Genomic DNA, 144,179 nt, shown 5'->3' with positions numbered 1-144,179 from the left:
CACACTTGGAGTTTGACATATCCACTACAATCAAATTGGGTCCACACACATAGCCCTTAAGACATGTACATTGTATGCACAAAATAAGTTCGACTAGCAACTAAACACGAGTTCAAGGTCTAGTTTTGATAATGTTTAACCATGCATGTGATGCACTATGACTGCACCTCACCCCCTAGCACATAAAGCTAGTTTTTGGCCTTGAGGGTGGAAAGAAATATACACATGCACATGAGTCATCCACATCCATTATTGAGGTTCCTTACATCACATGAAATCATTCCATAAACATAAATATGATGCAAAACAGCTCCGTCACTTTGATAAACCATAAACCATAAAATCAGTTATATGCAAAAAACAACATTTTGCCATTTTTGGGTGCATGCATAGCACGCAAATGAAATTATTTGACCTCAAACCAATGCATCAAGCTCAACTCGTAATATAGAAAAAAAAATTATCACATCAATTGGCCCAGATGAGACTCATACAAGCCACATTATTCATATCTAACCGTACGGTTTGGGTTGGAAAACCATATACCCCCATATAAGTTTATGGACATCAAACACTTGAAATCAAATCACCAAAACAAACCATAAATCATATATGAACAACTCGTCTAACTCACGACGTCATATGGTACTCCCCCTTGGTAGCACCCCTACATGCGTAGGCAAATCCGTACATGGAAATATTAATAACTCACATTCACAAAGTGAGATATAAATACATTTATCAATGAGTTTAATCAAGGTTTTGGTTTGGCTAAATGGGTTTTTTGACCCGATGAGTCTATATGGTGGTTCTCGAAGGAGTGTGGGGTCCAAAATTTTGACTGTGTAGTGGACAAGAAGCTGTTTTTTGACCATAACTCTTAGCTCATCTGGAATTTTCACATGACACCCAAGAGAAAAAAATATATTAAATGATGTGTTTAATCTTTGGTTGAAAGGGTTTGGGATGATTCATAGCTATTTGTGAGATACGACCAAAATAGTGTTCCTACAGTCTACATGATGACGTAAAATGAAAAGCGCTTTTTATGTACACACGTGACCATAAACACATCATGTACATAAATTAGTGTACTAAGCACAATGAAACAAACACAGAGTATCCTCATACACACCCAAAAAATCCATACATGCCCTCGTATATGAAAAAGCAACCATCGAAAGGATAGTAGAGTAGACAGAGAAAGAGATAATGGCTCTGGAGTCTAGATCTTCTTACTGTGCTTTAAGATTGTTTAGAGGATGTCAAAGGATTCTTTATTTTCTGCAAGAGAGCAATGATAGCTACATAGATATTTTCACCATGATGCCGTTGGAGAGTGCGCACATCATGAAAAGAGAAGAGAAGATAGTAAGCAAGTACAGAGAGAATATTCTTCTTCTTCTCTTTCCGAAAAATGAGAGAGGAGATCTTATGGGGGTAATGATGGAGAGCTTGCAGCACTTCGTATAATAGATACGTATTGTTGTGAAATAGTAGACACAATTTTTGGCATTGAAAATTGAGGCATGCAAGTCAAATTATAGTTACTCTACCAAGCTGGAGTGAGGCCCAAACCAGCAAGTAGTGCTACCTCTCCACCTGGAGTAGCCTCCAACTTTTTGGCACTTTGCTAAAAACATAGACTTTGATTTTGGCCGTCAACTCTCCAATTTTCCTTAACTCTCCAAATTTTAGTCAATCTTTATAGTAAAAATTGACTAATTGGATAGTATCTTGGTAACTAATGTGATCGTGGTAAACTATGTTGCACTGTGATGCTTGACATAATTATGACTGTTCTGTACTACCTCGACCTATTTACGATGTCATTTTTCATAAAAATAACTCTCATAAAAATCTTATTTCTTCATCGATCGGATAGTCGTTTTTAAATTTGACAGTGACTAAAAATAATATTTTTATATTAAGGTCAAAAGCATCAAAAAGCACAAAAATCTAAAAATAGAGTAAAAAGAAAAAAGCAATTTTTAAAAAAATTGAACCACGGATTTTCATTGTCCAACGGAATAAGAAAGCGGGCTTGCTTTTCATTAAAAAAAACTAAAAATCATGAAAAGCTAAAAATAGTGTAAAAAGTGTCCACAAAGCAAATTTTTACAAAATTGAACCATACCTTCCCCGATACTTGTAGATTAAGGGTCCAAACTTGTTTTTTTCTAAAAAGCACCAAAAAGCACAAAGAGCATGAAAAAGATTTAGATTTTTTTTTTCCAAAATTGAATCAAACGCATGTTTGCTAACCTACCGTAACATGAAAACGACCTTTCTTTTCACTTTAAAACCTTACACTAGCAAACAAGTATTCTAAACCAAAATTTCACGAAGCATATATTAAAATCTATTTCTCTTATTAAAAGTGACCCAAAAATCGAGGATCTTACACTTGAAGTAACCCCTTAACCTAAGTTAAAGCATAACCCTTAACTACCCAAAGCTAGCTCTTAGGACTTGTTGGGTGTAGAAGGGAGTGAGGGAAGCTATAGACGCGCACACACGCACCCGTAGATGCGCGCACACACACACAAACAACAAGAAGCTTGATAGCTTGAAGCTCCCTCAATTATTTATGAAGAGTTCAAGTGTGAGTATGAGAGAAAGATACGAGTCTCCCTAAGTACAACGTACCACCACACATGCGTATAGTGTGTATATGTGGTTACACGGGGAAAAAACCTCTAGCCAGCACTAGAGTAAAAAGTGCTCGTGTATAGGGAAACGGTTCACATCAAAACTATCCAAGGGACACATGAGTGTAACAAACCCCCTTGGAGTGAATGATGTGAACATGTACAGGGAGGTGACATATCAGCCCCCACATGGTAACAAGCCTAAAGGTTTGCGAAAAGCTTTAAAATTTTCCCTTGGAAGAGCTATGGTAAACAAGTCTGCCACATTGTCTTGTGTAGGTACATACGCCAAATCAATATCTCTTGCATGTAGTCGCTCTCTGACATTGTGATAATGCACCTCAATGTGTTTTGTGCGACCATGAAACACTGGATTCCTCGTAACTGCCAATGCACTCTGACTGTCAGGGAAAATGGTTGTAGACTCATGTGGCTTCATGCATAGATCCATCAAGAGACGTTTGAGCCATATACACTCCACCGTAGCCGTGATTGCTGCCCTGTACTCAGCCTCACAACTGGATGTGGCCACATTTGGCTGCTTCTTACGCAACCATGATATGCATGATTTTCCAAGAAGAAAGTAATTGCCACTAGTGGACGCTCCTGTATCATAACTACCAGCCCAATCACTATCTATAAATTCATGCAAGCATGGCTGATTATCTCTACCATAGAAGAGACCAAAGTTCATAGTGCCTTTGAGGTATCTAAAGACACGCTTCACAACTTGCCAATGCTTAGTGTCGGGGCTATGCATAAACCTGCTCAACTGGGAAACAATATATTGTATGTCTGACCGAGTGTTGCATACATAAATTAAGCATCCCACAGCTTGTTGGTAGAGAGAAGTGTCAAATGCATCATCACATTTCTCAATTGAGAACCTGAATCCTGTCTCAACAGGAGTTGAAATGGACTTGCAATCCTCAAAACCAAAAAGATGAAGCAGCTTCTCAATGTATTTTTCTTGATGCATGATAATACCCCCCTCAACGGAAACAAACTGGATACCAATATAATAGCTCAAATGACCAAGATTTTTGATCTCAAAAGCTTGTTGCAAATTAGCCTTTAGTTCCTCAATTTTCAACTCACATGACCTAGTCAAAAGAATATCATCAACATAAAGAACAAACACAATCAAGTCATTGCCATCTTTGCGTACATAAAGTGTGTTCTTAATTGGACTACATTGGAAACCAAGAGCAATCAAGTGCCGATGCATCTTCTCATACCATGCACATGATGCTTGCTTAAGTCCATACAAAGCCTTTCACAAGAGACATACTTTATGCTCCTGACCTTTAATGGCAAAACCAGGAGGTTGTTTGACAGAAAACTCTTCATGTAAGTCACCATTCAAAAATGCAGTTATCACATCCAATTGATGCACTTTGCAACCACGTTGAGTAGCCAATTCAACCACAATACGAATGGTAGTCATGCGTGAAGTAGGTGCAAAATTCTCCTCATAGTCAATACCATATTGTTGCTCATAACCTTTCGCAACAAGTCTCGCTTTGTAGCATTCAATACTACCATTAGACTTTCGCTTAACTTTGTAAACCCACTTAGTACTCATTGCATGCTTACCTTTAGGTAAGTCACATAACTCCCAAGTACTATTCTTGGAAATCGAATCCAATTCGGATTGCATAGCAGCCGTCCACTTCTCATTTTCTGATGCATCTTCAAAAGACAGTGGTTCTTCATTACGTGTTGTTGCAATGAGAGCTACATCCACAAAATCACTTGATACATGGCGAGTAGATGATCTTGTTCTACCACGCAAAGGAGCACTCAACTTACTATCTTGTAAAGTTTGCTTCAACAATCTTGGCATTGCTTGTGCATCATGATCAACTTGTACATCATCAATGGGCTGAACTTCATGTTGATTTTCAGCCATGTTTGGATGCAAAATTTCAGCTCTTTGAACCTCCATTGGATGCTCTACATGGTCATTATCCAATGTACCACTTTGAAACAAAGGCATAAGTGTATCAAACATATCTTGTGACCCAATAGTTGGCTGCGTTTTAAATTCAAGCAAGGGATGGACTGAATTTTCAGCAAATACCACATCACGACTTACAACAATCTTGTCCGCTAATGGATGATACAAACGATAACCTTTACTTTCATCACTATAGCCCACAAAGATACATTTTATAGCATTGTCTTGTAGTTTGTGACGTTGTTGTGAAGGCACAAGAGCATATGCCAAACAACCAAACACACGCATATGGCTCACCATTGGCTTTCAACCATTCCAAGCCTCATAAGGTGTAACAACTCTCAAAGCTTTAGTGGGATATATATTCAAAACATAGTTTGCACACATGAGTGCTTCCATCCAAAACTTATTAGGAAGATGCTTTCCTTTAACCATACAACGTGCCATTTCCAAGAGAGTACGATTCTTACGCTCGGCAACACCATTTTGCTGAGGTGTATATGGCATAGTACATTGATGCATAATACCTTTGTCACAAAGAAAAACATTAAACTCATGCGACATATATTCCCCACCACAATCTGTGCGAAGAGTAATAAGTGTGTTGCCACTGAAATTTTCAGCCATAATCACAAAGCTTTTAAAGCATGCAAAAACTTCATTCTTTACTTTCAATGGATACACCCAAGTATGGTGAGTAGAATCATCTACTATGAAGGTAACAAAATATACATACTTTCCAAAAGATGGAGTCTTCACAGGACCACATACATCACTGTGTACAAGCTGTAAATTTTTTGTAGCATGAACAGAACCATCCTTTGGAAAAGAGGCATGATGCATTTTGCCAGTATACAACCTTCACAAGTATGCTTCTTAATGGAGCCAAGTGTGGGAAAACCAACAACCATATCATGCTTTTGTAAATAGAGCAAGCTATTGAAGTTTAAATGACCAAAACGTGCATGCCATAACTCCGTTTTAGCCATAAAAGGAGTACGAACAAGCAAGGCATTTGATGCACGTCTCTCATAACTATCTATGCGATACAAGACATTGCATAACATCCCAGACATAACAATAACATCACCATTTCTGAAGTCATGAACCATACATTTGGCATCCAAAAAATGTACATGAAGACCCGAAGAGGCAATGGTAGGAACCAAAAGCAAGTTCTTCTTTATGGTTGGCACATATAAGGCATTCTTGAGAGTCACAACACCCCCATTTGTAGCCGTAAGCTTTATGTTTCCAACTCCAATGATAGGGTAAGAGGCATTATTTGCACAAACAACATGCCCCCCCTTTGGTGCATCTTGCAAGGACACAAAAAACTTCTTACATGATGTTATGTGCTTGGAAGCACCACTATCAAAGTACCAATCAAGATCAGCCTCACGCACTATCATACATGTAGAATGTAAAGAAGAATCATATGTGCATGTAACAACACAATCCCAAACATCTTGAGCAAGATTAGCTTCATCATCCTTTGCATTACTCGTGCTCTCAATGATAGACATGCCCGATTGCTTCTTCTTATCATTACGCTTTGCAAGCTTTCTACATTCCTCAATGGTATGTCCCGACTTCCGACAATACTTGCATCTCTTCTTTTTTTGTGAAGCACAATCACTAGAAGAATTAGTGGAAGAGGGAGTTTGGGACTTTGGTTTTGATGTGCCCAAAGCTGGTCTGGACTTGCTTTTACCTCTTTGAGAGATATCAAGTGCTTGAGTTTCCTCAATCAAACCACTTCTATTAATTCTAGGTTGCTCTTCTTGTAAGAGAACACAACCTCATCAAAAGTATACATTTTGGGATTTCCTTTTGCAACCAAATGAAGAGTAGTAGCAAAGCTTTGAAAAGAATATGGCAACCCTTTAAGCAAAGTTTCTCTCTTGCATGAATAATGGCTTGATCATAGGAAGTTGGGATCTTCCCTTTTACTTTTTCTTGCAGAATCAGATAAAGTCCTACTAAAAAGCAGTCCTTCTTAAGACAATCAGGTGCCCTTTCTACCTCGCCTAAGGAGGATGATCACTTCTCCCAAAGCTTGAGAAATTGATCTTTGTATGCCTTATAGCTATTTGGCAAAGACTGACGGAGCTCTTGAAGTTGTCTCCAAATTTCATGTGGGGACTCTTGATGTTGATAGTTGCTGAGAAAAGTCATTTTTAATCTCTCCCAATCCTCTCTCACGTCTGGAGGGAGCGTCTGGTACCAATCCTTGGCCCCCTACCGCAAAACCAGTGGGAAGGCCCTAACCTTAGTAGCTTCCTCATCTCACATGGATACCAAGAAGGCCATTTCTAGATTGTCTAGAAAATCAGAGGAGACTTCACCCAACTTTCCATAGAATTTTGGGAAAGCCATCTGCTTAAGATCTCAAAATTGCAACACCTTTTTTTTGAAATCTTTATATATATATATATATATATATTGATTTAAAAATCACAATGGTTTGTACAACGGGCTATAACTGAGTTTAATGATCAAGGAGCTAGAACAAAATGAAAATAGATACATCAAATGAGTGATAATAATCCAATAGAGGAAGGATGATAAGATGTGGGGATCTAAGGATTTCATCTAATACTTGGGGTCCAAACAAGAAGACTATTTTTTTGCTGGTAGAAAATTTTCCTATCGACATATAGGTTCACATGCATATGACGTAGGAAGCTAAAAGGAAAAAATTGTGGCCCATTATCCATGATCACAGGGTAAAAACTTACTTACTGTAGTTGCACCTTCTTGGCCTTGATAAGGTTGTATATCCACAATAGATCACAACCCTTCATGACTTCCACCTTACCAAACTCCTCAGCTACCATCACATAGGGAGTGATGACGACGTGCTTGACAAATCCGCGGTTTTTTGCTAATAACAATTGCAGGTAGATTCCATAATCAAACCGTTGCATGAAGAGCACTCCATTTAGGTGTAAATCTCCCCCAATCCACTCTATTGCATATGTGGCAGATAGCTTCTTTAAGATGCGTTGCAAGGGAAGAGTAGGGAGGCTCTCAACCCACTCTCCAAAACACCGATGATGACAGTAGCCAAACCACTCTTCCTTTGGACATGGAAGTGCCCTTGATGTCCTTTCTTCGGGGTTGACAAAGTGTACTAGTTGCACTCGCATACAGGCCGCAAAACGGTATGCGACCTTATGTTGCTTTGCCTCAGAGGACGGCCTCCATGGTAGCCTGGGTGGAATCTTCACTACTGTGTTTGAAACGGGCTTTGAACTTGAAGCACTAGCATTGCCAAGTGCCTCCTTTCCTCTGCATACCATGTACTTTCAATCTTGTCTAGACCCTTCCCTTCCTTTCACTCGTGCAACAACCTTGGGCCACTTAGGAGTGGTTATGGATCTCTTCTTCTTTGAGGATTCTTCACTCATTGGCAAGGAAACTAAAGGCTTAGAAAACCCTCCTCAGTGGGGGCACCATTTAATGAGGCCTGCAAAAAAACTTGGTGGCCTCTACACCAAGACGATGCACACGGACCTCATCAAGGGAGGGCAAAAAAAACTTTGGGGCACCACCTAGCTAAAAGTGCGGCTAGGATGCAAAGTGAGAATCAGCACATAGTACACATGCACAAAGGCATTGGGATACGCACTCATGTTGCAGCCTCATCAAGTTAGCTTCTAACACCCAAGTGAGAATGCGCACGCGAAAGAAATCCAAATGGAAGGATGATGGTATGAGGAAACCACTCTTGTGTTGTGGGAGGCTTGAAGGGGTGCGCACCTATTCAAGACCTCTCTTGACCAAATCTGTCAAATGGTTGCAATGGCAAGTGCAATTGTGTGCGTATGTGATTGAGGAAGAGGAGAGAGAGAGAGAGAGAGAGAGAGAGAGAGAGAGAGAGAGAGGAGAATAAGAAGATAAGGTAATCAAAATGTGTTGGAGAGTGGAGAGAATGAAGGGAAGAAGGATCAATGAAAATACAATGCAATGCTTCACTATAGTCTCAAGCCTCCACAATTTGCGACATACTCACTCATAGTCTACACACATACTCACAAGCAAAGAGACTAAACATTATGAAAACTTCAATGTGGACTGGAATAAGGGTAAGCATCAGAAATCCATCAAAGGGAAGGTTGCGAGTAGCAAAGCTCACAAAAAAATATAACCTGCTAATGACAAGATATACATAAAACCTCGCCTCCCAATACACTAGTGGTGTCCTAGTGTTTCACTCAAGTACTTAGTGAAGGAAATATAAAATTTGGAGAGCCCCCTTTGGCTGAGATTGGGGTTATTTATATATATTTTCTTGCATGATTATATTTAGGGATAATTAAAATTTACAAGGCTAAACCGGGGGGGGGGGGGGGGGGGCAAACTGAGATGCCTTGGGAGCCACCACCTTGTCCTTGTAGATTCTTCTCCTTGCGACTTGTAATGGTGCTTCTTCATCACCCACTTGCGGTTATTTTATTTACCCTTGAGCCTTTGAATATATTGAGTTATCATCTCACCATTGTTGGTAGAGGGAAGTGATTAATGAGGCATAGTAAAGAGGTAGATGTATATATATGAGAATGAGTGAGAGTGGGAGGTGAAGAGATGGATTTTCTGAGTTTTATGGTTGATTTGAGTGGGATGAAGTAGGATTTGTGGTGAAAGATAGGAATTCGTATTGAATCCATACTTGTATGGTTGTGTGTGTAGTTAACTAGTGCATGTGTGTAGTTAACTAGTGCACATCCTTACAAGAAAGGGGAAGGTGATGAAGTGAAGATGGAAGCTTGGGAGGGCTGATTAGAAATGAAGAGTGAAGGCAGTTTTGTGCAAAACTAAGTGTGTGTGAGCAAGAACATGAATAGGGCAAGATAAGTGAAGACTAGGTGATAGGAAAAAAGGCCCAAAATAGGTGTTTTTTCACCAAAATGGCTCCAATATGGGTCGCAAAGGGTTAAGGTAAAAACCATGACTACTCACACTAGACCTGAGAATGTACCTGTGAGCCCCTTGAGAACCAGGGTGGAGGATTCTTATGGACATGAATGAGTCCCAAAAACAGAACCTTTAGGATTGACGACGTCTAGGGCTTCCATGAACACACATAGAGGTAGTACTGTTCCTAACATCACTTACACCACTAGAATCCCTCCGACTATTACACGAGATCGACTTGATGAACGTATAGCGGATAGGATACCACTGTTAGTACCAAGAGGAGATTATCAACCTAGAGAAGTCACACCAGGTGGACCAAGAGTTGTTAGAATGGTTGCAAAGGCTAAACATTTGCAACCATATCAAGTGGCAAAATGCGTACCCAAAAAGTATAATGGATATGGAGATCCGTATGCCCATGTGTCAATCTTCAAACAAGTGTTGCGAGCAGAATAGGTAACTGATTTCCACACTCAATATGAAGGTTCTGGGTTGACATTAGAAGGTACTGCCTTGACTTGGTTCCAACCATTAAACAACTTGGAATTCCCAAGTATTGAGAAAATTTTCCGAGAATTCGCTGAGGAATTCTCAAAAAGGGGGATCAAGCATAACACTGTCTCCCAGATCTATGCATTTAGGAAAAAGGAAAAAGAGAAAGTGAAGGAAGCATCACTTTGTTTCAAGCATTAGATAGAAAGATGCCCTACTCAAGAATTACCTCAGGATGAAAGACTTATCAGTCCTTTTCATAGAAGGATTGCAAAATGACACGCTCAAAAAGGACTTTCACTTGAAGGCATGTGTAACTTTTGAACAAGTCACAAAAGAGGTGTTGTATCTTGTAGATAACTGCAAGGCATATGGGGAGGTGGCTGAAGACACATATCAGGGGATGCGTAGCACCTCTCCAACCACTAGTGAGTCCACAACAAAATTGGGAGGGAAAAACCCAACTGTGTTGGACGTTGATCAAATGATCGAGGAAGTGATCAGGAGGATAAACCAAGGAAACATGACGAATCCAAACACACGACAACCGCCCACCTGAAAATGCGATACTTGTAGAGGAGATCATCCAACCTAGTGGTGAAACCTTCAACAAAGGCCAAGAGTAAATGCACAGTGAATACTGAAGTGGTGTGCTACCGAACAAAAATGGACAAACCATGAAACTCACGAATGTTTCTATAATCGAAACTATGTTAGAGAGAGACAATACGGACCACATGGAGGACAACAACTTCCGTCCCCTCCAAGGTACCGAGTAGGGCCAAATAACGCAATCTTGGGGCAAGAAAAAGTTCAACTTGTGTTGGGACATCAACCTCCCTTAACTTGTGTTGGGACATCAACCTCCCTTACCCCAGGAAAATAGGGCTATGGTAAGGATTCCTCAACCAATAGAACCCCCTTCTGATCAGAGTATGGTCCAAGTACTCTCATATCGGGAAGATATGAGAGTATGGTCCAAGTATCTCCCCTTCTGATCAGAGTATGGTCCAAGTACTCTCATATCGGGAAGATTCAGACAATACTTATGAGAGGGGATTTGATGGGAATGTATATTCTCCAGAGGGACATAATCCATGGATAATTCCTGAAGAGATGTCCAAACCCTCATACATAGCACAACAACCTAAAAACCATTACTTGGTCGATGAGAATATGCTCATGTTCATGGCAAATGAGGGCTACAAACCTAGGGGCTACCCTCCTAGAACAGGACAACCGATGGGGGACTCCACAAGCTTCTCCACCACGTGTAGGACCATGCTATGAATGTCGCAGTGATCATTGGATGAGAGTTTGTCCAAACAAAGGAAAGCGGGTGAAACATTTTGGATTCTGTGAGACGGACGCACGACTGACCATCTCATTCCACACTATCCAAAAAAACCCTAAAAACAAAGGAAAAGCAACCATGAACAAAACGGGGATTGTGACAAGGTCAAATGGATCAGAAACAAAACTGAACATTCCGATAAACGCGATCACTAGAGTTCAAGCACATGAGGTAGCAAGGAACGTCCCAGCCAGCCAAACAGAGATACAAAACTTGTCTGTCCGAACCTCTACGAAATCTTGGAAGGCAAAATGAGACAAGATGAAAGCCAAAAGAGAAAAAGAAAAAACAACATTGAAAACCAAATTACTGAAAACAGAGGAGAAACTTCAAAGGGAAAGAGACCTTAAGGGAAACAACGCGATAAAAAAACCATCAGGAGGGTCGGTCTTGCTAGACAAGGTGTTTGAACCTTTAGACACAATTCTAAAAGCTTACAAGGCAAGGCTAAATCCTAAAAAAACTCAAGAGGATAGGTGGTTAACATACCCCCATCCAGGCTATGAGAAAGAGAGGCTAAAGATGTGCAAGGAGCTCATCCAAGCCGCTCAAGTGCTTATGGAACCATCAGTTCCTATGGCTCCAAAAACTCAAGTACTAATCCAAGAAAAGATTCAAGAGTTAGAGGGGTGGGGAATTGAAAAGAATAACCTACCAGATCCTGTAGACGAAACACCATTGGATACGAGGGTGGTAGCCAATATAACAGATGGGGTATTCTCAAGTACCACTGCCAATTCCGGAGGTAGAAGAACAATGGCCTCAAGAGCTATGGGAATAGATCAGGAATAGAAAATATGGAAGTGCCACACTTGTAGCATCTCCCATCCCAGGTATCCACCTGGAACATGAGCTCTATCCAAAACGACATTAGATCACTATATGGCGATGGAGGTACAACTATATCGGAAGACAATAAACCGCAGTCGTTGAAGACTTTACCTTCATTATTGGTAACCGTGGAACTCGATTGGAGGTAAGGAAAGTAACATCTCAATGGAAATTCAATCCTAAGATGATGGATACTAAAGCTCTTCACGAGCTGATGTCATCCCCTATCCGTTGTACACTGACTCTGTCAAAGCTACTGCATATCAGACCACATCTTTGGGATGAGGTCGGAAAAAATCTGGAAAAAATGGGGCTGATAATTCCTTCACCCGAGGATTCTCCAAACACACTAAAGAAACAACCCTCAAAACAAACTAAACATGAGCCAGTACCAGTAAATAAAGTAGGGGATTATTGTGAAGGTGAAGAAGGAAATACTAACATGTGGGTGGAGTACAAAGAGGTCAAGTCGATAACAATATTGGATAGTGGTGCTGGAATAGATATAGCTACCAAAGAAATGTAAAAAAAATGGGGAAAACCTGCTCTCCAAAAGACGAGAATGAAACTTCAATTGGTAGATGGGTATCTAGAAAGACCCATGGGCATCTTGGAGCAGATTGTGGTAACCTCTTGTGGCATTGCATATGAACATACTTTTGCTACTATGAATTTCAATGAGAGCAGCAAGTTCGACATCATATTGGGCGGACCATTCATGCGCCAGCTCAAAATGGTGCAAGATTGGGGTTACGACTATATCTATCTAAGGAACAAGGATGTCACTACGAAAATTAGTGTCACGGATCATAGCTATAGAGACGTAGAAATAACCCCAAGAGAAGAATTGCACTCCACAACTGACCAAGAAGGAGGAATACCGGCTTGGCTCAAAATAGAGCTCACCAATTGGCAGAAGAAGTTTCAGAATGTGGAAGTCTAAAAAAGAAAAATTGCACTCTTGATAGGACTGCTCAAGACGAGGCATATATATCATAGCCTTTCCCAGAAGAGATGTTTGAACCTTTTGAATGCCAACAAATACAGCTAGCCACTCTTGATGTTTGTGTAAACGAGGTGACCCTCACCAAATTTTGTGATAAGGAAGGGTATGATATCATTCCATTCCACACGATGGGTGTTAGCCTAGCTTCGAAGTTAGAGGGGGAAGTCCACGACAAGGATGGGGTTGCCGAGTGCCGATGCATAGTGGATGAAATCTCTGTAAGATATCTTGACCAAACAGATGAAGAATATTTCCAAGACTCAACTGATAAGACACTAGAGGATAACGCAGACGACGAGTTGTCTAGTAGCTCAAGTCAGAGCATCAAACGAAAGGATCTATGGGTGATCTACTATGATTTCCCTAACCAAAATCCTCGAAGACAACACAAATATCGAGATAAACGCAAAAACAACTGAGACAAGCACAACGAGGACTCAATACCTCTATTAAATGAAAAAACGTAGTACTTAAGATTAGTAGAAGTGATCGACTGCCTCAAGGATATGATATCAATGAGATACATGAAACCTGACACAACCAAAACAAAATCAAAGGAGGCAAACACACAAAAACCAAAAAAAGAGAGCAAAACCGAAAAATCGATTAAGCTGTCCAAAATGTAGTGTAAAATCAAATACAATGAATTGAAGCGAGCCTTGAAGGAATTTTGGACAACAGAAATGGAAATTGATGAGGAAACAAATGATGATAAATTTGATGCACCTTCCCACTATAAGAAGTATACCATTCAGGATAGGAAAATCGTGGTGCAAATACCCAAACGAGATCCCAAGGGACCAAAAATGCATCAACTTAGAATAACTAGGCGAGGAGCCTAAACCGACATACATTGCCATGCACCTTACTGATGAGGAAGAGCAACTTCTAGTCGATACACTCAGACGATACAAAGATGTCTTTGCATGGTCATAAAAAGATCTAAAGGGGATAGATCTTGAGATCTGTCAGCACACGATTCCCCTTAAGAGTGATGCTAGACCACGCAGACAACGTCCTTACACGTACAATGAAACTTTTTCCAAGAAAATTAAGGAGGAGATAGAAAAACATCAGGATGTTGAGTTTATCTACGAGATTGAACACACCAATTGGGTGTCCCCGATTGTGGTGGTACCCAAGAAGAATGGCAAACTGCGTGCCTGTGTAAAACTCAAAGAGGTAAATGCAGCCACCATCAATGATAACTATCCATTGCCAGTAATAGATCATGTTATTGAGAGGGTAGCATGGAAAGAGGCCTATAGTTTCTTGGATGGATTCTTAGGCTATAGCCAGTTGACGATTAAAGCAGAAGATCAACATAAGACAGCTTTTGTGACAGGGTGGGGTATATTTGCCTACAGGGTAATGCCTTTTGACCTGACCAATGCCCCACCTATATTTCAAAGACTAATGATCCACGCATTCAAAGAATATCTCAGACAATTTAAGGATATCTACATGGACGATATTTGTGTTCATTCTCATCGACGGAGCACATCACTCATCTGGGAAAAGTCTTTGAAAAATGAAGAACGTACCTTATTTTCTTAAACCCGGAAAAATGCATCTTCATGGTAAGACAAGGTAAAATTTTGGGCCACATTGTGTCCAAAAACAGAATTTCAACTGATCAAGAAAAGGTACAAATAATTGTTGCACTTCCGAGACCAACGAAGATGAAAGAAGTGCAAGCATTTATGAGGCATTGTGGGTACTACAGGCGTTTCATATATATGTCTGGAGTAATAGCTAAGCCGTTGTACGCCCTCATTGCTAAGTTTGAATGGACAGAGGAATGTGAGCGAGCTTTCCAAAAATTGAAGCAGCAATTAATTTCGGCTCCAATTTTGCAAGCCTCTGATTGGAGCAAAATATTTCATGTCCATGTGGATGCATCAACCTATGCCATCATCGGGTGCATATTAGCCCAGCTAGGAGAGAAGAAAATGGATTTTCCCATTTGCTAATCTAGTTCGCAACTAAACAATGTAGAGAAAAATTATAACACTATGGAAAGAGAAGGTCTGGAAATGATCTATGCTGTCAAGAAATTTAGACACTACCTTTTAGCAAACAATCTTGTCTTCTTCGTGGATCACCAAGCGCTGCTATATCTAGTAAACAAACCTTGCAATGCTGGAAGAATTGTTCGCTGGTTTATACTACTACTTGAGTTTGACTTCACGGTAGTTGTAAAAACACAAAAGAGCAGATCATCTTTCACGACTATTTTATGGGGAAGCACCTGAGGGTGTCGATGATGACCTTCTTGATTCATATCTGATTCATATTTGTTTAACATCGAAATGGTGCTGAGATGGAGCGGAGAGGTTATTCCTCTACTCAAAATTGGCTCATTGCAGATAGAAAGACAACCATCAATTAACCATCATCGACACCTGAGGGTGTCGATGATGACCTTCTTGATTCATATCTGTTTAACATCGAAATGGTGATGAGATGGAGTGGAGAGGTCATTCCTCTACTCAAAATTGGCTCATTGCAGATAGAAAGACAACCATCAATTATCCACCAAACATGAAATCTCTAGCTTTTAGCAGGACGACTGTACAAACACGGTAAGAATGAGATATTGAGACTATGTGTACAGCCCGAAGATACCACATACTACCTCAAACAAGATCATACACAAAATATGGGATTTCACAACGGTGAGACACAGAGATGCGAATGGCTATGGACACTGGGCATCTACCGGCCAAACATGGAGCACAGTGTCCATACGTATGTAAAATCCTGCAATAGTTGTACAAAACAACCACCAGTGGAACATGCCACCCTGTTTCGAGTAGTATAAGAACCTAAATGGAGTGCTCACATAGTTGATTACTTAAAAAACTAGACCTTTCTAGAGGAATGGGGCAAAGAAAGAATGAAAACTGTAGAATAAGAGGCCAAACAATATCTGCTCATTGCCAACCAACTATATAGGCGGGGAAAGGAAAAACAACTACGGCTGTGTGCTACATAAAGAAAATATTATGTTATCTTAGAACAAGCACACTTAGGACAACCGCGGGGAGATTTCTATGCTAATAAAATGGCAAGGTTCGTGCTACACTCAGGTATATGGTGGCCAACCCTGTTTATGGATGCAGAGACATATGTCAAACATTGTGATGAATGTCAACGCACAAAACCACCCCAAAGGAGATATGAAATTCCACTGAGGCCAATGATGGGTGTATGTGATTTTGCCAAATGGGGCATTGACTTCATTGGTCCCATCATACCTCCAGGATACAGGACACACGCACAATACATTATCGTAGCAACAGACTACATGATGAAATGGGCAAAAGCAAAATCAACCCCAAAAAATGATGCAAGAACAACAGCTCAGCTCCTTTTTGAAAATCGTCTTTACGAGATATGGACTACCAATAAAAATAGTGAGTGATAGGGGAACACACATTTTAAACAAAGTTATTGAAAGCCTCCTCAACAAATTCATGGTGGTCCATCACAAATTGGCACCCTATCATCCGCAAGCTAATGGGCGTGTAGAGAGTACCAACAAAATCTTATGCACCGTACTCACCAAAATAGTCAGTGACTTAAGAAATGATTGGGATCGAAAGCTACACACAACCTTATGGGCTTACAGAGTAGCTTTTAAAACTTTCATTGGAACGACTCTCTTTAACCTGGTATTCGAGATTAATGCAATCCTACCACCGTAATTCCTAATCAAAACCCTAAGAGTGGCAACGCAATTAGGATGGATGGGCCATGAGCTATCGGAGAGATTAGACACCCTAGAAAAATTAGATGAAACCAGACTTAGAGCGATAGCTGGGATATATGCTAAAAAAAACAAATGAAAGCTTTCCATGATCAACACGTGATTGACAAGGAGTTTCAAGAAGGGGACTACTTTCTTATATATACCCTCAAACAACACTCCAAAAAACTCAAAAAGCGAGGAATGGGGCCTTTTGTAATACATGATATATCGCAAAGTGGTGCCATCAAGCTTGCAGCATTAGCAGGAGAGGAGATGCCTATTTGGACGAGTGGCTACAAATTAAAGAAATATCTTTTTTCGCTAACACCAGAAGAACTCACAACACTATATACAACAGCTCAGCACCGACGTCAAGCACACGACATTCAGGAACAAGCACAATAGAAAGCCAAACTCAGAATTTTAAAGCGCAAAGAGCAAGCAAACTTTGAGAGGAAAGCACAATAGAACGTTTCTATTGAGACTTCTCCGATAGCATCCATACAAACGGCAGCTACATGGTTAAGAGGAATGGATCTATGCATTCATTTACAACTTGCCCATGGCACCACTGAGAGAGCATTAGTGGACATAGGGGTCAAAGCTAATGTGGTTAACTACTCCACTTTCAAAAAAATCACGTGGGAACCTCTCATGCCAAACACTATGGGGTTCAAAGTAGCAAACAAAGTCACTATGGACAGTCTGGGCCACATACATTTACCAATCACCATTGCTGGAACAATTTATCCTCATCAATTTCATGTGGTCGAAGATCAACATCTTAACAAAGCAGTTATTCTTGGAGTGTCGTGGATGCGCACTTATCAAGCCACGCCAAACTAGCAAGACAAACACCTCGAACACGAGGGCCAATCTTTCGCCATGCCATCCATACAAACGGACCATGTATGGGAACCTCTACCATCTCCACATGCACCAACTCAGCGATATTCCACAACCGTGGTCAAGAAAATATGGGTTAAAAAATCCATCATGAAAACCAATCCTAGGCAATTGTGGATAGCAAAACGACAAACCAATACACGTCAATCTACATTGCCTACACAGAAATCAAACCTCCACAAATTACCCACAGCTGTTGTCACACAACCTAAGCAAATGGACTACTATCTTTGATAACCAAACATTGTCAAGTGGGGTATGGCAACCAAAAAAAACTCGCTCGCATGATGCCTCTTCTAGAAAATCCAAACCCAAGCAATTTCAGTGGCGACCAAAACAAAGCCAAAAAGCAACACAACCATCAACATCACAACTTTTGGAGGTCACAGTCAAACGCAAAGTGTTTCTTCTCCAATTACTATTGTTCGAACCACGCAGCTTCAAGGAAACCTCGCCACCAATAGCCACTGAACATATTGTTCAGCACCTCTCTCTTGCACAACATTTTGTTTCCCCATGCATATCCTCCATCAACATCATAGAGCCACACTATACGGCTATGCATAGACACACACTTTGTTCCCAAGAACTCCGACACATGTTTGTCGGGGACGAATCACTCTAGGAAGGGCAAGAAAATGCGGCAGGATTATCATTTGTATATATTATTATTATCATTTTTATATATTATTATTATCATCTTACTTCGTTTGTTTTTCTTTCCTTTCTTTTTATTTAAAAAACAAGTTTTTTATAGCCTTAGAAACTCTTAGTTGGCATAATCATGAGCCATACCGTCACCATCTAATACCAGAATAAGAGTATGTATATAAGGGAGGCGAAACTAATTTTGGCTAATTTTTGCCCGACTAATAGTCATTGTAAATAATTTTCTTTTACAAAAAAGTAAAAAAGAACAGATAATCAACAAAAATTTGATAAATTGAACCAAGAAAGTCAAAATTGACTTTTGAAAGCAAACGCCAAAACTTCAAAACAAGGACTTTGAACATGGCAAATATGGAAAGATTCGACACAAGATGAATTTTGAGCCAACTCTTGAAGGATCAAAATTGCAGATCAAATGCCATTTGTAAATCGAATGTCAGAATGACGAACTGTTCGAACTGCAGGTGATATGAACAACAAGATATGATCAATGGAGGTAAGTACAAATGGGTCATTTCAGGTAGACTAGGAACATATAGTCAAATGGGGCAACATAAGCTCATTTGCATTCAGAGAGAGAGACAGAGAGAGAGAGAGGCACAACAGCATATAATTTTTGGAGTTGTTTCTGCCCGCCGCTGCGACCACCTCGGTGGATCTTACTACACCAGATTTGACAGGTATGATCATTAACCTTGCAAGAGCATGCGTGTATGTCCCATACTGCATCAACAATGACAAAACAACAGATGAAAGTAGTACAAAGTCACAAAATCGGCAAGCTAACAGGGCCATTGAGGAAGTCCAAAACCAATCAAAAACCAAAAATATTTGACAGTAGATCCCAATTAGCTGACAGAATTAGGTAGGGTAGAAACAACAGAGAAAAGTGGTGAAACATGGATCATGATCCATGTTCCCCAAACCCTAAAATCAAAGAAAATTGTTCAGGAGAACCCACACTTGGCAAGGAACAAAAATCTATGATTGGTTTTTCAAAATTCATCCCAACATGGATCACGATCCATGTTCCTTTTTGCCAAAATCAGGGTAAAAGTGGCTCACTAGCTAGACAATGTACAAAAAGTACTTGTGTTGCAAAATGATCACAAGAAGTACTCTTAAGATCATCAAATCCTCTAGGATTGCTACTTTCAGTCTACAAATGGTCTTTTGGTCATTTTCACAGGAAAAAAAGGTGGGATCTCAAAGAAAAACTCATGAGAGGTCAAATGCTGGGATGCCAGCAAGACCCATAAAGAAAAGCTATTGAGAGTCCTGACAAGTTTTCAAATTATTGCTAAAGTCAATTGGGAGACTTCACACTCTCCTCGGAGTCTATAAACAAGAAAATGTAACCTAAGGATGGTGGTAGAATCAAAACTACGCAAAGGTTTACTTGCAAAATGGTGAAAATTGCAGGATTCAATTTGTCTTCTCAAAAGAATTCAATGTCTTGTAGAATTTGCCAAGGAGCCAAGCAAAGCTATGAACTACAAACCTAAATCATCAAAAATCAAAACAATGATAGATCTCAGGCAAAACATGAGTCCAAAAATGATTGCCAGAAACAAATATGGTCAAAACGGAAAAAAATGGCCATAAACTGGAAAAGGGGGCAAACTAAGGAAAAACATGTCCAAAGCTGAAAATATTCACCAGTGTACTAGGAAAACCTATAGGAACAAATGTGCACAAGAACTGTATCAAAATTGTGTCCAACATGGATCGCGATCCATGTACCTTTTTGCCCAATATAAGTAAAACCATGCCATTTGATTTAGTATAGTATGTTAAATAAATCCAAGCCATGGAGTTTCAAGCCATTTGAATCCCAAAATCCACTTCAAAATGCCAAAAACCTCTAAGTCTGCAAAAGGTTTCCAACAATTAGCCCGAGTGTCAAAGCATTGATCCAAATCCCAAAACTTTTGGACCAAGGCATAATCTAGATGAACCCTACCAAATAGTATCATCAGATCTCCAAAATGTTGCCCAACATGGATCATGATCCATGTACCTTCAACCCTAAATCCAAAGAAAATTGCTCAGTAGCATCCCCATATGCCCAGGAATAACTTCCCAGAGTTAGAATTTCAAAATTCTTCCCAACATGGATCGCGATCTATGTTCCTTTTTGCCAAAATTCATCTGTTACATTACATTCTTGCTCCTATAGTAATCCTAGATGCACTAGTGAAATTTGGTCAAATTTGGAGTAGTTTTGACAAAGTTATGCTCATTTTTCATTCTATGGTTGAGTTTACACTTTCCGACAGTTCTGATCATTGGCTAAAACCTATTTTCAATCCTAGAATTGACAACAAAATGCCTCAAAGGAAAGCACAAAGGAAGTGGAGTGCGGCACTCTATGAGATAACCAATATCTCATCCAATGAGAAAGCTCACATCACCGAACAGGTACTTGAAGCAATTCCAGTGAACATCTTCATTGGAAGGTTTCAAGCAACAGACAGAGAAATAGTAAAGGCCACAATCTTTCCACAAGAAATGTGGACTTTGAACCAAAAGCCAGAAGTGCAAGCAGGGGGAAAGTACCTACAGCTAGACAACTTCTTACGACTGCCTCCTTGGGGTACGGACTTCAGACGAGCTCACGAGCTCATAAGTTCAATTCAGTACAATGGGGAAGAAACTCTGATGGACAAGGATGGGACAGTCGTCAAGGTAAAGATCACAACTGAAATTATCAATGAAGCCCTCCACCTACTGCAAGGGACGCACAATCTCCTACAGAAGACGAAGGCAATAGACAATGATAAAGCCTTTTTGAAGCAACAAGGCAATATCAATATCTGATATACTTAGAAACTAAACTGCCATTGCGCCTTATATTGCAACATTTCAAGGTGCAGAAGCCGCTCAGATATACTGAACCTTTGTTGCACATGGCCATGGTAATGGCAATGGGCTTGGCTGAAGGCAGGGTGGCCAGTTTTGATTTTGGCAACTAGCTTCTTGACACTATTGTGGAAGCAAATCTAAAAGGGAGTCAAAAAAGTAAAGCTTACATGAATGGGGGACCAATGCTAACATGTATTGCCGATCAGGAACTGGGAATGATCAAGGATCTACCACCTGCTGAAGCATAGATAGATCTGATCCACAGATCATAAAGATCTTTAAGATCAGTGGTAGGACCTTCTACAAGGCCAAAACCAAAAGTCAAATAGACGAGGCAAAGTGCACCGTTAAAGGATTCTGACAGCAAGAAGACCGAGTCAGATGCTCAGAGTAGGTAGGAAGAAGGGTCCCACCCAAGAGACACTCCTTCGGAGTATCAGTCTCAGAGGAGGAGCAAGACAGCCCATACACACTTGGATATACCCGGTTGAGAAAAAAAGTTTCACACGTGGTAGAGGCTATCCCCATTACTCATGCCAGGAGGACAATGGAAGAAGCTCAGGCATTGAGGGAAAATCTTCACCAGCAAAAGCAAGATAAAAAACAAACCCAAGGAACAGAAGCGGATGATGAGAAAAAAGAGGATGAAGCCAAGAATATTCTACTACTACGCAGGCAAACATCTATTTTAGAAAGGATCAAGCAATAGAAGAGGCAGGAAGCTGAAGAAAAATGGGAGATTGCCAGCACCATGCGGCAACGCATTCACAATGAACTCAAGCGAAAGATGGATCAAAGGCAAAAAGAAGAATCAAAGAAGCCACGTGTCAATGATCTCGAATCATCTGACGAATGTAATCGAATCAAAAAAGAGGAAAGTCACTCGCAAGGAGAGGAACAACACAACACAACACACAGGACCAGCAAGGTCAAGACCTTGGTTCTCGCAAGGATGATGAGGCAACTCTAGAGACTTTGGAAAAAGGGAAGGAAAGAATTGAAGGCTTGACAGAACAAGGAGCGGAGGAAAAGCAGACTGAACACAAAACAAATCAAGAAACGGAGTCCGCACAAACAAAGCCCGCCACAACCTCTGCTTCTCTAGAAGATTAGAAACAAAGAGAAAAGAAATCTGAGGTAGTTGAACAATCGAATCAGGGTCAAAAAGGCCAGCATAGGCCAAGATAGAAGCGGCCATGGAGGAAGGAGCAGAGATAGTTAAATCCTTTGACATTGACGCTCACTTATAGCAGATCAAGCTACAGTTTCAATGTCAAAGGGCTCTTTATAATCTACGAGAGCTGGAGTTAGAAGATACCAAGAAAGAAGCATCTAAAATGGCAGCAGAGTCCTTGCAGCTAAAGCAATAGATAGAGGCACTAGAGAAGGCACAACTCCAAGAACAATCGAAATTGCAAGGAGAACATGAGAATGCAGCCTACTATTACAAGGAAGTGCAACAACTTAACGAGGCAAACTTCGCATTGCAGGTCGAGCAGCAACGTCTCGAGGAAGAGATAACCAGAGAAAGTTAACAAAATGAGAAGCTACAAGGCTCGTATGTGGTGGTTAGCAGATCTCTGACTCAGCTCCTGGCCATACAAGAGACCCCCTCCTTCTCAAAGACGACTGCAAGATCTACCTCCTTGAGTCAAGAAATCAAAGAGTTGAAAGAAGCCATGAATCAAGAGAAATATGACAGATAGATCATGACGGCAAGTCATAGGGCCCTACAACAGGCCAAGGATGAGGAAATCGAAGAGTTTAAGAGGCAATTGGCTGAGGCAAGAGGGGATTTAGCAACTTTGAGATAAGATCAGACAAAATATCAGCAGGCCCGAGGGGAATTTGAGCAAGGAGGATGATTCAAACAATCCACGTTTGAAGCTCATTAAACAGAGGTGGCCACTACCATCACGAGAAAAGGAACGTAGGAATCTAGAGATCCAGCCACGACATCCACTTCGGAGTCGACAAAGGATGAGATTCAACGTTGGATCTCAGAAGTAAAGGACCCTTCGCACAAAGCTTATATGCAATATCAACTGAAGGTGCTGGAATCGGCTGCCCTCCTCATGATCACACCAGATGAGGTAGTAAAGAATCACGGTCATGAGATGATCACACTGCCATTGATGTGGCAAGAAGTTAAATTATGGCAGCAAAAGATGCTTCCTGAACTTGTACCAAACATCAGAGAGGACTACAAGGAGGTTCCTATTACGATCGTTCAGATTCAGACAATCAACCCCTCTGGTGGAAAAAATGGTTTGATCAACGACCAACCAATGAAACCTATTACAGGAATGCTCCCCAGCATCTCAGGATTGACCCCACTTACTGTCCCATCAACATACGGTGATCCTAGGATAATTTTTATATTTGGCAAAGCAAAAGACCTGCAGTGCTAAACTACCCGATAATCACAAAACCTCTCAATAACAACCCACCATCCGAGCACTACATGGTTCAAAATCTAAAAGGGGTAATCAACATGATGAAGGAGATCCCAGATCTCACCTGTCAGATGCTTGTAAAGATTGCCAAAATGATCATCACATGCATTACAGCTTTCAATGATATCAAAGCAACAGAGCATTCCTGGCAAGTTTTTGTCGAAGGTACACGGAGCATTTGCTGGAATATGGAGACGGAAATCTCAAGCAGGAATGTCATCATGGGATTATATGCAAGAATCGTGTTTTTGCCCTCTCATTACATGTAGACCTTTGAAGAAGCTTTCATGACAGGCTTCTTTGAAGTGGACTCTTCCATATTCAATCCAATGAAAAAATATCTACCGGGGGTCTGACACATCGCCTACCAAAGTACCCTTAGTAATAATCCCTTTAGAGAGATGGCCACCAAAGTCGAGATTTAAGCAAGAGCTCAGAACTTCAGAAATCTCACTATAACGCTCGAAATAAGGTAGTAGACTCGCTCAGAGACAGCGTGCACAAGGACGTGCAATAAATAGGAAGGAGGGAATGTTTGGTGGATACAGGCATATGCACACCAAACCTTGTAAACACTCTATTTTTTGAAGAAATCCATGTAATTCAGCCTAGGATGAGTTGTAACCGTGATGTAACTAGACAATACCCTCTCTACTTCTCCGCGTCTACACCCTTGTAAGAGGCCGGATGGCCGTGGGAAAGCCCACTGAACTTTTAAAGTCAAAACCCTTAGTTTTGAGAGGAGAATTATCATTAGCAAAAAGGATTTTGAAACGTGCATTGTGGAGGCCTCTTACTGCTACAAATTGTAATCTTCTTTTCTCCTGAACTGGTAATCAGAATTCATTTTTGAATAACACATTGCATTCCTTGTCTCTTGCTCTACAATCTAAGTGTAATCATTTTCAATTCTGTTGTGGTTTGCGACACATTGTTTGTGAGCTAAATGCATTGATCTGGAGGTTAAAATGGTTGTTTATTGATGTTTTGACCATGGACAAGTGTTTATGCCTAAGGAGGACCTTTTCAAGTACTTATGTTTCAATTTTTTGCACACTTTTTGTGATGGATCGTCATTTTTGTACCTTCTCGGATGGTGACATAACTTGGTAGGATTGAGCCCTTAAGTGTTGTGATACCTCTTTTTAAGTTTCGTTGCATTCCGGATTTGTTTGGATGCCAGAAAGGCGTGATGACCTAGAGTGGTGAGATTGGACACATACTGATTGTCTGACTAGGAAGTGGTTGATTTGCTTTTGCTGTAGAACGAGTAGCCCTCTGAGTTCACTTTGGTGGAGATTGACACTCTCATTAAGTCTCTGTGCCCCATCCCGAGTCGCTTTCTTTCATATTGACATTATGTTATTACAAAAGAACTATGCTGCAGACGTCCGTCGCGGCGACCTGCTAACAATTGTGTGATGCATGTAGTATTTAATCTAAATTTGTTAAAAATGGACACTCAAAGTCTCCTGTTTTATGACCAAACTAGTGTTAAACATAAATATTCCTTTTTTGTACTACCCTCTCAAAAAGAGAGTGGTGAAAATTGAAAAAAAAAGCATGTTACAAATGGAGGACAAAGGTGGCCAAAATGAATCCCTAGTTGTGCATCAACTCTTAAACATAAATCTTAAACTAACTGATAAGTAACACTAAAAGAATACATAAAAACAATCATAGCACTCATCATAAATTAGTCATAAATTAACTTTCAACAAGCTCTAAAGTAATCCTATAGAGACTCAAAACTAGTTTTAACTAATCTGTAAACCAACCCTAAACTAACACTAAAACTAGCCTTGAAATATTGCTAAAAATCATCAACCCTAAAACTAAAATAATCCTTTTTTTTTTCAAACTCACAATAGTGAATGGATGCATTGAATTCTCCATAAATGAAATGTACAAGGAAGCATCGTCAAAGACCACTTGATACACCAATAAGATACAAAGCCCCAGACAGAGGTGAGATATTACCCATGAAACCTTACTCATCATAAGTGATCATGGCGATGATAGTTTCTTGACTCCACTCGTACGTATTCTTATTTTTTCCATGACAATTATCACTTCCCTACTTGCTTGAATAATCTTATTGAAGCTGTAGTAGATGGACCCAACATGCACCCTCCTAGTTGGTCACCTCTTCACAAAGCCACTATTTTTTGTAATCTCATTTTCTTTTTTGAGAAAGCCTTGTTAAAACAGGAACTATGATTATTAAGTCGGATGATTACCAAGACATATCTTTGTAAAAATAATCTATGATTTTGAGTTAGAAATGTGCAGAAAGCTCATAGAGATAGCCCAAGCTCTTATGCAACCAAAATTTTTGAACATTCCTGAACAAGTAGTGCTTCTTCTTGAACAAGTAGTGTTTATACCTAAAAAGGAGAACAAAAGTGCACAGAAAGAAAACCAAACGGGTGAACGAACTAAGCCAGAGAACAAAACACCATTGGATACAAGAGTGGTAGCAAACACAACGGATGAGGCCAAGTCTCAAGAGATGTAGCCAATTCTTTAATTGGAAGATCCATGGCCACAATCCTTGTGAGAGACAATCGAAAACCAAAAAAATGGTAGTGCCACGTCGTTGTCATTAGGAAGAGAATGGGGTCTAGGAGGGCCTCTTTATTTGGCAGTTTAAGGAAGGCAAACTTTTAATATTAAGAAAGTAATCAAAGGGCAGCTTTTGAATTCAAACAGGCAAAATGGCTAGTTTGTTTGAATTCAAATTTCCCCCTCAAAATGGAATTTAATTTTGTAGTGGGTAAAACCATATCACGTAGCATATCTTTGGAAAGAGCTCAATGTGTAGATTGCAGATCTATGATCTCCACTCAAATCAGAGATAATATGTGGGAGTTATGGAAGGTAAAAAATCATAAAATTGTCCACCTTCTTTTGGGGGGAAAAAGTGCATCCTTTGACCACTCTTATCCATCTCTTACACACCCACCATTCTTGCACACATGGCGTACACCTATTTGTCAGAATGTTAATCATCTCCATAAGCTCATGGAAAATAAAGAGGCCCTCCTACACCCCATCCTCTTCCTAATGTCGGCATCAATCCCAAAAATCAACATGGAGCATGAGATTTATCGAGGAGATATGTAGTCATTGTACAGAGGTGCAGGGATGCAATTATCCACGTTCTGTAGATGGACACAAAACGTCTCCACAAAATAATGTCATCCCCTATTATATGCACCATTACTCTCACAAAACTTTTGAAGCTTAGTCCATATTTATGGGATCGAATGGGTAAAAATTTGAAAAAGATGGGGTTGAAAACCCCTCCTCAAGACTTTCTTGTAGGTGAAAATGTGGATAAAACTCAACCTGAGAAACCAAAAGGAAAACCTGTGCCAGTGACAAAAGTGGGTGATTATTGTGAGAAAATACCACGTTACCACTAGAGGACAAGGCAGTGAAGATGATATCTATACTTGACAGTGGGACTGAGGTAGCCATTGCTACAAGGAAATCTTGAAAAAGTGGGGAGGACTAGCTCTCAAGAAGACACGTATGAAATTGCAACTAGCAGACAAAGTTGTAGAGAGACCTTTGGGTATGCTTGAATAGATAATTGTGTCCTCTTGTGGAATTAAGTATGCTCATAATTTTTCCATAGTAGTAGATTTTGGGAAAAGCAATAACTTTGAGGTTATTTTGGGGTGACCATTCATGTGTCAACTCAAAATGGTTCAAGATTGAGGCTATGACCACCTTTACTTGAGACATAAAGGCGTACTAAATGTGAGTCAACACAAAGGACCATAGTTATAGAGACATTGGAAGACTTTGATGTAACTACTGAATCAAATCAACAACTACATGTCTGGTCGACAAAAAAAACACATATTTGGATGTGCAAAGCATCTGAATGTGGAAGCTTGAGAAAGGAAGAGTGTATCCTAAAGCAATTGATAGAGGATAAAAGATACATGTGACAACCCTTTCCAAAGGATTTATTCAAACCCTTTGGTTGAGAGAAAATATACTAGCGACTCTAGGTGTGTGTGTAAATGAGCTAACATCCACAAACTTTTGCAATGAGGAAGATTTCGACATAATACCTTTCCAGATGGTGAATGCTATCCTCGAATCAAAAGTGGAAACTGAGACAATGGGCACTCATAAAATGGTCAATTGCAAACGAATAGTGGAAAAATATTCCATTTGATACGTTAGTGCGTGACGATGAGGAGTTTCATGATTTATGGAGTGACGAGTTAGGAAATAATACTGAGGACGAGCTATTGATTATATCGGAGAACGAAGACAAAGTGAACAAAACAAGGCAATTTTCTATAACTTTCCAAATCAAAAATTGAGGAGAAAAAAAAGATATTAAATGAAATGAGCGAGAAAACAATGAAACAGAGAAGAGAAACCAATGCCTTGAACATTGATCAAAGGCAGTACCTTATGCTTGTGGGAGCAGATTACTGTGTTTTTGCGACAAAACAAGAAAACCATTGAAGTCAGATTCTCTAAAGAAAAAACCAAGGAAGAAAAGCAAAAAGAAATCCAAGGACACAATGAAAACAACAACAAAAATGTCGTAAACTGAGCAAAAATGAAAATATCAAAAGTTGAAACAAACTTGGAAAGAAGTGTGAACAATGGAGATGGAAAGTAAAGAGGATTCTAGTATGGAAAAGTTTGATGCACCCTCTCACTTTAAAAAATACACCATCCAAGACAGACAAATATCAAAAGCTAACAAAGACTCTGATGGACAATGAGGATGACAAGTGAAGAGGATTTTAGTATGGAAAAGTTTGATGCACCCTCTCATTATTATAAATACACCATCCAAGACAAACAATTTATAAAACAATAGCTAATGAGGGAACTCAAGGAACCACGTACATCTTATGATGGACCTAAAAATGCAAAGAGGATTGACATAGCTGAACCAATGGAAGAACCAAGAACAACTTACATAGCCACGGACCTCACTGAGGAGGAAGAGCATCTTATAATAGATACTCTCAAATAGTATAGAGGTGTGTTTTGTTGGTTATATAAGGACCTTAAGGAGTGGATCCAAATATATGTTAGCATACAATCCTCCTTAAGAGTGATGCTAAGCCGTGCAGACAACATCCCTACACTTACAATGAGACATTTGCAAAGAAAATCAAAGAGGAGATAGATAAGCTTAAAGAGGGGGTTTTATCTATGATTGAGATCGGACTAGGACCAGACTAGGACCATAAGCTACATTTATCTCTTTGTGCGTATAGGGTAGCATGCAAAACCAAACTGGAAACAACCCCTCTCACTTTTGTGTTTGGGATCAATGCCATATTTCCCTTAGAATTCTTGCTTCGCACACTACAAGTATCTTAGGATGGAATGGACATGAGTTGCCAGATAGAGTTTCTCAACTCATCAGGTTAGATGAATTGTGACTCAAGGTTATTGTGTCCATGTGTTTGCAAAAATGACAAATGAAAGAGTTTCATGACCAATACGTAATAAATGAGCTAAAAAAAGGGGACTATGTATTAGTCTATACCTTGAAGCAAAACTCCAAGAAATTGAAAAAGCGAGGTAATGGCCCATTTGTGATCAGTTATATATCACCAAGTGGAATTGTAAAACTTGAAAAAATAGAGGGATAATAGATGCTTGATTGAGTCAATGGATGCAGATTCAATAAGTATTATTTACCTCTCACTGTTGACATCTTGGATAAGATTCACCAAGTAAAGGAAGAGAAGCAAAAAGCTCAAGCCATCCAAGACGATGCAAAGGAAGAAGCAAAACTATGGATTCTAAGCAAAAGTAACAATAGAATATAGCTCCAATTTGAAAAATCAAAACCCCATCTCCTCCTATCAAAGCAATTCACATGGAGTTGAATTGGTTTGGAGATATGGATGTGTGAATCAATGTCTAGCTTGCCGATGGATTGACAAAACAAGCACTTGTGGATACTGGTGCACGAGTTATTGCCAAGGGAGTGACATACGGGGTGTACAACCAAACCAACGGAGTGACATATGGGGTGTAATTCAAATGTGACATATGGAGTGTACAACCAAACCAACAAGAGGCACAACTTACAATCAAGCCCAAACCATCTACAAAAGTCCATGGAAGACAAATCAAACAAGTTTGGGTCAAGAAATCCATAATGGAAACCAAACCAACACAGATATGGTTACCCAAAGCAGCCTCTTCATATCAATCTTTCAACTCAATCCAGCTACAAGGAGCAACAACGACTTAGTCCAATTATACGGGTAGAAGAAATCCCTTGGGGGGGTCATTATGTATAAATTGTGTGTATCACGTACATTCAAAACTACTTATTATACTCCTTATCTGTGAATTTATGACAAATAGAATACACCCTTTTCCTATTTAATCTGTAAAAAAACATTCAAACACCATTTTATGTTACCCTTTTGTATGTAAAAATGTGCATAAAAAAGAAATTTAATAACCCCTTCTGCTGCACTCACATGATAATCACATAATTACTAAGTGACCTCCCAAAGAGAAATGTACACAATGGCTCAAGCAAACCAACCCAAGTATAAAGGATTTCCAAATAAAAATTAGAGAAGACCACAACTGCCCACACAACAACCTAGCAATGGAGACCCAAACAAAAAAATCCACAACCAGCCTACATGTGGGTATCCAAAGCTAAACCATGCCAAATCAACAACCCACCAATAGTACTCACTAAACCAACCACCAAGGAACGAGGGTACCATCTTCAAAATCTTTTGTTCAAAAAATGCAATTTATATGGAACCTTGCCAACCCTGGTATAAAAAGATTCCCAAATCCAAATTAGAGAAGACCACAACTGCCCACACAACAACCTGGCAATGGAGACCCAAACAAAAAAATCCACAACCAACCTACAAGTGGGTATCCAATTTTAAGCCATGCCAAATCAACAACCCACCAAAAGTACTCACTACATCAACCATCAAGGAACGAGGGTACCATCTTCAAAAAAAATTGTTCCTAAAATGCAGTTTAGATGGAACCTCGCCAACCAAAACCAGTGGACAATAAGTTCAGTACCCACATTTTTCACAATATAGTGTTACCCATTGAATCTCTTCCATAACCATAATAGTGTTACATTCCATGACCTTGCATAGACACACTGTGCGTGCCCATGTACGTTGCACAAACCTTCATCCAAGATGACTCAGAATAATGGAAAGGGCCAAGTAAGAGTAGCTGGAGCAGCTTATTGCAAGATCTAGGACTGCAAAATTATGAAAGATGGTGTATAGTGTATAAAGTGTGTTTTTCCACTTAATTTTTTTATTTTTAGTAAAATTTAACACTTATCGAGAATATGAGGCATATAGCCAAATTTTGACGGACAAGATTCCTAGAGTGAGAGTATGTACATATGTGTATAAGGAATAATTTGGGCTAAACTTTTGGCCAAGTAATAATAATTTCTATTAATTTTATTTACTTTTTAACCTAATAAGGATAAAAAATGAATAGATAGGGCCAAAAAAGTCAGATTCAAGTTCTGAAAGCAAATGCCAAATCTACAAAAATTCAAGATCTTTGAGGATGTCAAGTTTGGAAGAATTTGGCATATGTCAAAATTCATGCCAACTTACGATGATCCAAAATTGCAAAATCAAGAGAAATTAAAGATTGGGCATCCAAATGATGAGTCGTCTGAGCCGCAGGTTGTATATCATAGGAAATGTGAGCAAATAAGGTATGTCTACACTTGGCATTTGGGTAAGTGAGGCACATATAGGATAAAATGGAAAAAGTAGACCTCATTTGCATTCAATCACAGGCACACACACACACACACACACACAGAGAGAGAGAGAGAGAGAGAGAGAGAGAGAGAGAGAGAGAGAGAGAGAGAGAGAGAAAGAGCTTGTTGACCTAGATCTTCCTATCAAATTTTTTCCTGCTACAACCCTTAGGACATCCACACCCCACCATATTTCATAGATATGCTCCTATCAATGTAAGACTAGTTGTATATGATCAAATGTGCACAAACACAATCACAAAACAACTTGTATCACTCAAATAAAAAATGGGAAATCCCTAAGCTATCAAAAAGTCATTTGGGACATCAATTCTAGTCAGATCCAATTATTTTTTCACTAAAGACTCCTCTCACTAGCTAGAATCAAGTCATGTGATCAAAGTTGTGAAAGGTTGTAAAACATGGATCGCAATCCATGTCCCCCAACATCCTAACCCTGATGCAAAATACTGCTCATGAATGTGCCTACACATTACTGCAATCATAGTAGAGAAACATGGTTGAACATGGATTGCAATCCATTGCAACAGTTGAAGGCGCGGAGTTTTTTGCAAAATACCCAAAACAGCATACTACCAACCATAGAACAGACTAATCAACATACCTGGCAACCACATAGATGCATAATCGTCGATATACACGAACAGAGAGAGACAACGAGCGAGAGAGAGGAAGAGAACATGCGCAGATGCACCTCCTAGAGCGGAGTGCTACGCCTGGCACAACGAGAGAGGAGAGAAGAGAGGAAGAAGAATGAGAAGGACACTGGGTGCAATCTCCCCCCGTGCAAGAGTGATCATTTTCCTCTTGCACGTATTTAAAAAATAGATTCTTGAATGGTCAAAGTGAGTACAAACTGGCCGGCCGGTCATAAATGGCCAAAAATCATAAAGAGCACTTGAATAATGAAATGTACATAAAATATGATATCCTTTTGCAATAGCTTAGCTCGGTCAAGCCTTTTCCACCTGTCACAACTGCAATAAATAATAAGATATTAATTCCATAACATACCTCTTCGTTGGAAAGCAACTGTCCTCAGTTGCGAAGATAAAATCTGCAAACAATGCTTGTCAAAAACAATGATTATAAATTTGTAGAAAATAGTTAAAAAATCCATAAAACTAGACAACATTGCTTATGCCTGCCGTCATCCACATACGACCTATTCTAGTGTCCCATACCACTAGAATAAGCAGTATATGTCACACCCTGATGAATCAGGATATCAGTGGTCACACTCATCATTAATCTCATATTGTGAAGTCTCATCACATGAATACTGCCGTGATAAAATAATCATCAAATACCAAATCCCAATCCAATTCCAGTTCCACAATATAAGTCCAAATCCACATTACTTTCATTATGTCCCGGGTAACAAAATCATACCAGATGCAGTGGTGGCCAGCCATTGCATCATGATTTTGTGATCGGTGTTGCCTAAATTGGCGAATCTGCACCAATATGACGTGCTGCCTAAATTGGCGGATCTGCACCAATGCTGCCTAAATTGGCGAATCTGCATTTGGTATTGTTTAAAAATCATGAATCTGTAATTTTCAATGTGCTGCCTAAATCGGCGGATCTGCACAGATAATTGGTGTTGCCTAAATCGGCAAATCTACACCAAGATGAGCGTTTACACACTGCCTAAATTGGCGGATCTGTGTGTATGTGACCAATGGACTAGACAGGACATAAAAACATAAAAATTGTACTACCTGTTTTAAACCACATTGGGGTAAGGTTGAGTAACAAAGTACTGACAAATTGGTATTGACGGAAGGCACCTCGACTCACGTGAGTAGCTGCATATCTCAATGTGAAATGATCGCAATAGCAATTTTGTTTAATACAAGTATTGGCAAAATGTTAGAGAATGCAAGTAATTAAAAGAGCAATGCCTTCTTCCAAACAATAAATGATGGTAATCAAGTTGATAAGTAAGCCAGATGTGTTGAATTGATGTAACGTTATTGTTCTCTGTTTGCTCTTTGTAAATCATTTTACTCTCGATGATATACTGCATCTGAAATATGTACCAGTCTATGCGTGGGGAAAGAGAGACAAATAGGAGAGGGCTGTAATTAGTAAAAGTCATTTACAATGATGAGGCTCGGATTAAGTGGAAAGTGAGATGGAATCAATGTATTGTAGATTGTTTTGGTTTGAATAAATGGAGCAATCTTTTGAGATTGCAAACTGTTACCTCTAAAGTTCTTAATACTGTTAAAAAAAAAACAAAAACGTTTAAAGAGCATTGACTAGTGTTTAGTCATGATATCACGAGCTTACATCATGCAAAGGTCCTACTATAAACAGTAGATTGATCCAACAAATAAAGAAAACAACACGAAATTAATTTTACCTTAGCTGCTCTATCAAACATTTCCAGTTAGGTGTGTTTGTGTTGTCCCAAGTAATGGCCATGGATAGTGTGCCAGAAATGCAATCAAGATAGATGGGTCGCATTGTCAGCTTGCTCAAAATAGCATAGCGGGAATTAATAAGTATATTTTACTAGATATATGAGAAACAATTACATAATTACTAATAACCTATATAAACATAATACTTATCTAAGTTCGAACCAATAACATCAAATATATAAAATTGTACACAATCATTCTCTTTTTCTATATATTGTATTTTAATGGGTTTTTTAATTATTATTTAAAAAATAATAATAATAAATTCAATTGTTTGATTATGATACTAATATAGTTTATAACTGTAAAATATAAACCACTATTGATTGCAATTACCAAAACGCAATGGGGGGTCAGATGCAGTAGATAAGGGGGAGAGCGAGAAATGAAATAAAATAAAATGTTACATTAAACGCCTTCAAAGGCCAAAATTACATATGATACAATCTCAATGGAGCTAATTACAATATCTAGGTATAAAAATAAAATGAAGTGAAGTGTGAAACTAAAGCAAAAGCCTAAAATCTGCATGCGAAAATCATCATTAGCATTGTTGTGAATGCTTGATGGTGCTCCACCGGGGGTGGTGTCTCTCATAGTTGACGTGCACACACACACACACACCTACAAGAAGTCGTAAGGCCATCATCCTCTGCAGTCCGACTCTTTCTCTTTCTCTCCACCATAAACGTTGGCGTCTGCACTACATTATTACCCTCTTGAGTTTTGTTATTAGCTTGAAATGGTATCTTCAAAGAGTTTCGGCCTTCCTCGACGATTCGAAAGGCTTCTTGACAACCAGCCGCTTCAGGCTGTGTTTCCTCTTGGAGTGCACCTTTCTCGGAGAACGATCAGACGAAGAGGAGCCCAATAGCCCCTCTGCATGGTATAGTGACGACAATGCCCAGAATATACTGATAAGCCATCCTCTTCACCCTGCCCTTCAATATTGACACCATGCATGGAAGTCGACTACGCCTTTGTTTGCAGCATTAACCCCTTGCCCCAGTGGGTGTAGTCCACACCATGTATGCGTGCTTCCACCAACTCGGGTGCAACACCTTGCTTCCCCCATCGGGTGTGTCCACCTGCCTGCAAGCGATCTGGGAAACCCCTTTGCTTGCCAGAGGGGATCTTCCCCTATTGATCTAACTATGAAACATTAAAATAGATTCCTACTGGCGAGTATTAAAACTAAAATTTGAGGAGAAAAATATAGGTGCATGTCTGGTTAGTGAGCGGATGGCCCATGCTGGTTGCGAGCAACTAAGTGAGAGAAAAAAAATCCACAAAACTTGAGGTTACAGTTGCTGCAGGCTGAGTTGAAAGGGGCTGCTTGACTTAGTTCTCGTGGAGGTGGGCAGTGGGAGTTCTGTGGTGGGTGGTCGATAGTTGATCCGAGAGAGACAGAGAGAGAGAGAGAGAGCGTCCTTTGCAGGTGGGAAAGTGGCCGGTGGTTGGGAGATGAGTGGCAGACATCTATAAGTGGTCGAGGACTACTGCATGGTTAAGCAAAAAGAGGGGGGGGGTATCGACAATGATTGGAGGAATGTAGTTGGTGGACTGCATGTTGCTGGGAGAGCGAGAGAAGAGAGAAGTAAGTTGGTTGGCAGCTCGAGTTGATGGCGATGCCGGTGGTTGGCAGGGGGAGAGTGGAAGGTGTGGGTGCCACGAGGCGCGAGAGAGATATGGTGGGCACCCGTTATGAGCCTTGGGATGGCAGTGGCGGTTACCTCTGAGAGAGAGATACACAGAGAGTTTGCATGGAGGCTGGGTGGTGCACAGCCTAGTGCCTGGCAGCCACCACTGAATAGAGAGAGAGAGAGAGAGAGAGAGAGAGAGAGAGAGAGAGAGAGAGAGAGAGAGAGAGAGAGAGAGAGAGAGAGAGAGAGAGAGAGAGAGAGAGAGAGAGAGAGAGAGAGAGAGAGAGAGAGAGACTTGATGTCGCTCACAGCCGCAACACTGCATGGGAATTAATGGAGGGGATAGTTTGAGAGTGAGTGTCCAATTGGTGCCGCAAACGAGTGAGAGAGATAGGGAGTGTGGCGATCGAAGAGAGAGGGATAGTGGTCGTCGAATGAAGAGAGAGATTGGGTGGGATGTGCATGCCACAAGCGAACGAGGAGAGACAGATAGAGAAGCTGCTAGGAAGCCGCCCTCAGCGTTGTTGTTATTTATTGCAGTTATGACAGGTGGAAAAGGCTTGAACAAGCTAATCTACTACAAAAGGATATCATATTTTATGTACATTTCATTATTCAAGTGCTCTGATACCACTGCTACAGCCGAAGGCGCGGAGTTTTCTGCAAAATACCCAAAATAGCATACTACCAACCATAGAACAGACTAATCAACATACCTGGCAACCACATAGATGCATAATCGTCGATATACACGAACAGAGAGAGACAACGAGCGAGCGAGAGGAAGAGAACATGCGCAGATGCACCTCCTAGAGCGGAGTGCTACGCCTGGCACAGCGAGAGAGGAGAGAAGAGAGGAAGAAGAATGAGAAGGACACTGGGTGCAATCTCCCCCCGTGCAAGAGTGACCATTTCCCTCTTGCACGTATTTAAAAAATAGATTCTTGAATGGTCAAAGTGAGTACAAACTGGCCGGCCGGTCATAAATGGCCAAACATCATAAAGAGCACTTGAATAATGAAATGTACATAAAATATGATATCCTTTTGCAATAGCTTAGCTCGGTCAAGCCTTTTCCACCTGTCACAACTGCAATAAATAATAAGATATTAATTCCATAACATCCATGTCCCCCAACATGCAAGATCAAGGAAAAAGTGCACACACAGCTTAGCCTTGGGGAACGTGCCATGCCAATTTTAGGCAAAATGATCCTTAGGTCAGCCAAAAACCAAGGGAAATTAGAAATTCAGTCTCCAAATGGTCAATTTGACCCATGATGTAAAAAAGTGATCCAAAATAAAAAAGAAGTGGACTACTAGCATAGGAAACATGCCCAAAGCCATCGCATGAAGTTTGGTCAAAATTGGTCACCAAACATGGATAGCGGTCCATGGACCCTAAAAGAAGATCTGACAAAATTTGAGTACAAAATATTGATACTAAGTCAATTGTGGGATTGTATGTCAAAATTTCAATGTTTGAATGCATGGAGTGGGAATTGTGTCAAAGCTCAACAATTTCAGAGTGTTCGTGCCAAAGTTTGTGAATTTGGCAAAGTTATTCTATTGAAAGAGATGTTAAGCTTAGTGTACCAAACTTGGTGCAAAAGATGCTTGCGCTAAGTTTCCAGCATGCCCGAGAGGGCCAAAATTTCTAGCAGACCCGGGAGGTCCAAACAAACCCCAACATCTATGAAACTGGACAGTCATATGGGATTGGGACTACAATTCAACTCTTGATCATCACAACTGCAAAATTTCAACCAATACAAGCAGAAAGAGAGATCAAAGATGGGATAAAAAATCAAACATGGAAAAGTCAGACCAAATTGGGCTATAAATTGGAAAATTGGGTAACTTGAGAAAAAATTGTTTACATCTAAAAAGAACTCACCAGTGTATTAGGATAGGCTATAGGAACATGTGTGCCAAGTTTCACCCCATAAGGCTGCCAAGCATCAATGCAATGCATGTACATTTTCAATTTTCCAGACCAAAACCTTGCCATCAGGTCCCGAAAGCAAAACAAGTCAACATGTACAATACCCACCACGTAGGGTTGTACAAATATGATAAAATGCACTATTACAAATGTGATGAAACCTACATAGGAGAGTTGTTAGAACACAAACACTTGTATGTTTTACATACACTGAGGGGAGAGATACCCATATAACCATGTTTGATAAGTAATTGACAATAGATCAAAAGGAACTTGAGAGATATACATATTTTAGAGACCCACTCCATCAATATGATTCACTCCTAGTACAATCAGACCTATTGTATTGGATACAAGACTAGAGATGAGAAGACTGAGTCCAAAGAGATTGAAATTGATGAATCAATGACACTTTTTAGTGTATAGACTGAGGGAATCCTTGGGCTTGAGAATTCCAATGACTACGCACAGGGGTAGTTAAGGTCTTAGCATGATATATATGATGAGAGATCCGATTAGCTCAACAGAGGTGAAAGATGTGGGTCCTAAGGAGAGATCTTTGAAAGAACTCCAACTAGAGCTCATAGTGGGGTTATGAGGCTAGAGATGTCCTAGAAAGAGAGCCAAGACTTGTGAGAGTGGCTGAAAAACACGATGTATGGGACCATCTTAGGTAGTTAAATGCGTTTCTATAACAGATTGGGAGATCCATATGCTCATGTATCACTCTTCAAGCAATTTTTGAGAGCTAAACAAGTTGTGAATTTCCACACACAGTATGAGGCAATTTTTGCATGAATTTGCAGAGGAATTATGTAGAAGGGGAATCAATCATAATATTGTTCCCAAATCTATTCTTCTAAGAAAAAAGAGAATAAGAAAGTAAAGGAAGCTTTGCTTCTCTTCAAGCAGTACTAGAGAGGTGTCTTGTGAGAGAGTTACCACAAGATGAGAGGCTATCAGTTCTCTTTATAGAGTTCTTAAGGAATAAAACTCTCAATAAGGACCTGCATTAAAAGACGTGCATAATGTTTGAGTAAGTCACTAGAGAAGCTTTATATCTAGTTGACAACCATAAGGCGTACCGAGAGGTGATTGAAGATGTAGAAAATGTGACTAGTAGTGCCTATTCTACTACAAGTGAATCCACAATGATGTGTAATGTTCAAACTCCTACCATGCCAAACATTGATCAATTGGCTGAATAAGTGGTAAGAAGAATGAACCAAAGCTATAGATAGAACCCAAATGTTTGAAAACAACTAGGGAGGGAGATGTGACACTTGTGGACGGGATCATCCTACCTCATGGTGTAACACTCATCCAAGACCAACAACAATAAATGTGCAATGTATTTTCAAGTGGTGTGCTATTGAGTAGAAATGGACCAATCACAGAACAAGTGAGTGTTTTTTATAACAATAATTACATGAAGAAAAGGCCACATGGACCTCCAAGGGTGCAACCATTACCACCACCCCCAAGATAACAAACAAGCCCAAATATGTAACCCAAGGGGAAGACAAACCTCAACCAATGTTGGGCCAGCAACCAGGATTTACCTCAAGAAAAGTGAGCAATCATAAGATACACAGAGGATATAAAAACACTTGAGAGTCAAAGAATGCTACCACCAACTCCATACTACAAAGAGCCGATTGAATCTTATGAGAGAGAACCATAGAGTAGCATGTATGTTGACAAACAATAACCTTCTTGGATTGGTATAGATAATGTTGCACATCCATCATATGTTACACAAATTACAAAAACTCATTATATGATGGACGATAACATGGTCATATTCATAATTAATCAAAACTATAATCCTAAAGGTTATCTCCTAGGTCAAGATAGTTGTGGGGGCTCCACAATCACTGATAACAAGGAAAAGCGAAGATGAATATTATTGGGATTTTGTCACGAGCTTGAATGGATTTGAAATTGAGCATACAATTCTAGTAAATGTAGTTACTAGAGCTCAAATTCAAGAAGTTTCCAAAAGTAAATGTGTCAAAAGGAGGAACATACATTGCTTGTTCAAACAAAAATTGAGAGCATATCAATGAGGACTCAAAGAAAATTATGGAAAGCTAAACAAGAAAAATTTAAAACAAAAAAACTAAAAGAGTGAACCTCCTTAGAAACTAAGCTACAACAAACCAAAGAGCATCTTAAACAAAAGAACAAGAAAAGCGGACAAAGGGAAGGAGCGATGTCATCCAAAACATATATGGAGGTTCACTCTTGGTGGACAAAGCTATAGAACCTTTAGGGTCTCTATTCCAAGTTTATGAGGCTAAACTAAAAACCAATCAAACACTACAATATAGGTGGTTGACGTATTTTCATTTAAAAATTGAGAAACAAAGTCTTGAAATGTGTAAAAGGTTCATAGAGATATCCTAAGCTCTAATGGAGCCAGATAAACAAAACATTCCTAAGCAATAAATATTAATCCACAAAAAGAACAAGAAAATTGAGTACAAGGAAAAAAATTCACATGATCAAATGAGACCAACAATGGAAACACCATTGGAAAACAGGATAGTGGTGGCAAATACCACATTTGACTCAAAGTCATGAGTGTTGATTTTAGTTCTTAAAGTGAAGGAGCCATGGCCACCATACTTATGGGAAACAATAAGGAATAAGAAGGATGGTAGTGTGACTTTTAGGTATGCACATATCACTGAGATCAACATGGATCATGAGTTTTACCCAAGAGATATACAATCTCTATATGGTGATGCATATACGAAAGAAAAGAGTAAACCTAGAACATTGAAAATTTTGTCGTCCTTCATAGGTGAACATGAAATGAAATTGGAGGTTAGGATATTGTCCTCGCAATGGAGTCCAATTCCAAAGATGATGGACACTAAGATCTTGCATGAACTAATGTAGACTCCGAGAGCTAGAACAACATTTATCATTAAATGGGGAGAATTTATGTATTGGTAATTCCATTTGGACTTTGTAATGCTCGAACAACCTTTCAATGGTGTATGATGGAAATCTTTAGTGAATTTTTGCAAAAAAATTTGGCCATCTTTGTGGACAACTTTACTGTCTTTTTCACTGAAGAAATGCATATACTGTTTCTTGAAATGGTCTTTGAAAGGTGCAGGGAGAAGAGGATCTGTTTAAATCCATTCAAGTTAGTTTTTATGGTCTAGAAGGTTCAGTTACTAGGACATATTATCTCAAGAAATGGTATTGAGATGGATGGAGATAAGATTGAGAGTATTCAGAAGGCCAAAGCACCAACCACAGTTTTAGAATTGAGTTCATTCTTGGGGTACATTAATTTTTATCAAATATTTTTTCATATGTTTTCAACTAAATCATTACCCATATATGAGCTCAGAAAGAAAGGGAATAAATACATTTGGACTGAAAAATGTGAATGAAGTTTCCAAATGCTTGAAAAATGTGATCAACAAGAAGCTAGTTCTTTGCAAACTTAACTGGGATATTATCTTTCATGTATATGTTGATGCTTTAGTAATGGATATGGGGCTATACTAGCTTACACCAATGGGAAGACATACTACCCAGTCTACTTTGACAATCAATTCAAGAGAACAAGGATATTCAACAACATAGAGGTAGGCACTGGGAATGTTTTTCAGTGCAGCCAGATTCAGGGAAAGTTATTCCACTTTTATTTTGATCATTAGGCCTTACTGTTTTGAATAAAGTGATCATACAAAGAAGGTTAATCAAGTGGATGATTTTCCTAATGGAATTTTAATTCAAGATCTTCCACAAGCTAGGAAAATGCCATTGGGAGTTTCTATGTAATGGGGACTTGACTTCATGGGACCATTCAAGAAGGTAATTCCCAAAAAGAAGAAGTATATCATTATGGCTACGTGCTATGTGAGCAAATGGGTGGAGGCTAAAGCACTTCTAGATAACACTACTAGGTCTACTAGATTATTTATTTATGAGAATTTTATCTGACAATATTACTGTCCTATCGAGATAGTGTCATACTAGGGCACTCATTTCATTAATGATATAATGGAAATCCTCATGGAGATGTTTTTAGTCAACCACAAGAAATCACACCATATTATCCCAGATGCAATGGCCAAGCTAAAAGCAATAACAAAAGCATCCTCACTAAGATTGGTCAGAAGGAACCACATCAATGGGATGCCAAACTTCAGACAACATTATGGGCATATTGTACTTCTTACAAAATAACTACAGGAATGACTCCATTTAAACTGGTTTATGGAATAGAAGAAATAGTGCCCATGGAATTTGTCATTCCAGGTCTAAGACTTGCAATTGAGTATGGGATGGATTTTAACAAAGCAATGACTGGATGATCTGCTATAGTTGAATGAGATTAGACAGAGGGCCTTATTGGAACAAGAAGTGGTGCAACAAAGAAGGAAGAATTGGCATGATAGTAGGATCAAACTCAGAGAGTTCCAGCAAAGTGACTTAGTACTGATATATCATTCCAAACTGGGACCAAAGAAGCCAAATCTGAGAATAGCTTGGTGAGGGCCCTATGAGGTAGATTGGGTATTCTCAAACGGGACATTGAGACTCAAGGATTTTTTGGGTCTACTACTTCCTAGAGTATACAATGGGACCAAGACTAAGTTATATTATTTTAGAATAGAGGAGGTTCCAATTGAATTAGAATCAAAAGAAGAACCTGAAGGAAAACTACTGGATTTTTTCTATGTCACTTTAGTTATGCAACCAGTCAAGCAGCCAACACCAGCACCAATTTTTTCCTTTCATTCAGAGTCAACAATTCCAGCATCATTGTGAACTCCAATCAGCCGATCAGTTTAGTTAAAGACAACCGACCCATTTGTAGCACCGGCTAGTTGCAAGTGGGAAATGCAACAAATCCTGGAATGAATCTCACTAGTAATGATTAATCGGCGGACAAGCCAATGCATGTTTGACACATCACAAGTAGAGCGTAGAGATCAAGGGTGGGCTGCTAGTGGATCATTCATGGCAAGGATTTCCCATCTAGAGTTTACTTGCAACCTCTCACACTACTTGCCTCTCAGCTTGAAGAACACGCTTCAAGTACACTGAGTCACCATCCCGGACACACCTCAATGCTCTTTCAATGACTCGTTTATGACAGTGACAACAAGTAAGTCATCTTCAACCGACACTTCTTTGTCTGAGTCGTGCATGGGCAAAAAAGAAAAGTCACAATGCATGCAAGAAACATTGGATAAGATGATCGTAAAAATAGAAATCATTAAGGAGTCATTAGGTATGGTCCCACAAAGTAAGATAGCAAAGTATGCATTTCAAGAAAGTGAGCAGACTCTGCTCAAACCATGGGGCTTAGAAGTCATACTGGAACCTGCGGTACTTTCCTCTGATGGGAACATCACACAATAAATACTCGCCTCCTACATACCAAAGAAGAGTATTCTTGTTATTAATGGCTGCACGCTCAAGATGACTTCAAGTGAGTTGGAGCATGTTTTCAAACTCCCAATGTTTAGAAAGTCACACCAGCAACGGCTGAGAAATTCAGCCAGTATTTGAAAAAGGATGACCAAGACTGAAAGAAGGAAAAAGAAGAGAAGAGTACTGTTGTTATAATGGTTGCATGCTTGAGCTGACTTCAAGTGAGTTGGAACATGTTTTGAGACTCCCCAATGTGTAGAAATCGACACCAGCAATGGCTGAGAAAGTCACCCAGTATTTGAAATAGGATGACCAAGCCTAGACGAATAAGAAAGATGGTGCTCAGGGTATTCCAATAGCAGCATGGAACACGATACTGTGAACAAATTCATCTCTCATACCATCATCTTGAAAAACAACCCCACGTATCTATCAAAAAATCTATTTGCAATGCTACTAGCCAAGATTCTGAACCCAAAAGCTAGTATACATATCATGCAATGTTTGTATAGTAGTGGCATCTAGAAGAATACCAAGGATGAATCCAAGAGTCTATTCAAGGCTTGGTATGTTTGGTAGTTTGTCTACTTGGAAAGTGTAGTTGCTGTACTTCTGGTGATTAAGAAAATTTGGGATAGAGTAGCTGCTTCTAGAGCAAAAAAACTCAATGTGGATTCATCTGATGAGGAAATGGAGGATCAAATTGGTTTAGATAGGGTTCACTCATAGAGGGCTGGTTCACAAATAAAGGAAAGTTGAGCAAAGCCCTTTAATGAAACATGCAAAGGAAAAGAGCTAGTTGGGGACAAATGCCCTATTACTAACACAACCACACTAGCTCTACTGCTAAGAATCTCAGAACACTAGAACTAATCCTATATGTAAAATCTATATACCACGTGCTTTCAAGGACTATTTATCAAACCCCTTGATTGTGAATTTTTTACCAATAAAAGAGACCCTTTTCCTATTCAATGTGTAAATTTTTTTTCAAGATCAATTCTTCAGCACCCTTTTGTATATAAAAATGTGATGGGAAAAATAATCCCCACTGTTGAACCCACGTGATAGACATTTTTTATTGTCGTGACCCCCCCCCCCCCCTCCCCCCCCTCGGAGAACACATCCAGGGGTTCAAAGCCAGAACTCAAAAACCAGCCGGCATTGATACCCCTATTGAATAGAGTACCAAGGAAAAGGAAAAACCTGCAGATCAACCAATCCATACAATGGAGCAACAAAGAGCCAACCAAATTGAAGAGAACAACTAGGCATCTAGCAGTGGCTCAATCCAAGAGACCAACAACCTATCAATGGTGAAGATGGACCAGATGCAAAGCTTGCAATCATCACCCTTGAAGGGAAGGCTAGTCATAAAAAATTTGGATAAAGCTACTTTGAAATATCACTTTTCGATGACACCCTATAAGAAAAACCTGATTGATCTCGATATCATCACTCAAGGGTGTACAACCACTATTCGATCTAGTTGGACCAAAATAGTGAATGCCATTGATCAAATGATAGATGCTCAGACATCTACCTCTAGTGCTAACACAACACAACTTTGAGAGGAACTTCAGCGGGCCCAGGATGAGCTGAAGAAGCTACAAGAGGGAAAGACTACCTGGTCAACTAGAAATATGGCCATGTAGATACATGAACAATAGCACAAGCAAGAGAAGGAAGTCTTGGAAAAGAAGATTCAAAAACTTATCCACGAAATTTGAGTAATGCAGGAGTCAAGAGAGATTCTATGAGAGATGTTAATCATTTCCAGACATTCTAGAGACTAAGAAATTGAGTAATGCAGGAGTCAAGAGAGGATTCTATGAGAGAAGTTGATCGTTTCCAGACACTTCTAGAGACTAAGAAATCAGACTATTGTTCTAGGTATTGCTAATTCTATTATTCAACTTGTTCCTTGTCCATTAGCAGTGCACGTAGGTTGTAATGAAATTGGCCTATTTAATTTGAGAGTAGCGGAAATTAATGAGAATACTTTTGAGAAATGACTTTGTGACCATAGAGGGTGAACATAATTGAAGATAGCAACATAATCATAGTAATTAGTTAACTTGGCATGAACAATACTTTTGCAAGAGAGAGAATTTAGAGAACATGACAACAGTTGAGGACCGGATTTATGTGGAGCCGATCCCCCCTCCAATAGGCATTTGTATTATGATTTCTCCCATTAAGAGAGACTTGTTACAATACAATCTTTGTGTTCCTTGTGACCTAGGTGATGCAATGAAGATGGAAAGCTTCCTGTATCACAAACATAACATAAACTTGAAGAAAGCTTTAACTATCCCAAGACCTCAAACACCTTCAAAGGTGGAGAGAGCTAGCAGGGAATGAGGGTAGGGAAGAGGAAGAAGAAACATTTCGTAGGAGAAAGAATTAGTTCCTCACTTATCATAGCTCTTGTTGCTAGCATAAATAATAGCATAGTAATGAAGAAGAAGGAGATGGAAAGCTTAAGCATTGAAGCATGGCTCTTGGTTGGATTTGCACTCCATATCCAAGAATGTTGGTGTAGGCTCTCAACCTCTACTTGCTTGGAGAAGGAGAGGGAGCTCTTGCACTTTGCATAACACACAATGAGAGTGTTAGTGAGTGTGTGTGGGTGAGTATACCCCCTAAGCAACCCCCCAGCTTGCTTGGGTCAACCCCCCCTTGTAGCTCATGCTTGAAGCTCATTGGACCCCTCCAGGCCTAGCCAATCACAAGCAGGAGGCATTACAAGCAGGAAGGGTAGCCTTGAGACAAGTGTCCTCCTTTCCCCTTTGAGAGAGAGGGCTAGATAAATGCTAAATCAATTAATTAAATCTCCTAAATTATTATTGGAACCCTTTGGTGGCCAACCAATAGGCTTCACGCACACCATGAGGGCAACATGACAAGGAACTTGATAAGTGTCCCTTTTGCTTTCTTTGTACCATGCATGCCTTGTGTGAGTGTGTGGGTGTTCTCTCTCATCCCCCCTCATGTAGGTCTCGCCCCCTCCTTGTAGGGATTGAATCTTTGACTTTTTGACACCTCAACCCCTCATGCATAGGCCCAGTTCCCACCACAAGCTTGGCTCATAAGCACTTTAACCTTGGGGTGGGTTCTCACCTCAAGTGCAACCGTAGCATCTCAAGCATGTGAAGCACCTCAAGAATCTCAATAATTAAGCACCTCCAGCATCTCAAGCACCTCAATCATCAAGCACCTTAGTCATCAAGCATGACAAGCAGGACAAGCACCTCGAGCTAGGTCAGGTTCTCACGCCTCAAGCTCAGCCGTAGCTGTTGGAATTAGGGTTGCAGAGAAACACACACAGCTTGGAGAAGACGAAGGAAGCTCAAGGCACACAATAGAGAGTGTGTTACTTAGTGTGCAATGGAAAGATAGATAGCCCTAGAGTGATGGGCGTATATACAATGCACGGGGGAAAAAACCTCCTAAAGAGGGAAAAAATGCCCCGGCGGTCCTAGTGTGTTCACACACATCACTACCACATGTATATGGTAACAAATCCCCGCTGGAGTGATGCGGTGAACGAGAGTTGGCACATGAGTAAAGGGAAGTGCCATGCCCTGAGGACAGGATCAGTCCACAAAGGGGAGTAAGCCCAAAGCTTTGCGGAAAGCTTCAAGCTTCTCACGAGACAATGCCTTTGTGAAAAGATCTGCAAGGTTGTCCTGTGTTGGCACATAAGCCAAGCTGATCTCTCCTGCTGAGAGCCTCTCCCTAACATAGTGGTAATGCACCTCAATGTGCTTTGTGCGAGCATGAAAAACTGGGTTCCTCGCAACTGCCAATGCGCTCTGACTGTCAGTGTAGATAGTGTTGGCAGTGTCCTGTCCAACACCCAAGTCAGCCATAAGGCGTCTGAGCCATACACACTCAACCGTAGCTGTGAAGACTGCCTTGTACTCAGCCTCACAACTCGAAGTGGCCACAGTAGGTTGCTTCTTGCTCAACCATGATATACATGAACTGCCAAGCATGAAACAAAAACCACTTGTGGACACTCGCGTGTCAAAACAACCAGCCCAATCTGAGTCCGAAAAAGCATGTAAGTCTGGCGGTAGTGATCCCCCCTTGGGATAAAACAAGCCAAGATGTAAAGTGCCACTAAGGTAGCGGAAAATCCTCTTGACAGCCTGCCAATGCTTAGACCCTGGGCTATGCATAAATCTGCTGACCTGCGAGACTGCAAACTGAATATCTGGCCTCGTGTTGCATACATAAATGAGGCAGCCAACAGCAGTTTGGTAAAGAGTGACATCAGCAGGATCGCCAGCATCATGTAGACTCAACTTCAAACCTGTTTCCATGGGAGTGGCAATAGGTTTGCAATCCTCAAGTCCAAACTTACATAGCAATGTCTCTATGTAACTTTTTTGACACAAGGCAATACCACCATCACACTGCTTAAACTGTATACCCAAGTAATGATGCAACAGCCCCAAATCTTTCATCTTGAAAGTAGCATTCAAATCAGCCTTAAATTCAGCAATATGTCTCTCATTTGGTCCAGTGATCAGCAAATCATCAACATAAAGAACCACAATGAGAAATACATCATCCTCACGCTTTACATACAATGTGCTTTCTGTTGGACTGTTACGAAAGCCTCGTTTAACCAAATGAGTGTCAGCTTTCTCATACCAAGCACGAGGAGATTGCTTCAACCCATACAAAGCCTTCTTACATTTGCACACTTTGTCTTCTTGTCCTTTTATGACAAAACCGCGAGGCTGCGTTACATAAACTTCCTCAAATATGTCACCATTCAAGAAAGCAGTAACAATGTCTGATTGATGTACATCCCAACCAAAATGAGCTGCCAATGCACATAGAAAACGCACAGTAGTCATACGACAAGTGGGAGAAAAAGTCTCTTCATAATCTATGCCTTTTTGTTGTGCATAACCCTTTGCAACAAGTCGAGCCTTATGGCGATCGATCTCACCATCCAGCTTGCGTTTCAACTTGTAAACCCACTTCGTACCAATGGCCTTTTTTCCAGGAGGCAAATCACATAAAGTCCATGTGTCATTCTCTATAAGTGCATCATATTCTGATTTCATGGCAACAATCCAATTTTCTGAATTCTGTGCTTCATCAAAAGACAGAGGCTCCTCAACATCATGTAAACTAGACACAGCCAAAGCATAACAATCGGATGCATAAGATGCATGGCGAGAGCCTGAACGAGTACGACTAGATAAAGGTGCATCCAATTTACAGTCACGCAATGTGTGCACCAGCCATTTTGGCATACCTCTAGCCTGCTCATTTTCAGCCCTTTCCTCATCAAGTACATCATGTACATCTGCATCAGTAATAGGCTGTTCTAAAACATTTTCAGAAACCCCCATAGGCTGTACATTTGCCTCATTGGAACTTACATTCATATTTCCACCACTGAAAAGAGGCAACAAAGTGTCATAAATGTCCTATGAGCTTACATTACTGTCTCTAGTACATGACAGCAAGGGCTGAACAGAATCTTCCACAAACACTACATCCCGTGAAACCAGAATACGTTTTGTTTGCGGATGATACAACCTATAACCTTTGCTTTCAGCACTATAACCAACAAAAATACATTTGACAGCCTTATCATCCAATTTTCTGCGCTGCACTTGTGGCACCAAAGCATATGCGAAACAGCCAAAAACACGCATGTGCTCAATAGAAGGCTTTCTATCATGCCATGCTTCATATGGAGTAATAGACTGCAAAGCTTTCGTAGGACACCTGTTAAGTACATAAGTGGCACACATGATGGCCTCAAGCCAAAAAGAATGCGGAAAAGCTTGACTTTTGACCATACATCGTGCCATTTCCGTTAGTGACCTGTTTTTTCTCTCAGCAACACCATTTTGCTGAGGTGTATAAGGCACTGTACATTGGTGTTTTATCCCACGACTAGCCAGAAATGCATTAAATTCATGAGACATATACTCCCCCCCTCGATCGGAACGGAGGGTGCCCATAGTACATTTTGAGACATTTTCAGCCATAGCCAAAAATTGTTTGAAGCACATAAAAACTTCGGACTTCTCTTTAAGCGGGAATACCCATGCATGCCTGGAGTAATCATCAATGAAAGTCACGAAGTACAGGTAATTGCCCAAGGACGGAGTTTACATGGGCCCACAAACATCACTATGCAAAAGCTGCAACCTGCATGTGGCCCTAACTGAACCATCCTTTGGAAACTTAGAACGCTAAATTTTACCCAGAATACAGCCTTCACAAACATGTTTGACAGGTGCTTCAAGAGGCGGCAAAGAAGCAACCATATCAGATTTCTGCAAACGCAGCAAACTGGCAAAATTCAGATGACCAAAACGTGCATGCCAAAGTTTTGCATCTGAAATAGCCCTTGAATCTGCAACAGCATTTGCAAAATTTTGTCCACACTTGTCATACAAAGTCAGCTTATACAGCCCACAGCACAAAATCCCAGATGCAACAATTTCATCACCAAAACTGAGATCATGAACTGTACATCTGTCATCCACAAATTTGACTACAAGTCCAAGTCTAGCAAGTGCGGATATAGACAAGAGATTCTTCTTGATCCCAGGTACATAAAGTGCATCAACAAGTGTGAAGGAACTGCCATTAGCAGCAGTGAGCACTATCTTTCCAACTCCCTGAACTGGATAAGAGGCGTTGTTGGCACAAGTGTCTGAATTCCCATGAGGGACAGACTCGAGAGAGGTAAACAATTCACGATGTGAGGTAATGTGCTTTGTAGCACCACTGTCGAAATACCACACATGTGAATCTGTAGCAACTGACAAGCATGCATCATGGATAGCCGGATTGTAAGTGCACTCGGCGCTAAAAGCCCATTCTGCATCAACATCAGCATCACAATCTCCTTTCACAGAAGACTCAACAATGGCTGCATTTGTAGTGGAACCAGCATTTGTAGTGGAACCACCCTCTTTCTTCTTAGCCTCTTTGGCCTTCAACTTAGGACACGACTTGATCAAGTGATCATTGGCTTTACAATAATGGCAACGCATCTTCTTTTTTCCCTTATCACCAGAATTGCCAGACGAAGTGCTGCCAGCAGAAGCATTAGGAAAAGAATTTTTGCCACTCGCAGCAGAACCATAAGAAGTGGCTGCATTACTGTTACCACCCTTTCTTTGAGAAGCAATAAAAGCCTGTTCAACTGCATGCTGCCTAGTCCTGTTTTTTCTAGAAAGTGACTCTTGCAACAGCAATGTGCATAATGCATCAAACTTGACAACTTCAGGATTTCCTTGGGTCATGAGTCTCCAAGTACTAGCAAAAGTCTGGTAGGAATCTGGTAAGGCATCAAGAACAGTCTGCACAAGGGAACTGTCCGAAATGACTTCACCTGCAGAAATGAGTTGCTCATTGATATCCTTGACACTAGTAAGGAAAGTGTCCATATCATCTTCCTCATGCATAATCTTCGACTCTAGCTCTTTACGCAGCAAAGCAATTTTAGCCTCATTGCGGCTTGCATAAAGACTTGCTAGAATATCCCAAGCCTGTTTTGCAGATTTTGCTGAACGGATGTGAGGAATAATGGTGCGCTTCACAGACAATGCAATCAATGCATGAGCCTGCGCATCCTTAACATCCCAACGAGCTTGTTCTGCCGTAGGCAAAACAACTCTAGCAGCTGCAATCCTTGCAGCAAGACCTGCAACATCCTCAACATCGCCTACATCTTCAGAACCAGGACGTACATCAATGCCCTGCACAATGTTCCAGACACCTTTTGACACAAGAACATGTTGCATCATATAAGCCCACATAGGGTAGTTGTCCCCATCCAACCTGTCCTCAGCAGCAAACATCTTGAACACATCTGTGTTGTTGTTGTCAGCCATGGTAAATGCTGCACCTGATGTGAAAACTGCCCGAAAATAGGAGAAATGGAGCGGGAACAACTTGTGCTATATAGCACAAACCGTAGAAGACTATAAGGCACCTGTTATGCAGAAAACGGCACTGACAGAAAATCTGCACAAAATGACGAAATAGCCTGTGCAGTACTGCCCGTAGTGGAAACGGAGGCCGAAATGAGCCCAAATGAAAATTCTGAGCAGACCTAGCTCTTCGAGCTGTCCCAAAATATTTGTCGACCTGCGAACGCTCACCAAAGCTCACTGAAATCGGAGAAAGTGAGCAGGAGTGTGCTGGAGCAGCTGGCGACTAAGCCCGGGAGGACGTGACCTGCTCTGATACCAATTGTTGGAATTAGGGTTGCAGAGAAACACACACAGCTTGGAGAAGACGAAGGAAGCTCAAGGCACACAATAGAGAGTGTGTTACTTAGTGTGCAATGGAAAGATAGATAGCCCTAGAGTGATGGGCGTATATACAATGCACGGGGGAAAAAACCTCCTAAAGAGGGAAAAAATGCCCCGGCGGTCCTAGTGTGTTCACACACATCACTACCACATGTATATGGTAACAGTAGCTTACCTAAGGTCAAAGGCCTTTTACACACATTATTGGAGGCCTTCAATGAAGCTAACCCTAAGGTCTTATGCTCCATTTGTTAGCCTTGCTCTTTGATAGACCATCTCTCATTTGGACCCCTTTACCATTGGCCATGCGTTGAGATAGATCTATAAGCACATGTATATATCTTAACACTTGTTCCCATTTATTCTCCCACATTAAGTGATCAATTTAATATGAGAAAATAATTTGGGTTGGTTAGATATTAGATATTAGATTTTATGACATTACCTCTCTCTTGAAATCATAGTCGTCCTTGACTATGAGGTAGAAGATATAAAGCCTTAGTCATTAGTCAATTTTACTTAGCGGGTAGAGGATTGATTTTTACCCTACGACATCTTTCCAAGATGCATGACTGATCCATTTGGTGCTTGGGAGACATAGGTGCCGCAAGCATGTTTGCTCTTTAGTCCATTTCATTCTCCCAAAGTAGAGTGGCAAATTCTACTTGGTGTTTGAGAGACGTCCTCATTACAAACATGATTCTAAGCGTGCATACTAGTTAAATTTGTGCACAATAAAAACGAGGACTAGTCTTATAAGATAGAAACACGAGTCATTTAAAAGAAATTTGTACCTTTGCTTACTCTAATGTAGCATTGTAAGCATTGACAAGGTTCATACTATCCTTAAGCTGTATTCCTTGCATCCATCTAGCATCTTCAAAAGGATAATTTTTGAACTTAATAAGATATTGTTGGATAATCTTACCATGTGGTAGTACCTTGTCTTCATGCCAAAGAACAACTTCGGGTTGTAGCACCTCTTCTTGGTCTTCAACTTCGGGAGGGTCTTCAATAATTGGTTTAGTTGGTGGCTCTCCTTTGTGGGGCTTAATTAGGCTTACATGAAAGGCATTGTGTATGAGCCAATGGTTGGGAAACTTGAGTTGATAAGCCTTCTCATTGATGGGCTTCAAGATTTGGAAAGGACCATAGTATCTTTTTTCTAGTTTAGCATAATACTTTTGATGGCCCGTAGGATTTTTGCCCAGCGTTTGCCTTAGTCAAGCCTTAGGAAACTTGAGTAAGACCCAATCATTTTCTTTGAACATTAAGGCTCTTTTGTGCTTATCAGCAGCAGCTTTTTTCCTTTGTTGAGAGATGGATATAGCCTCCTTAATCTTTTGAAAAGATTCTTGTAGGTCACGGCTATACTCATCGGCGGCGAAGATCTTCCCATGTACTTTGAGTAGCAATGGACTTTTAGGTCTTCCCTCATTGATCTCAAAAGGTGCTTTTCCCGTAGAAGTATGTACAGTATTATTGTAGGAATACTCTACGAGAGGTAAGTACTTTTCCCATTGTGAGCGTTGATCTACTTCGATAACATAAGTCTTGAGTAGATCGAGTATCGTAAGATTGGCTATCTCACTTTGGCCATCCGTTTGTGGGTGATAGGCCGAAGAGAAATTCAATCTTGTTCCTAGATTTTCAAAGAGACCTTTCGAGAAATTACTGGTCATTCTAGGATCTCTATCTGACATGATGGATGTGGGTAATCCATGGTGCTTGAAAATCTGAGATATGAAGAGAGTTGCCATTTGATGTGCCTTAATAGTCTTTTTGACAGGAATAAAATGTGCTTGCTTGCTAAACCTATCAACTATTGTCTATATTTCTGTATTCCCATGGATAGACTTGGGTAATCCAAAGATGAAATCCATGGATATACTCTCCCATGGTGAATTTGGGATAGGCAATGGCTGGAGTAATCCAGGTTGCTTCCCTCTATCATATTTGGTCTTTTTGCATACTACACATTTTGAAACATACTCTTGTATGTCCACTTTCATGGTAGGCCAATAGAAGTACGTCTCTACTCCTCGGAGAGTAGGTTGAATGCCTCTATGCCCCACATATGGAGGAGCATGGGATTCATGCATAAATTTCTCACGAAGGGAATGGGTGACACATAGCCTATTTCCATGGAGAAGATAACCATCCTGCAAGGTGAATGGTTCCTCTTTCTTCCCCAAAGCAAGGACTGACATTATGTCTCTAAAGTTAGGGTCAGTAGCATACTCATCTATCATAGAGGATAGATCATTGTGAGTAGCTATAGACACCGCATTAACTTTGGGTCGTCGTGAAAGTGCATCCGCCACTTGATTGTGCTTACCAGCTATGTGAGCAATATGGAAATTAAATTGCGAAAGACAATTTGCCCACCTCATTTGTTTGTCGGAAAGCTTGGTTTGCGTCATGAAATACTTGAGACTTTGTTGGTCGATTCGTAGGATCAATGAAGTCCGCAATAGGTAGTGCTTCCATGTGTCTAGGGCATGTAGAACAGCTAAAAGATCTTTCTCATAAATGCCCAAGACTCGTTCATCAATATTGAGCCTTCGGCTCTCATATGCTATGGCATGGCCTTCTTGAAGCAAAACTGCTCCAAGGCAATCACCACAAGCATCACATTGGACCTCAAATGGCTTTGAGAGATCCGGAAGCACAAGGACTGGTTGGGAAGTAAGCTTCTCTTTGAGCTTTTCAAAAGCATTTTGCTCCTTAGCAGTCCATACAAAATTAACGTTCTTCTTAGTTAAGTCGTGTAGTGGTCCTGCTACTTGAGAGAATTTTGCTATGAAGCGTCTATAGTATGCGCACATACCAACAAAGCTTCTTAGCTCATGTAGATTTCTTGGGTTAGGCCATGCTTTTATTACCTCTAGCTTTGATGGATCCATTTGGATACTATCTTTAGAGATAATATGACCTAGGTATTGAATCTCTTGAAGGAAGAATTCGCTTTTCTCTTGGTTAAGAAAAAGCTTGTTCTCCCTCAATGCTTGAAAAATCACTTGGAGATGTTGCTTATGTTCCTCCAAAGACTTGGAGTAGATGATGATATCATCAAAGAACACTCCAGTGAATTTGCGGTATGGTCTAAAAATTTTCTCCATCAAACGATTGAACGTAGCTGGTGCATTAGTCAAGCCAAAAGGCATGACTAGATATTCATAAAGACCAAACGTTGTGCGAAACGCGGTCTTTAAGATATCTTCATCCACTATCCTTATTTGATGATAGCCACTCTTAAGGTCAATCCTACTGAAGTAGGTCCAGCCTTGTATCTTATCAAACAGATCTTCTACCTGAGGTATGGGAAATCTGTTTTTCATAGTGATATGGTTTAGTGCTCGATAGTCCACACACATACGGTATGTACCATCTTTCTTTTGCACTAAAAGGACTGGAGAACAAAAGGGAGAGGAACTAGGCCTCACCATCCCTTTGTCTACCAGCCCTTGTACTTGCCTCATGATCTCCTCTTGTTGAGCTTGTGAGACTCGATAAGGAGGTTTGTTAGGTGGTGAGCTTCCAGGAAGGATCTCAATACGATGGTCATCATCCCCTCGTTTTGGAGGTAAGTCCATAGGGATATCATCGATGAACACATCTTGGAATCCTTTTAGAAAATTAGACAAGTCTAACTCTTCTTGATTCCTACCATTTACATTTGATGAAACATTAGTATCTTTTAGAGACTCTTTGACAAAAATCATGTACGCAGAAACTGAGCTCTTCATTGACTTATCAAAAGCAAGAGAATTTACAAGTGGAATAGTGGGACCACGCTCACTAGCATCTATATAACGATAGCCGTTTTTCGGCTTTCCATAATTGCCATAGTAAGCTACCTCACCCTATCAAATCACTCAAACATTTTGGTTATCCCTACTATTTCATTGTACATAGGCGTGTGTGAGTTAGGAGACTTTCTCCATATTTTCTTAAAAACCCTCAATTAGCTAGTCACTGGGCTAGTTGAGCCAAAAAACTAAGTAAAATAAAAAAAATAAAATATATTATGGCCCATTTGTGTGTAAATATTTCATTGTATATAGGGCCTAAATAAAAGGATTTTTCATAATTATTTTGGTATTTATTTAAATATTTCTACCTATGGCGTGTTATTTATGCTATGTACATTGAGTCACCATTACCATATTTTTTCTTACCATTTTGCATACTCTTTATTCCATATAAAAATAATTTCATGCAAGCTTCTCTTATTTTTGGTGTAACTCCATCCCAATAAAAATCCAAAAAAACTAGTTTTATTTATGTGTATATTTTTTCACTATTGTGATTTTTTCCTTCCTACATCTATTCTCTATTACTCTCATAAATTAGACCACCAAAAATATTCATCTTTTTATGGTAGACTTATAATGAGAGATATTTATTTTGACCCCTTTATATTTTTTCCACCTATATTATTTATATTTGACATGTACATATTTTTTTTAGACCCCTCAATATTTGATTTTCTTAGTTGTACTATTCACTTATATCTTGATCTCAACAATATCTTCAATTATAGACCTACCAAATAAGGTCAAGGATATGTGGAATGCATGCATGCAACATGGGGAGCTCACTCTTGGAGGTATTCAAAATAATCATCCAAAGAAAGACCTTACAAGGACTTTGTGCAGTGGAAAAAACAATCGGTTTTGCTGAATTTTTAAAGATTACATGTGCCCCGAATTTGAAAAGGTGATATAAACAAAAGTTGTAGCTCGTGAGCTGAACTTTTACCTCAAATTTTTTCATATTTTTTTGAGATACGAGCTGTGAGCTATGATTTTATTGGTGGACCCCAGTTTGCCCATGCTATGCAGCCACACTCCCTCTTCCACTTTATCATTTTCCTCTTTCACACACACTCCTCCCTCTCCTTCCCACTCCCAAACCTACAACTCCCATGTCCTAATTCACCCTCTTCACCATTGCCACATCTCTCACACCTCCATAGCCTTCATCCTCCATTTCTACACCCTATGTGTCCCTCTTTCTCTGTACATATATGTCCATATTACCATACTCTCTTCAGCTTTGTAAAGAACTTCAAAAAATCAACAAAAATCCAAGGATAACCTCTGCAAATGAAGGCTTTTATCATGAATTTTCCAAGGTTTGAAGATAACATAGCTTCATCGACACGTGCTACTTCACCATGCTGACCGCTTCTTCTACCGGTGTTGTAAAGATGTGAATGTCAACTTCTCCAAGCTTCAACCTTGCTTTACAAGCTTATCCCTTCTCTAACTTTTCTCATCATATATCTCACCATTTGGTGAATGATTTTGTAAATATTTTTTAGTGATAATTACTAACTACTAACCACTAACCTTATTGTAAAATGCACCCTCTACTAGAGTAGGCCCTCCCAAATTATTCACTCAATCCCTCTCTCCTTTCATCCTCAATAATTCTCTTCCCTTGAGCCCACATCCATGTGACTCAAAGGACAAGAGAGACCCACCCTCATTAAAAAAAATAAAAATATGCATAATCTTTTATTCCTTCAAATAAACTTGATTAGGCCTAATCCAAATTGGGGCTTCTAAAACCTATAAATAGAGCCCTTCTCTCCCTTGTGAATCATCACATGATCACACTACACCACACCATTCTCAACACATAACACACCACTCTTCAAGCCTAGTTGTGTAGAGTGTGTGCGTCGTGAGTGCTCTATTCCATCATTACACATAGGTGCATGGAGAAGCTTGAAGTTAGTTATGCCATCTAGAGGAGTGGAGTGTATGCCATACTCTTCACCACACTTGTAGCCTACTCTTGTGCATAAATAAGATTTATAGTTTTGGGTGCAATTGTATGCTGCAACAACAACTCTTCTCTCCAAATTGACTTGATAAGTTGGCTCATCAGGTGGTTGAAGGTATATTGTCCTTGAAGTTTGTTGTGCCATTTCATGCTTGGTGGTTTGAGGGCTTGTTGAATTGTTTGCCTAAAAGGTCAATTGTAAGAGGGTGCTCGGTGAGAGGGCTCCCGTGACCCTAAGACAATTTGTGTATTGGCAACAAGGTCAAGTTTTGTGTTGTCTCTCTATTTCTCACCAAGCTTTGTGTGCATCTATTCTTTAAGACTAAGACTGAGTTGCTCAAGTTGATTTGTGCTCTTTACCTCTCTCTGGCGTGGTAAATGTTTATGTTTGGTGTGTGTGGCTATCTTGCATTCCCCTCTCTTTGTGCATTTGAGTACAAGGAGATATCACGTGCGTCCTAGTTCTCATTTACAACTAGGTGGTGCCCCTTTTCTTGTTTGGTTTCTGGCTGTGGGTTGTTGTTGTCTCTGATTGTGCTTGCCCTAGCCCCAATTGAGCAGCACGGGAGCCTCGAAGGGTATTTAGAGGCCGCTCTTCTTGTTGCCCGCCCCGGACCGCCTCAATACATGTTCTTTCCCTTGTAGGTGAAGTAGATTCTCCTTTCAGGGAACTTCATGTTGGCAGCCATGCGATCAAACCATGGTGCCCCTAGGATAACATCCTCATAGCTTTGGACATGAAGCCTCAACTTCCCAGTCAAGGGAGTAACAGAGGATTGTTTTCCATTGAAAGCTGCATCAACCACTACTATATCTCCCATCTCAAAAGCTTGAATGCCCAACTTGGTGGCCAACTCCATTGATATGAAGTTAAGAGTAGAGTCAGGGTCAAACAAGATGAAGGCATCATGCTCTCTTACCTTTCCCCAAGCATAGAATAATGATGATCCTTTGCAATGAGCATCCTCTTTTGGAGCTTCGATGGTGGAAGCCCTAGGAGTCTCATTGTGAGTATTCTTCTTGGGGCAAGAACGATAGCCATCGGCGGCAGTGAAGATCTTCCCATGTACTTTGAGTAGCAATGGATTTTTAGGTCTTCCCTCAATGATCTCAAAAGGTGCTTTTCCCGTAGAAGTATGACAGTATTATTGTAGGCATACTCTACAAGAGGTAAGTACTTTTCCAATTGTGAGCGTTGATCTACTTTGGTAACATAAGTCTTGAGTAGATCGAGTATCGTAAGATTGGCTATCTCACTTTGGCCATCCGTTTGTGGGTGATAGGCCAAAGTTAACTTGGCATGAACAATACTTTTGCAAGAGAGAGAATTTAGAGAACATGACAAATAGTTGAGGACCGTATTTATGTGGAGCCAGTCCCCCCTCCAATACGCATTTGTATTATGATTTCTCCCATTAAGAGAGACTTGTTACAATACAATCTTTGTGTTTCTTGTGACCTAGGTGATGCAATGAAAATGGAAAGCTTCATGCATCACAAACATAACATAAACTTGAAGAAATATTTAACTATCCCAAGCCTCAGTCCCAAGACCTCAAACACCTTCGAAGGTGGAGAGAGCTAGCAGGGAATGAGGGTAGGGAAGAGGAAGAGGAAACATTTTGTAGGAGAAATAACTAGATCCTCACTTATCATAACTCTTGTTGCTAGCATACATAATAGCATAGTAATGTAGAAGAAGGATATGGAAAGCTTAAGCATTAAAGAATGGCTCTTGGTTGGATTTGCACTCCATATCCAAGAGTGTTGGTCTAGGCTCTCAACCTCTACTTGCTTGGAGAAGGAGAGGGAGCTCTTGCACTTTGCATAGCACACAATGAGAGTGTTTGTGTGTGTGTGTGTGTGTGTGGGTGAGTATACCCCCTAAGCAACCCCCTAGCTTGTTTGGGTCGACCCCCCCCTGTAGCTCATGCTTGAAGCTCATTGGACCCCTCCAAGCCTAGCCAATCACAAGCAGGAGGCATTACAAGTAGCAAGGGCAGCCTTGAGACAAGTGTCTCCCTTTCCCCTTTTAGAGAGAGGGATAGATAAATGCTAAATCAATTAATTAAATCTCCTAAATTATTATTGGACCCCTTGGGTGGCCAACCAATAGGTTACACGCACACCATGAGGGCAACATGAGGAGGAACTTGACAAGTGTCCCTTTTGCTTTCTTTGTACCAGGCATTCCTTGTGTGAGTATGTGGGTGTTATCTCTCATCCCCCCTCATGTAGGGCTCGCCCCCTCCTTGTAGGGATTGAATCGTTGACTTTTTGACACCTCAACCCCTCATGCATAAGCCCAGTTCCCACCACAAGCTTGGCTCATAAGCACTTTAACCTTGGGGTGGGTTCTCACCTCAAGTGCAACCCTAGCATCTCAAGCATGTCAAGAACCTCAAGAATCTCAATCATTAAGCACCTCCAGCATCTCAAGCACCTCAATCATCAAGCACCTCAAGCACCTTATTCATCAAGCATGACAAGCACCTGAAGCTCAACCCTAGCTTACCTAAGGTCAAAGGCCTTTTACACACATTATTGGAGGTCTTCAATGAAGTTAACCCTAAGGTCTTATGGTCCATTTTTTAGCCTTGATCTTTGATAGACCATCTCTTATTTGGGCCCCTTTACCATTCACCCTGTGTTGAGATAGATCCATAAGCACATGTCTTTATCTTAATACTTGTTCCTGTTTATTCTCCCACATTAAGTGATCAATTTAATATGAGAAAATCATTTGGGTTGGTTAGATATTAGATATTAGATTTTATGACATCACCTCTCTCTTGAAATCATAGTCGTCCTTGACTATGAGGTAGAAGAGATAAAGCCTTTGTCATTAGTCAATTTTACTTAGCGGGTAGAGGATTGCTTTTTACCCTACGACATCTTTCCAAGATGGATGACTAATACATTTGGTGCTTGGGAGACATAGCTACCGCAAGCTTGTCTGCTCTTTAATCCATTTCATTCTCCCAAAGTAGAATGACAAATTCTACTTGGTGTTTGAGAGACGTCGTCATCACAAACATGATTCTAAGCATGCATACTAGTTAAATTTATGCACAATTAAAAAGAGGACTAGTCTTATAAGACAAAAACATGAGTCATTTAAAAGAAATTTGTACCTTTGCTTACTCTAATGTAGCATTGTAAGCATTTACAAGGTTCATACTATCCCTAAGCTGTATTCCTTGCATCCATCTAGCATCTTCAAAAGGATAATTTTTGAACTTAATAAGGTATTGTCAGATAATCTTACCATGTGGTAGTAACTTGTCTTCATGCCGAAGAACAACTTCGGGTTGTAGCACCTCTTCTTGGTCTTCAACTTCGGGAGGGTCTTCAATAATTGGTTCAGTTGGTGGCTCTCCTTTGTGGGGCTTAATTAGGCTTACATGAAAGGCATTGTGTATGAGCCAATGGTTGGGAAACTTGAGTTGATAAGCCTTCTCATTGATGGGCTTCAAGATTTGGAAAGGACCATAGTATCTTTTTTCTAGTTTAGCATAATACTTTTGATGGCCCGTAGGAGTTTTGCCCATCGTTTGCCTTAATCGAGCCTTAGAAAACTTGAGTAAGACCCAATCATTTTCTTTGAACATTAAGGCTCTTCTATGCTTATCAATAGCAGCTTTTTTCCTTTGTTGAGAGATGGATATAGCCTCCTTAATCTTTTGAAAAGATTCTTGTAGGTCACGGCTATACTCATCGGCAACGAAGATCTTCCCATGTACTTTGTGAGTAGCAATGGACTTTTAGGTCTTCCCTCAATGATCTCGAAAGGTGTTTTTCCCGTAGAAGTATGTACAATATTATTGTAGGCATACTCTACGAGAGGTAAGTACTTTTCCCATTGTGAGCGTTGATCTACTTCGGTTTGATACCAATGTAATGAAATTGGCCTATTTAATTTGAGAGTAGCGGAAATTAATGAGAATACTTTTGAGAAATGACTTTGTGAGCATAGCGGGTGAACATAATTGAAGATAGCAACATAATCATAGTAATTAGTTAACTTGGCATGAATAATACTTTTGCAAGAGAGAGAATCTAGAGAACATGACAACAGTTGAGGACCGGATTTATGTGGAGTTGGTCCCCCCTCCAATAGGCTTTTGTATTATGATTTCTCCCATTAAGAGAGACTTGTTACAATACAATCTTTGTGTTCCTTGTGACATAGGTGATGCAATGAAGATGGAAAGCTTCATGCATCACAAACATAACATAAACTTGAAGAAAGCTTTAACTATCCCAAGACCTCAAACACCTTCGAAGGTGGAGAGAGCTAGCAGGGAATGAGGGTAGGGAAGAGGAAGAAGAAACATTTCGTAGGAGAAAGAATTAGTTCCTCCCTTATCATAACTCTTGTTGCTAGCATACATAATAGCATAGTAATGAAGAAGAAGGAGATGGCAAGCTTAAGCATTCAAGCATGGCTCTTGGTTGGATTTGCACTCCATATCCAAGAGTGGTCGTGTAGGCTCTCAACCTCTACTTGCTTGGAGAAGGAGAGGGAGCTCTTGCACTTTGCATAGCACACAATGAGAGTGTTTGTGAGTGTGTGTGGGTGAGTATACCCCCTAAGAAACCCCCTAGCTTGCTTGGGTCGACCGCCCCTTGTAGCTTATGCTTGATTCTCATTGGACCCCTCCAGGCCTAGCCAATCACAAGGAGGAGGCATTACAAGCAGCAAGGGTAGCCTTGAGACAAGTGTCCCCCTTTCCCCTTTGAGAGAGAGCGCTAGATAAATTCTAAATCAATTAATTAAATCTCCAAAATTATTATTGGACCCCTTGGATGGCGAACCAATAGGCTTCAGGCACACCATGAGGGCAACAGGAGGAGGAACTTGACAAGTGTCCGTTTTGCTTTCTTTGTACCATGCATGCCTTGTGTGAGTGTGTGGGTGTTCTCTCTCATCCCCCCTCATGTAGGGCTCTCCCCCGCCTTCTAGGGATTGAATCTTTGACTTTTTGACACCTCAACCCCTCATGCATAGGCCCAGTTCCCACCACAAGCTTGGCTCATAAGCACTTTAAGCTTGGGGTGGGTTCTCACTTCAAGTGCAACCTTAGCATCTCAAGCATATCAAGAAACTCAAGCATATCAAGCACCTCAAGCACCTTAGTCATCAAGCATGACAAGCAGGACAATCACCTCGAGCTGGGTCGGGTTCCCGTGCCTCAAGCTCAGCCCTAGCTTACCTAAGGTCAAAGGCCTTTTACACACATTATTGGAGGTCTTCAATGAAGCTAACCCTAAGGTCTTATGCTCCATTTGTTAGCCTCGCTCTTTGATAGACCATCTCTCATTTGGGCCCCTTTACCATTGGCCCCGTGTTGAGATAGATCTATAAGCACATGTCTATATCTTAACACTTGTTCCGGTTTATTCTCCCACATTAAGTGATCAATTTAATATGAGAAAATCATTTGGGTTGGTTAGATATTAGATATTAGATTTTATGACATAGGTCAAGTTAAGGGAAAGATGTTTATGGATGCTAGCATCCTTTAAATCTTCCTTGTTCCATACTTCTTACACAACTCTTCTGGTCTTAGTGCTTTCCCCCATGTTCTCCTGTTGTCTATCTCTATCTAAATACTTCTATTGGAGCCTTGAATTGTCAATGTTTGGTTTGTATAGTCACGTATAGATTCAATAGCTCTGAGCCATGGTCTTCCCGGCAACATACCATAGGCTCTAGGAACGTCATAACCAGAACGTTGGTTTTAAGTTTCCCTTTCCCCACCCTTATCTGTATATTTTTAAAAAGGACTACTAATGATCTACTGCGGCGGTCTGGGTGCGGCAACAAGAAAGGTGACCTCTAAACACCCCTCAAGGATCCCGTGATGCTCAATTGGGGCTGGGGAAACCACAAGCAAGAAACAAAAACAACAAACCCACAGCCAAACAAGTGAAGGGGCACCACCTAGATATGGTATGCAAACTAGGATGCAAAAAGATAGATTTTGTCACACCCAAGAAGATGCGCCACAAAAAAAACACAAGCAATGTCACACCAAGATACACACCAAATGGAGCAGAGCGAGCTAGAGAAAAGGGAAGAGAGAGAGGAATGGAACTTGCGTAATACTTTGTTTGTGACTTGCAAATGAAGATGGTTCATTATGATGCTATCGTAGAGCTTGTAAAAAACTAACTCAATGCTTAGTGAATGCTAAACATTTCCAACACACACACACACACACACACACACACACACACACTGTCTTAGGGTGTGGGAGACCTCTCACCACAATACCCTCTTACAATGGACACAAATTTGGCAATGAAAACACACTAGAACACTATCTTAAACAAGATCAAATGACAGAAACTTAAAATACACAAGTCACCTTGAATTCACCAAACCGTATCGCACAAGTGCAAGGACAAAAATTTGAGCGTTGAATCACACCTTTGATGCACCAAACCTCAATTTATTGATGATGGAGGAACATATACAACAGTGGTTTGGAGATTTTGAACTCACACTCTCTCACTTGCAAAATTTGTAGCTTGAAAGCTTCTCTCACACCAAAAGTGAAGCTCACAAAGTGGTTGCTACATCTAAGTCTCTCCCCACGCTGTCAAGAAATTTGCGGTCTTGCCGGGAAAGCACCAGGCTTATGGCTGTGAGAGTTTGTGAGAGAACTCAACAAAAACTATATGAAGGAGTTAAACCATAGATGCCATGAAGACTAGGGTTTGGAAAGAAGTGCAATCAAAGAAGACCCACTCTTTCTCTCTTGCACTCACACACACAAAGAAAGAACACAAAAGAGAATGTCAAAACAACAAGTTATAGTCTATAAGAGGTAGTATGATGGGATCCGGTGAAAAAAGTATTTCATTGAGCCTTTCTGGACCAAAGAGAAACACTATACGTTGTTGAAATTGTATTTTATGGCTAATCCATACGTTAATTCTAATAGATCGTACAGAGTGAAAACGATAGAAATGATCATCATGTGGGTTATTCATTTAGGATAGTATGTGAGAAATGTAGATATGAGAGAAGTGAAGAGATGAGAAGTTTTCCTCCCAAGCCCTATTCTTGCCCGTAGGCAATAAGGATACTACGGAGAGAGATGTACCTGTAGCAAGGAGAACCTAGAATTTGTAGAGAGGATGAATTACTAAGAGTGAGAGAGATAGGTTTGATTAAGGAGATGAGATTAGATACATATATATATATATTGGATTAGAGATGAAAATGAAAACAACAAGAAATCAAGAAAACATCAATGTAGAACACATCTTACTTGACAAACCCTTCGGCACCATTATTGATGGAGAGAGAAGAAGAGGGGAGAATTTGATTGATATGCCATGTCCACGCCCTTCTTTGATTAGAGTTGATCTTCCAAGGATAGCATACAAGATTGGCTAGTCTTCCTCTAGGAGAAAGTGTAGGCTTGGGCTTATGTTGATGGCTAAATACAATTAGGCATTACTACTCACTCCCTCAAGAATTCTTCTCATAAATAGCTTGAATGCTTGAGTTCTTTTCAAGGAAGAAGAGGTCCCCTTTTATAGGTGAAGGGAACCCCTAAGGGTTTACACAAGAAGAGAGGAGCCAGTGTGAACCTGGAAAAGTTGGAAATGAGCTGTCCTTGCATGATGTGGGAAGACTGGGGTCCAGTATTTTGATCATATATCCTCAACCGTAGCTCCAAATAAAAAAGTAAAAATATGGGCAGAAAATTCAGCTCATTATCTACGATTTTTATTTTAAAATCGTTTTCCAATTCGGATTGGAAACTTGTGTAAAAAATTCATCAAATTAGGGTCCATTTCTGGCAGCAAAAGTCTTCATGTGGTCCCCTTAGCATAGACTTTCATTTGATTCCAAAGGACACCTCATGCCATATGAAAGCATGACATTGCTCCTTGACAAAGTTTTGTAATCATGCTTGCAATAATGCATTAAAATAAGTGTATCTTTGAAATTATGCCACCTAGTGTCTCAATAGGATTTGATTCCCTCCTAGTAGCTATTTAAAAAGAAATATAAGAAAAATATGAAAAATACATAGAATATATATATATATTGGAGTTTACCCTAGATATAGGATCTAGCTAGGGTGTGAGATGATAATGAGATAGTAGAAATAAACAATCAATGTTTTTTGCCCCAAGTTAAAGAGGCGGAGCTATTGACGCTTTTTCCATAGTATTTTCTGAAAGTAAAGTAAGAATAGGTTACCCTTGAGATAAATAATAGGATGAGATAGAAGGATTATTACTTAAATATGCATATGTACATTATAGGAAAGATAATTATGTATCTAAAAAGTTACAAGATAACTCTTGTAGGATGCGTTCCCACTATGTACATGTCACAACATGACAACGCATAGAGTGTTGGGATGCTATGTGATATATTGGGCGTTTTTACAAGAAGGAGAGGGGCCTATTTATAGTTTGGAGACCTCTCATTAAGATTATTGAAAATCTTAATTTACAAGCTAACAAAACAGGATTATGATTTTTTTTTAATATCAAAACATTGCGGGCCGTCTTTGTCTGCTTGAGTCATGGATGTGGGGTATAGAAGTGTGGAAAGAGGTGAGAGAAGACTATGCGCTACTTGTGAGAAAAGTGGGCAGACTGGGCTCCAATAAAAAAATCATACCTCACCGGTGGTAGCTCCAAAACTTATGAAAATGTTTTAGGTGATTATGCAGCTCTTGGTCCACATTTTGTCTTCTAACCACCCCTTCAAATTTGAAATGGAAACGGAGATTAAAAGTCCCACCAAAATGCCTTTTGTTTTCAGAAATTTTTTTTCAGTGGCCCCCCTTTTGTTGATTTTGCACATGGCACCAAAGGTGAGCCCCTCTTTGCATTAGAGCATGCCTAATTGATTATTATGGGTTTGAAAATATGCATGGTTGTGGATTATGCAAAAATATAATATATGGATATGATTAAAAATTTGGCTAGTATATATAAACAATTTATGGAATGTAGAATAGTGTGTGCTATATATATATATAATAAATATATGAAAATATAGAGAATCAAATGAGAAAAGCCGTCATTTTATTATATTGATGTATATTTATGTACAAGAGGTAAGAAGAAATACCTGTAGAAAATAGAAACTTAGTGAAAGGCAATGACTGATGATGGGAGGTATTTTTTGAGGTTTTTCCTTGGAGTGGATTCACACCAAAAATGAGAGAATCTTGCATAAAAATATTTCTATATGGAATAAAGAGTATGCAAAATGGTATAAAAATTGTGGTAATGGTGAGTCAATGTACATAGCACACATAGGAAAATAACGCACACCCAGGTAGAAATATTTAAGTAAAAACCAAAATAATTATGAAAATTCCCTATTTTTAGGCCCTATATACAATGAAATATTTACACACCAATGGACCATAATATACTTTGGCTTTTGTTTTTGTTTTTTTTTGGCTCAACTAGCCTAGTGACTAGTTAGCTGAGGCTTTCAAGAAGATATGGGAAAAGACCCCTAACTCACACACACTGTGTACAATGAAAAAGTAAGAATAGCCACAGTGTTTATGTATTTTTGGTTAGGTGAGGTAGCTCACTGTGGCAATTAAGGAGTGCCAAAAAATGGTGATTATTAGCCCTCCCCGAGGATGATGGTATATTCATGTACCATAATAAATCCTCTTTTCCAAAGAGAGTGCTTCTGAGTCCTTGATGATATCTGGTCCCTTGACAGGATTTTCATTGTGTGGCTTCTTGTCACACTCATGCTTCATGTAGCAAAATTTACATGAGATAGTCGCTCTTTGATAGCTCTTCGGTAGATCCTTTGGCAGAAGGTGACTCAAATAGGGCTTCAGGTGATACCCGTTTACCTTCTTGGAGTGCTCTTTACCATTCAAGTCCATAAGCTGATAGTAACTTGAATTGAAAGCCTTCTTGACTATGTATGGTCCTTGCCATCTAGTTTCAAACTTGGCATCAAAACAATTGTCAAGTCGATTGTCATACCTTACCACAAGCTCTCCTTCCTTGATGCCTTTGTCCTTGAGTTTCTTGCGAAGCTTCTCCGTTGCTTGTGTAGCTTTTCTTTTGTAGCACTCGTAAGTTTCTTCTCTTTTCCACTCAAGCTCAGCTAAGGTAAGAAGTCAATCCATCCAGGCTTCGTGGTTATCTTGTGCACCTCTGTTATGAAGCCTCATTGTGGGAATGTTGAGCTCGATAGGTTGAAAAGCCTCTTGATTATAGATCAAGTGAAATGGTGTGAACTTTGTTGCCTCCCTATATGTGCTTTGATATCCCCACAAGGCACCATCCAAGAAGTCATCCCACAACTTTGTCTTGTTTTTCACCATCTTTCTAATGATGCCTGCAATGACACCATTAGCCTTCTCCACCAAACCATTTGACTGTGGGTAGTAGGGTGTGCTATGACGATGTAGAATGTGAAGCTCTTCACAAACTTCTATGAGTAAACCCTTTTTGAACCCTAGACCATTATAAGACATATTTAGGAATTATTCAAGTCCCATTTTTTTAATGGTACTAAAAAACTTAGTATTTTTGTGTATTTGCAAGTACTCTCTATGTCCCATTTAAATATATCCCTTGGTACATATCTATAAGGGTGTGTGTATCTAAAGACATAGGTACAGACATTAGTTGTAGGGACATCAAAAGCATGGCACTAAACTTTATTTTTATTTTACAACATTCCTCATGTGAAAAAAGTGATGTAAATCAATAGCTCAGTTTTGAGACATTCAAGTTAAAGCTTTGGATTTATCAACACCAAAAACACTTTAGAATACTAAAAAATGATTTTCAGAATTGAAGGACCTCAAAAGAGTGTGGTGTTTAGAAACACCAATATATGAAATAAAATCCAATTGGCATATTAACATGATATTCAAGTATTTTACAACTCATCCTTAGAAAAGATAAAATTCCATACGAAACATATGTCAAGCGGCTCAATGACTGCAAATGAGAAAAAGATAAAATTCCATAAAAAATACTATGTCAAGAGGCTCAATGACTAAAAATGGGAAAAAGATAAAGTTCCATTAGAAATACTCTATCAAAAGGCTCAATGGCCACAAATACATCCTAAAACGTTGCGATTTCTCATTCATTGCTCCAATAAAATACTATGTCAAGAGGCCTATTTCTTAAACCTCTTATTTATGATATTTTCAAGGTATAATCCCTTATTCTTTATAATCTATAATTTTTTTTGTTATTTGTAATACTTTTTTGTTACAATGCTCATGAGGCTAGCCTCACATGGTGGTGTTACACTAATATATGGAGGCAAGGATAAGACTTAAGTTTGAGCCTACAAATCAAATGTCAATCCCTTGTTATGTACAAAGAGATTATGAGTCTCACCTAACATATGCAAGTGGCTACACTAGAAAATGGAATTTTGAATGCCACTTGGAACTTCTTGGCTAGGAGTCCATGACAAGGACTTTAGTGGTTGAGGCATATACACTAATGTTTTACTAGCTGTCTTGGTTAGGCTTGAACTTATGTTTGAGCCTCAATGGTGTTTGATAATGTTATTCTTGTCTCACCAAAATCAAAAAATTTATCCCTTAATATATTTCTATAATAGCTACATCATTAATCTAGCCATGATCTATGGATGGCACTCTAAATAGAAAATACATGATTTCTGATAACTTTACCCTAATTAATGAGGTTCAAACTCAAGTTTGATCCTCCCATTTGTGTTAATGGTAGATGTGGATAGATGACACCTCATAAAAAATGATTGCAAGATAAAATCTTAGAAAAAAAACTCTTCGAATAATATCACCACATTAAAAAAATCACAAAATATTGTACAAATATATCTACAAAATTCCTTTAGAGAAAGACACAAGATATTTTAACTAAAATAGTCTTTCAAGGACCCTAAGTTTCACAATTGATCAATTCAATGCACTTTTCTACCTTTCACACTTTGAGAGTTTGTTGGTGCATGAGAATAACATGCATCACTAAACATGGTGTTACAAATACTCTCAAAAGCATTTCCACCTTTTTCATTAGCTACAATGATTTGACTGGCTCTATCATCCTCTTGTGCATCCTCATCACCTACACCACGATCCTCATTAACTCTAACATTGTCTTTTGCACACTCAATCTCCACAATTGAACTAATTTCTCCAACATTGTCACCCCCCCCACCACCCCTCCCCGCATGGTCAAAATCCGAAGCTTCCTTGACGTTGCTATGATCAGTATTTTCTATATTTTATCATTGTCTTCATTTTCATCACCATAATCTCCAGTTCTTTGTTGCTTGTTGATGTCAAGATGGCTCTGAGATCTACTTTTTCTACATCATCCAACTCCCTTGTTTGTCTTACAAGTGATTCTTGACTTTGTCCACACCACCGTCGCAAGAACAAATCACTCTCCAAATGAACAATGCTCATTGAGATGCTAACTCCATTGCTTCAAAATCATCTTTACATAGAGCAATGGACCTTTTCTTCTTTAAAATATTTTCTCCAACACAACTCCACCACAAAAAAACCTAAATTAAATGTGGCTTTGGTTAGGACAAAACCATGTAATAAGGCCATCAATGAAGCTTTTATCAATAAATTCATGATTGTTACACTAGAGTCTGAGAAAAAGACTCTTTTTGTAAGAGCCTATTTAATCACCTCAATTGTAAAACCTTGAAAAGAAAAAGAGCAACCATTTAAATCTCCACATTTCCATCCATCAAAGAGCCATCTCTTGTTGTTTGCATATTCAATATGGACCTTAGTTGACTAGCTAGAAATCCTTTCCACAAACATTTTGATATTGATGAAATCAATGAAAAAGACTAACACATATTCATATTGTGCATTCAATGTGTTTAGATTGAATTCCAAGTTTGTAATAATATTTTGTAAAGAGATTCTTTTTCATACCATGCAAATCCAAGACTACCAATTAAAACGGTACATGCTCTGCATTACAAAAGTATTTGATCTCCCTCATATCAAAGCCCACCCCCTTGATTTTCCAAGAAATTATTCCCATATTAGCTCTATAAATGGTGATTGAAGAGAGTTACTAAACTTTTTGAAAGTGATGGAGTCTTCTTTGCTCTGTTGAGGGAGTTCTTAGCATAGTACTGGCTATATCTCCTCATTTGATTGTCCTCATGCTCTATCATCTTGTACTTATCACAAAATTATTTCAAGGATAACTTTAACCTTGTTAGATCAAAAAATAATGAGAGTATTGCTTCTTTCAACTTGATCTATTTTTAGCTTCCAAGCCATCTCATCCATGTCCATTCTATGAGGGGTATGCTTGGCCTTATTTAGCAAGATGGTTTTGTCTAGGCTTCCATTTTTTAGTTCAAGAACTTCACTTCTCTCAAGGCTGAATAATTTAAGTGCTAGGAGGAAACTCATATGACACATTCTGAGGGTTATAACCAACCTAATTTTTTACACTATGTAGAAACTAATATGACATGTCCTAAAGGTTATAAGAATTATTTTTCCAATAATTACTTTGAATGAATAAATTCATATGACACATCCTAAAGGTTATGAGCACCCTACTAGCATTATTGCACTTGTCGAATTTATCCACCCTTCATAATTAGAAATTTATGATTTTCATTGGAACCTTCCTCAATGGTTTCTACCTTTGTATTTGGTAGAAATCCTTGAGCATATTGTTTCAAGATCTTGACCCAATTTTTCCATACATCCTCATCACAAATGAAAATTGGTTTTGAAAAATCCCTTTTGAACTATGTGCTTCAAAGGCCTACAAAATTGCAAATTCCAACATTCATTATGACAAGGCATGCTATGATTTATCTTAGCTTCCTTTCAGTACATGAACTTGTGAAGTTGAGGCTAAAAGTTAGGGTCAAGCCTCAAAATTGATTTTTTTGTTGATATTCTCACATACATCTATGCAAAGTCCAAAATACACAAGCATATCTCAGTGAGGCTCAAACTTTAGTTCGAGCCTCGCTTGACAGTGTTAGAGCCTTGTATACAAGTGAGGGTCAAGCTTAAGCTCAAGCCCCTCTTTGAAGTTCTAAATGAGCTCATGGAGGGCATGCTTAAGCCTTTGTTACACTCCTTCTTACAAGTACATATTGCTAATTCATATTTTCAAAGAATTGAACAAATACCTTCCAAGATTCAAAGTCCTTCGTGGTTTGGTTTGACATCAGGTGGTGGTTTAGAAGGATGACCATTTGCCTTCCATTGTGCTAATAGTTGCATCACTTGTTGGTCAAGAAATGGATCCTTTTGCATTGACTTTGCAATAGATAGATTGACATGAGATATCTTTGGTGGGCAATTGAGAATAATCTTTAATCATAAATATTTGAATTGTTGAAGCGATTGAGGGTAACCTTCGCAACTTCTTTGTCCCTGCAAACATTTTGCAACACTAATGGAGTGATATATAGAGATGATCCAATAGTATAACATTGTGAACATCCTCTTTGGAAAGTTTGTGAAGGGAAAATTTGGTAGATGGATCAATGGATTTTGACTTGGTAATTTCAAAATGTAACATTTTTTATTTGGTTCTTGAATGAAATATTAAGTCAACCAAGTCAAGAACCAACATCTCTTGATGTTGCAAGTGCTATCCTTGTCTTATCCACAAATTTCCCCTATTTATTTCTTTCCATATACAACCTTTGATGGTAAGCTCAAGGCACGCTTTGAATGTTTCAGTGCCTTCACTAGGTCATCCACATAATCCACACATGAGCATTCTTGATTAGTAAAGTTGGAGATCTTCAATCCTGACTTTACAATAGAATTTTCTTTTCCTAGTTTTCTACCATTCAAAACTCCCACCAATAATAAACAAAACTTGTTTGCCTTTGTGGTCTCTTCAACACAAGTAGTACATTACATGCAATCATGGAATTTATATTGCATCCACATCATCTTTGACACCCACAAAAATCCCCATTTCTCCATATTTTCTATCACCTTGCATCAAATTCAGATGGATGTCACCTTTGTAGTTTGCATCCATATCGTAGGTATCAGAAACCACCTCACTCCTTCTTTTGTTAATTCAAATGTATTATTAACCTTTATTTTTGAAGCATTCCAAGAGCATCATGTGTGAAGAATTGGGCACCCTACTCTAGTATAGTTGGTACATTGAAAGCATGCATTCCTAAAATAAAAAAACAATTTTAAAAACTAAACAAGAAGAACGGGTTTAAATTTAAACAATACATAATAAACTAGCATGTGCAAGCAAGGCTCAAACTTAAGTTTGAGCCAATAGGTGTTGTGTTATGCCCTTGCTAGCCACAAGGATGCCAGAAGGGTAGCCTTGCAAGATAGTTCTACAATAGCATATGCAGGCGAGGCTCCAACTTGAGTTTGAGCTTAAAAGTGAAGCTTTATGCCCTTGGTAGCCAGAAGGATGTCATGACTCATGAGGCTATCCTTGCATGATAGTGCTACAATAGCATATGGAGTGGAAACTCAAAATTATATTTGAGCTTGAAGGTGATGTTCTATATGCCCTTTGTAGCCATAAGAATGCCTTGAGGCCAGCCTTAGACGCTACTGCCACACTAGCATATGTAGTTTGATCATAAAGATGTTGTTCTATGCCCTTGATAGCCACAAGGATGCCATAAGGTTAGCCTTGCATGATAGTGATACACTAGCATATGAAGGTGATGCTCTTGCCGTTGGTAGCCACAAGGGTGTCATGAGGCTAGCCTTGCACCCTAGTGCTACACTAGCATATGTCAATGAGGTTCAAACTTAAGTTTGAGCTTAAAGGTGTTGTTCCATGCCCTTTAAGTTTGATTCTCGTGCCCTTGGTAGCCACAAGGATATCATGAGGCCCTCCTCTTAGATGCTAGCCATACAATAGCATATGCACTTGAGGCTCAAACTTACAGGTGTAGTTCTATGCCCTTGGTAGCCACAATGATTTCATGAGGCTAGCCTTACATGATAGTGTTGTACTAGCATATTCCCTTAGTAGCCACAAGGATATCATAGCAACTACTGAGGCTTAAGCTTAAGTTCAAACCCAAAGGTGTTGTTCCATGCCCTTGTTGGTAGCCAGAAGGATTCCGCGAGGCTATGTCCTTGCATATTATTGCTACACTCATATATACATATAAGGATCATGCTTAAGTTTGAGTCTCTTGCCATTTGGATGCCAACCATATAATAGCATATGCACTTGAGGCTCAAAATTAAAGGTGTTGTTCTATGACCTTGGTAGCCACAACAATTTCATGAGACTAGCCTTACATGATATTGTTGTACTAGCATATTTCCCTTGGTAGCCACAAGGATATCATGAGGCTAGCTTTGCACCCTATTGCTACACTAGTGTATGCAATTGACGCTTGAACTTACGTTTGAGCCTAAAGGTGTTCGTTTATGCCCTTGGTAGCCACGCGGGTGTCCTAAGGCTGGTCTTACACCCTAGTACTACACTCGCATATACCTTGGTAGCCACAATGATGTCAGGAGACTAGCCTTACATGATAGTGTTGTACTAGCATATTTCCCTTGGTAGCAACAAGGAGATTATGAGGCTAGATTTGCACCCTAGTGCTAGAATAGCATATGCAGTTGAGGCTCAAACTTAAGTTCAAGCTTAAAGGTGTTTTTCTATGCCCTTGGTAGCCACACGGGTGTCATGAGGCTAGCCTTGCACCCTAGTTCTACCCTCGCATATGCCGACGATGAGGCTCAAACTTAAGTTTGAGCCTAAAGATGTTGTTCTATGCGCTTGGTAGCCACAAGGATTCCATGAGGCTATGGACTTGCACAATAGTGCTACACCTCGTGCTACAGTAACATATACATATCAAGCTCGAGCTTAAGTTCGAGTCTCTTGCCCCAGGTAGCCACACGGATATCATGAGGCCCTTGCCTTAGATGCTACCATATAATATCATATGCACTTGAGGCTCAAAATTATAGGTGTTTTTCTATGCACTTGGTAGCCACAACGATGTCATGAGACTAGCTTTACATGATAGTGTTATACTGGCATACTGCCCTTGGTAGCCACAAGGATATCATGAGACTAGCTTTGCACCCTAGTGCTACACTAGCATATTCACGCGAGGCTTGAAATTAAGTTTGAGCCTAATGATGTTCTTCTATGACCTTGGTAGCCACAAGGGTTTTATGAGGCTAGCCTAGCACCCTATTGCTACCCTAGCAACTAATGAAGTTTAAAATTTAAGTTTGAGCCTAAAGGTGTTGTTCCATGCCCTTGGTAGCCACAAAAATTCCATGAGGCTATGGCCTCCCACATCGTATGTAGGCAAGGCTCAAACTTAAGTTCGAGCCTCTTGCCATTGATAGCCACAAGGATGTTATGAGGCTCTGGCCTTGCATATAGTAGTGCTACACTAGCATACGTAGGCAAGGCTTGAACTTAAGCTCAAGCCTCTTTCCATTGGTAGCCACAAGGATTCATGTGGCTAGCGTTGCACAGTGTTGTTACACTAGCATATGCAGTTGAGACTCGAACTAAATTTCGATCATGAAGGTGTTAATCTATACCCTCAATAACTCGAAGGATGTCATGAGGCTAGCCTTGCACCTCAATGCTATACTAGCATATGTAGGCAAGGCTTGAACTTAAGTTTCACCCTAAAGGTGTTGTTCTATGCCCTTAGTAGTAGCCTCAATGATGTCATGAGGTTAGCCTTGCATGGTATCCTCTTGCCATTGATAGCCATGTGTTGCTTTGTGCCCTTAGTAGTAGCCTGAACGATGTCATGAAGTTAGCCTTGCACGATAGTGCTACAGGCAAATTCCAAACTTAGTTCGAGTCTCTTGCCATTTGTAACCACAACAATGTCATGAGGCTAGCCTACACTAGCATATGCAGTTGAGGCTCGAACTAAAGTTCAAGACTAAAGATATTATTTTATGCTCTTGGTATCCACAAGGATGTCATGAAGCTAGTCTTGCACCCTAGTACTATAGTAGCATATTCAAAAGAGGCTCGAACTTAAGTTCGAGCCTAAATGTCCGGTTGCCCTTGGTAGCCACATGCAAGTGAAGCTCTAGCTTATGTTTGGGCCTAAAAGAGAAGTCTCAAGCATGTGCTGGTATTCACAATGAGTTGAAGAGGCTTGCCTCCTAGACTACACTATTATATGGATGTGGGGCTTAAAACTGAATATAAGTCTCAACCTTTTACTAGCTACAAGGGGGAGAAGAAATATTTGGGAATCTGAGCAAATATGCACAAAAAAGGAAAAAAAAATCTTATTTCAACACCGATGTAGGATGCATTTTGTGTTTCCCTAAAGCTATTGAATGAAGTTTGGTGTTAAAATAATGTACCCAGAGGTACCTAGTTTGGTTTTTGAATAGTACTCAGATACAAGAAGGTTGGTGGTTGAATGATGTACCCATATTTTTCGTTGAAGGGTTGTCTTTATAAATGTATGTGCACCAATGATGCACAAATGTATTTCAAACTCTACTTTGTATTTTGAAGGTCGTAGGTTGTTTTAGACTGTTATAACCTTTTGGCCCTAGGAACTACACATTTTACCCAGCTACTCTTTGATCTTGAGCATTCTTGAAACTAACATTGCACTTGCTTGTCAATCATGCATAGTTTCCCACCATGTGGCTAGTCTTCCCATTCTACAAAAACAATACAAGAATTGTGAGTATCGAATTTACACAAACTTAAAGAACCAGGCTATATGTTTGTAGACATCTTTATCCATGACGGCCTTGAAATCCAATTTTTTGATTCTCTTGCTCGAGCTGGAGGCTAAGGTGGAGGTTCAAGTCCAATGATATATGCTTTAGCTTGAACTCAAGGTTGATGTTCGCGTTCAGCTTGACTCTAGCTCAAACTTGTTAATTGAGGTTGAAACTTGAGGTTCAACCATCACGTTCGTTTTCGAAGGCTTCAAGTGGGAATCCAAAGCTAACGCGGTAGTGAGGCCAATCCTGAATTCAAGTGACTTCTATTCTAACTTAAACTAAACTTCAAACAAAAGGTATTGAATGATAAGAACCACGCCATGCTGGCAAAAGTGCACTTTAATTTGAAATTCAAACATAACTCACGTCAAAGAAGACGGCAGGGGAATGGGGCATGCCGTCCGTTGATCCGTGGCTCTGCATTCAACTCCATCTCTCCAAGCGTACATCCATCCGCACACAGATCGATGCATGCCCTAGTATCACTCATAGCCATCATCTCCTCCTTCAATCTCCCTCACATGCAAGTGTTGCCAACCTTCTCCCTTTCTCAGTGGAAATGCTGAAATCCTTTTGTACATACCCGTATGCAGTGGAGATGGGTAGTTTGGAACCCCTTCTGAACCAGCACGCAAGAGAAGAGTGTGCGATCAAAGAACTTTTGAGGTTGTGCAAACGGAAAGAAATCTCGATTTTCTTGCTTTGCTCAGAGACACCCGTACACAGGGCATACTGATCTTGGAAAAGCCGAATCATATGCTCAGCTTGCCACTTCATCTCACCGCTAGAGGGCCACAGAGACTAGAGAAAGGAGCAGGAGGAGGAAAAAAGATAAGAGCTGAATGGGGTGGGGACGTCAAAGTGAAAGGGGAACTACTACTGAGAGCCAAGTTGTATGTTGGAAAAGAGAAGGCCTTGGTTGCAGACAGGGAATAATCACCAAAAGCAAGTCGGGGTGATTATTTAGAAGGTTGTTTGCAGGCTTATATGAAGTGCATGAAGGAGAAACCGCTATTGGGTACCATGAGCTTGTGTGCATGACAGCCAGTATCAAGGGCCACAGGCTTCAAGGTAGGAGGAGTGCTAGAATAGAAGTCTTGCACTTGTGGAATGCCCCAACACTGTTTTCTCTCTATCGCCCTTCTTTGCCTACATAGGGGTTGTCGAAGTTGGATGGGGAGGAGTAGCTGCATCCACGTTAGGGATGGAAGTTGAATCTAGACAAGGAGTAGGAGGGTTCATTAAATTTGTGATCACGTGTGCTCTAGCTGCACTTAATCATAGAGATTGTGGGGCGCCATGCAAGACACTGAATATGCTGCATCGATATGGAGCTCTAACTTAATTTTTAGCTACACGAGAGAGAGAGAGAGAGAGAGAGAGAGAGAGAGAGAGAGAGAGAGAGAGAGAGAGAGAGAGAGAGAGAGAGAGAGAGAGAGAGAGAGAGAGAGAGAGAGAGAGAGGCTTGGAGCTCAAACTTATGTTTGAGCTGTTAGGTAGATTAAGGCATGGAGCTGAACTGCTAGGTAGATATAGGAATGGAGCCTCAACTTTGTTGAAAGGTCAACCTTTCAACAACGCTTCCACAAAGATTCCATAAAGATCCCTCAAAGATTCTCTAAAGATTCCAAATAAAGATGCTGATGAAGTGATGAAGACGAAGATGGATGTTATAATGTGAAGATATAAGCTCATGGACATCATCAAATATCCCGTTATTATCATTTTGATCCATTACGGCCACTTTTGTAATGTTTACGGGAACTTCATATTTTAAGTCACCAATTGTATTGAGGCCACAGATGCTTGTTGGATGAGCAAAGCCAGCTCACGGTGTTGTAATTAAGCTCTATAAAAGCCTAGGGACAAATAAGGTCATTTTGGTCGGACATTAGATTTTCTAAGGCTTAATATATAAGCCAAAACCTAAAGCTTTGTAAAGAGACTTCTAATAATCTGATCTTCTATGTCATTGGGAAACTGCGAGAGAGTGAGAGAGTGTGTGTGCGCGCTACAGGAGCTACGGTGGTCGGAATCGCAAACGGAGAGCAGAAGTGTGTTGCCCACGAGGAGAGCTACGCGTTGATGCTTACATCACGCGCGTTCCCCTGTGTTTTTGCAGATTCACCCGCGAGCTACTTTTGGAGTTTCGGTGAGTAACTGTTGTCCGTTTTTTCATTTCATCATATCCACACGATCAGAGCGAGTAGAGCTACACATTAGGCACTTTAGTTTTTGGAAACGGAGACCTGCAAAAACCTGCCAGACATCCTACACGTTTTTTGCACGGAGGGTATTGAGTAGGTTTTTTTTGTCACAGACCTTAGGGAAAGTGGCCTATTGGTGTTGATAGGGTATCCCTCAAGTTTTGTAACGTTTCGAGAACGTTTAATGGGCTTTTGGCTTGCGGTAGCATCATAGGAGACTCTCACATTCACAGAACCGATGGCATGTAGATTTGATATCTCTGTAGGACGTAGTCACTAGTCGGTCGAGCAGAGATTGACACCCTTTGCTTGCTTCCACGTGCCTGCGGGTCGAGCTTCGTCCTTAGTTGACATTATATGTTAAGTGAGTTCTCGCTATGCTGACGTCCGTCACGGCGTATCCGTCCAACATTGGCGCCGCTGGCGGGGATGAGAGCCCATAGTAGTCCTTGAGGATAGAGGTCCCTCTGGCTTGCTAGAGTACTATTTTACATTTAGATACGATCAGAGGGTGGTGGACTCTCTAGGTCTTAGGAGGAGTCTAGGGAGCGTGTCTCTGGCCTGGATCTTCCGTCTTAGGTAGTAGTAGGTTGTGGTGTAGAGAGTAGGAGTTGGAGTGGTAGATGTGGTGGTAGGTTGACTTGAGAGTCCGTGTGAGGCCTAGAAGCAACCAAGACATCAAAATCACCATCTCACATTGATGAGTAGGAGTAGGGTAAGTAGGATATCTTGATTGCTGATTTAGAGTACTTTATGCATGTCTTATTTGCTGTTAGGCTCATCAGAGAAGTGGGAAACGCTAAGTAGGAAAGAAGGTAAATTGTGTTTGGAAGCTGATTTGAAGTCCAAATTTTTTTGTGATTATTGCTGAGAGCTCTACAAAGCATAGGGAGTACTAATGCCATAAAAAAATTGCATTTTAAGACAGTAGACATCCTACGTGTAGGATGTCTCCAGGGCACTTTTGGCAGGGAATTTGGGGAAATTGAGGTTACCAGTGGGTTCAGAGGGTAGGTTTTACCCTAGTAACATATTGACTTGAGTGTTTTTCCCTATTTTTTGTTGACCAAAAGCCAAAAGGCGGAGTTAGAAAACGTAAAATTTCAGAAAAGGCTTAAATTGAGTGATTTTAGCATGTTTTTGCAATTGTGAAGCACACTTGCACTTGCTGAGAGCATAAGGAAGCATCAGGGACACTTCAGTCTGAAAAAAGGAGCAGTAGACATCCTACGCGTAGGATGTCTACAAGGTGATCTGTGCACTTTTTTGAAAATCTGAGGTTACCAGTGTGTTTAGAAGGTAGGTTTTACCCTATTTTCACCTGGAAAGTGGAAATTTGACCAAATTCTGACAGATCAAAGCCAAAAGACGAGAATTGCCAGACATCCTACCCAAATTGTGCCCAAGGCATAATTTTTGAGACCAAACCATAGGGTGACTTCATGTGCATGTTATACATGATGTTTTGAGTGCATGTGAGAGTTTTCAGCTCATTTGGGTGAGAAAATTGGGTTTTAAGCTGAGTTTAGCATTTTTGACTGAAAAAGGCAAGAATAGCTAGTTTTGGGCTCTTTTGACCTCCAAACTCAAATCTAAGCATACCAGGGGGGTTGCTGAAGACTAGGGGAATCTTTGGTCCAAGTTTGGGTTCATTCTGAGCAAAAAGACATCCTACGCATAGGATGTCTACTGCATGATTCAGAGACCAAAATTCTCCTGTGACCATACCATGCTATCATATAGCCTTAGGTAAGCCTCCTAGGCAAATTTGGTCCAAATTGGAGTTGATTTGACTTGGGAATTCATCAGAACACACCTCAGGCTTCTGGAGGATATTCTTGATCATTTGACCAACCTATAGGTGTCATAATCAAAAAGTAAAAGTAGATGTGAGCTTAGCACATCAAGGGGAAGCTACAGTGCAAGTTTGAGTTGAAACAGAGCAAAAAGACACCCTACACGTAGGATGTCTTGAGGGTCATAAAGTGGCCAAATTCTACTTTGGCCATATAGGGAGTTTCCCAGTGTCTCAAGGATTCCAGAACTTTTTTCAAAAGTGAATTTGGACCTTGTTTGGCCTATCTACCAAGCAAAAACAAGAATTGTCAGACATTGGAGTGCACTAGAAGCTTATGCAGCCCAAATCTTGACCTATTGGCATCCAAATTCAAATTCTAAGCATACCATTGGGTTGCTGAGTACTAGGAGAATCTTGGGATCAATTTTGGACAAAATCTGAGCACTTTGACATCCTACGCGTAGCATGTCTCCAGCTTGATTTAGGACTCCAAACCAACCTATGAGCACACCACTGTGATCAGCACATCAAGGAGAAGCTGAGGTGAAAATTTCAAGTCATTCTGAGCAAAAAGACATCCTAGGCATAGGATGTCTCAAGGCCATTTTTAGGTCCAAATAAAATTTTGAGCATACCATTGTGTTGCTGGACTTAAGGGGAGTCTCTGGACCAAATTTTGTTCAATTCTGAGCATATAGACATCCTACGCGTAGGATGTCTCTAGGCCAGTTTTAGGGTCCAACTGTAATTTTGATCATACACGAATGTTCACAATGTCACAGAGATCCCAAATCTTCTTCTAAAATTGAATTTGGACTCATTTTGACCATTCTAAACTGCAATTCACTGTTTTGGCCATAACTTTCACAAACGGTATCGGATTGGAAAAGTTTTTATATCAAAACGTAGCTTGAGAGCGAGACTACATATCTAAGAGCAGAACCTGAACAAAATGAATGCCTACGTCAACCATTTAGTTCAACTTTGAAAAAAAAACGTCGTTCAAGGCCTCAAAATGCATCCGGAAGTCAGGGGTGTCTAAAACCGACAGTTCGAAAGAATTGTGAGAAAACGGTCACAGTTTTTGAAGACTGCTAAGTTAGCAGATTGAAATTATCTTTTAGGAAAACCATTGGTCACCCACGGAAAGGTGTAAAAGTTAACTACGGCCTAGTGTACGTCCATAAACAAATCTCGTAGCAATAAGACCATTTACAAGGACTCTTGATTTTGCAACAACAGTCGCAAGTTTTGGAGAACTTTAACACAAGATTTTTGCTAGCAAATCACTGCGACTTGTGCATAATTCTCTTGTGCTAGCTTAAGTTTAGTTTAGCTAAAAGCGAACTTGAAAGTCACTTCCGAGCTCACGGAACAAGTGTGGCCATCAAAGGTACATCAAGGATTTTTGCATTCATTGTGAAAAAGTTTGCCAGCTAAATAGAATTTTGTAGATTGTGTGCTAAAGTGAACAGAGGTTAGCTCGACTCAAGAATCACTACAAAGGGAGCAGTCGTTGTAGTGGTAAGTTGCATAACTTATCATAGTGCTTCCACTAGATCGAGGCCTTCTAAAAAGCTCTAGGCAAAGCAAGCAGCGAGACAAGACAATATCAGCCCTGGCAAGCAAAGGAGCTAAGAAGTTCAAGCAGTGCAAGCAAAGCCCAGTGCATAAAACTCAGAGATTAAGGCATCCACAAAAGCTGAAGGACCTCAAGCGAAAAAGACCGACACAAGGGTGCTAATAATTTTTATTAGCATTGAGGCAAGCAATTAGAGCTATCACTAAACAGGTACAACAAGGAAGTCAAGACGAAAGCAATGGCATCTCAAAGGAATCAGACCAGTCAAGAAGAAGCTTCAAGTACATCCACAGATATTACAAGAGAGCAAATTCGGATCTATCTGATTGGATACTACAAAGGACTGCCATGCTATGAGTATGTCAATCGAAATTTGTACATCAAGACAAAGAAAGATACAGAGGAAACTCGGACATCTCAATATGTGGAAGTTGAAACAACGAAGAATGTACTACACCCACATCCAAATTTCATGGAGGACTGTCTGGGATCAATTTACATGAGGCACGGAAAATACATCGACAATGAGACAGAAATGTTGTACAAGGATCAACTTACAGAACTCTATGCATATCCTCCAAGTATTTTTTTGTACAAAGCACAAGATGGAAAACAGAAATTTGGTACCCTCTATGGAGATGAAGAGAGTCGATACTACAGGGCTGTCTTTCTACAGGTCATGAAGTTCTTGTAGAAAACAATCATTACTTTACAGCAGAAGCGTTTGGCTCAAGAGGAGAAGACTACATGTCTAAAGGTGGTAATGTATACCATCTCGTCATGGGTTTACCTCTAACTACGCACTTGGAAGAATTGACACCTACGTCTGTCACTACACAAATGAGTGACACACCACATGACACACAACAAGGCACAACACAAGACACCACATGGAAAGACACGACACAAGTCTTGTGCACCACACCAGCACAAGAAAAAGCTCAAACACACTAAATTGCACAAATAGGGAATACGCCGGAAGTATCACCTATGAAGATAGCACAACTTCAAAAAGAACTAGCTCGGTCTCAAGAGCTACTTAACAAAGCACAAGAAGTCATATCATCAGGCATTGAACAGATGCTAACATCAGATATGGAACACTCTCGGATGGGGGGAGTTCAAACTCAACAAAGAGACCCTATATCTTCAAGAGTGGGATTAAGAAGTCCAGTTCTACAAGAAGCAGTGTCCTTTTCAGGAGTCCAAGTGGAATTTCAAGAAGCATTGGAAGATGCCCAATATAAAAGGTCAGGTCAAGATGTCATTGTGGTCGACAAATACGATAGGCACTATGAAATAGCCGATGTGAAAAATATGGATGAGTTTAGCAATTGTGGGCAGCCTGTAAGTCACATACTTGGACCCCGTCCAAAAGCACCATCAAGGGAAACGGAAAACAAAGATTCGGTTCAATCTTCACCCTCGGTGCAGAACTCGCCAAAATCAACTCGGAAACATAGCCCTAAGGCTATGCAGAAGCCCCACGTCAAAGACCATATACTGAGGGAAGAATTAGCATCACAACTTCTAGAAAGCATGGATAGTGATTTGATCTTGTATGCAAGCAATAATGGAAGCTATTTTCAGCTTCTCAAGGACAAGACGATGAAGGATAAAGAGACAAAGCCAGTGGATACACCTAAGTCAGTCGTAATCTACAGGTTCATGCATGCAAAGAAGAGGTCATATCTGTATCTAGATACCACAGGAAACCATTATCAGCAGTATTATGGAAAGCTGCCTCATCCAAAGGGTGCACATGTTGAGATAACAACATATTGCGACCAATGTGCCATTGGTCATTTAGTGAAGGACTGCCCAATAAAGCTCTACATGGAAAAGAAGAAGCAACAAGCCAAAAGCAAAGTTCAGACAGTGACAACAAGGGAACGGCATAAAGAATCCCCAACAAGATCTCTGAAAAAGAAGTAGATCTAGTCGCAGAGCACAAAAGATAGGCTCAAGACACAGTTGCTTGAAGTCAAGGGTGTCAACGACATTATCATAGAGAATCAGGTTTTCAAAAAAGATCAAGTGAATCAGCTGATTCAAGATCGTTTAAGGAACCTCAGTGAGGACAAGTCAGAGCATCCACAGGTGATGAAGATGAAGCTCGTAGTTCAAGGTTCGAGAGCAAAAGAAGCCAAGATTCTGAGGATAGTGAGCCAATGCAAGAAGAGGTGGCAGAGGTAACAAAAAATCTTAGTGCCACATCACAAGTGGAAGACATGCAAATAGAGTCAATGGATGAAGCTAAAAGTCTACCAAATAAATTTTCTATTGTGGACTCTTCATTGGTGATTGAAAAAATCAAAGAGTATGAGAAGCTAAAAGAATATGTAACTGAAGACATACAATGCACAGAAGAACAGAAAATGACGGAGTCCAAGATTGACTACCAAGGACAAGCAATACACGATATGAATGAATATTTTCAAGAAGAGACTCTACAAAAACCCATGGAACAATGGAAACCAAAGGCCACGGCGACCATTGCATCAGAAGAAGAGAGTAAGCCTCAACATCCTACTACACAAGCTTCAAAACATTTCCAAGAAGAAAAGTCACCATTGAATGACCTTCAAGTGCCAGAAGAAGTAAATAGTGACGGAGAGCTTCTAAAATAAAGAATCAAGGCGTCACAGTCAGAAACTAGCAATGAACACCAACAAGCAACTACAGCAGAAGATAGTAAGCACTTGGGACATGCTACAACCAGTCAAATGACAAAGAAGTTCAACATACAAGAGGATGACAAAGCTTCCAAGGAACAAAAGTCCAAGACAAGTACCAAAAGCAAAGAGGACATCGGTTACTTGGCAGCCAACAAGAAGATTAAATTCTCGTTGGATGTGTATGAGAAAGTGAAATTCAACTTTACAGTAGAGATAGATTGCACTGCCACGACTAATGTCATGTCTTATGGGCTATGGTTACTTCTAGGTAAGCCAGAATTGTATGAAATTCAGGTACAGGTTTCTATATCACATGGAATAGCCGTCACAACTTTAGGGATTGCAGAAGCTTCCCTTAATCTACAGTCAAAGGTAATCAAAGACAAATTCCTAGTGGTGGATTCATCGAAAATGAGTACACATTTGATTTTGTCCAAGCACTGGGCAAAAACATTGGCAGAAGAACCTAAATTTTCAACAATGGTCATCACAACTAGCTCTCAAGAAATCCAGCCTACTACTGCTCCAAGATTATCGGCTTCCGACAATGGCAAAGCCAAAATGAGCCCACAAATGTCCTACCAATAGAAGCAACCCATTAAATTAGAGTCTTCAATCCAGCCCCGAAAAGTTCAAGACAGAGCTGACCACATGCTTCCACATGAAAGACAGAATCCAAAGAAAATCTTTCAACTGAAATACCCTACACTGCGCGATCATCGTCGACAAAAATCTTCAAAGGTCTACATCAAAGCTGAAGAAATCAAGGTCAAGGATCCAATATGGATAAAGGATCCTAGCCAATTGACGAAAGGTAAACACATGGGATGGATAGACTCCCAGTACAACTTAGTAGAGCAAGGCTATTATGAGGGTCAAAAGAAACTTTGGTTACCAAAACCACAGACCTCGACTTATGTGGTGGATAAAGGTTTCAAAAAGCGTCCCCAAAAGCAACAAAGATCATATTTATATCACCAAAGGAGACCAACCAAAGCAGAAAGTTTCAAATCCAACTGGCCTTCATACCAACATAGGACTTCATCGATAAATAATCCCAAAAATGGCACTCTTGTACATCTCAATACGACATCAAAACCATCATGGGAAGTGCCATCTACAATTCTTCAAGCACAAGGTTACTATAAAGGAAATCGGAGAATCTGGCTACCAAAGATGCCAGGTAAACATTCTTCAAGCAAACGACTTCAGCTTGAAAATAATTGCAATTTCACGGAAGGCAAAATCAAGGACAATGTCACTGTCAAGGCAAAGGATATCTACAAAGACACGCTAATCACACGATGCAGATACAAATGGGTACCAAAAGAACAACAAATAACGAAGAAGATTGAAGTCATCTCTAGCTCTCAAGAAATGTCAAGACATGATAGACAAAGTGTTATGGGGAATGGAGCGAGCCAATCTTCTCAACCAAGGGACCAACAACAACAAAAAGAAATTTTGACAACCAAGGTCACCCAGGTATGGCAAAAGAAACCAATATTGCCAGTATGGTCCTTTACAAATCCTCTCTTCGAGGATGAGAGTTTTGAACTTCAAAACCAGTAAGTCGAGTCGCCATAAAAATAATGGCATAAGAGTCAAGAGTCGGGCAGTTGAGCCACTAAATGAGCAAGCATTAGACCCAAGCTTCATGTCTTAATATTCTTTGTGGTCTATGAGTCTAGATATTTAGATTAAAGCTCAAGCTGGAGAGTTGAGTATACATAAAGTCATGTCACTCATGCTAGAAGAGGTGAGCATAAGAGTCAAAGTCTACTATTTTAAATGGTGGAGTGGCAGAGTAGTCCAGAAAACACTCATGCACATGAACACAGTGAGGAGAGTGGAAAACCTCGTCGACAAAAACCCTTCTTGTGAGTAACGGCAGCTCTTGAAGTCAAATATATTTTTTCTTCTCTAGCTACGTTCACTCCTGGAAGCACCCATTCAACCTCCTCTCGCACCTCATATTGTTTCCCATGCATCTATCTGTGCAAGCATATATAATGTCCCATAATTGGACATTTGCATTTGACACGATTTGTGTTCCACCCATGCACTTACACAACAAAATGACGATGACGAAGTGGTAACAAGTTTCATAAGCATTTGCTCAACAACAATGACTCTGACTTCAAGCTACTAACACTTATCCACTGTATATCGAGTAATAGTAGCCATACGGCCATAAGTACTTTAACTCAACAAAACTCGATTACATCAAACATAAGTACATATAGCCTCACATTTAATGGTGACTAAAGGCATTTTTTTCCCACTGGGTTTTTCCCTCTAGTCCTATCCAAGTATCCAAGACCTTCATTTTGTAATATACGCCACATTTTATTTTTTCTATTTTATTTTTCTTATAAAAACACAGAAAAGTAGACCAATGACATCCCTAAACAACTACATGCTCATCATCTATAGGATCCAAGGGGAGCGGCCCACAAACAATTCAAAAAGGCTTCAAGTTTACAGGTACACATGCAGGATGACACCCAGAGAACAAGCAATACAAAGCTGCCATGATAAAGCCTTGCTGCAACAACAAACCTCACTCGACTTATTCACACTACAACAACCAATCGGAGGGAGAGAGCTATGGATTCAACTACACTACATGTACAAGAAAAAGGTAACTCTACAACATACAAAGCATCTGGTAGAACCAACTGCAACAACAAAAGATTCAACCAACACCAAAACATGAACCACTCGCCAAGGCCACTGCAGACATAGGGTCTTGTCGGGGACAACAAGACTTCGGAGGGGGAGAGTGTTGAAAGGTCAACATTTCAACAACGCTTCCACAAAGATTCCATAAAGATCCCTCAAAGATTCTCTAAAGATTCCAAATAAAGATGCTGATGAAGTGATGAAGACAAAGATGGATGCTGTAATGTGAAGATACAAGCTCATGGACATCATCAAATATCTCGTTATTATCATTTTGAGCCATTACGACCACTTTTGTAATGTTTACGGGAACTTCATATTTTAAGTCAGCAATTGTATTGAGGCCACAGATGCTTGTTGGATGAGCAAATCCAGCTCACGGTGTTGTAATTAAGCTCTATAGAAGCCTAGGGATAAATAAGGTCATTTTGGTCGGACATTAGGATTTCTAAGGCTTAATATATAAGCCAAAACCTAAAGCTTTGTAAAGAGACTTCTAATAATTTGATCTTCTGTGTCTTTGGGAGACTGCGAGAGAGTGAGAGAGTGTGTGTGCGTGCTACAGGAGCTATGGTGGTCGGAATTGCAAACGAAGAGCAGTAGTGTGTTGCCCACGAGGAGAGCTACGCGTTGATGCTTACATCACGCGCGTTCGTTTGTGTTTTGGCAGATTCACCTGCGAGCTACTTTTGGAGTTTCGGTGAGTAACTGTTGTCCGTTTTTGCATTTCAGCATCTCCACGCGATCAGAGCGAGTAGAGCTACACATTAGGCATTTTAGTTTTCATAAACATCGACCTGCAAAAACTGGCCAGACATCCTACGCGTTTTCTGCACGGAGGGTATTGAGTAGGTTTTTTTTGTCACTGACCTTAGGGAGAGTGGCCTATTGGTGTTGATAGGATATCCCTCAAGTTTCGTAACGTTTCGAGAACGTCTAATGGTATTTTGGCTTGCAGTAGCATCATAGGAGACTCTCACATTCACGAAACCGATGGCATGTAGATTTGATAGCTCTGTTGGAAGTAGTCACTAGTCGGTCGAGTAGAGGTTGACACCCTTTGATTGCTTCCACGCGCCTACGGGTCGAGCTTCGTCCTCAGTTGACATTATATGTTAGGTGAGTTCTCGCTATGCTGACGTCCGTCACGGCGTATCCTTCCAACAAACTTTCATTCGAGTTGCTAGCTCAAACTTAAGTTTGAGCTGCAGGCAGATAAATACATGGAGCTCTAACTTAAGCTCTAGTTGTGTGTGTGCACGCGCATGTGTGTGTGTGTGTGTATGAGAGAGAGAGAGAGAGAGAGAGAGAGAGAGAGAGAGAGAGAGAGAGAGAGAGAGAGAGAGAGAGAGAGAGAGAGAGAGAGAGAGCGAGAGAGAGAGAGTAGCATAGAAGTTTAGAATACTCTAAATCCAAGTGATATGTGCCACTTATAACACATGCATGTTTCACATGGCGACACAAAAAACAAATCTCTCAAATAACTTGACCCAAGAAAATCTTGGTGAGAACTTAAAAGCTTGACCCCGGCCGATTGGCTCTAAGCTATTGTGCATGGCACTAGGTGTGACTCGTGAGCACTGTGAGGAGCAGGATATCTTTCACAAATTTCTTGAGGGCACTCAGCTGGGTGAGCAAGGCAATCTTCATCTACCTATAGCAACCGAATCTTAAGTTCAAGCTCCATGTCAATATCTACCTGGCAGCTAAACATAAGTTTGAGCTCTATGCATATATCTAGCTTTAGTAGCTCAATCGAGCAGGTTTCAATCTACCTTGAAGCCCAAGATCCATGCCTTTATCTACCCCGCATGTTTGATCTCCATCATCTATGGCTTGAGGTTGTGGTGCATTTGGCGAGTCTACTATTTTCACATCTTCGAGTCTCAACCAGTGGAGACTCTTCACTGTGACATCTAGCTGGAAATGGTTTTTACATCGAGGGGTCAGTTTGAGACACTTTACAAAAAATCTCACCGCACGCGAGAGCGCCATGAGGCCTTCTTGCAACTATGGCACCCAGGACCTTTCTTCGCCATTATTCATGTTGTGCCTGGTTGGAAGTACCGTCCACTTGAGTGGAGTTTTCCTCCTCTCGTCTCTTGATGTTGCCATCATTGTACATATTTTTTTCCCCATTGGGAGAGTCTCCCCACATGTCGATGTAGCCCTCTCTAGTAGGGGTAGATTGTAGCCCATTGGGCAGTGTTTCAACTAATGGAAGGATCTTTTTCTTGGATAGGAATACCCAAACTTCCCTAAAGGTGTTCCTAAAGTATTTCCATGCTTTGAGTACGTTAAAGACAATAAGAAAGCTTTGGAGGGATTAAAGAAGTATGGTAGTTGGTGAAAAGAGCACTTGGAGGAGAAATGAGACAAAAGTAAGTATTCTAGGTGTGTCGACCCAATCCTCATGTAATCGGAGAATCTTATGCAAGCTATGCAAACCCTTGGTGCAATCAAAGAAACTTTCTTTGATGAATTTTGGTCAAGGAGTATATGTGAATAAGCTCATCCTCTTGACCTTCCATTCAAAGATAATACAGATGCAGGACTTGATGTAAATGAGGGCCATTATTGTGGTCCAATGCGCAAGAAAGATGTTGAGGAGTTCAACCCAACTACTAATGTGGAAAAGGTAGACTTTGTACTTACAACCTTGTATACAAATTATCTAATTTGGCTAGGAGTGACAACAAGTGATGTTAAGCATGTGTGGGTGGAGACTTGATTGTGTGTGTGTGTGTGTGTGTGTAAACTATCATGTGCAAACATGCCCTAGTGTATAGTATGGTTGTTGACAACACACATTATTAGATATTGCATACTCATTAGCATTCACTAAACATTGTACCACAATTGTCTTGTGTTTAACAACCTAACACAACACAACCTCGCCTCAAGTCCATGTAACACAAAGAATTGTCCCAAACTTGCTCATTTTTCCCCATTTTCCTAAATATGTGTTTAATATAAAAAACAATCTCCAGAGGTGTGCCAAATCTACAACAAATATTAATGTAGACAAACCTGCTCATTGTTTTCCCATTTACCCTTGCCACACTTTGAGCCTCTACCCACCTAGTCATGTAATCTATAGCCACTAGAATGTAGGGTTTACCAATTTTTGTTCTAGGAAGAGGACCCATAGCATCAATCCCCCATTTTTCAAAGGGTCCATTTGCAAGTAGTATTTCCCTCGGGCCATGCACCAACCTTCTATTTCCATTTACTTGACAGTTGTGAGAGTTTTTACACCAATGTTGGACATCCACATGCAAGCTTGGCCAAACATACCGTGCAAGCAAAATCTTCTTCACGGTTAATTCTTGCACAAAATGACCATCACATGCTTCTTCATGAAAACCTCTTAAAATGGTTGGAATTTCCTCCATAGTTGGTACTCTTCTACACACTTGATCCTTCCCTCTTTGATAGAGGTCTACTTCTAGGAAGAGATAGAAACTTACCTTCTTCACGAGTCTCCTCTTCTGAGCTTTTGTGAAGTCTTGTGGAAACTCGCCCTCCAAAATGTAGCCAATAATGGGAACCAATGACTCCAATCCCTGGTATCTTGGTTGCTTCACATCTTCTGCCACCACAGTGACCTGCACTTCTTTCTCAACACATGTAACTGCTTGTTGTGCAAGTAAATCGGCATCTTCATTTGTTTTCGAGGAATATGATATAGTTGCACTTCTTCAAATTGATTAAACAACCTACGAATGGCATGAAATTTTGTCCTTAGGCTATTATTCTTGCATGCCCAAATGCCTGAAATGTGCTTCACAAAATGAGAAGCGCATCCCCTTTTACCATGAGACGTTGTATACTGTTAGGATTTGGATCGTGCTAGCTATGGTGGATGAAAGAGAAACATGGTGCAAGTGTGTGAGTGTGTGTAAGCAAGCTTATCACTCAAGTGAATTAGGTTCCAAGATAGGATTAGCTTGGACTCATAAACACAATCTTGAGTATTGACTTAGCTTAGCACAAGCTCACCATAGACAAGCATGTAGTGCAAAATGAGTTGTTATTTATTGATTCAAGAAATGAGCTTTAAGTAGCTCTACAGCCTTGCTCCACAGTATGCGGGATAAATCCACTCTCTTCTCCTTGACTCACACCTTAGGACAAAGCTCACACTTTACATATACCTTGGTTGATGCACATTTTCAAACCATTGAGTAGTGTATCATATTTTGCTTCATTGTTGCTAGTTGAATATGGTAGATTGACCTTGTTAAGTATGGAGACTGATTTACCCTTGTAATTTTCTTTGGTAAAAGTGCACATTTGTAAGGCCCCCATTATGAGGAGAAGCCATCGTGCGTGAAGGTAAATCACTCACTGGAAACCAAAATTTTCACAGTCAAAAACTAGGGGCAATATTCCTTTTCTCCGGAATATTGTGGCTGGATGGCGGCTGGAAGGTGGTCAGAAAACAACCGTTGATTGGCCGGTAGTCGGAAGTCAGTGGCCGGTGGCCGGTGGCCGAATTCAAAATCAGACTTGTCTTCTCAAGGGCAGCCACACATGGGCGGATTGGAGGGTCCGATTTGGACTTATCTACACAAGGGCAGCTACACATGGCTGCCTCTCATGAGAGAGAGCAGCCCTTTTGGCCTATAAAAGGAGGCCATTTCTAGACACATTTTATATAGTGTAAAGCTGATGCAACAAGGTGAGTGTGAGGTGGTGAGAGTGAAGCAAGGCCGGAGCTCCATTAAGGGTATAATCCCTTTGTAAACTACTTCTTGTTTTGAAGTACTAAAGCCATTGAGTGGCTGCTTTCCCATGGACGTAGCCCACATTGGGTGAGCCACGTATATCGTGTGTACTCTCTCTCTCTCTCTCTACTCTATAATCTCGTGTATGTAAATCTGTCTCTCTCCATTAAGTAATATACTCAATTATCTATTTAGCTATGTCTTATTTCCTAACAACTGGTATCAGAGCAAGGTTTGCTCGTAGATAAATTATCTCAAGGAAAGCATTCCTTGAATTGAGTGGGAGTTATCGCTGAGGAAGGGAAGCTCAAGATTGAGAAGTTCAACGGCAAAACCTACCAACATTGGAAGATGCAGATTGAAGACTATCTCTACCAGAAGGACCTCTATTTGCCACTAGGCGGTCTTGCAAAGAAGCCCGCAATGATGGTAGATGAAGCATGGATTGTCCTTGATCGAAAGGCACTGGGAACAATCCGGTTAATCTTGGCGTCAACGGTGGCCTTTAATGTTTCGGAGATGAAGACCAGGGAGGACTTGATGAAGTCACTTGACGACTTCTACAAGAAACCATCGGCATCCAATAAGGTATTTCTTATGAAGAGCTTGTTCAATCTAAAGATGGAAGAGAATGGTTCAGTTTGCAGAACACATAAATGACTTTAACACAAACATAAGTCAACTTCGATCGGTGAAAATCAATTTTGATGACGAAGTGCGAGCTCTCCTTATACTATCATCTCTACCGGATAGTTGGGACAGCCTTGTGATGGCTGTAAGTAATTCTATTTCTGGCACAAATACTCTTAAGTTTGATGATGTTGTGGGTGTTCTCCTAAGCGAGGAAATACGAAGGAGAAGCACAGGAGAATCATCAAGTGCTGCACTGTCAGTGGAAACAAGAGGAAGGCATAAGAAGAGGTTCAAAAACCAAAAGGGTTGTGATCGCTCAAGGCGGAGCAAGTCATGCACAAAGTCAGTTCTTGAATGTTGGAACTGCGCAAGAAGGGCCACGTCAAGAAGGATTGCTGGTCCAAGAAGAAGAAGGAGACAGAGTCTCAAGACAACAAGCCAACATCGGAGGCCAATGTGGCAGGTAAAGTAGAGCAAGATGCTCTAATTCTCTCATTAGACAATGTGTCTAATTCCTGGATAGTAGATTCAGGGGCTTCATTCCATGTGACACCACACAAGCAACATTTCCAAGACTACACCAAAGGTAATTTTGGGTATGTATACTTGGGAGATGATAAAGCTTGTGAGATTGTCGACAAAAGTACAGTTTCTGTCAAAACTGCTAATGGAAATGAATGGAAGCTTAAAGATGTTAGGCATGTTCCTTCTCTTCGGAAAAATTTGATCTCTACAGGACAATTGGACGATGAAGATCACAACATTGCATTCGGAAACAAACGGTGGAAGATCTCAAAGGGATCTTTGGTGGTTGCTAAGGGAGAAAAGGCCGGTACACTTTACTTGTGTACTATTAGCACACAAGCTTCAGCATGTGCAACAACTATTGAAGTTGACAGTGCGGTGTGGCACTACCGACTTGGGCATATGAGTGCCAAAGGAATGCAAATCCTTCAAACAAAGAAGCTTCTACCAGGTTTGAAAGAAGTGGACTTAGAGTTCTGTGAAGATTGTATTTATGGTAAACAAAAGAGGGTAAAATTTCAAAAATCAGGAAATGAAAGAAAAAATAAAAAACTTGAGTTGGTTCATTCTGATGTTTGGGGTCCTGCAAGTACACCATCACTTGGTGGCTCATTGTACTATGTAACATTCATAGACGATGCGACTAGAAAAACATGGGTTTATGTCATGAAGAATAAGTTGGATGTATTTTCCATATTTCAAAGGTGGAAAAGCCTTTGTGGAGGATGAAACAGGTACCAAGGTTAAATGCCTCAGATTCGACAATGGAGGTGAATATTGCAGCCAAGCTTTTGAAATATTTTGTGCTAGCAATGGCATTCAAAGGAAAAGGACAACCCCAAGGACACCTCAACAAAATGGGATTTCAGAAAGGATGAACAGGACAATCATGGAGCGAGCACGAAGCATGAGGCTACATGCAGGCCTACCGCTTGAGCTTTGGGCGGAAGCTGTAAGTACGTCTATGTACTTAATCAATCAGTCACCCTCAACGGTATTGGATGGGGGAGTTCCAGAAGAGGCGTGGACAGGTAAACCGGTGAATTATGCATTTCTCAAAGTGGTTGGGTGTGAGGCTTTCATGCACATAGATATAAGCCTAAGATCAAAGCTAGATGCAAAATCCAAAAAGTGTTTCTTCGTTGGCTATGGAGAAGGTGACTTTGGGTATCGCCTATGGAATCCTGAAGATGGTAAAATCTTAAGGAGTAGGGATGTAATTTTTAACGAACAAAATATATAAAAATCAAACAAAAGAAACAGGTGATGAGTACATGGAGCTTGAGGATGGTGAAGACTCAAGGACTGCAAATGGTGACAATGTGCAACAACGTCAACCAAATGAGGAGCCTCAACCTATTCCCTGAAGATCTACAAGAGCAAGTAGACCTCCAGAAAGGTTTGTTCCTTCCTTCAACCATCTCTTGATCTCATATTCTGGAGAGCTGGAATCATACGAAGAAGCTATGAAACATGAATCCAAAGAAGAATGGACGAAGATCATGCAAGTGGAGATGGACTCACTACATTACAACCAAACATGGAAGTTGGTTGAGTTTCCTAAAGGTAAGCGGGCACTTCAAAACAAACGGGTGTACAAGCTGAAGGAAGAAGAAGGTGGGAAGAAAAGGTACAAGTCTAGGCTTGTGGTAAAAGGGTTTTCTCAAAAGAAAGGTATTGACTTCAATGAAATATTTTCTCCTGTTGTAAAAATGAACTCAATTAGGCTTGTCTTAAGCCTTGTGGCTGCTCATGATCTAAATCTCAAGCAAATGGATGTAAATACGGTGATAGCCATTTTTTCACTCTCCGTAATTGCCATAGTAAGCTACCTCACCCTACCAAATTCACCCAAACACTATGTCTATCCCTACCATTTCACTGTACATAGGCGTGTGTGAGTTACGGGACTATTCCCATATCTCCTTAAAAACCCTCAGCTAGCTAGTCACTGGGCTAGTTGAGCCAAAAAAAAAAAAAATCAAAAAAAAAATAAATTATGGCCCATTTGTGTGTAAATATTGCATTATATATATGGCCTAAATATAGGGATTTTTTATAATTATTTTGGTATTTTATTTAAATATTTCTACCTAGGTGTGTGTTTAATTAAACCTATGTACACCTTCTTTCATCCTCTTACACCATAAGTATATTTTTTGCCAATATGTACATACTCTAACCTTATATTTTTCCTTTATACAAATCACTCCCACATCTTCACTCTCACTCTCGTGAAAACAAAAAATTGATTTCTACTCATTGGTCACATTTATTATATTATTTACTTGCATACCTTTTCCTCTTTCACCCAAAATAATTCAAAGAGGGACCATATCATATGATTCCAATATCTTTCCATATCCATAACTCCTCTATATTTTTATTATTATTTTTACTCATTATTCTAACACCATGTGCTCATTGAGGTAAAGTCCATGAATAGTCCATACACTAGTCCCACCATGTATATATTTCTTTATTCACCAATAATGCTCCTCCATGCATGTGTCAAGGGCAACTTGGATGCTTTGTATTATGATATGACAAAGGAGGGTCTCACTCTTAAATGCATTGTACAAATTCAACAAAGGAGGGGGCCACTGAAGACTTTTTGTGAAGAAAAAAAAGGTCTTTTGGTGGGATTTTTAATATCCATCTCCACTCTAAATTTGAAGTGGTGGTCAAAAAAGAAAATGTAGCTCACGCTTTGAATAATCACCTCAAATTTTTTTATGATTTTTGGAGTAACCACCAGTGAGCTATGATTTTTTGAGTGGACCCCAGTCTGCTCACTTTTCTCACAAGTAGCCCATACTCTTCTCTCACCTCTTTCCACACTTCTACACACACACACACACATCCCTCTCAATCCCTCACTCAAACCTGCACCTTCAATGGTTTCTCTCACCTTCTTCACCATTAACCTCCCCACTTACTCCCATAGCTCTCATATGAGCTCTCCATGTACATACACCATCTCTATGCCTCTCTCTATTATCTCCAAAGTACAATTCCATCTTAACCCTTATATATATACATAAATTCAGAATGTGTACCATGCTTAACCTCTGAAAATGAAGAGATCTCATCAACACAATTACCGTTTTCATCACGATAATCAACCTTGGCGGCGGTGGCGTAAAGAAGGGAAGACGAAGAAGAAGATCGATAGTCATTTTGAGAACCTACACAAGTAAGTCCAAAACTTCTTCAAGCTTCACCATCACAAGGATTTTCTCACTTCATTCAACCATCCACCCCATTCTACCCATTGTAAATATATCATTAACTTTCTAGTGATTACTAACACTAACCACTAACATACTAACACGAAATAGCCATTGACCTTACCATAAAAGACACCTCACCTCAAGACATGTGTATAGTAACTCTCTCTCTCTCTCTCTCTCTCTCTCTCTTCTCTCTCTCTCTCTCTCTCTCTCTCTCTCTCTCTCTCTCTCTCCCCTTACTTACTTTCACCTTATCTACCATCAATAATGCTCTCTTTTGAGTCCACACCCATGACTCAAGCAGACAAAGAAGGCCCGCAATGTTTTGATATTCAAAAAAATCATAATTCTGATTTGTTAGCTTGTAAATTAGGATTTCCAAGAATCTTAATGAGGGGTGTCCAACCTATAAATAGGCCCCTCTCCTTCTTGTAAAACAACCTCCAACATCTCACATAGCACCCCAACACTCTATGCGTGAGGAGAGACTTAGGTGTAGCAACCACTTGTGAGCTTCACTCTTGGTGTGAGATAAGCCTTCAAGCTACACATTGCAAGTGAGAGAGGGTGAGTTTATCAAATCTCAAAACCACTATTGTATATGCTCCTTCATCATCAATAAATCGAGGTTTGGTGCATCAAAGGCGTGATTCAACGTTCAAATCTTCGTCCATCCATTTGTGCAATACGGTTTGGTGAATTCAAGGTGACTTATGTATTTTGAGTTTCCATCGGTTGATCTTGATTTTAGAAAGTGTTTTAGTGTGTTTTTCATTGCCAATTTTGTGTCCATTGTAAGAGGGTATTGTGGTGAGAGGTCTCCCACACCCTAAGACTGTGTGTGTGTGTGTTTTCGCAATGATTAGCAATCACTAAGCATTGAGTGAGTTTTTGTACAAGCTCTACGATATCATCATAACAAACCATCTCTATTTGCAAGTCAGAAATAAGGTATTACGCAAGATCCTTTTCTCTCCCTCTTCCCTTTGCTCTAGCTCTCTCTGGTCCATTTTGTGTGTGTCTTGGTGTGAGGTTTCTTGTGTGTGTTGTGTGGTGCATCTTCTTGGTTGTACCAAAATCTCTCTTGCGTCCTAGTTCGCATACCATAACTAGGTGGTGCCCCTATCTTGTTTGGGTTTGGCTGTGGGTTTGTTGTTTTGTTGTGCTTGTGGTTGCCCCAGCCCCAATTGAGCAGCACGAGAGCCTTGAGGGGTGTTTAGAGGTCGCCTCTCTTGTTGCCCGCCCCGGACCGCCACAATTTTGGTGCTCTCACTGAGGAACGATTGTGTGCTTAGTGTTGTTGTATTGCATGAATGCTTGAATCTCAGCATAATCAAGTAGATTTTATGAATCATGAAAACATGTATGACCGAGTTTAATTTCAAGGAAACAAAAATTGATCTAGAATATGGTTCGGATTATGCATAACATAAGAAAGGAAAAAAACATTTTCACATAAAAGTCTAGAATTCATGTTGAAAGACCTTTCAAAACTTTGTGTAGTTAGTTGATGATTGTTTGGAACTAATCTTTGTGTGGTTCTAGGATTGAGAGACTATGACACGCTATACCTTTGATGATATCCCAATCTTCTTCGGAAATCCAGAAGAAGATGTTGATGATTTTCTTGCTGATTTTAGAATGGTTTGTCATATCCTTGGTAAAAGGGATGACATTGAAAAAGGGGATTTTCTATTGCTATGCCTTAGAGGCAACGCTGAGCAATGGTTTTGGAGTATGTCTTCTCAGATTGAAGATGGATATACCCAAATTTACAAAGCTTTGAAGGCCAGATTCTCTAAAGTTCCAACAACGGAGAAAGCATGGGCTTCACTAGGGAGACTTCAACAACATGGTGAAGACTACTATGCTTATGAGGATATTTTTTCTCGTCAATGGGTAGGATGTGGATTTAGTTCTACATTTCCAGATTATGTAAAAATGGATCAATTTATTTCGGGTTTGTCTCCTTTCCTAAAGACTAAGGTTACTTGTAGTGGACCCTCTACCTTTGAAGAAGTGGTCACTATTGCCTGAAGGAAGTTTCACAAGTACTTCTACATCAAAAATGGTTTCCATCATGCTGGAAGAACCAACCATCATGAAAGTGTTTCTATCAAGGAGTCATCTCCTTTGCCATACTTGTCTCCTTCTACTCAGACAAATGTTGAAGAAGTTACTTACATGCCAACTGATTATTCAAGTGCTAAAGTGTGTGGCCACGATTCAAATGTGGAATCTCTATCTTCTACCTTTATCACAAGCATGCAAAAATCGACACAAGATATCTCAAATGGCATTGATGATTCAATAATGGATACATCCAACCTTTTGGCAGAGGATCAATTTCTAATCCGAGCAGACGAAGCTTTTGTGCAACATGACTCTATGGAGAATGAAGACCTTGAAGGTAACCTTGATCTTATGGAATGTTCTGAGAGTGTATCTTGTCTAAAAGAAGAGAGTGAAGAAGAAGATGAAATCATAGGTGGAGAGATCATAGACCACATTGATCATAAAGAGATGATTGTGTACATGGAATGCCAACTCCAAAACAAAGTAGAAGAGTGTGAGTTGAATCCATGTGAGGATAATCTTGAAGAAGTGTTTGAGGATGTTGAAAAGCATTGGTATGACCCATGTATGTTAAGCATGGAGGAACCTATCATGCAAGAAGCCAAAGTTTTCACAAAATCAAACAGTAATCCATCAACCTTTGAGGTGGTACGATGTGAGGAGTTACAACCTTGCCAAAGGGGGGGCTTAGAAGGGGATGAAGAACATGGGAGAGTAGTAAAAGATAAAATCATAAAAGGACACTATCAGAAGGGTATCATTCTCTCCAATGGTGTTTTAGTGGGTGGCTCTTCATTAATGGGACAATCTCTTAGCAAGGAAATCCAAGCTTTTGAAGCCCCAATCATCTTCATATTGGGTTTCACCTCTTCAAGGTCAACTTCTCCTCTCTTCACATATACCTTTCATCGGGGACACCATACCTTCTTAAGTGGAAGAGGACATAAATACTTGGTGATGAACGGATGTTTCCAAACCTTCTTCATTTGGTTCTTTGGTGTATGGAGGTCGCACATTGTGATGCTTCTGGTCTTCATCATAGATGAAAAACTTGTTGATTGCTACATGTGGATATTTCATCAATCAGTACCAAAATCTATTCTCTTCCAATGTGTTGGAGGCAATAGAAACCTTCCTCTGTTATCTACCTATGTGGTAAACTATTTGCAATACCTTCCAATAGCAGTTGGAAGCATGGATCAAGATTTCCTAAATCATGAAGGCCATATAAATTTTGACTTGATGAGCCTACCCAGGTTGAATGAAATTTATGAGCTACAGTTCAAGAATTTGCTCATACAAGCTCTTGAAGATCGTAGCAGATACATCAACTTTACACTGGAGGAAGAGCAACCAATCTTTTATATCACATTCATAGTGATAGATGCAATGATGGACAACAGTAAAATCTACAAGTTTCCTCAACCGAAATCAGTAAGTGATTCCATACCATACATCTCGCTTTGGGAAAGATATTTCAAGATCTTTGATCCTGGGGGGTGCTTATGGAAACGTTCTCAATGGAGGAGGTTTACTCCGTCACTTCATTACATCTTGCTATTGGCTCTGAGAACCTTCCATATCACACAAGGTTTTTTAATCATACAACAAAGGTTCTTCAAAGATGAGAGCAGACAAAGACAGACGTTACACACTCTACATGTTGTATGATCGGATAAATGGTACATGAATGTACCATTATCTAAGGGGGGGGGCTAATGATAGCCATTTTTTGGCTCTCCGTAATTGCCATAGTAAGCTACCTCACCCTACCAAATTCACCCAAACACTATGGCTATCCCTACCATTTCACTGTACATAGGCGTGTGTGAGTTATGGGACTTTTCCCATATCTCCTTAAAAACCCTCAGCTAGCTAGTCACTGGGCTAGTTGAGCCAAAAAAATAAATAAAATAAAATATTATGGCCCATTTGTGTGTAAATATTGCATTATATATATGGCCTAAATATAGGGATTTTTTATAATTATTTTGGTATTTTATTTAAATATTTCTACCTAGGTGTGTGTTTTATTAAACCTATGTACACCTTCTTTCATCCTCTTACACCATAAGTATATTTTTTGCCAATATGTACATACTCTAACCTTATATTTTTCCTTTATACAAATCACTCCCACATTTTCACCCTCACCCTCGTGAAAACAAAAAATTGATTTCTACTCATTGGTCACATTTATTATATTATTTACTTGCATACCTTTTCCTCTTTCACCCAAAATAATTCAAAGAGGGACCATATCATATGATTCCAATATCTTTCCATATCCATAACTCCTCTATATTTTTATTATTATTTTTACTCATTATTCTAACACCATGTGCTCATTGAGGTAAAGTCCATGAATAGTCCATACACTAGTCCCACCATGTATATATTTCTTTATTCACCAATAATCCTCCTCCATGCATGTGTCAAGGGCAACTTGGATGCTTTGTATTATGATATGACAAAGGAGGGGCTCACTCTTGGATGCATTGTACAAATTCAACAAAGGAGGGGGCCACTGAAGACTTTTTGTGAAGAAAAAACAGGTCTTTTGGTGGTATTTTTAATATCCATCTTCACTCCGAATTTGAAGTGGTGGTCAAAAAAGAAAATGTAGCTCACGCTTTGAATAATCACCTCAAATGTTTTCATGATTTTTGGAGTAACCACCAGTGAGCTATGATTTTTTGAGTGGACTCCAGTCTGCTCACTTTTCTCACAAGTAGCCCATAGTCTTCTCTCACATCTTTCCACACTTCTACACACACACACACACATCCCTCTCAATCACTCACTCAAACCTGCACCTTCAATGGTTTCTCTCACCTTCTTCACCATTAACCTCCCAACTTACTCCCATAGCTCTCATATGAGCTCTCCATATACATACACCATCTCTATGCCTCTCTCTATTATCTCCAAAGTACAATTCCATCTTAATCCTTATATATATATATAAATTCAGAATGTGTACCATACTTAACCTCTGCAAATCAAGAGATCTCATCAACGGAATTACCATTTTCATCACGATAATCAACCTTGGCGGCGGTGGCGTAAAGAAGGGAAGACGAAGAAGAAGATCGATAGTCATTTTGAGAACCTACACAAGTAAGTCCAAAACTTCTTCAGGCTTTACCATCACAAGGATTTTCTCACTTCATTCAACCATCTTACTTCAACCATCCACCCCATTCTACCCATTGTAAATATATCATTAACTTTCTAGTGATTACTAACACTAACCACTAACATACTAACACAAAATAGCCATTGACCTAACCATAAAAGACACCTCACCTCAAGACATGTGTATAGTAACTCTCTCTCTCTCTCTCTCTCTCTCTCTCTCTCTCTCTCTCTCTCTCTCTCTCTCCCCTTACTTACTTTTACCTTATCTACCATCAATAATGCTCTCTTTTGAGCCCACACCCATGACTCAAGTAGACAAAGAAGGCCCGCAATGTTTTGATATTCAAAAAAATCATAATCCTGATTTGTTAGCTTGTAAATTAGGATTTCCAAGAATCTTAATGAGAGGTCTCCAGCCTATAAATAGGCCCCTCTCCTTCTTGTAAAACAACCTCCAACATCTCACATAGCACCCCAACACTCTATGCGTGAGGAGAGACTTAGGTGTAGCAACCACTTGTGAGCTTCACTCTTGGTGTGAGAGAAGCCTTCAAGCTACACATTGCAAGTGAGAGAGCGTGAGTTTCTCAAATCTCAAAACCACTATTGTATATGCTCCTTCATCATCAATAAATTGAGGTTTTGTGCATCAAAGGCGTGATTCGACGTTCAAATCTTCGTCCTTCCATTTGTGCAATACGGTTTGGTGAATTCAAGGTGACTTGTGTATTTTGAGTTTCCATCGGTTGATCTTGATTTTAGAAAGTGTTTTAGTGTGTTTTTCATTGCCAATTTTGTGTCCATTGTAAGAGGGTATTGTGGTGAAAGGTCTCCCACACCCTAAGACAGTGTGTGTGTGTTTTGGCAATGATTAGCAATCACTAAGCATTGAGTGAGTTTTTGTACAAGCTCTACGATATCATCATAACAAACCATCTCTATTTGCAAGTCACAAATAAGGTATTACGCAAGATCCTTTTCTCTCTCTCTTCCCTTTGCTCTAGCTCTCTCTGGTCCATTTTGTGTGTGTCTTGGTGTGAGGTTTCTTGTGTGTGTTGTGTGGTGCATCTTCTTGGTTGTACCAAAATCTCTCTTGCATCCTAGTTCGCATACCATAACTAGGTGGTGCCCCTATCTTGTTTGGGTTTGGCTGTGGGTTTGCTATTTTGTTGTGCTTGTGGTTTCCCCAGCCCCAATTGAGCAGCACGGGATCCTTCAGGGGTGTTTAGAGGTCGCCTCTCTTGTTGCCCGCCCCGGACCGCCTCAACGGCATTCCCTCACAGTGACTTAGAGGAGGAAATCTACATGCTTCAACCAAAGGGGTATGAAGTAAAAGGTAAGGAGAAAATGGTTTGCAGATTAAAGATGAGCTTGATTGGTTTAAAGCAAGCATCAAGACAATGGTACTTGAAGTTTCATCGATGGATGTTGGATCATGGATTCACAAGATGCAACTCAAATCACTGCGTCTACACAAAGAATTTGGGAGATGGGAAATTAATCATCCTAATGTTGTATGTTGATGACATGTTGATTGTAAGTGCTAACATGAAGGACATCAAAGACCTAAAAGAGGAGCTGTCTAAATCTTTTTCAATGAAAGATTTAGGTGCTGCAAAGAGGATACTTGGTATGAAAATATCAAGGGAGAGGACGAAGATGACAATAAAGCTATCTCAAACAGATTACATCAGGAAGGTACTAGAAAGGTTTGCAATGCAAAACCAGTTTCTACACCTTTGGCTGGTCATTTTAAACTAACGAAGGATATGTGTCCAAAGACACAAGAGGAGATAGCCTATATGTCTAAAGTTTCATATGCTGCAGCAGTAGGTTCTCTAATGTATGCTATGGTCTGAACAAGGCCAGACATTGCACATGCAGTGGGAGTTGTGAGTAGATTCATGGAAAACCCAGGTAAAGAGCATTGGCAAGCTGTGAAGTGGATACTTAGGTATCTAAAAGGGACAACAAGAAATGCTTTGTATTTTGGAGGAGCTGATATTTTTCTAGAAGGGTATGCTGATGCAGATATGGCAGGTGACAAAGATACTCGAAGGAGCACTACTAGCTATGTGTTCACGATGGAGGCACAGCAGTAAGCTGGGCTTCAAAGCTGCAGAAAGTGGTTTCATTTTCTACCACGGAAGCAGAGTATGTAGCAATGACGGAGGCAAGCAAAGAAATTCTGTGGCTTCACAGATTCTTAGAAGAGCTTGGATTCAGACAAGACAATTGTGTCTTGTACAGTGATAGCCAAAGCGCTATCCATCTTGTGAAGAAATCAGCCTTTCATTCAAGGACAAAGCACATTGAGGTGAGATATCACTTCATACGCACTCTTTTGGAAGAGGGACAGCTAAAGCTAGGAAAGGTGCATACAAGTGAAAATCATGCAGACATGTTTACAAAGGTGGTCAACAAGGAGAAGTTGAGCTTTTTCTCATCTTCAATCGGCATTCAAGGATAAGAAGCCAGGATGGAAAGCAGTCACAGGTTTGGTTTGGAGATTAGTCTCCAAGTGGGAGATTGTTAAGTATGGAGCCTTATTTACCCTTGTAATTTTCTGTGGTAAAAGCACACATTTGTAAGGCCCCCATTATGAGGAGAAGCCATCATGCATAAAGGTAAATCACTCACCGAAAACCAAAATTTTCACAGTCTCCTCGTCGGAATATTCCTTTTCGCCGGAATATTATGGCCGGATGGCGGCCGAAAAGTGGTCGAAAAACAACCGTCGATTGGCCGGTGGCCGGTAGTCAATGGCCGGTGACCGGTGGATGGAAGTCAATGGCCGATGGCCGGATTCAAAAGCGGACTTGTCTTCTCAAGGGAGGGCACACATGGGCGGATTGGAGGGTCCGATTTGGACTTATCTACACAAGGGCGGCTACACATGGCTATCTCTCATGAGAGAGAGAAGCCCTTTTGGCCTACAAAAGGAGGCCATTTCTAGACACATTTTATATAGTGTAAAGTTGATGCAACAAGGTGAGTGTGAGGTGGTGAGAGTGAAGTAAGGCGGGAGCTCCATTAAGGGTATAATCCCTTTGTAAACTACTTCTTTTTTTGAAGTACTAAAGCCATTGAGTGGCTGCTTTCCCGTGGACATAGCCCACATTGGGTGAACCACGTATATCGTGTGTACTCTCTCTCTCTCTACTCTATAATCTTGTGTATGTAAAGCTATCTATCTCCATTAAGTAATCTACTCAATTATCTATTTAGCTACGTCTTCTTTCCTAACAGACCTTCTCTTTCATGACCACCTCTCCACTTGGGTTGAGCAACACTAGCCCTCCCCCCTGCTTTTCCTGTGGCTCGTCGAAAAGCTCCATCAAAGAACAAGGTAAAATAATTAAGAATACTTTTTGGTGGTGGCAATGGTAGGGTCTTTGCTTCAGGCACCTTAATCTCCTTCTCATGTACCCTATAAGTGAGAATCCCCACCAATTGTGCATGCACACTATCTTCTACCTTGAAGGAGTGTTGAAACTCTTGCAACTCCATAAACCAGTTAGAGATCCTAGTACTAAGATTCATTTGAGATGACACCCAAGGGAAAAAAAAAATTGCAGTGAGAATTACAAAAGGTTTTGGTAGCAAGTAGGACTTTCTCACCACAAACATGAGAGAAAGCATCATGAGTTCTGCTTCTGTGTAGCCTCTCTCCAAAGCATTCATGACCATACTAGCAAAGTAGATGGGTCGCATCCTGGTGTTGTGGGGATCTTGTTGTAGCAAAACAACACCAATTGTTTCTTTTTCAACACTAGAGCTAACAAAAAATTTGTACTCCCAACAAGGAGACATAAGTGTTGGTAGCTCTGACAGAATGACTTTGATGTTACAAAAATATTCTTCAAGCTCATCAAACCAAACAAAATTGACTTGTTGTGTTAATTTTTGCAAGGGGTGAAGTAACTCCGAGGTTAAGTGAATGAAGCATGACATATACTTCACCTTTTGAATGAATGAGATGACCTCCTTAAGACTTTTGGGTGTGGTAACTCAATAAGAGCCTTTGCCTTTGAAGGATCCACCTCAATACCTTTATAGGAAACCTTGTGACCAAGCAAGATCACTTTATCCTCACCTATCTGGAATTTGTCGGGTTTGAGTTGACCTCCCATGTCAGAGAGTTTCTTTAAACCTTCTTCTACCCTTTGTAGATGTAATGATTTTGAGCTACAAATGCAAAAATCATCAATAAAAACCCTAATGGACTTTTCAAAGAATGCTTGAAACACCATGTTCATGAAGCATTGGAAAGTTGCAGGAGCATTTGTCAGGCCAAATGGCATGCCTCTGAAAGCATAACAACCCCACGGAGTGATGAAGGTTGTTTTCAATTGATCCTCTAATGAGGTACCTATTTGAAAGTAGCCCGAGTAGCCATCACACACAGTGCAATTCTCATGACCAGCTACCTCATTTAGTATCTCGTCCTGAAATGGGAGGGGAAAGTGATCTCTTTTTGTTGCCTCATTTAGTGGACGGTAATCCACAGACACCCTCCACTTGCCGTTTTTCTAGGGAGTGACAACAACAGGAGAGACCCACTCAGAATTCTCCACTGGATAAATGAAACTTACTTCTAGAAGATTTCTTACCTCCTTGAGTAAAGCCTGCTCCTTGATGACTCCTAGTATTCGTAACTTTTGAGCTTTAGGTGTGGCCTCTGGCTTTAGCTCGATCTTGTGTTGGACATCATCTACTCCACGCACGTCAGTGTAGTCTTTAGAAAAAATCCTAGGAAATTTTCTTAACACACCTTTGAACTCCTCTCTTTCATCCTTTGTAAGTGTTTTGGACAACATACCTTCTAACATTCCTTCATCTTCCACATTTTGGTTCTCTTGGGGACCTACCTCCCCCAAACCTTGACAAGAGGTTTCATGGTTGCTTGGCTTAAACCTTACCCCCATTACTTCAATGGAAGACTCCTCTTCTGTAGTGCTACCGCTACCTTCTTCTTCTGAAGTGTTATCAGTCCAGTCTTCTTCTAGCTCACTTTGCAATTCTTCATGGAGCCCGTCTTGACGTTGCTCCTTCATGTCAAAGACAAGCTTCTTATGATTTTCATTCCTATAAATCAACTTTTCACTTTCCCAATCCTGCAAAGCTCACATTTTCATTAGCCATGGTCTTCCTAGGATAAATGGATAGCCACTACCCTTGGTCGACATAACATAAAAATCCACTGCCTTCTTAATGTCAAAGGCCTCCACAAAGACATTTTTACAAATGCCTACGTACCTAGCCTTGCTATTGTTTTCCACTTTCACTTTGATTTCAAGTGTCTCATGGATATGCATGACTAGTCTTTGCATGAGTCCCTTTGTCATGATGCAAATTTGTGCACCTCCATCCACTAGACCTTTCCTAACCAATCTTCCTTTGATGTAACAGTCTAGCACCGATGTAATGTCCTCATTCATTTCAGCTTGTGCAATTTTCACAACGTGCACGCTTTCTTTTATCTTTCTCTTACTGCTAACTACCTTCATTAAATCCCTTCTAACTTGTGGACACAATGCAAGAAATTGAGGCCATGAGATATCAGGGCCCTTACCTCTCATATCTTCCAATAGGTTGTATGGAGCCATACCATGTCCAAGAGGGAAGTCTTTGAGGTTGATACGACGTCGGGTCCTCTTGAGCTTTTTGGTATCCTTTGCCTTGTTTTCTCGTCCATGATCACTTTGTGACTTGACTCCTTCTTTCTCCTTACCTTTTCCACGGCCACGCTTAATGCCATTTGCGTCCATGTCCACATCATTGGAATTTGTCACCTCTACCACATGAACATTTGGATCTAGCAAAGGTGGAACTCCTTCCTCTCCTTGTGCAGGTGGTCTTGCTCCATTTGGTCTTTGCAGAAGCCGTGTTTGTTGACTAGTTCCTTCACCTGCATTCATCACTGGTGGGTAATTCAAGTTAGGTCTCCCTGGCTCCCCACGGGGCCAAGGACAATTATACATCCCATGTCCAGACTCTTCGCAATTCCAACATTGCAAGACCCTCTTAGGTCGTGGTGGCTCTTGCTCTTCTGACTTCCTTGCTTGTTCCTTTGGACCTATAGCTTGTGCAAGTTGAATTGATAGGTTGCTTAAATATTCATTAAACTTCTCAATCACTTCATACATTACCTCAGGAATCTCTCTAGATGTTGACGCTTGCAATTTTCCCTTAGGTCTAGGACCCTCTATTAGAACCTCTACCCTTAGGCACTTGAGTTTTCTATACTTCTCAATAGCCCTAGTTTCAGTAGCATCAAAGGTGGTAGGTGCACCTGCCTCAACTTTTATCTTGAGTGTGGAAAAGAGACCGGTTATGAACCTCTCCTTCTTTAGGAACTCTGCACCATCACCAAGGTTAGCAACATTTCTCACCCATACAACCCAAAGACGTAGAGACTCTTGGTTATACATGTAGTAGTCATCTAACTCTTTTGTTTGTGAGAAATGATGTCTTGCCATAGCTTTTGAGTGTTTTGAGTATCAAAGAAGTATCACTTGAAATGATCAACAACTTCGTTATAGTTTCCCTTAATCTCTTGAGATAGAGAGTCAAACCAAGTGCTAGCATCCTTCCTCAGAACTACCTCAAACATTTCTAAGCGTTCCTCCTCTCCTATCACTCTTTTTATGCGGCAAGCCATTTTAAAATTTGCTCAAAATATCTCGGCATCCTCGCCAGGCTCTCCAAAAAAGAGAGTATATCCTCACATTTGGCGTTGGGCCTCCATTGAATCGATTTCAAAGTGAAAACGCATTTTTTTTTCTTAAAAAAATTACACAATAATGTTTTCTAAATTGCAATATATTTTACAATAAATTAATAATATGCACATCAAATGATCCATGATAGGCAACAAGAGGTAGGATGACAAGGTTTGGTGATGCGAGAATTTCTCCTACTCTTTGGGCACCAAACATGAACACCGTACGTTGTTGAAAATGGATCTTTCTTCTAATTGCAACGTTTATTCTAATGTGTGGAGTGAAATGGAAGGGAAAAACCTCTATTCTTGGGCCATTATCCATGGTCTATGCATGACCTAATGCTTAAAACAAAACAAAAAATATAGATGTCCAAACTAAGATCATACCTAATGAGAGGCAAAATAAAAGGATTTATTGAAGCATTTATCTCAGCCAACCTAAGGGGACCTAAAATTCTACGAATTACAAGTTAAAATTGCAGCTTAGTACTAACAATGATGTGTACCTTCTGCCTTGCAATGGGAATAAAAGGATCATACAAATTTTCTTGATTCATGCAATCTACTTGATTATTTTTAAAAGCTAAACATTCATGCAATATGTAACAACAATAGACACAAGTCCCTCCTCAGTGGGGGCACCAAAATTGAGGCGGTCCAAGGTGGGAAACAAGAGAGGCGACCTCTAAATACCCCTCAAGGCTCCCGTGCTGCTCAATTGGGGGTGGGCCTGGGTCAACCACAAGCAATAAATAACAACAACAAACCCACAACCAAACAAGTGAAGGGGAACCACCTAGTTATGGTATGCAAACTAGGATGCAAGAAGAGAGATTTTTCCACACCCAAGAAGATGCGTCACAAAACACACGCAAGCAATATCATACCAAGACACGCACCAAATGGAGCAGAGCAAGCTAGAGCAAAGGAAGAGAGAGAGAAATGGAACTTGTGTAATAATTTGTTTGTGACTTGCAAATGGAGATGGTTCGTTATGAAACTATTGTGGAGCTTGTACAAAACTAACTCAATGCTTAGTGAATGCTAAACATTGTCAACACACACAGACTGTCTTAGGGTGTGGGAGACCTCTCACCACAATACCCTCTTACAATGGACAAAAAATTGGCAATGAAAACACACTAGAACACTATCTTAAACAAGATCAAATGATAGAAACTTAAAATACACAAGTCACCTTGAATTCACCAAACCGTATCGCACAAGTGGAAGGACGAAGATTTGAACGTTGAATCACACCTTTGATGCACCAAACCTTAAGTTATTGATGATGGAGGAACATATACAATAGTGGTTTTGAGATTTTGAACTCACACTCTCTCACTTGCAATGTGTAGCTTGAAAGCTTCATCTCACACCAAAGTGAAGCTCACAAAGTGGTTGCTACATCTAAGTCTATCCTCACAGATAGAGTGTTGGGATGCTATGTGTGATATTGGGCATTTTTATAAGAAGGAGAGGGGCATATTTATAGGGTGGAGACCTCTCATTAAGATTATTGAAAATCCTAATTTACAAGTTAACAAATCAGGATTATGATTTTTTCTGAATATCAAAACATTGTGGACCTTCTTCGTCTGCTTGAGTCATGGATGTGGGCTCAAAAGAGAGCATTATTGATTGTAGATAAGGTGAAAGTAGAGTTTTAAGGAAGGAGAGAGAGAGAGAGAGAGAGTAACTATGCACATGTCTTGAGGTGAGGTGTCTTTTATGGTTAGGTCAATGGCTATTTTGTGTTAGTATGTTAGTGGTTAGTGTTAGTAATCACTAGAAAGTTAATGATATATTTACAATGGGTAGAATGAAGTGGATGGATGAAGTAAGATGGTTGAATGAAGTGAGTAAATCCTTGTGATGGTGAAGCTTGAAGAAGTTTTGGACTTACTTGTGTAGGTTCTCAAAATGACTATCGATCCTCTTCTTCTTCCTCTCTTGTTTATGTCACCGCCATCAAGGTTGATTATCGCCATGCAAATGGAAATTAGGTTCATGAGATCTCTCAATTTGTAGAGGTTAATAATGGTTTACATGCTGAATTTTATGTATATAGAGAAGGGGTAAGATGGAATTGTACTTTGGAAGTAATAGAGAGAGGCAAAGAGATGGTGTATGCACATGTAGAGCTCATATCAGAGCGATGGAAGTAATATGGGAGGTTAATGGTGAAGAAGTTGAGAGAAACCATGGAAGGTGTAGGTTTGAGTGAGGGGTTGAGAGGAATGAGTGTGTGTGTGTGTGTGTGTGTGTGTGTGTGTGTGTGTGTGTGTGTGTGTAGAAGTGTGGAAAGAGGTGAGAGAAGACTATGGCCTACTCGTGAGAAAAGTGGACAGACTGCGGTCCAATCAAAAAATCATACCTCACTGGTGGTAGCTCCAAAAATTATGAAAAGTTTTGAGCTTTTTCTTCACAAAAAAACCTTCAGTGGCCCCCCTTTTGTTGAATTTGCATATGGCTCCAAAGGTGAGCCCCTCCTTGCATTAAAGCATGACCTAATTGATGCTTAGGGGTTTAAAAATATGCATGGCTAAGGATTATGCATAAATATAATATATGGATATGATGGAAAAAACCAGGTTAGTATATATAAACAATTCATGGAATCTACAGTAGTGTGGGCTATATATATAAAAACCAAATATATGAAAATAGAGAGAATCAAATGATGAGGGCCCTCATTTTTTTTATTGATGTATATTTATTTACAAGAGGTAAGAATAAGTACCTGTAGAAAATAGAAATTTAGTGAAAGGCAATGACTGATGGTGGAAGGTATTTTTTGAGGTTTTTTCTTAGAGTGGATTTACACCAAAAATAAGAGAAGCTTGCATGAAATATTTCTATATGGAATAAAGAGTATGCAAAATTATAAGAAAAATTGTGGTAATGGTGAGTCAATGTACATAGCATACATAGGAAAATAACGCACACCTAGGTAGAAATATTTAAATAAATACCAAAATAAATATGAAAATTCCCTATTTTTAGGCCCTATATACAATGAAATACTTACACCAATGGGCCATAATGTACTCTGATTTTTGTTTGTATTTATTTTTTTGGCTCAACTAGCCTAGTGACTAGTTAGTTGAGGCTTTTAAGAAGATATGGGAAAAGACCCATAACTCGCACACAACTATACAATGAAAAGACACAATGTTTATGTGATTTTGGTAAGGTGAGTTATCTCACTATGGCAATTACGGAGAGCCAAAAAACGGCTATCACTACCATTCCTATTCTGAATGGAGTTGGCTTCATCTCAGTTATCCCTAGTTTTTGTCTAAGATTCTCGCCAAGAATGTCCACTCCAACACCTCCATCCAGAATGACACCGGATAATGGTTCCCATTGTCTTTTGAGGTTATAACCGATTTGGATCATCGAAACTTCATCATCTTGGATGGTTGGAAAATTCACTATTCAGGCCTCTACCTCGGCTTTTCTCTTTTGTCTGATGAAGTTGGCAGCCTCAGGTAATGTGCCTCGGATGTTGTCCAGTTCCATTGTTAATATTGAATTTGTTCACTAACCTTAACAAATATTTTATCTTGCTCATTGCCCAAGCTACCACTGTTTGAACCAAAAGACTTCTCCTCCTAAGAATCTTCACAATTTCATTTCATTGGTTTGGCTCTGCTTTGTTCGCTGGCTCTATGATTAATGCTCCTGATTCTTCCCCACGCCAATGTTTCCAGGTTTTTCCAAGTGTGCTCTTACTTGCCTTGTTTCATCAACCAGGCTCTCTAATGCAACATTCATAGGCTCCTCCAACCTCTCTTTCGATTTCTTCTTTCTTGGTTCTGAGGGTTGGGGTGGTATCTTTTTAATGGTTTGAGCTTTCAAACTCTCTAGTTGTTCTTACAGCTTCCTTGATAAGTTCTGATTGATCTTTTTTGCAAGCTCCCTTTGTTCATGCCATTCATCTGCAATCTTATCCTTACCCTTAGCCTTCCAAACCTTCTTTTGTTGTTCTCACTTCTGGGCTTCAGAATTTTGATTCTCTTCTTTAGTGGGAACTCTTCAATTACAACTCCCTTGCTTCTGACAACCACTCTTATTGGTACTAGCTCTGGTGGTTTTTGGTTAGCTACCTCTGACTTTGGCAAGACTGGACACTAAGCTACAACTTAGTGTCTATACTTGCCATAAATGTAGCAGTTCATGTTCCTCTTAGTGAAGTCTCCTCTACCTCTACCCCTACCAACTCCATTCTAGTAGCATCCGCTACCCATTCTAGTGCTTGTAGTGGCTTTATTTGCTCTAGACCCATTGGCTCCATCAGCTTTGGGTGCTTCTGCATTGGTTAGTGTTATTATTGATAGATCTATTTCCTTTTTAAAATGATGGATCCTAATCCCACAATTATTCTAGACATGACCAAAGGCCTTGAAATATGTGCACTAGGAACACTCACTCAACATATGGTCCTTTGATATGCATTTAGAGCACTAGATATCTTATTTCCATATTGAGGGTCTTGTCTTGGCTATCTTAGAAATTTGTATCGACATTTTTTCAATATTCTTGGTCGAGGACCCTTTCTTAGATTTACCTTTGTCATTTGGCTTTCTTTCAAACGACGTGGAACTGGAAGTGGATCAAGATATCTTTTCAGTAGAGGATTCATCATCACTAGATTGTATTCTTTGTGGCCCTTCTCCTTTTTTGCATGCTGCTCCAATTTCAGTGCTCTTTGTGCTAGGTCATTGAATTTCTTTGTTGATGATGGTACCTCTTGCTCCCTCAACTACTTACTCTTAAAGCCATTCAGGAACCAAGATCTCATCCTTTTCTCGAGGGCGGTTCTTGCAATTGTTTGGTCAATTCTTTTATTTTTTCCACATAAATCCTGACTGACAATTATCCCTACTTGATCTTATCAAGCTCACAGAGAATATCTTCATTCCCCCTATTGCCTCAGTATTTCAACTTAAAGGATCTAATGAGCTTGCGATATAATTTGAGTTGGTAACTTGGGTAATGGTATTACCATTTTGTAGTTGCGTCCTTCAGTGTTTGAGGGAAAATACTCCCCCCATTCATCTTCATCAATATATTTCAACTTTGCATACTGCTCAAAAGCTTGTATGTGTACATCGGGAACATCCTTTTTCCCTCCTTTGAATATTGGAAAAAAAAATTATAGGTCAGTGGAATGTTCCTTGCTTTTGCTGATTTAGGTTTTGTGTATTGGCTTCTTGTTGCGTCACATTATCTTGTCATAGTGATAAGATCAGCCTCACAATTATTTGTCTCTGTCTCTGAGACTGTCTTTGTCTTTGAGATGAGTATTAGCCTCACAATTCTCTATCTCTGTCTCTGAGACTCTCTCTTCTATTGTATCTTCTATTGTCTTCTTGGTTTCCTTGTGTGATGAGCGATGAGTGATGAGTTCTTCAACTCCTATCATTTCATCGGTTTGCTTTTGACTTTTAGATCCACGAGATTTATTCATCCTTGCATCCCTTTCAATTCTCCAACGCTTGGAATGAATGGAATGCTACAAATCCCTTGATTCATTAGTAGCTCCCCCTCATGGAGCAACCTCAATTTTATTCCCAGGGTGTGGATAGGTTTAATATCCTACTTTAGTCTCTTCTGGAATTGGATTGACTCTCTCTTGATTTTCCATAAACCAAGTTGTTGGTCATCAACCTCTGGTTCTTGATCTAGGTGGCATTGTTGACATACACTAGCTCTAATACCAATTGGGAGGTAGTTCGTTTGTGATAGTGCAACTTATCTCAAACCACCATAATCACCAAAATGAAATGAGCTGGATTCAGAAAACTATTCCAGTTTAGAGAGAACTTCAAACTACTGGAAGAGAGAACTGGAACTGAAATGAGAAAACATTGGAACTAAAAGAATAAGAAACTGGACTTGGGATCATAATCATATTACAATTGGTGAGCATCAAGTATACCAGTAGTTGGCTTTGGAATTATAGAAAGAGAGAGAGTGCAACAAATGACTACAAATTGATACAAAGAGCACAAGAAGCTCACAACCTAGGCATCTAAGGATTCTAGGGAAGCAAAAGTCCTACAAAATGAGTAATGAGTCCTATTTATAGGTAGACTAGTTGTGCACTGTCAATTACTGTGGTAACTTGCTAGTTACTGCTTCTGGAAGCTTCATACGTCTGCCAATCCTAGTAGAGGTAGTTCCATCCTGATTGCCAAAATGGAATCAATTGGATGTGTTCAGATAGCTATTCGAGGTTGGTACTTAGAATTAGAGATTTTAGAGTCACAATATTTAGAGAGAACTTCAGACTATTGGAAGATAGAACTAGGACTGAAATTAAAAAACACTTAGACTAGAAAGACAAGAGACTGTAACTGAGACTCAATGGAACTGGGACTGCATTCAACATAATTATATTACAAATGGTGAGCATCAAGAATACTAATAGTTGTCTTTGGAATTATAGAAAGGGAGAGAGTACAAAAAATGATTACAAAGTGATACAAAGAGCACAAGTAGCTCAAAATCTAGGCGTCTAAGGATTTTAGGGAATCATAAGTACTACAAAATGAGTAACAAGTCCTATTTATAGGCCGTTGGATCGACGCTTGATTGACTGTGCATTGTCAGTTACTATCCTAACTCACTTGTTACTGTTTCTAGAAGCTTCATACGTCCACCAATCTTGCTAGAGGTAGTTCCCACCTTCTACACAAGCATTGGTGGAGAGACCATTGTACTGAGAATAATGTTGACTCTATTGCAACAACTTGGGATTATCTGAAAGATCAACTAAAGAAGGAGTAGCATAAAAAATTATATCATTCTAACCGCATGAATAAGTTTCTTGATTGCACTCAAGAAACTAGATACCTAGAGTCATATTACCAACATTTCTTGACTCTTGTCAAATTTTCTCTAGCAGGAATGACTCAAGAAGTCAAAGTAGCACAATTTGTATTGAGATTACATAATCCTTTGAAGACCAGACTTCAGAGCCTATGACTTACCATAGGTTTCTGAGCTCATTTATAACCCATAAATATGTATAGGTTTGGTTTTTGCATAAAAAATGTTCATATGGTTTTCTAAGTTAGTAGGCTTATGAATTTGCATTAGCCATAGTTAACTGGGTTAGCACTAATAAATGTGAATTTTTAGTGGTTTAATATTCATAAACATCTAGGTTTCCTTCTGCTTTCTGTTGTTTAGATTTTTGCTAGAATGAAATGGCCAAACCAACAAGGCCCTAAGCCGGTTTAGAGTGCCAACTCTTTAGAGACTTTACACAACAAAGTATACATTTTGCATAATTCTTCGGTTAACTTATCTGATATGATACTCATTTTGAAAAGTGGCCACCTTGGGTTCCAACCTGAAGCGACCAAATTAAAATCCACCAACCATTAGGCTAGCCCTAAGAAGATTGAAATGGCGAAAGCCACATGGTGCTAAGTTGGTTTGTGCATCCAATCAATTTCAAATAAAAAACCTTAAGTGATCAAACCAAAAGCCACTAACCCTAAGCAATTAGCCCTAAACATACTAAAACTACCAAACCAAACCAATGCAACCTTAAGCCATATTATAGCGACCAACCCTAAATGGTATGCATGGCCCATTCTTAGCAGCTAGAACCATAAGATGCTAGCACTAAGTGTCTACTCCTTTGTGGATTAAAAATTTTAAGGCAACGTGGCCCTAAGCCGGTTTAGAGCCCAAAGTGGCCTGAGAGAGTTCCAGGGGGACCTCTTAGATATGCGCTCAAGGCCCGAATAGCCTCGTTCTCTCAACATTGAACCTAAAGACGCTTCTGCACTCAACTAAACTTCAATTCCACGTGGTGCCACCAAGGCTCCCACGCATGTCAAGCAAGACGTGAACTCGGGCCGTTTTTTGGAGGAGCCCATCAAGAGCCGCCGGACTCACGTCAGTGGACGCGAGACTCCCAGCATGCAAGCTCCAAGTTGCGGTCCCTTGGCCTCTAGGTGAAGGTGTTCATCTTGAGTGTCCCGGGAAGCCCCGTAAGAGCAGCCAATTCTAAGTGGCTTTACATGGACAACCCTAAGCGGCTTTACATGACCGACTCCTAGCAGCTAGCTTTAAGAGGATTGTACAGAGTGGCTTGCTTAAGGGAACTATTAGATCAGATAACTCTAAACCGGCCAATTCATAAACCATAAACTTTAAGTAGCTAACCCTAAGCAGACTAAAATGACCAAACTAATTAAAAATCTAAATCTAGTCAAAATGTTAATCCTAAACTAAACTAAATTCAATTTTTAAACATAACACAAGTTAATGACAAAGTGAAAATCTAAATTTTATATTCTAAACATGAAAACCATAAGTTTAAAAATTATAAGTTAAATTTAAAGCAAAGCTCTAAATTTACAACATTGATATTCAGAATAACTACAATTATTCAACCAGACAATCATTGAAATCTTTTACAAATCACCTAATTTTTTTGATTTAACAATTAATTGTAGAAAACTCATTTGTTTCTAAATTTCTTTGAATTCTGTGTGCCTATGTGCTTGTGTTTGATTGTGTGTATACTATATTTGTGTGGATCTATAGCGTGTGTGTTACTGTTTCAAACTAATAAGTATACACAATAGAACACATCAGTTCAAAAGATAGCTAGTTTTAGACAAAGGACAAGGATCGACACAAAATCGACTCAGTCTTTGATTCATTTTTGTATATCATAGTGAGAATGAGGTATCATTCTAGTGATTTGTGTTGAGATGTCGAGCTCTACACCTTGAGCTGGCATCCACTACTGGTCTTGGCCGCTTACGGCATTTACTCACTAGCGCGTTAGGTGACCGACACGGAGGATCTCTGCCAGTGATTCTACAGCTGGACTACACTTATAGTGCCAGCCTAGTACGCTTCTAGCGAGTTCACACTTAGTGACCGCATGTACATATGTGCTACTTTTCAGCTTTAGCACTTAGTCATTTTGTACTCTCTTTTCTGTGAAGAAGAAGAAGAAGCCTTCCATCTCTGTGTGCTTTGTGCTTGTCTTGTGTATCTCTCTTGCATACTCATTCTTTACATGGTATCAGAGAGTGGTGTAGGCAAGAGAGGCTAAGAGAGCAAGAGCATCACAATCCCTTCGTTCGCAATCCACGACCAGATGCCGAAGGCGCCTCGCGCACTGAAAAACATTTTAGGGGTTTATCGTCCAAGTTTCTGAATAGGTCTCCAAAGTGCAGTACACAGAGATTTACTGTACAAGTACAGTGGTTGTATGTACGCTTGACTGTGGACACTCGTTGAGTGTAGGAAGCGTTACAAGTACCACGATAGCAGATTCAACAGATTTGTAGGTATTTGCAGATTGCAGCTATTTTGTCTTAGTGCTTCAGGATGTCTGACGGTTTCAGTCAGATTGTTACTAAGAAGCTTGAGAAAAATAACTACCCTGCATGGAAGTTCAGAATAACAAATTTCCTAAAGGAAAAGGTTATTGGGACTATGTAAAAGGTTATTGAGATTCCCAAAGCAAATGCTAAAGCAGAACAAAGGAAAGCTTTGAGGGAATGGCAACAAGGCCAGAGCAAAGTGATGTATTGACTTTCTATGAGCATCACAGATGGCATGATAGGCTATCTACAGGATGGTGAAACCCCCGCCATTGCATGGAAAAACTTAGGCAGAGTGTTCGAGGTGAACACCAAGGCCAGGAAGCTTCAACTAAAGTCGGAGCTAAATCAGGTTAAGAGGAACAACCTCTCCATCAATGATTATGCCTTGAAGATCAAGAGTATCATTGAGGCTCTTGGATCTATTAAAGTCTAAGTGGAAGACGATGACATTGTCCGTGCATGCTTGGATGGTCTAGGAGATGAGTATGTACATTTCAGGTCTTCCATGAATACAAGAGACGACATCCCCGTGTTCCAAGATTTGATTTATATGCTTATTCTGGAGGAGAAGAACCTTGACACATCTTCTTCTCATGGCAGAAATAATTATGAACAGGCCTTCTATTCTAACTCCAACAGAGGTAGAGGTAGAGGTCGTGGTCGAGGCCCAAGGGGTTGCAGGGGCCAATTTCAAGAAGTTCAATCAAATCAAAACAATACAGGTGGTAGGGGAAACCAGTCTCAAGGCAGGGGGAGTCAAAGAGGTCGTGGTGCAGGATCAAGCAGGCAGCAACACACTGCAGATAGCAGAGAATGTTGGACTTGTGGTGAAAGAGGTCACATGTCACGTGACTGTCCAAAGGGAAAAGCAAGTGGAAAGAGAAAACAGGGCAACTATGCATCTACTAGCAGAGATGCAGATGACAGCAAAAACGAGCGCATGTTTGTTATGCAGCATGTAATGAATACAATGACTGCAGAGAATTCCACCCAAGATGATGTTTGGTATGTGGATTCAGGTGCCTCTAATCACATGACGTCTCGTGGAGAGTGGTTTAGAGATATGCGCAAACCAGATGTGTCAGGCTATGTGCAGACAGGAGATGACACAACTCACCCCATTGCTCATGTAGGGGACATACCTCTAAATACGAAGAGTGGCAAATCAAAGTACTTAGCAGATGTACTTCATGTCCCAAACATTACAAAGAATCTTGTTTCTATTGGACAAATGGTTGAGCAGGGTTTGCAGGTTCGCTTCAATCCAAATGGCTGTTATGTAGAAGATTTCCAGAATGGCTGTAAGCTGATCACAGAGGGCAAATGTGTGGGGAGAATGTTTACGCTAAATGTAGACATGCCTAAGGTAAAATCTGCATTATTTGCACAGGGCACAAGTGTTGTGGCTGATTGTGACATTTGGCACAAACGCATTGGCCATGTCAATGAGCAGAGATTGCGCGGCATGCAATCAAAACAGATTGTAAAAGGTTTGCCCAAATTCAAGGTGGATGGTATGCATAAAGTGTGTGCAGCATGCCAGTTTGGAAAACAGTCAAAGGGCTCATTTCCACATGAGCGCAATGTATGTAAAAAGCCACTTGAGGTGGTGCACACAGATGTTTGGGGTCCAACCGATACTGCAAGTATACATGGTTGCAGGTATTATGTCTCTTTCATTGATGACCATACAAGGAAAGTATGGGTCTACTTCATGCATAACAAAAGTGAAGTGTTTGGTCACTTTCAAGACTTTAAAGTCATGATTGAGAAGGAGACAGTTATGCAAATCAAGACATTGAGGTCAGATGGATGGGGAGAGTACTTCTCCAATGATTTTTCATATTGTCTGCGAATGCATGGTATTCGCAAGCAGTTTACATGCAGATATACTCCACAACAGAATGGGGTCGCAGAAAGGAAAAACAGGCACATTGCAGAGGTTGCACGTGCATTGATGAATGAGAAGAACATGCCTCATCATTTCTAGGCTGAAGCTGTAAATACAGCTGTGTACATTATGAACAGGACACCTATAGTTGCGGTGCATGATGTAACACCCGAGGAAAAGTTTACAGGTACAAAGCCTGATTTGGCACACTTGAAAGTGTTTGGCTGCATAGCTTACGTGCATGTACCAGATGAGTTGCGTAGGAAATTGGATCCTAAAGCAGAGAAATGTATTCTTGTGGGATATTCCCTTGAACAAAAGGGGTACAGGTGCTACAATCCTACTACACGAGAATTACGAGTGAGCAGAGATGTAGTCTTTGATGAGATGAGCAACTGGTACAGTAATGCACATGGCACTATTGGGGCTGATGTAAAAGATGATGTGGTTGTACAAAATGTGAGGCCACAGTCACAGGTTTTGAGTGGACCACAAGAGTCCTCTTCTCGTGGCTCTGTTGAGAAGCCATGGAATGGTAGACTACGTACGCAGGTTACTCCACCAGCAGGTACAGAGAATGTATCACGAAAAGGAAAGGAAAAGGTTGATGAACCTCCCTTTATGGCTGATGCATCATCAGGTTTTTCACATGTAGACATGGATTCAAATGGTTATGAACAAAGTCTTGATGAGGAATTTGTAATTCCAGCTGTCAGGACACCTGGTGTAAGGAAAGTATAAGAAGATGTTAGAGGGAAAAGGAGTGACCTAGGACCGCACAGATCTAATAGAGTCAGAAATCCAGTTCAGAAATTGACTTATGATGGGTATCTAGCTCATCACCAAGCCTACATGGCTAAGGTGATACAGGATGTGGAGCCCACATGTTTTGAGGATGCAGTTGGAAATGTGCATTGGGATGATGCAATGGATGAAGAGATGGATGCATTGGAAGCAAATGACACATGGGAGTTGGTGCCATTGCCAAGCGGCAAGAAAGCTATTGGCTGTAAATGGGTGTATAAAACCAAGAATAAGGCTGAAGGTAACATTGAGCGTCACAAGGCAAGGCTGGTCACAAAGGGTTATGCACAGACGTATGGCATAGACTATGAGGAGACCTTTGCTCCAGTGGCAAAGATGACAACTGTGAGAGCTGTCATAGCAGTGGCTGCATTTAGAGGATGGATTATGCATCAAATGGATGTAAAGAATGCCTTCTTGAATGGTGAGCTGCAAGAGGAAGTGTATATGGATCAGCCACCTGGTTATGTCGATCCAGGTTACCCAGATTATGTATGCAGACTTCTCAAAGCTTTGTATGGTTTGAAGCAGGGCTCTAGAGCATGGTATGACAGGATTGCTAAGTATCTTGTCAGTATTGGTTTTAGGAGAGCTCATGCTGATCATTCACTCTATGTACGTGAGAGTGATGTGGGGATTGTGGTCATTACCATATATGTAGATGACCTTATTATTGTGGGTGACAATGCTATGGAGATTGACCATGTGAAGGGTCTTCTCAAACAGGAGTTTGAAATGAAAGATTTGGGCAAGTTGCGCTACTTTCTTGGCATTGAGGTGATCAGGACTCCAGAGGGTGTATGGCTGTCACAGAGACAATATACTTTGGACATGTTGTCAAAGTATGGTATGGCTGATTGTAAGCCGATTTCTATTCCCTTGGATGTGAATGCAAAGCTGAGTGCAGAGAAGGGTGATGTTGTTGAGGATGTCAATATGTACAGGAAGATTGTGGGTAGTCTAATCTACTTGACTATCACAAGGCCAGACTTGAGCTACACAGTAGGCTTGGAGAGTCAGTTCATGCAGCTTCCGAGGAAGACACATTTGGATGGAGTACGACGCACACTTAGGTATGTGCAAGGGACTCTTGACTACGCATTGTTCTATGCAGCAGATGCACCATTAGCATTGTATGGGTATACAGATGCAGATTGGGCAGGTAGAATTGTTGATAGGAGATGTACAAGTGGCTTCATGTTCTCTTTTGGGAGTGCTGCTGTTACTTGGAGCAGCAAAAAGCAGCCTACGATTGCTTTATCGAGCACAGAGGCCGAGTACAGAGCTGCAACAGTTGCGGCATGGGAGGTAGCTTGGCTACGCACATTACTTGAGGACTTGGGAGTGCAGGTGGACCAGTAGATTGTCATTCATTGTGACAACCTCAGCAGCATGCAGTTGGCTAGGAACCCAGTGTTCCATGCTAGGACCAAACACATAGAGGTCCATTACCACTACGTTCCAGAGCGAGTGTTGGCGGGCAACATCGACTTGGTCTACGTCAGCACAGAGGAGCAGATAGCGGATATCTTTACCAAGGCCCTCGAATCTGAGAAGCTTCGACGTTTCCGGACTATGCTTGGACTCTGCGACATGCAAAGCTCGAGAGGGAGTGTTGAGATGTCGAGCTCTACACCTTGAGCTGGCATCCACTACGGGTCTTGGCCGCTTACGGCATTTACTCACTGGCGCGTTAGGTGACCGACACGGAGAATCTGTGCCAGTGATTCTACAGCTGGACTACACTTATAGTTCCAGCCTAGTACGCTTCTAGCGAGTTCACACTTAGTGACCGCATGTACATATGTGCTACTTTTCAGCTTTAGCACTTAGTCATTTTGTACTCTCTTTTCTATGAAGAAGAAGAAGAAGCCTTCCATCTCTGTGTGCTTTGTGTTTGTCTTGTGTATCTCTCTTGCATCCTCATTCTTTACAATTTGTACATAAGATAGTTAAAATAAATTGATACTAAAGTGGCAGAGGCCAAGTATGTCAGTGATAGATAGAAACAAATCCAAAAAAGCTCCTAAGTAAAGATAGAGTCCTCACCTGCATCATGTCTCAATTGTAGGGAGATATCAAGCTATTCCTAGCTCTTTAGGCCCTTCTTAATGGAGAAATAAAAGTTAAACTACCATGATTTGTGCAAATGGATAGGCCCAATGAAATTCCAATTGAGGAGGAATGCTTTGATCCATAGCCCTACCTAGATGAAAGCCTATTATTGAGATATCTATTAGAAATTTGGGACAAAACTTTGAAAGTGATGAGCCTAATGTGACCCTACCAATCACTATTGAAGGATTTAGCCTTCCTATATCTCATGCTCTTCCTAATGGTAAAGTAAAGTGACCAAGTGTGTGTGTGTAATTTGTGCACAACTACATATAAGAGAGAGAGAGAAATAGTGAAAGAGAGAGAGTCAATGCTTACTTGTAGCACAAAGGGGGAAGTGGGTCTGCTTCTTGCCACAAATAAGCTCCAAACTAGTTTGGTCATTTGAGTCTGCTATGTGCATCAATATCACCATTGATATTATTGATATGCATATCAATACACCTATGGACGCTACAAGGAGTTCTAAAACACATCTCTATTTTTGCATCAATAGCCTAAAGGATGGCTATTATCACCCTATGCAATTAGAAAACATGGACTAAGACAACTACTGGTAATGCCCTGTTTGAGGATAAATCAAACGGGCACCCAACTGGTTGGACACATAGCCGGACACCACATTTGTAGTCTATTAGTTTGTCCGAGCTAGTGTAGTGATACTCTGTGTAAATCATGATTCCAAAGTAATGGATCAATTCCCTGAGTTGTAATGTTGTAATGATATTTGTAAAGTTCCATGTAAACCTGTCACTGGCCATTTAGAATGCCCTAGGTATAAAGGTCAATAAGCTTAACGTGAAAGAAGGCTTATCTTTAGAAGAAGAAGGGAGCTCAAAAAAACGTACGCTCAAGCTACGAGCTGCTCCAACCTTGTAATCATCGCAGTTAATGATTGGGTAAACCGTTTTCAAATCCGAAACTTGCATTGTGTTCCTCTTTCTTTGCTCTTTAAATTAAGTGTAAGCATTGTCAGTTTTTCTATGGTTCGCGACTACGCGTCTGTGAGCTATAATTGTAGATTTGAGTGCTTAAATCGTTGTTTTTAGTCGTTTTGACCATAGGAGAGTGTTCTTAGACAATAGGACGACAGTTTTGGATAGTTCTGTTGCAGTTTTCAGGATCTTTTTCATGATGGATCATGATTTTGGTACCTTGTTGGATTGCAACCAGACTTGCTAGGATAGTGCCCCTAGGTGTCCTAGACCTCCTCCTAAAGTTTCGTTGCATTTCGACTCCATTCGAGTGCCGAAAAGGCGTGATGACCTAGAGCTGTGAGAAAGGACATAGACAGATTTCCCTGATCATTGAGTGATGGTTTTCTTGTAGAGTTGTTGTGTTTGCTTGTTAAGGTTCACTTCATGAGATTGACGATCTCATAGAGTGTCCGTGCCCCATCCGAGTCACTTTCCCTGAGTATTGACATTATGTTAGTGCCAGAAAGCTATGCTGCAGACGTCCGTCGCGGCGACCAGCTAACATTGGCGCCGTTATCAGGGATATGATCCTTAGATGGTGAGTGACCTAGTGCGTATCTAGAGCGTTCTTTTTCTAAGATTTTCCTTCCATTCCATTTACACCTTAGTAGTGAAGCAGCTAGACACGGGGTTTAGTGCTTGATAGAGTCTAGAAGTCGAGGACTTGCTAGATCTATTCTTGAGAAGTAAAGAGGGTTGTGAGTGAGATAGCCAAAAGCATTTCATTCTTTGATTTTCTCATTACTTTCAGAGTGTTGTTCCGTTTTCCGTTTCGACTTTATTTTGTACCGTTTTGTTTGTTTTTGTTTCATGTTTCATTTCAGTACTTAGGAGTAGGGTAAGTAGAAACTACCATCATCAAATTTGGGCTAAAAGATTGAAGGAAAAATAAGTGAAAACCATATTTTGACTGAAATGACCATAACTCTGAAATTATGAAAATTTGATGGTAGAGAGCTCAAAAGTGATCCAAATTTGAAAATTTGTGGATCAAAGGCATCAATATACTCTCTAGAAGCAATCTGAGAAGTTTGGCCAGATTCTGTAGAGAAACATGGATCAGGATCCATGTAACCCAAAAAACCATTTTTGGTGAAAAGTGACCAGTTATAGGAAGCATCATTGAGAAACTGCTCTGATCAAGTTTGCTTGAAAGAAAAACTCAAAAATCACTTCAGAATTGACCGTTAGGGCAAAAATAGTAAAACAGGCATTGCAGACACAAAATTGAGCAAATCTTGAGATTTTGGGATCCAAATTCAAAAAGGGGTTGACATTTAGCTTCTATAGGGCATCGAGAACCTGCAGAACAAAATGCATGAAAAAATGCTGTCAAACATGGATCGCGATCCATGTACCTTTCGACATTTGGGGCTAATATTTGACAAGTACATTCATGATATCATTTGGAACAACTTTTCCAAAACGGACTATAGCAAAAAATTGAAAAAAGTTGATCAAAATAGCCAAATACAGAAACTAGTCAAAAACCGCAGGGCAGACAGAAGAACTCACTTTTGACTAGGAAAAAGTTATCCACATTCAAAAAGATTTGGGGAAGAGTATCACCATAACATGGACTACAATCTGACCAAGTTTCATGTCAAAATTTGATCAAACATGGATCGTGATCCATGTGACTCATGAAAACATTTTGCACCAAACTTTCAGATCCAAAAGTGGTGGAACATGGATCACGATCCATGTACCCTTGAGAAATTTTTGGATAGAAACTTTTCCAGCTTGTAGCAGAGACTATTGTGAACAAAAGTCTCCAAAGAAATTTTGTCAAAAAAGTTAAAAAAGTGGGTGAAAAGGGCCAAAAACTGTTCAAGTGAAAACCCTAAAACAGACTTGTAAATTGATTTTTGCCTAGCGTAAACAAGTACAAATCACACAAAAACCACATAGCAGTGATCAGTGAGCCAAGCACAAACTGTGTGCCTGGTTTCAGTGTAATCTGACACATAGATACATGGATCGCAATCCATGTTTCTTTGTCACACACTGATACCAAACTTGCACCATAGCTAGAGGACATCACCAGGAGTCTAGTGGTCTTTTCAAAACTGAATTTGGATATCAAAAACCTGTCCAAAAGCCCAGAACTACCAAGTACTCTGTGCAAGTGCCAGAATTGACCTAATCTTCAATCCAAAGGTCCATTTAAAAAAAAATTGATACCATAGGACCTACTAATCATGCTGAATCTGATGGTACCAAAAAAAGTCAATTTGGGCTCCAAACATGGATCGTGATCCATGTACCCATAGTGACAGCTTGACTTGAAACATTCCAGATCAATAGTGCTTACACAAGAAAACATATCCCCAAGTCCAATTTTGGAAAAAAATGAGCAAATTCGGGTCAAAAGGAAACAAAACAAGTGACAGACTGAAAAACGCAATGCAGACTTAGTGCTGGCCATTTGACCTATCAAACCAAGTCCAAATCCAAAAAGATTTGAGATTTAGCTTGTGGACATAGTCAGGAACAAGCTTCCAAGAGATCAAGTCCAGATGTGGTTGAACATGGATCACGATCCATGTACCTCAATCTCATAATTTGATGAAAATTGGTATATAGCTTGCATATGACCTTGTCTACACACAATCAAAATTTGGGATAATTTGGAGATTTTTTTTTTACAAGAACATAAATCGCGATCCATGTACCTCTCAGCATAGTGGGGGCATTTGAGTTGGTGATCTTATAGACATACTTGAGTACATCCCAAATCTCAAGTTTGAGCTAAAAATACCTTCGGGAGACCAAGATACAAGCCAAAGTTCCTTTGTTCTGGTCTTGAGACTGTTTTGAGTGTTGTTTCAAGTGCAGTTCACTAAAAGTGCTCTAACTTTTGACACACAACTCCAAATTGATTCAGGTATAGCTAGGAAGAAAGCTTGCGGGCAATACCACACACCTAGACCTGAATTTTACTAGGTTTCCTAAATCCAAACTTTTAGGGTACCCCAAAACTAGTTTCCAGAGACCAAAAAGTCATAAATTCCTAACTTCTGAGAGACCTCATCAAGGGCAAAAGGGGATATGTTTCACTAAGCCAAAGTGGGATTGTCAGAGACTATCTTGAGACTTTTGAGTGAGCCTTAAACATGATAAATCATCCACCACCAGGGTTCTCTACTCCACTCGGAGACATGAAAAACATAAGAAATGGTGCAATGCCCTCACAAGGGGGATTGGGAGAATACATAGAGGAGGGGCATCCTCAAATCAACAAACCAAACGTGAGATTCATCAAAGCCAATGAATCCATGAGAGTGCTTACAAATTACACTTATGAGGGCTTATATAGATTCACAAACAAGGATCCATACATCTTCTACATGTGTGTAGAGCCCAATGCTAGAGAGTTGACCACCCATAAGAATCTCTATGCATTCACGTACACAGATGCCAACAGAGTGCAAGTTTTGATGGTAGATAAGTATGGACGTGAGTACAAACTTGTTGATCCAATTGACTTAAAATGATACACATACAAGGGTACTGCGATCTCTACTTACTTTCAGCCAAAAACGATGCCAGAGTACACTTCAAAGAGGATTCCACCGAGACTCTCTCCAAGACGAGAGGATAGGGAGAGAGATGTCTTTCCAAGACACCACGAATTGGTTAAATGGTGATTGAACCACAATGATTAAGACCATATCAAGGATAGGGCGAGAGATGTCTTTCCAAGAGACCACGAATTGGTTAAATGGTGATTGAACCACAATGATTAAGACCATATCAAGTGGCTCAATGTGTCAAGACAAAATACGATGGGTCAGGAATCCATATGCTTATGTCTCACTCTTCAAACAAGTTTTGAGAGCTGAACAGATTGCGGATTTCCATACTTAGTATGAGGGATTTGGATTGACATTGGAAGGAACAGCCTTGACTTGGTTCCAACCACTAAATAGAGATGATTTTCCCAAGATAGCACAACTCTTACAAGAGTTTGTAGAGGAGTTCTCAAAAAGGAAATCAAACATAACACAGTGTCCCAAATCTACGCTTTCAAACAAAAAACGAATGAAAGAGTGAAGGAAGCTTTGATTCGCTTCAAACAATACATTGATAGATGTCCTGTGAGAGAGTTACCGCAAGATGAGAGATTATCAGTTATCTTCATAGAGGGCTTGAGGAAGGAAACTCTCAAAAAGGAACTACATTTGAAAGGACGCACAACATTAAACCAAGTCACCAAAGAAGCTCTATATCTAGTTGACAATTGCAAGGCCTATGGAGAGGTGACTGAAGATACAGACAACACGACTAGTAGTGCCTCTTCTCCAAAGAGCAAACCCACCACAAAACAAGATGTTCAAACTACTTGGGAACCAATCATTGATCAAGTGGTCGAGGGGGTGATTAGAAGAATAAACCAAGACTACAAGCAAAAAATAAATGTACGACATCCTCAATTGAGGATATGCAATACTTGAGGAGGGGATCACCCCACTCCATGGTGTAACACTCAGCCAAAGCCACAACGTGTGCTAGGGCAACAACCACCTCTTTTGAATGATGGGAGAGTGATAGTCAACTACATTCAACCAATTCATGTGCCGCAACCCATGAGAAACCAGTACTCTGATGCGAATACTCTCATGTTCATAGCCAATCATCAAGAGTATGATTCAAAGAACATCCTCACAAGGCAAGAACAACCATTAGCTGGATCACCAGCTGTAAAACAAGAAGGTCCATGGTATGAGTGTGGAGGTGATCATTGGGAACGAAGTTGTCCAAACAAGGGTCCACAAAGAAAATTATTCATATTTTGTGAACGTTGTGGGATAGACCATCTAGTCCAACATTGTGCTAAGAATCCAGACTACAAGGGGAAGGCAACAATGAACATTGTAGGCGTGATGCCTTCTTCAAGCGAGGTGACCCGCTGTGAGCGGGATGAAAACACACACAACGCCTCTATAATGACCTGACACACACTCTTGGGAAGATAAACACACACACTATGGGGCACCACTTGGCTTAGACAACACACCTGGCCGAGACAGGGAACACACCTCTGGAGTGAGAGGAGAGAGACTATCCACTTGCCCACTCCACACAGACACACACACACACACACACCCAAAAAACTCAGCTCAAAAGAGGATAATTTCTAATGTTTAGATACAATTGATCTTGGGCCAAAACCAATGGGGCAAATAGCTCACACGGTATGGATAAAATAAGCCAAATACAATCACAAACTGGAGCAGAAGCTTCGCTCATAGGAGAAACTTACACAGCAAAAACAGCAGAAACAGAGTGAGGAATTTGGTAAAATGGACAACGCCATCGCGTCCGGAACGGTCCAAAACCCCAATCTACAATGTCAAAGTGCTCAAATCCGACCTCGGATGAGCAGTTTACGGCCAAAACAGGCTCCAAAAACCCCAAAAACACACCTGCGGCTGTTCCTCCTCTCTCCTCCACGTTTTTTCTGGTCTTATCTCTGTTTTTTCAGTTCCCACACTTAGCTTTATTAGTTGGGCACCCTTGTCCTTTTAGATGACCTCAAACGGACCCCGAACAGGCAAAAAGCTGACCTCGCAGTGCATAGTTGTCAACTTTTTGCATCATTCGCACACCTGGCACTCAGCTTTTTTCCAATAATGCATCTCGCCACCACGTGAAGTGGCCCCAAAAAAAGGTCCTCAGGATGACCTTTCTGCATAATTCTCACAAGCAATTCACCCTCTTGACGCCACTAGATGCCATCTGACGCACCTGCTTACCTCATGTCGTCGGCCCGCGGATAGCTTCCTCGAGAAGTCTTATGCACTACCAACTCCTCATTTTTATAGAAAAAACACACTGGTACTAGTAATAGTGAAAATCGATGCACTATGTACACCCTGTCCTACCTGTACACACGTGGGCCCCACGTAACCACCTGGCTATGGAAATTGGGCAATCCTTTATTCGATGCACCATGCATGGATATGTACATATATGGAATTCCTTGCTCCAAAAAACTCTTGGCATAATTTACCCACCCCCTAGCCTGCTAGAGCATTCATGCTCAGCAGCAGCACTAGTAGATGCTCATTCCACCTGGATCAAAAGGCCAAAGGAATATTGCCTGATTCACAAGAAGCATCATAACACCACACCTACATTTGTCAACAATCAACAAAAATGCACCATAGGCATATCCAACTAACACATCCGCCCTGTCTGGAGTTCCAAAAGCATAAATATTGCATGCCACATTCAACCCAACCGATAGAGACAACTCAAGTGACTCATCACCTGGCATCTTGGCTTCACCATCCATAGAAACAACCTGCAAATCATGCATCCAAGTAGCTAAAAGCATTGTGTGAAGGTAAAGTTGTTGATATCCAAAGAACAAAAGTATCCCCGCAACACACATATCCCTAGCATAGGCATCCACATAGCTGAGATTGGTGGACTCATATATGCCAAACCCCTTCTCATCATCATAAGCATACTCATCATCACACATAAATTCATCCACATCATAATCATGGCTATCACCACTATCCATAGCTTCTAGCATGGGTTCATCAGTCTCCAAGTATGCAGATCCCTGCTCTAAACCACAATCATGCTCACAAATCGATTCAATCACTGCACATCCATCAACATATGGATTCAAAACAGGCTCCACATCCAACAAATCCACAAAATGGCTCTCAACCTTGCCCTCTTCCCTAATTTCCAAGGAACTAGTATCCAAAGATATGTGCTCATCATCAATAACCTCGACCTCATACTCACACCCAGAATCACAAGGTACACAAGTAGCCAATGCATCCTCTTCAAGACTTTTCAATCCTGTATCCAAAGCATTACTCACCTCTTTAGTCTCTTCCATAAACCTGTCAACCTGCAAGACCTCTCTCTTTACGCTTCACAATAGACCTTGGGAAGAAACGAGAAACATCATAGGATAGGCTACTTTTCACCTGCTTAGGCTTAACTTCATCTTCCATGTCAAATCCATCTTGCACATGCATACCTGTACTGATACCATGTTCCTCAAGACGCTTAAACTTCCATTCCTTGTGCTTTGCAATGCATACCGCATCTTCAAAAGACTCGGGCCTCTTCAACTCAACCTTGAACCACAACCAAGGTGACAAACCATCAACAAAAAAACTTTTCTTCAATGAACAAGGGGGGGTCTCATCCTTAAGAGCAACACACCAACGAGTCCATAAATCTGTAAAACCTTGTACATAGGCTTCAACACCTTGACAAGAACCTTGCTTAAGAGAATTGAGCTCATTCCATACTTCATTTGCATCTTCAAAAACCTGGAAACGCTCTAAAAGAGCTTCTATAAACTTGTCAAGACTCAAACCATAAGAAGAAGCCACTGCTTCTTTAGCTTCCAAATCCATGAACCAAACACGGGCCTCATCTTTCAAAAGCAATCCAAATAGCCTCAAAATCTTCTCCTCATCACACATATTGTTGCTTATACATGCCACCTCGACTTGCTCTAGAAAGTCTTCCACATCTTCACCACTTCTTCCATGAAATTCCGGATAAGAGAAAGCCATGGCTACCCAAGCTACTATGCTTTGAGAACCCCTTTGAACACACATGCTGCAAGAACCCAAGACTTCACTACCCAATCCCCAGAAACTTCAATGGAGCTTAGTTTTAGATAAGGACAAACACATGCACATCAAATGAGTTTTCATAGTTGATCATCGGAATTACAATAGGCAAAGGACATTCCAGTATCTCCCTTAATCTTCTTGGCCCAAACATAAAGATTATGCGCTGCTGGAAAAAGATCTTCCTAGACACATGAAAATTTATTTGGATTCTCTGAGTTAAATGAAAAGGAGTGAATTGAGGGCCATTTTGATCATCCATTAAAGCCAACCATGAAGCTCCCAAGAAATCACACCTGTCTTATCCTCTGATTTTGCCAAAATTTCAGCAGCATAACAGCATAAATGGCTCACAAGACCAAAAAACCAGCCATCATAACTTGGAAATTTTTTTGGCAGAGTTTCCCCAGAAGTAGAGCAGTGAGAACTCAAAATATAGACTGTATATGTATGCATAAACTGTCAACAATAGAACCCGAGCATCAAATAGGAATCACTAATACATAGCCTATGGCGAGGTCACGAAAAGGGTGCTCCAGCTACCTGTATCACCGAAAGGATCTCCACATTTGAGAATCCCCCAGCTCAATAAAACCTCACGCTATCGACCCTCACATGAAGGCTAATGCAAATCACGTATAGTCAAGTCTCAGAAATGGCTGAGACTGCAAAATAAAACCAAATATGGCTCCACAAATGCGTACAATGGCAGTTTCCACAAGTAACGTACTATACCAACAAACAATGCGCTCAAACAGGTGCCAACTGATGTATACCCACGGCAACTGCAAGTGACACCACTGGTAGTATATCACTGTACGCCAGCTACCTGTACCTGTGTGAATCACCTGTACCTGTCTCTGTAACCTGTAATCCCAAATCTCGACGCTTGAAGCTCGAAGCAGAAGGTACTCAAAGAAGATCCTCCGTGGGGGCTCCAAAAGAATGTGAGCGGGATGAAAACACACACAACGCCTCTATAACGACCCGACACACACTCTTGGGAAGATACACACACACACACACACACACTATGGGGCACCACTTGGCTTAGACAACACACCTGGCCGAGACAGGGAACACACCTCTGGAATGAGAGGAGAGAGACTATCCACTTGCCCACTCCACACAGACACACACACACACACACACACACACACCCAAAAAACTCAGATCAAAAGAGGATAATTTCTGATGTTTAGATACAATTGATCTTGGGCCAACACCAATGGGGCAAATAGCTCACACGGTATGGGTAAAATAAGCCAAATACAATCACAAACTGGAGCAGAAGCTTCGCTCATAGGAGAAACTTACACAGCAAAAACAGCAGAAACAGAGTGATGAATTTGGCAAAATGGACAACGCCATCGCGTCCAAAACCCCAGTCTACAATGTCAAAGTGCTCAAATCCGACCTCGGATGAGCAGTTTACGGCCAAAACAGGCTCCAAAAACCCCAAAAACACACCTGCGGCTGTTCCTCCTCTCTCCTCCACTTTTTCTCTGGTCTTCTCTCTATTTTTTCAGTTCCCACTCTTAGCTTTATTAGTTGGGCACCCTTGGCCTTTTAGATGACCTCAAACGGACCCCGAACAGGCAAAAAACTGACCTCGCAGTGCATAGTTGTCAACTTTTTGCATCATTCGCACACCTGGCACTCAGCTTTTTTCCAATAATGCATCTCGCCACCACGTGAAGTGGCCCCAAAAAAAGGTCCTCATGATGACCTTTCTGCATAATTCTCACAAGCAAACACCCACGTTGTGTCCGTACTTCTCCGCGTGCAAGTATTGACCCCATTCGCCCTCCTGACGCCACTAGATGCCATCTGACGCACCTGCTTACCTCATGTCGTCGGCCCGCGGATAGCTTCCTCGAGAAGTTTTATGTGCTACCAACTCCTCATTTTTATATAAAAAACACACTGGTACTAGTAATAGTGAAAATTGATGCACTATGTACACCCTGTCCTACCTCTACACACGTGGGCCCCACGTAACCACCTGGCTATGGAAATTGGGCAATCCTTTATTCGATGCACCATGCATGGATATGTACATATATGCAATTCCTTGCTCCAAAAAACTCCTGACACCGCCATTCCTTTAAATGTGATGACTCGAGCTCAAGCTCAAGAAGCTGCCAAAAACAAACTAGTTGAAAAAGCCACATTGCCGGTTCGAACAAAATTTGAGAACAAACTTGTGAGAAGCTTTGGAAGAAGATCATGGAAAGGTAGATGAGAAAAAATGAAATTGAAAAGGCTGAAGGAGAAAGTGGCTTTGGAAACTGAACTGAATCAAACAAGAGAGAAGCTTAGACAAGAGCAAGAAAGGAACAAAAACACAAAGGGACCTAAAGAGTCAAAGACTAACTCGGGAGGTTCAGTCTTGGTCGACAAAGTGGTTGAACCTTTGGATACGATCTTGAAAGCTTATGAAGCTAGGCTAAAACCCAACCAAACCCAAGAGGATAGATGGCTAACATACCCTCATCCAGGGTATGAAAAAGAGAAGTTGCAAATGTGCAAGGAGCTCATCCAGAAGGCCCAAGCTCTTATGGAACCACATGTTCCAGATACTCCTAAAACGGAGGTGCTAATCCGCAATAAAGTCCAAGAATTGGAGAGCCAGGGTATTGTAAACAGAGACCAGGAAGATTCAAGAGTTGAGGCACCTTTAGATACAAGGGAAGTAGCCAATACCACAGATGGGGTGGGCTCACAAGCAATGATTCCTATTCCGGAGGTAGAAGAACCGTGGCCACAATCCTTGTGGGAATCAATCAGAAACCGAAAAGATGGTAGTTGTTGGAATTAGGGTTGCAGAGAAACGCACACAGCTTGGAGAAGACGAATGAAGCTCAAGGCACACAATAGAGAGTGTGTTACTTAGTGTGCAATGGAAAGATAGATAGCCCTAGAGTGATGGGCGTATATACAATGCACGGGGGAAAAAACCTCCTAAAGAGGGAAAAAATGCCCCGGCAGTCCTAGTGTGTTCACACACATCACTACCACATGTATATGGTAACAAATCCCCCTTGGAGTGATGCGGTGAACAAGAGCTAGCACATGAGTAAAGGGAAGTGCCATGCTCTGAGGACAGGATCAGTCCAGAAAGGGGAGTAAGCCCAAATCTTTGTGGAAAGATTCAAGATTCTCACGAGACAATGCCTTTGTGAAAAGATCTGCAAGGTTGTCCTGTGTTGGCACATAAGCCAAGCTGATCTCTCCTGTTGAGAGCCTCTCTCTGACATAGTGGTAATGCACCTCAATGTGCTTTGTGCGAGCATGAAAAACTGGGTTCCTCACAACTGCCAATGCGCTCTGACTGTCAGTGTAGATAGTGTTGGCAGTGTCCTGTCCAACACCCAAATCATCCATAAGGGGTCTGAGCCATACACACTCAACCGTAGCTGTGAAGACTACCCTGTACTCAGCCTCACAACTCGAAGTGGCCACAGTAGGTTGCTTCTTGCTCAACCATGATATACATGAACTTCCAAGCATGAAACAAAAACCACTTGTGGACACTCGCGTGTCAAAAAAACCAGCCCAATCTAATTGCGAAAAAGCATGTAAGTCTAGCGGCAATGATCCCCCCTTGGGATAAAACAAGCCAAGATGTAAAGTGCCACTAAGGTAGCGGAAAATCCTCTTGACAGCCTGCCAATGCTTAGACCCTGGGCTATGCATAAATCTGCTGACCTATGAGAATGCAAACTGAATATCTGGCTTCGTGTTTCATACATAAATGAGGCAGCCAACAACAGTTTGGTAAAGAGTGACATCAGCAGGATCGCTAGCATCATGTAGACTTAACTTCAAACCTGTTTCCATGGGAGTGGCAATAGGTTTGCAATCCTCAAGTCCAAACTTACATAGCAATGTCTCTATGTAACTTTTCTGACACAAGGCAATACCACCATCACACTGCTTAAACTGTATACCCAAGTAATGATGCAACAACCCCAAATCTTTCATCTTGAAAGTAGCATTCAAATCAACCTTAAATTCAGCAATATGTCTCTCATTTGGTCCAGTGATCAACAAATCATCAACATAAAGAACCACAATGAGAAGTACATCACCCTCACGCTTTACATACAATGTGCTTTCTGTTGGAGTGTTACGAAGCCTTGTTTGAACAAATGAGTATCAGCTTTCTCATACCAAGCACGAGGAGATTGCTTCAACCCATACAAAGCCTTGTTACATTTGCACACTTTGTCCTCTTGTCATTTTATGACAAAACCGCGAGGCTGCGTTACATAAACTTCCTCAAATATGTCACCATTCAAGAAAGCAGTAACAATGTCTGATTGATGTACATCCCAACCAAAATGAGCTGCCAATGCACATAGAAAACGCACAGTAGTCATACAGCAAGTGGGAGCAAACATCTCTTCATAATCTATGCCTTTTTGTTGTGCATAACCTTTTTCAACAAGTCGAGCCTTATGGCGATCGATCTCACCATTTGGCTTGTGTCAACTTGTAAACCCACTTTGTACCAATGGCCTTTTTGCCAGGAGGCAAATCACATAAAGTCCATGTGTCATTTTCTATAAGTGCATCATATTCTGATTGCATGGCAGCCATGCAATTTTTTGAATTTTGTGCTTTATCAAAAGACAGAGGCTCCTCAACATCATGTAAGCTAGACACAGCCAAAGCATAACAATCTGATGCATAAGATGCATGGAGACAGCCTGAATGAGTACGACTAGACAGAGGTGCATCCAATTTACTATCATGCAAAGTGTGCACCAACCATTTTGGCATACCTCTAGCCTGCTCATTTTCAGCCCTTTCCTCATCAAGTACATCATGTACATTTGCATCAGTAATAGGCTGATCTATAAAATTTTCAGAAACCCCCATAGGCTGTACGTTTTCCTCATTGGAACTTACATTCGTATTTGCACCACTGAAAAGAGGCAACAACGTGTCATAAATGTGCTGTGAGCTTACATTACTGTCTCTAGTACATGACAGCAAGGGCTGAACAAACTCTTCCACAAAAACTACATCTCGAGAAACCAGAATACGTTTTGTTTGTGGATGATACAACCTCTAACCTTTGCTTTCAGCACTATAACCAACAAAAATACATTTGACAGGCTTATCATCCAATTTTTGCGCTGCACTTGTGGCACCAAAGCATATGCCAAACAGCCAAAAACACGCATGTGCTCAATATAAGGCTTTCTATCATGCCATGATTCATATGGAGTAATAGACTTCAAAGCTTTTGTAGGACACCTGTTAAGTACATTAGTGGCACACATGATGGCCTCAAGCCAAAATGAATGCGGCAAAGCTTGACTTTTGACCATACATCGTGCCATTTCCATCAGTGACCTGTTTTTCCTCTCAGCAACACCATTTTGCTGAGGTGTATAAGACATTGTACATTGGTGTTTTATCCCACGACTAGCCAGAAATGCATTAAATTCATGAGACATATACTCCCTCCCTCGATCGGAACGGAGGGTGCCCATAGTACATTTCGAGACATTTTCAGCCATAGCCAGAAATTGTTTGAAGCACATAAAAACTTCAGACTTCACTTTAAGCGGAAATACCCATGCATGCCTGGAGTAATCATCAATGAAAGTCACGAAGTACAGGTATATGCCCAAGGAAAGAGTTTGCATGGGCCCACAAATATCACTATGCACAAGCTGCAACCTGCATGTGGCCCGAAATGAACCATCCTTTGGAAATTTAGAATGCTGCATCTTACCCAAAATACAGCCTTCAGAAACATGTTTGATAAGTGCCTCAAGAGGCGGCAAAGAAGCAACCATATCAGATTTTTGCAAACGCAGCAAACTGACAAAATTCAGATGACCAAAATGTGCATGCCAAAGTTTTGCATCTGAAATAGCCCTTGAATCTACAACAGCATTTGCAAAATTTTGTCCACACTTGTCATACAAAGTGATCTTATACATCCTACGACACAAAAGACTAGATGCAACAATTTCATCACCAAAACTGAGATCATGAATTGGACATCTGTCATCCACAAATTTGACTACAAGTCCAAGTCTAGCAAGTGCGGATACAGACAAGAGATTCTTCTTGATCCCAGGTACATAAAGTGCATCAACAAGTGGGAAGGAGCTGCCATTAGCAGCAGTGAGCACAATCTTTCCAACTCCTTGAACTTGATAAGAGGCATTGTTGGCACAAGTGACTGAATTCCCATGAGGGACAGACTTGAGAGAGGTAAACAATTCACGATGTGAGGTAATGTGCTTTGTAGCACCACTGTTGAAATACCACACATGTGAATCTGCAGCAAACAACTGACAAGCATGCATCATGGACAACATGATTGTAAGTGCACTCTGCGCTAAAAGCCCATTCTGCATCAACATCAGCATTACAGTCTCCTTTCACAAAAGACTCAACAATGGCTGCATTTGTAGTGGAACCAGCATTTGCAGTGGAACCACCCTCTTTCTTCTTAGCTTCTTTGGCCTTCAACTTAGGACACGACTTGATCAAGTGATCATTGGCTTTACAATAATGTCAACGTATTTTCTTTTTGCCCTCACCAAAATTTCCAGACGAATTTCTGCCAACAGAAGCATTAGGAACAGAATTTTTGCCACTCGCAGCAGAACCATAAGAAGTGGCTGCATTACTGTTATCACCCTTTCTTTGAGAAGCAATAAAATCCTGCTCAACTGCACGCTATCTAGTCTTGTTTTTTCTGGAAAGTGACTCTTGCAACAACAATGTGCATAATGCATCAAACTTGATAACTTCTGGATTTCCTTGGGTCATAAGTCTCCAAGTACTAGCAAAAGTCTCGTAAGAATCTGGTAAGGCATCAAGAACAGTCTGCACAAGGGAACTGTCTGAAATGACTTCTCCTATAGAAATAAGTTGCTCATTGATATCCTTGACACTAGCAAGGAAAGTGTCCATATCATCTTCCTCATGCATAATCTTTGAATCCAGCTCTTTACGCAGTAAAGAAATTTTAGCCTCATTGCGGCTTGCATAAAGACCTGCTAGAATATCCCAAGCCTGTTTTGCACATTTTGTTGAACGGATGTGAGGAACAATGGTGCGCTTCACAAACAACGCAATTAATGCATAAGCCTGCGCATCCCTAACATCCCAATGAGCTTGTTCTGCCATAGGCAAAACAACTCTAACAACACCAATCCTTGCAGCAAGACCTGCAACATCCTCAACATCGGCTACATGTTCAGAACCAGGACGTACATCAATGCCCTGCACAATGTTCCATACGCCCTTTGACACAATAGCATGTTGCATCATATAAGACCATATAGGGTAGTTGTCCCCATCCAACGTGTCCTCGGTAGCAAACATCTTGAATACATCTGTGTTGTTGTTGTCAGCCATGGTAAATGCTGCACTTGATGTGAAAACTGCCCGAAAATAGGAGAAATGGAGCGGGAACAACACGTGCTATATAGCACAAACCGTAGAAGACTATAAGGAACCTGTTATGCAGAAAAGGGCACTGACAGAAATTCTACCCAAAATGACGAAATAGCCTGTGCAGTACTGCCTGTAGTGGAAACGGAGGCCGAAATGAGCCCAAATCAAAAATCCGAGCAGATCGAGCTCTATGAGCTCACCCAAAGTATTTTTTGACCTACGAACGCTTGCCAAAGCTCACTGAAATCAGAGAAAGTGAGCAGGTGTGTGCTTGAGCAGCTGGCGACTAAGCCCGAGAGGATGCAACCTGCTCTAATACCAATTGTTGGAATTAGGGTTGCAGAGAAATGCACACAGTTTGGAGAAGACAAAGGAAGCTCAAGAAACACAATAGAGAGTGTGTTACTTAGTGTGCAATGGAAATATAGATAGTCCTAGAGTGATGGGCGTATATACAATGCAGGGGGGAAAAACCTCCTAAAGAGGGAAAAAATGCCCCGGCAGTCCTAGTGTGTTCACACACATCACTACCACACGTATATGGTAACAGTAGTTCTACTTTACAGTCAGCACCTATTCTTGAGATAAACATGGATCATGAATTTTTCCCTGGGGATATAAGATCTCTATACGGGGATGTCGGGTCTGTCACATCTGAAGAGAGTAAACCACGCTCTCTAAAGACCTTGCCATCTTTCATAGGAGAACTCGAAACAAAATCCGAGGTTAAAAGGGTACCTTCTCAGTGGAAAGCCACACCAAAAATGATGGATACCAAGAGCTTTCATGAATTGATGTCTTCTCCTATACAATGCACACTTTACCTCTCAGAGCTACTAAAAATTAGACAGCATCTATGGGGCGAAATGGGCAAACACCTTGAAAACATGGGGTTGAAAATCCCTTCTCATGACCAACTTGCAGACAAAAACATGGAGGACACCTTGCCGAAGAAGCGACAGACAAAGCGAGTACCGGTAAATAAGGTGGGTGACTATTGTGAAGGAGACGAAGGAAAAACCACCTTACCACTTGAGTACAAAGGAGTAAAGACGGTTGCTATATTAGATAGTGGGGCAGGAATTTCCATTGCAACCAAAGAGGTATGGAAAAAATGGGGAAAGCTTGCTCTTAGGAAAACTCAAATGAAACTGCAATTAGCGGATGGATACACAGAAAAACCGATTGGAATATTAGAACAAATAATTGTATCCTCGTGTGGCATCGAGTATGAGCACACCTTTTCCATAATGGATTTTGACAAGAGCAGAAACTTTGCTATCATATTGGGCAGACCATTCATGCGTCAACTCAAAATGGTACAAGACTGAGGCTATGACTATATCTACTTAAGACACAAGGAAATTACTACGAAAATAGTCAAAGATCATAGTCATAGAGATGTAGTGCGTACCCCAGGGGAAGACTTAAACTCCCCACTTGATTTGGAAAGCAAAGTGCATATTTGGATGTACGAAGCTCCTGAGAGCGTAAGTCTTAGAAAGGAAGATTGCATCGTAGAGCATTCAGTGGAAGATGAGGCATATGTACCAGAGCCATTCCCAAAGGAGTTATTTGAACCCTTTGGATGGGATCAAATACTGGTGACTCTTGGTGTGTGCGTGAATGAGGTGACCCCGACTAAATTTTGCGATGAAGATGGATATGATATAACTCCCTTGTTTACGATAAAGGTGTTGAAGGAAGCTAACGAAGTTTGTGAGTGTGAAAGAAGAAAAGTTGAAACAGATAGCTACGTCATGGAGCATGATGCCAAAGTGCACATGAAAGAAGCAGAGCAACCACAAGAATATGTCATCATTGATATACCTGAAGAAACAACAAAAGCTGTTTCAAAGAAGCCAAGTCCAAAAAAAGTGCAAATGAAAGCAGATGAAGGAAAAAATTTTCCAAATTCAACGTCAAATGTTCAAAAAATGCAAGATCAAAAGAAGAACAGGGATAAGGAAGAAGATCGATTGTCTCCTACGATGCTCAAATTTAGCATATGCGGAGAAACAGGACTCAAAGTCACAAGTTCAACTGTGATAGATCCAAAAGCAACAAAAAATCTAATGACTTATGGAACGTGGATCATCATGGGAAAGCCGCCAATCACTGAGCTAGAGGAGATAGTATACACAAGTTCAAAAATGCCGACTCCTAGCTTTGGCATGGCAGAAGCTGTACTCAAATTGAGTATCGGGGAATATAAAGATACTTTCCACATAACTGAATCCCATCATATCAAGGAGAGTCTAGTCTTGCCAAAAAGCTAAAGGAACATCTTCTTTCAACCACAAGGAAAATCTTCAGCAACAACACCATCAAAAATCCCAAAAGCACATCAAGTCAATGCAAAAAAGGATCAACCAAGCATTGCAGAAAAAGGTAAAGCTAAGGTAAACACTGAAGTATATCAACCTCGCAAGATGAATTTACCTTCAACGAGCTTCCATCAAATTTCGCTCGAAGCCTCTACATCAAGAGCCACATCACCAACAATGCAATGGAAACCAAAGCAAAAAGTCTATCAACCAAAGTTTCCCATTAGGCAAAATTTGGACTCACAAAGGGGCCCTTTAAGGAGTTTGACTTTACCTCTCTCTACCAAAACGGACGCATGGATAAATTTTTGCAAATAAACTCCAAAGCTAGCAGAGGTTTGATAGGTAGAATGTCCTCTTCAAGCTCTATCTACTGATATATAGCACGCCATGAGATTCCTCATATTTTAGAAGATTCTTTTTTTGATGCCTTACAAATTTTGTAGATCTTCCTGATGTAGGTAATCCCATTGAGATTAAAATTGAATGGTGGTAAAAAGCCTCAGCTAACAGGATGAGTCTAGATCTTTACTTTCTTAGACTCAAGAAGTCGTGTACGTAGGAGGGCACCTCATGACAAAATAATACATCTTAGACTATACAACATTCGGCTCAAAAATCATACTGTCTCTTTTACAAGGCTTTTTGGAAAAAATGATATAGATTACATCAAAATTTTGGACTTAGGCAATGTTGGAATTAGGGTTGCATAGAAACACACACAGCTTGGAGAAGACAAAGGAAGCTCGAGACACACAATCGAGAGTGTGTTACTTAGTGTGCAATGGAAAAATTGATAGCCCTAGAGTGATGGGCGTATATACAATGCACGGCGGAAAAAACCTCCTAAAGAGGGAAAAAATGTCCCGGCGGTCCTATTGTGTTCACACACATCACTACCACATGTATATGGTAACAAATCCCCCCTGGAGTGATGCGGTGAACGAGAGCTGGCACATGAGTAAAGGGAAGTGCCGTGCCCTGAGGACAGGATCAGTCCACAAAGGGGAGTAAGCCCAAAGCTTTGCGGAAAGCTTCAAGATTCTCACGAGACAATGCCTTTGTGAAAAGATCTGCAAGGTTGTCCTGTGTTGGCACATAAGCCAAGCTGATCTCTTCTACTGAGAGCCTCTCCCTGACATAGTGGTAATGCACCTCAATGTGCTTTGTGCGAGCATGAAAAACTGGGTTCCTCGCAACTGCCAATGCGCTCTGACTTCCAGTGTAGATAGTGTTGGCAGTGTCCTGTCCAACACCCAAATCAGCCATAAGGCGTCTGAGCCATACACACTCAACCGTAGCTGTGAAGACTGCCCTGTACTCAGCCTCACAACTCGAGGCGGCCACAGTGTTGAGATTTCGAGCTCTACACCTTGAGCTGGCATCCACTACGGGTCTTGGCCACTTACTGCATTTACTCACTGGCGCGTTAGGTGACCGACACGGAGGATCTCTGCCAGTGATTCTACAGCTGGACTACACATAGTGCCAGCCTAGTACGCTTCTAGCGATTTCACACTTAGTGACCGCATGTACATATGTGCTACTTTTCAACTTTAGCACTTAGTCATTTTTGTACTCTCTTTTCTGTGAAGAAGAAGAAGAAGCTTTCCATCTCTGTGTTCTTTGTGCTTGTCTTGTGTAGCTCTCTTGCATCCTCATTCTTTACATGGTATCAGAGCTTGGTGCAGGCAAGAGAGGCTAAGAGAGCAAGAGCATCACAATCCCTTCGTTCGCAAAACAGGTCTCCAAAGTGCAGTATACAGAGATTTACTGTACAAGTACAGTGGTTGTATGTACGCTTGATTGTGGACACTCGTTGAGTGTAGAAAGCGTTACAGGAACCACGATAGCAGGTTCAGCAGATTTGCAGGTTTTTGCAGATTGCAGCTATTTTGTCTTGGTGCTTCAAGATGTCTGACGGTTTCAGTCAGATTGTTACTGAGAAGCTTGAGAAAAATAACTACCCTGCATGGAAGTTCAGAATAACAAATTTCCTAAAAGGAAAAGGTTATTGGGACTATGTAGAAGGAGACAATGAAAAGGAACCAGAGATTCCCAAGGCAAATGCTACAGCAGAACAAAGGAAAGCTTTGAGGGACTGGCAACAAAGCCAGAGCAAAGTGATGTATTGGCTGTCTATGAGCATCACAGATGGCATGATGGGCTATCTACAGGATGCTGAAACCCCCGCCATTGCATGGAGAAACTTAGGCAGAGTGTTCGAGGTGAACACCAAGGCCAGGAAGCTTCAACTAAAGTCGGAGCTAAATCAGGTTAAGAGGAACAACCTCTCAATCAATGATTATGCCTTGAAGATCAAGAGTATCATTGAGGCTCTTGGATCTATTAAAGTGTCAGTGGAAGACGATGACATTGTCCGTGCATGCTTGGATGGTCTAGGAGATGAGTATGTACATTTTAGGTCTTCCATGAATACAAGAGACGACATCCCCGTGTTCCAAGATTTGATTTCTATGCTTATTCTTGAGGAGAAGAACCTTGACACATCTTCTTCTCATGGCAGAAATAATTCTGAACAGGCCTTCTATTCTAACTCCAACAGAGGTAGAGGTAGAGGTCATGGTCGAGGCCCAAGGGGTTGTAGGGGCCAATTTCTGGAAGGTCAATCAAATCAAAACAATACAGGTGGCAGGGGAAACCAGTCTCAAGGCAGGGGGAGTCAAAGAGGTCGTGGTGCAGAATCAAGCAGGCAGCAACATACTCCAGATAGTAGAGAATGTTGGACTTGTGGTGAAAGAGGTCACATGTCACGTGACTGTCCAAAGGGAAAAGCAAGTAGGAAGAGAGAACAGGGCAACTATGCATCTACTAGCAGAGATGTAGATGACAGCAAAAACGAGCGCATGTTTGTTATGCAGCATGTAATGAATACAATGACTGCAGAGAATTCCACCCAAGATGATGTTTGGTATGTGGATTCAGGTGCCTCTAATCACATGACGTCTCGTGGAGAGTGGTTTAGAGATATGCGCAAACCAGATGTGTCAGGCTATGTGCAGACAGGAGATGACACAGCTCACCCCATTGCTCATGTAGGGGACATACCTCTAAATACGAAGAGTGGGAAATCAAAGTACTTAGCAGATGTACTTCATGTCCCAAACATTACAAAGAATCTTGTTTCTGTTGGACAAATGGTTGAGCAGGGTTTGCAGGTTCGCTTCAATCCAAATGGTTGTTATGTAGAAGATTTCCAGAATGGCTGTAAGCTGATCACAGAGGGCAAATGTGTGGGCAGAATGTTTACGCTGAATGTAGACATGCTTGAGGTAAAAGCTGCATTATTTGCACAGGGCACAGGTGTTGTGGCTGATGTTGACATTTGGCACAAACGCATTGGCCATGTCAATGAGCAGAGATTGCGCAGCATGCAATCAAAACAGATTGTAAAAGGTTTGCCCAAATTCAAGGTGGATGGTATGCATAAAGTGTGTGCAGCATGCCAGTTTGGAAAACAGTCAAAGGGCTCATTTCCACATGAGCGCAATGTATGTGAAAAGCCACTTGAGGTGGTGCACACAGATGTTTGGGGTCCAACCGATACTGCAAGTATACATGGTTGCAAGTATTATGTCTCTTTCATTGATGACCATACAAGGAAAGTGTGGGTCTACTTCATGCGTAACAAAAGTGAAGTGTTTGGTCACTTTCAAGACTTCAAAGTCATGATTGA

This window comes from Adiantum capillus-veneris, chromosome 12 (assembly GCF_014529385.1).
Source record: "Adiantum capillus-veneris isolate H3 chromosome 12, ASM1452938v2, whole genome shotgun sequence".
Classification (NCBI taxonomy): Eukaryota; Viridiplantae; Streptophyta; class Polypodiopsida; order Polypodiales; family Pteridaceae; genus Adiantum; species Adiantum capillus-veneris.
This window is presented reverse-complemented; position numbering follows the sequence as displayed.